Genomic DNA, 127797 nt, shown 5'->3' on the forward strand with positions numbered 1-127797 from the left:
TAAAAAGCTGAGGTTGTCCATTAGCAGCTTAACAGAAGTCCTCTCTCTGTCTCTCATCTTATTTCTTACATCACTCATGCAGACCTATTTGCAAACTTCTCAGACAACTCATAACCACTACATAGAGCATCTGCGCACCCATTTGTGGCCAAGTCCCTAATCATGGCCACAAAAACCGGTCAGCTCCAAAGTCAGGAAGACGTTTGCCTTTGCAATCAAGTGTCTGAGCTTTCAAAAGTATCTCACAAGAGTAATAGTAAATTTACAGGCTTGACCTTTCTCTCTCTCTCTCTAAAGTCATTCTTTAATCATTTTTTCATGTCTTATAATTGTAAAAACAGCCAACTACACCAAAGCTATGACAGAGCAGTAGTAGAATTAAGAATAAGAGTAGATGCAACACAGACAAACAGAAAGGCATAGAGTATATTGAGAGGTGGTTTGAATGCTTCAGCACCATCAAGGGGAGGGACCAAAAGACCCAAGGCCATTCTCAATATGGTGTATGCCAAGTTCAGACTGGCATTCTTGGAACTTTAAGCTTGATGAGTTCAGCTTGGGAGTTCAGACTCCCAACAACATAGTTGTGAAGTACTCTATATGCAGTTGGAACAGCAGTGCTCTCGCTGACATTCCTGGCTCAGATGGGAGGCACTAGACTGCACTGCACAACTTGTTCCCAAGCTTTCATTCTTTTATTTCCTTAATATTATTTACATCTGGGTTTTTATTTCAGTAAAAATTCAATTCCTCCTGGCCACGGATGATATCAACCTTGCATAAATCTGTAGATTTTTTTCCGGACATAATATTTTTCAGCTCTTATAATACATTAAAATCAGGAGACATACTTGGCCAGCTCACAGTTTTCACTTTTTTCATGTGTGTTTGAAATGATTGTGATGTTGGAAAATCTTTCCTTTTTTTCAGGATTTATAGTTCATCATCATTCATTCAGTATTCAGGTATACAAACTTGTAAACCACAGTGCCATTTATAAATGTAATTGCACATGCATCCCTTAGCAGCACACCCAAACTTCCCTGTTTCACCATCAGCATTATGCAGTCACTGTGGTAGTCTTGGCCAGACCCATGCCAAAAATCCTGCACAATTCATTTTGGTTTCATATTGCCAAAAGTGTGTTGCCAATATTCATCAGGCTTCCTTTTATGTGCCCTTTGTGCCATTTTGTAAACAATGGCTTTCTTCTTGGGCACTGTGTATAGAGGTTGACTTCACACAGTGTCGACAAAATACCAATTTCCACAGTCCGAAGCACCTGCCCATGAATTTTTTTGATTCAGGGTTGTGTAAGCAGCAAATTGTGTGTGACAGCATTTTTAGTAGACAGCCTCAGCACCTTCTGGTAGCATGGCTGTTCTGGCTTCTGGTATCTGGCTCCCTGATAAGTCACCTTAGGTGACTGTGGATCTCAGGAGCTGTCCAACCATTGGCAGAGGCAACCATGATGTGATGTTGGAAAATCTCTTTTTTTCAGGACTGATATTCCATCTTAATTTATTCAGTATTCAGGTATACAAACCCATATACCACAGTGCCATTGAAAAATGTAATTGCATGCATGTCACACATGGACAAACATCCTCACACTTTGCTGATGCATTTATTATTTTTAAAGCCATTATTATATGAGCTACTAATTCAGTGATACAGTAAATATGTGGAATCAAATTACAACATTTATGAGCCTGACACCATTTTTCCATTGTTTCAGTGTAATGGAGAGTTTACAGATTCAGCTAACTTTCTGTGTAAAGCTGTACTTACAGAATAGAAGGCTCCGTATTAGTTTGTTCTTTCATATAAACACATGTTGATGTATGAGTTATGAGTATGCTGTGACCATAGCAGACAACTTTCCTTTCAGCATCTGATTTACTGTTTATAATTCTGCTTTTTCAAAAAGCATCTAGACTGCTGTCATGCTGTCTGTACTCTTACTTAACTGCTGTGCAAAGGTAAATAAAACTCATAAAGGTAACCAGCCTGTGTGCACCTACATTCATTTCAGATTTCCACAGCAGCCATTAGTTTATAGTGGGATACCTGTCTACCCTGGGTACAGAGGTTTTAATCTAACCTGGATACAGCTGCAAAATAAGAGCACCTCATTCATACATTGATTTGGACTGTACTTACATGTGCACACTTTTAAATGGACACTGACATAAGTTCACACGAGCACAAATTCAGACAAAAACACAGATTTAGACAGATTACGACTGGTTTTCACGGTTCGCTTCGATGTTTAGAGGTAGACTGAAAGCAAATTGTGTAAAACTGCACTGGGTAAAGGGTGTTTGCTTCCCCCAAGTATTAACTAAGGAATACTTAAGCATTATTTTTGTGCAAGCAGTGAGTTTTAGAACGTAGCAAGAGAGGGAATGAGAGAAGCAGGAGGAGATATGATGTAAATAAAGTCTCTTTGAAGAGAGTCTCTGTAATGTGTGATCCTGTCTAACACTCTTTGAAGGCTTGCAACACCTAAGTGCCTTCAAAGACAAATCTCAGGCGACAAAAGCCTCTGCCCCACACAAGTACAGCAGGCGCTTTTCCGTGCGAACACACACATTCCTACAAAACTGCACAATATTACAGTTACAATTTCTAGTTAACTGTATTTTCCTGAACAAGTGATTTCATATGAATAAAAACTTTAGTTTTACTGGCTTGTGACTGTGTGCCTTTGCCACCTGCTTGTCCATACACAATAGCCAATGATGAGAGGGAGAAAGTTTAACATGGAGGTGCCTGAACAGACAAGACACAGAGATAATTGACAGGAAAGAAGTTAATGCGCAATCACTTCGCATTCCACACACGGACTGGTTGCATTAACAATGTGCTTCCAAGTTCTGATTTGTATGAATAGCCGATATCTTGATGCCTTTTCAGCCAAAGAATAATGAGTCTCTACTATACAATTTTCTATGGGGATGCATACATCATATACGTGGGTTGGTGAGAGCTAGTCGTCAATCACCAACCAAGCATCTTATGAAAAATTACTCTCGGCTGTCAGTATACTTTGTTCACTGCCACAGGGGAGACTTATGCAAAGCCATGACAACAATGACAGCAATCGTGCGCTACCCTCCTGCTCCTGCTGTGACTGTGAATATACCACTGTTAGGTCAGGTGTTTTCCCATCTAAACTGTCGAGTGGGTTATTTCAATCTACAGGAGCCATCCTTCGAGTTCACCATCGTGGGTTCAGTGTGGTTTTTGAACTGCTGAGTGGGCTGTCTCAGTTGAGAGAGATCAGCTTTAAGGCAGAAATATGCACCATGTGAGTGGCCAAAAAGAAGAAGAAAACAAAAATATATGGGAAGACTAACCCCTACCATCCAAGAATATCTTGAATAGAAATTAAGCAATTTTTAATCAAGCGTTTGATATATTGTCTTATGCTAGTGGGTGTACATGGGGAAATTGCTGGCATGTGATTAATCACAAGATGTGCCGACTGTCCTTGTACAAGCAGTTGTTGTTGTTGGAATTGTAGATGCGCATTTTATACAATTAAAGATTGACTATTAAACCATTTGGTGGGATCATGCCTCCTAGTCCCCCTTTTCCAGAAGATCCAAGCCATTTAAAAGCCTATGTGAGAGATTTCCACTGGACAAATGACAGTTAATGTTTTATTCTCACTGGGGGCACTTGACTGCATGCACTAACTGCAGATTTTCTCCCAAGTGTACACCAAAGACTGATCATGCTTTATATTCAAAAAGGTTCCATCAAAGTAATGCCTGAGTCACTGTGGGAAAACAGCAGAGATGAAGATATCCAACGTTTTCTGTGGTTACAGCGGCAGCCAACCTTCTCTTTAATAGGCTATAATCTCTGTTTTATTCTCTCAACAAGTGGGAAGCCTTCATTTTGATTATTTAAATCCTCTGAATGCTGTGTCACTGTGTGTAAAGTTTAATAAGATAGTGATTATGAGGATATCTATAGGTCATGTTTTGCTAAAAGAAGTTATGCATGCTGGCACCCGACTTGTTACTTCTTAATTTTCTGAATTCTGCTTCTTGACAGCTTCAATAAATACATAACCTTGATAAAATTTAGCACTATGAATCCAATGAACCTAACCTAAACCTCCATTTAAAAAAATTGAATCTGAAGACAGGGTTGCATTCAAATGCTCCAGTGATCACTGTGTCCATCTGAGTGAAAGAGAATACGCCCAAATGGAATAAGACACGTCTCCATGAGAAGCCAGGGCAACTTCATTACGTGCTTCAATGAAAGTTTGTAGTTGCTTTGATAAATCCTAAGGGTATTTTTCCTATTGACTAATAAGGGGAAAAAATGAGTCCTGGTTGCTTCCTACTGGCTGAAAAATAGTTGCTGATTTACAGATTATGCAAATAAATGCATATTTCCTGCCCTAATTGTTGCCTGATAAAGCACAAAATAGCCAGTCAGCACTGTGTGGCAGACTTCACTGCATAAAATATCCATCTTGGCAAGTTTTTAATATCAGTCTCGTTCTTAAGCATTTTTTAAAATTTCCATTAGAATAAAATATTAGTTTTCAGTTCACAAAAGAAGCGTCTCAAGCTTGTAATAAATAGGGGGAATTAGGGAGAAACCCAGTCGCATTAAAAGTTTGAATGAGTCACTAAAAATTTGCAGTTATTCATTTCATTTATAATTGGCTGAATTAGAGGTCCAAGAGTACTTTTGTCCTGCATGCAGAGGCGCCTACATGATAATTTATTACATTCGCAACAAAATAAGTTCATCAACACCATTATAGCAAGCTTTTCAGAGGGACTCCTCTGCTTATTAACCAGCCCTTTCATAGTAAGTGTGACTCAGAGTGCCAGTGAACTTTACTAGTAGAGCGTGTAAGTGTGGGAAAAGTGGGATGCCAGACTGTCAGAGTAGCTTTAACAGTGCAAGCTATCAATAAGAGCTCCAGTGGCAGCTTAATTCATCTTACAAGACATTTACTTGAACATACTATTCCCTAACTTGAAGCACAGGTGAAATCTGTGCCTGTATCATTTCTGTGCCCATCTGCACCTACTGTAAGCTTCCTGTCCATATGCCTGGCAGCTTTTAATCACCATCAATGTATTAACTAAGCTTTACTAAGATGTTTAATTTGAAATCAAGTTAAAAATCCAAAAGTAGGAATCAGTTTAAATTGGACAGTACCTAATGTCAGTTCAGTTTAGTCACTGATTTTTATATATATTTTTTAAGGTAAAGCATATAAAGTGCACAGTTTACTAGAGTAATTTCTTTTGTTGTTGCTCTGATGGCAGTGGCACGGTGAGGCTAAGTGCTCTCTGAGGTCAATGGGTTAAAGAAATGCGCAGAAGCAGCCCGAGATTAAGAAACGTGCGGGGTGAAACAAAAACAAGATTTTATATAACCAGTGTTCACCCCCGAGCAGATGTCACACTCAGCATTGCCTACGTAACCTACATCATTATGCAAACTCTCGCTAGACTACAGTAAGTTGCATCTTTTCCATCTGGGTAAATGGCGAAGTATTGTTAGTTCTGTGATCACTGATCATGTGGTTTGACTTTGTGCGACCTTTGCGTCCATTCAGACTATCGGAATTGGGGGAAAAGCTCCTACCCGCGTTCCTCAGCTTGCGGTTCCTGAACACCGAGATGATCACCAGCAGGTTCCCCAGCACGTCAACCACCGTGGTGAAGATCAAAACACTGGCCAGGATTGCAATGACCCAGGCGGGGCGGGCGGTCCCCTCTGTGGCCAGGGTGCGATCTAGCTGCCCCAGCCGTGGCTCTGTCCGGTTCTTTACAAGTGTTAATGTGTCCGGCATCACTGGCCCACAGCCCGAGCTGCTTTTGAATCGCCGCTGTAAATTTATGTCCCGCAGGTACCGTCGGTACCGGCGTGTCCTAAACGAAACATTAAGCGCACCCTTTCGAGTTCCACAAGAGCCCAACGAGTGTGCCACTTAAAGGCGATGGGAATGAATTGCCGGGCTATTGTGTGGGAATCACGTGTGGCATATAAAGTTACACGTACTCTCGGCTCTTTCTTATCTTCGCACAAAAGTCATCCATCCACGTGCCACGGGCAGCTCGGACACGCGGCGGTGCCACACCTCCTCTCTGGCAATGAATGCAAATTATTTGTCGTTCAGAAAATAGTCCTCCAGATAAGGTCCAGTCCATTCATATTTTAAATCTCCATCCTCGTCAAGTGTCCCCGGGTTGCTGGCTGGCATCTCTAAGTCTCCTCCTGCATGTGCCCACGCGGGAAAGAAGAAGGCTATTTCTTCAGATATATATATTTTTAAAAAAAATGTCAAATCATCGCACCGCCAGCGGAATCCTTCTCATTTAATTTGCTGTTCTGGGAACACACGCGTGAACATATTGCCTTCCCTGACCGTCTGTGTTGTCCTTGCCATGCTCTGAACTACGACGCAACCGGCGCTGTCCGTGGCGAGGCGGCACTGTGGCAAAACATCAAATCCACAGACTGAGCACGGAGAAGACACGGCTTCACAAACAACGTTTGTGCCTTCCACTGGGCTTTATGCGCCTCTCCATTTCTCACACCTCTTGCCGTCTTTGACTTTCTCTCTTCATCTCCTAACCTACTTTGCCGAGGCATGCGTGCAAACAAAGATTTTCCCTCATTTTCCCCTCTGCCTATCCCCAGCGTGACATCCCAGAATCTGTCTTTGATCTCAGCACAATGCTTGGTGGTGCTCTAAGTGTACACACAGCGGTGGGTCGGCATGGGAAGTCCAGTCAGCACACACAGACTTGTGTGAGGCATGCGTCGTAGTCAAACGACAAATTTGAAAATGTAATGATTGTTTTTTCTTTGTCTGAAGTTATTCGTGTGCAAGTACAAATATGCTGTTGGCTTTTAGGGTATTAAAATTAGCATTTTCATGCAGCTGGAGCCAGGCTATATAATTGAAGCCTTTCATTTGCAAATACAGTGCACTATTGATTGAACCAATATCCTTTAGTAGTGTCTCTGCTGAGTGCCACTTATGGACTCTAAGCTATAATTCACTTTGTACACAGTGCAGTAACAGTAAATGGAGGTTGCAGGCTAAACCCATTCATCCTTAACACGGGTAACTGGTTGCAACAGTGCAGTCAGCCTCTCCATCAGATCTGGTGGATTCATATGTCATCAATACTTGTGGTGACACATTGAGGACAGTGCCATTCCACTTGTTTAACTCTTCACTGCTGGGCGAATGGATGACCCTGATGCCCTCAAGCACAGCAGCAGGAACAGATTAGAGCAGCCCAGTGTCATCCTCAAAGCAGTATGATGAGTTCCACATGAGCCTGATGTGATGACCAGGAGACAGACAGCTCTGGCAAGTGAGGTCAGGGCACGCAATCATACGCTTTGAGTATGGAAATAAACTCGATAGAAGGGACAGTGACTGAATGAATTTATAATATTACTCACACCAGGAAAAAAAAAATCTATAGCCTTGATGGTACAGACCACAAAACATCTAAATCTGCTAATTGAAACTGCAAATCCCCGATAAGACTGTGCTGACTGTGCTTCACAGACTTCTGAATCTCAAGCTAATGTATTACAGTGCTCGCCTGCTCTGAAGGAACTTTTGATAATCTTAAGCACTTAAAAAATTAAAAAAAAAAAACAAACTTCAAGGCATTCTTAATTACAAGGAAAACTCCTTTATCAGCACAGCACGGTGATGTGTAACCTTAAACCTCTGAGTTTTGTCATATAAGCCTTTGAGTAAAAACAACACTAAGAAAGGCTTTTAAGGTAAAAAAACCCCCAAAACAACCCAGGATTATAATGATGTTTTAGCTGGGGTTTTTTTTAATAAAAACGAAGCAAGTGCCCTACAATTTATGACCCAATCTGAATCCATAAATGGTCCTATTTTGATATATACTCTTTAAAAAAAAATCTTTAGCACTTACTTATGACAGTGTAGCCTAATGTTGTGGGAATAAGCGCAGAAATGAGGATGTAGATGAATAATGTACTGAGAATCTCACCAAAGAAAGTGGGTTTTAGCATAACCCTCTAGAAGAGCCAGTAACATACAGTAGCGTCTCCATATGGCCGTGTTCTTTGTGCTGTACTCTACATGACAACATGGCTTATTAATATTGATAACGCAGTCTTTGCTAACACAAGCCACCATTCCGCAGAGAGTTTTCTGGAAATTACCAGATGGTGCCATGAAAACAAGCGTCTGAGGTACCAGGTGTAAAGAAAAGGAAAGGCATAGAGTCTATACTTTATGTTGTTTTGAGAGTTATTGAAATGAATATAACAAGTGTAACCATAATTGGATTGTATTCATGAGTATAAACAATCTAATCTTTGAGTAACACAACTGACAACAGGTTTGGAGGAAGTGCTGCTCATTTAGCGAGAGAAAACCAAAAATATATGCACCCATGTGTGTGTGTGAAGTAAGGTATGGACTACATACACTGAAGGTGAAACAAATGCAAAAGAAAAATTGAACATCACATTTTCATTTGCAGGGTTATGATGAAATGAACATAATATATATGAAAATCAAGAGAAGAGAGATTTATAATAAATGTCAATAATAAATCTTTTTAAAAAACGCAAACGCGTAGTGAATTGCTGTATGTGTGACAAAGTTCTTGCAAAGTTTCATTGGCCCAAACATTTCGGGTACATACAGACATACTGAACATACAAACATGTCATCATTATATTAGGATGGGACTGAAAGCTTTTTGTTGTTTCCGAGACGTTTAAAGATGTGGGAAAATAAGAATAGCCAAACTAGTCTTCAGTGTTTTTGAGAACAGATTTGGAGATCTAAAACTTTGGAGTCACACATGTGGTCCCAGAGGATGAATTTCATTGACTTTGCAAAAAAAATTAGATTGAAATTTTCACTCATTTTTGACAATTATTAAATGCATAAATTCAATTTTAAGCTTTACATATCACTGAATTTGGTACAGGCAGTAATGGTAATTAAAAAGACAAATATTCACAGGTGTGGCTGGTTATTATTGTACTTGTGTCTACTGCTTTGTATTTTTCAACCATAATTCATAGGAAAGATCACTCCAAAGACCTTTTAAAAAAGAGCTATGGGCTCATAAGCTTAAAAATCCTGTGGGAAATTTTGTGGAAACGGCTCCTGAGCCAAATAACGCGTAAAGAGATTTTGGTACAATCTGGATTTGGAATTTATGCTGTTAGATTATCATTTTAAACCACAGCTTGAAAACTGGAACTGAGGCAAAGGTTAAACCGGAAGAGGTTGACGCTCTTACTTCATCATTATTAATAAGGTGTTAGCTCGCCTTTTGTCTTCTAGACATGTTTCTGTGTTTATCTTAGTGTGTTTTTATTGTTCTTACATTTGAGTCATGAGATGGACTGTAAAGGTTCCTAGCAAAGGCGTTTCACGCTTGCATAGTTTAACAAGGGCCTAATAAAAGTCTTAAAGTTGCAGCAAAATCAGCAAATCTAGATGCTTATTCTGCTGGCATAAAAAAAAAACCCTGATGATCAAAGCACAACACAAGCCAGCCTTCTTCTTAGCTAAATCAGATCTCAGCAATCTTAAAGGTGACAGCGTACCAATTCCTTAGAGCCAGAGAAGATAACAAGCTGAGCTCTGAAGCCCATGATGCAGCCATATTTCTCAGCAGCATGTTGATCCATCATTCTGTCTCACCTCTCTTTAAGGCAGCAGTTTTTTACAAGATCAGAACAAACTGGGAAGTGTTGTAATGCAGTCCAACAGCTTAACACTGAAGGCCCCTGCATATCAGCATATTAGGGCTCGAGCCAAGATGAATGAAGGGTAAAATAAATATATCCCGGAAAATGGGATTCAGCTTTTTCTGTGGTCTTTGTATAGTTTGCAGTAAGTGGCCAAGAGAGGGAAATCTTCCCCGCCAAAGAAATGTCCCAAAGTTTGAGGCAATTACTGTATTTTAATGTTGTGTAAATGTGACATAATCCAATGGTATTTATGCACTTTCATCACATAAGGAAATCCAATAAAGGACATGAAGTGCATGGTTAACATCCCTGTCTCGCACATAGCAGTTTTGCAGGCATATGCCAGCGGATTGCCTTAGTAATAATCTCTTAAAACAGCAGGGGGAAGGTAGTGATGGGATAGAGCTGGTAAACAGCTTCCTACACGGCCGAGAGCAGCTTTCTGATGTGACTTCGTATCCCCGCACATGTGTATACACGTCACCTAGTCCCACTCCATTTCCCCTCTTCCCCTTGTTGCCTTGTTTTAAGCATGCAGGCATGTTCTGTCAGATCATACTCATATTATTAAAGTATATAATACATGAGATGAACTTGCTCCAGACACTGACTGCGTTTGTAATCACTGTGCTCACGGGTGGGTTTGCGTGCAGGTATGTGTCTGCATGCTGGTGTGCACACGTGTGTGTGCGTTGGTGCACGCGCCAGTGTGTTTGTGTGTCATCAGAGGCAGATGTTAGGCACATAGATTAGGTCTGGCCGGGTGTGTAATCCCGGTGTTACTGAGAAACAGCGTGGATTTATAATCACCCACACAGCTACCCCTCAATAAGCAAGAACTGGGGAATGGTAATCTCTCGTATTTTTCCCACTCTACTCATCTCTTGCCTTTCTTACATGGTCTATCTTTCAATCCCTTTCTCCTTTATGTAACATCCTTTCATCCTTCTGTCCATTTCTTCTCTTCCCTGCTGTGTCCAGAAAGATCATGAAGAAATTCATTGTTAAAAAAAAGGAGCAGAAAGGAAAGGGAAGAAAAATAGGAGATGTGGGGGTAGAAAGCGGTTTTAAGTGGCTTAGCTGACTCTGTGGTATAAATGCCAGCTGGTCCAATGAAAAGCCAGCAGAGCTAAAGGGACTGGCAGGTCCTCATCAGTGTCCCCTGATGCACGATGAATAAACACAACAGTCACTTTTTGTTTATTTTTCTATCTCTTGTTTCCCTCACACCCCCTCATGTTTGCCTTTAGTTTGACCCCGTGCCTGTCACTAGGAGAGCCAGCATGCTTGGAATACGCTAAACAAGTGGGATGGTCATCAAACAAGTTTGTCAGAGAGACGGTGTAAGTTATTGGAACATGTTGCACAATCCTTTGTCGCCATAATTTAATGAGCTCTAAATCTGGACGAATAAACTGCTTGCACTGTTTCACCTCTCTTTTACCACAGCGCAGGGACATTTGTGGTGTGTGTTTACATTCCTGTTGTTTATTCTCAGCACCTCATACTGAGCTAGAGGCAGTAGTAATGTTGCGCAAGGTTATGCACATCAGAGTAATGTCCTGTGGGTAATTACCCCTATATTTTTTCTTCTTCCAGTAAAGACCTACATTGAAGACAGGAAATAATTCAGAAAAAGCTGACATACCACTTCCCCTTTTTAGAGACACCTGGCTTTCTCACCTGAGAAATGTTTAGCATATTATGCTAATTGATAAAATCTCATTTTCTGTTTTGCCTTGTTACGACAGGCAGGGGTAATAGAGGAAACATAAATTCAGGTGTTGTGATCACATTAGGGAGCAAAACAGGCTGATTATTTTTAGGCTGTAAAGTTGGTAATAGAAGTTTTAGAATGTCTCCCACAGTGACAAGTTTCATCAAGTTTTATGAACACTTTACACTGTAGCGCATAAATTTTTCCTGGGCTGAGGAAAATAGAGATTTGTCTCCCTTGAGTTCTGCCTTGTACCTGTTTGAGTCTTTTGTGGTTCACGGTTCCTGCAGGGAGAGAAAACAGAGCTGGAACAAGCCAGGCAGCATTTAACTATGAGCTATTTCCATCTATTGCACTGACACAAACTGGCATTCACTAAAAGATATATGAATCGTTTCACTCAAAAATGATATCCTCAGTTTAAAAAAATAAAGGTAACACTGGCAAAATGACTGCCTTCATGGAAACACTGCTATAGCTGTATATAGTAAAATGCACACGTTGCAAATACTCTTTCAAAGAAAACAATTTTAAGATACTCTTTCTTATTCTTCCAAAGCTAAAGCGCGCAGACATGCAGTCTTCCCAGAGATTGTGCATAAAAGATGAATGTAGCTTTTGGGTCTGAAAAGTGAAGCCAGTGCGGAAGTGCCTTAAGCCTGCATTGTTTCTGTTAGCCAACACAGGGCTGGTTGCAAAAATGTCTGAACGTTTTTTCCTAGCTCACAATGGGCCTTCGGTAGATGAGCATGCACAGCTGTACAAATTCTGCATGATAAAACACAGTCAGCAGTTGACCATCAGTAGAAAATAGTATGTGATACATGGATTATAAGGTAAAAATTTAATTAAAAACAAATAAAACAGCTGTACAACTTGATTAAATATTAGAGTTATTTCACCAGGGACATCTGGCATCTGGTAAAACTGCCCTTAATGGGCTTATATTTATCTGGGGGGAAATACTACATACGTTTTCATTATTTAATGTCTGCATTCCTGCAAGGATGTCCTTTCACCTTTATCCCTGAGTGGTCATTTAACATGTGAATCTTGCAATAATCACACATCAGCCAAGACTTAAAGTGGTGTGAACGTTAATTTTGTCTGACAACTTAAATGTTTTAAAGTCAGAACTTTAGCAGTGATGAGAAACTGACTGATATAAAAGTAAAGACATTTGTGGATGCAGTTTGTGTCACTCTTTCATGCCTGCACAGTCTAGTGACAAGCAGAACAGGAAAGTGTGTAATTGAGCACACAATGTTAGCACACAGTATAGGAGTTAAACAAACAGATGTTAACATTAGCTAGATTAGCTGTGGTTGATACCTACGCTAAGCACATATTGGTGTCTTGGATGATGGGAGTGCTGAAATTGGACCTCTCCTGGTTCTGAGATATGGAGCTTGAAATGATAAAATGCAGTGTATCACTTGGTTAAACAAATTAAATCCAGTCTAGGAGAGTCTACATGATAACTGAGAGTTTCCTTCAGAGCAATCAGACCATGCATTTGTGGTCAGAAGGTTAAATACACTGATGATGGACATGAATATTATGAAAAATGTTTAACTTTTAATGATTAATTTGAACTGTTCTTTTTCCAGGGTGGAATATTTCTACAGCATACATCTATAGTGACTGTAAAAAGCATTTGTACTCATTTCATTGACCAATATTCAGAACAACTGGAAAATCAAAACATCTCACTGAAGTGAATCCAAGAAGAATAGCAGACTGAAAGGTTACCAGCCAAGACAGAAGCCCCATTCCAAAACTGACAACTCTGATTAAAATTTCACGTGGACAAGCTAACTAGGAACTTTGTATCAGTGGTCAAATTCTCTGAATTCTTCAGGTTCACCTCAAACATGAGTTATTAATAATCTCTGGCCCTCTTCCACAGTGTGTCTTTTGTCCTCTCCTTATCCCCAACCAGTCACGGCAAGTGGCTGCCCCCTGCCTGGTTCTGCTGAAGGCTTCTTCCTGTTAAAAGGGAGTTTTTCCTTCCTACTGTTGTCAAGTGGTTGCTTATGGGGGTGTTGGGGGGTTGGTGTTTTGATTGTTGGGGTTTTCTATGTATTATTTTAAGGCCTTTACCTTACAGTATAAAGCACTTTGATGCGACTGCTGTAATTTGGCACTATATAAATACAACTGAATTAAATTGAATCAACCACTGGACAGTTGAAACTTGGACACCACAGAGTGTCCCAACAGGACAATGATCTCAAACAAAATCTGCTCTAGGACTGGATAAAGTAGGTTAACATTAAGCTTCTGGAATGGCCTTCCTCAAGCTCCGACCTCAATCCTATTTCAGGTCCAGGGTTAAAAGCTGTGTAGGTGCCAGGAAACCGACTTATTTAAATATCCAGCCAGAATTATGCCAGAAGCCTATTGATGGTTGCCAAAAGCATCTGGTGGAGATATAACTTTCTAAGGGATATTTAAACAAGTTTTAGTTGTAATGTATGCATACATCTGAGCCTGTATGAATAGTTTTGACCCTGTAAAGATTGGAGAAAATCCCAAATTATAAAACTTGACTGATTGGTAGACATCAAAGACAACTTATTTTAAAGGCTCTTAATAAATAATTGGTATGGTATATTTAAGTTTAAGTGTTGCTGATTTAACTTTATAAATTCTGGTCTCCATGATAGTCACATAGGGTGGTAAAGCAGGGCAGGTTTTAGGCAATCCTCCCTTATGATTGACAACTGCAGTGTCCCTCAGTTTCTCAGTCATATCGACCTCCACTCATCGTGTCTAATTTGCAAATACCAACATGGTGACAGCCATAATTTTTTAGCTTGAGACTTGTAAATAGGACTTCACTAACCTGTGGGTGGCATCCATCTTTTATATACAGTCTGTGATGCTCCCTTTGTAACTTCACATTATCTCAGTGCATGCATACATAGCACCTACATATATATCTGTCACACATGAGTGGGTGAGTGGATAATCTTTTACTAAACAACTCTCTCCTGCGTGGCACTGCAACTAAAAATAAAAACATGCTATTTTTTTTGAGGTCATGTATATTGTGTTGAGCGACATGCAGGGGAAAAACATGCATTAATACTACAAAAAGATGCATTTGCATATATATACAGTACCTTCATAGACACATATATACCTCCACGACACTTAATTGGCCAAAATGTGTTGTATGTGCCAGAGAAAATAAAACACAATCGGGGGAACGCCTGGTTGCCATGGGAATGCTTTCTGGCAGGTAGTCAGCTTGGTGATGTTTATATGAGGAGGCTTGGATGGCAACAAGGAGAAAGTCTGTGTATCAACTCCGCGGGGGGTCGGGAGGATAATCAAAAACCGCAAAGATTCCTTTGTGTGTGTCCTTGTTAGTTAGGGCCACAGACTGGCTGCCTTCAACCTTTTTGTCAACAATCAAGAATTAATTGCTCACCTTTTAGTGATGTAGATAAAGCTACTACGAAATGCCACTCTACTCAACAGTAGGAGACCTTGTGACATTAAAGTCGCTCTAATTTGAATCTGGTGCAGATGTGCATGCCCAGATACCCGAGGCTCTTGATGTTTCCACGTGTCCAAACCTTGTTTACCTTGCACTGGGGCTTGGTAGAGCCCTCAGTTCATTCTCAACCTGAAACAACCTGCACTTTAACTCCTTTTCCTCCAGCTGAGTGCCCCCTAAAAACAAAAGGGTTGAAAACTCTAAATGAGTCTGAGACCTGAGATTATGGTTTACTTACACATAACCACACTTCATTATTCAAAACTTTGTTTTTCTGTGTGGCAACTCTGTAACAGTGTCAAAACTAAGGGAAAGGGTAATAGGTCTCCTTATAGGTGCTTGCCCGATTGCAAATGCCAGATGTTCATATTTGATAAAGGTTGTCATAAAAAAACATACTTCATTTGCAGATGGTAGCAGTAATATTATTAAGTGCACAGTAAGATTTTAAAATATACCCTTGCAACAATTCCCTGGCTCTTGTACAGTGCCACTTTTCATGTAATACCACCTGCATTAGTGCACAAGGAACTGCACAGAAGCCTGAAAATTGTGCCTAATATTTTCTGGGCGCATTTTTCAATGCCCGAGGAACAGGACTTAAAAAATTTCCATGCAGACAGCCAGAGGATTATCTAATCACAGATACATGCCTTTTAGAGATGCACCGTCTGCATAATTTCATCATCGCAATGGGTCAGTATGGAAATAAACTCCCAGGAACAAAGAGTACCACACAATAAGCCGGATACATTTATTCAAGTCAGCATATAATTCAGTTCCTGAGGTAAACAAAAAGGCATAATGCGAAGATTATGCTGAAATCTGCTCAACTGTTGACAGTGTATACAGGCAAGAGAATCTAAGCCAAGATCCTAACAGCCTTTTCAAATCACCTCTGATGATTTCAGAATGAAATTTACTGTTTAACTGATCAAACACTTTGTGCACTTTACATTTTCAGGAGACATTATTATGCCTTCATGTCTTCCCAGGACATTGACAACTTTAAGCTCCGCTAAATGAATCTGCCAGATTCCGGTGGGGAGGGAAAGAAAAACATAAGAGGCATGACAAGACTGACTTGATAGGATTAAATATTTTATGGGGATTATTTATCTCACATAGTCTAGGTTGAAATCTAGCTAACCTGCTATAACACACCCATTACACATTCGCCCCGAGGACAAATGCCGTTCTCGTTCTCTCATTCCCGATAAAACGTGAATCTCCTTGATTGGGGAACATTCTTCAAGTCTTGTTAATGCGCAGCCACTCAAACACCCATGCAGCGCTGCGCTTCAGCATGTGAGTGACCTGAAATAACTTTTAATCCTGTAGGAATGAATGGTAGTTTGCGAGATGATTCAACTGCAGTGGATGGCAATAAAGAATAAAAACATGACAGCAAAGATGTCTCAGTTGTTAGCAGCGTTGATTCACAGCACTGAGGTTGTGGGTTGCAAACCCCTGCCTGTGGAAGCTGTTGTATTGAGTTTGAATGCTCTCACGGTATTCCTGTGGGTTTCCTTCCCTCCACAGTCTGCAGACATGCAGGCCCGGTGAACTGGAAACTGTAAAGTGCCCACAGGTGTGAATGTGTTTATCCATGTTGTAGTCTGACCTGTCCGGTATGTTTCTTTGTGCAAGCTGTGGCACGCTTCAGCGCCCCAAATACAGAGTACATCTGAATAGGAATTGGATAGAGAGGATGAATAGATGGACGCTGTTATTATGAGACACAAAATACATTAGGGTGAAACTAAACCTGATCACAATAAGACATGTCAACTGGTATGTGTCTGTTACTGCTGGATGTTATGGTTTTTCCAAAGAGTCCATCGGCACAGTATCTTTCAACTCAATGAAAACCACTTTTGCAACAACAAATGCGCTAATTTAACACAAAAGTGTGGCCTTGAATTCTCACTACATACTTGGAGACATAGACGGCTTGCATTTACTTTGTAGCATCTACTCTGTCCTTCAATTTGATGTACATATATTGTTTTCTGAGCATTTTCTCAAAGGCATGTTTACCAGATGAGATGATGAGCGTGGTAACTGTGACATGAAGGTGGCCTTTAGTTCTGACAGGAGCCAGATGCATAAAAGTTTATGCAGATTTACGAGTGAATCTATAATCCTTTACTCATATTTGTAAAGCCGTGCCTACGCATGGTGCTCTTTTATAAATCTCAATCAAAGCGAAACTTTACGCATGTGCGTGATTTCCACTTAGAGCTTTCATAATGAATGGATGTAAATCCTCCCTTATTCCTCATTTGCATATAAATCCAGCAGTGATTAGACATGACAATGAAAAAAACACAGCAAAGAAGAAGTGCAATTTCCCCAAATCTGAGACTGAGACACTAATATGAGTAGTGGAGTAATTAAAATGTGTATTTGGTGATCTCAGTTCTGGAATCACGAACATAAGAGAAACTAGTGATGGGAGAAAAAAAGTTTTCACCTCTAGAAGTTCAGGGCAGAGGATCCTGGCAGAAGTAAAAACAAAAAGAGACAGAAAAAAAAAAACTGGAGACTGCAAACAAGAGGCAAAAAGTACATCAGATCACAGGAGGAAAGCAGGCCATCATATACAGCTAGCACCCACAATTATTACACCGAAAACAATAATAAGAGAAAGATGACGAAGAAGAGAAAGAACAAGCAGAACATGAAAAGGAGGTCTGATCAAGTCTAGCATACATAACAATGTGCAGTGAAATTTGTAAATGTACATATACATTTACTGTAGGTCCATAAGTATTTGGACAATGTTTCAGTGTTTGCTTCTGTACACCATCACAGTGACTCTTTGAAGATCTGACAGAACATCTCCAGGGAGATAAAAGATCTAGAACTGAATGAAATAAACAGGAAACAGGTCTCATCTGGCCATAAAACTGCTTGTCAGTCAACCACCCAACTACATAGGCGATTGTCTATAAAAATGGCAGTAATTCCTAAACAATATTAATGGCACATTTTTGTTAAATCCCTTGAACTAAAGCTTAAAGTCTGCACTTCAATCACAGGTTGACTGGTTGATTTAAAATCCACTGTGGCGGTGTGCAGAGGCTAAGTTATTGATGATGTGTTTATGAGCTGGAAATATATATATTGATAACAGAGAATGCAAGCTCAGCCAAATTGGCTGTTTTTCTTCACTTCTGTCTCGGTTCATTTTTCATCTTCTCTCCATTCTGTCGGGCTTGCCTCACGATGGTCTGTCACGGTCTGAAGCATGAACACGGTCCACACATTCTTCCTTTACAAATACCAGTTTGTGCATGGGAAGAGGTGTGTGCATTTTTGTGCACGTGGTGTGCCTTTTTAAAAATCCACAAATGACCCGAACAGCTACTATGAATATGTTTATCTGTAATTACTCCTAGCCAACAAGGAGTCAACTAGGAATATTCTCAGAGAACAGCGCTGTTTCGAAGCTTCGTTACATGGAGTTTATTTTCATTTGCATTCCCTTTGTTGTGTGTGAACTGGGAATGCAGCAGCATTTACACTGCGTTATCAGCGAGCCAACCATGAGCACATGTCCTGGGTGAGTGATTCTGTACTTCACGGTTGCATGTCCACACAATTCTCTAAGCCGTTCAGCACATAATGCCCCGAAATTCATTTCACATGTTAACACCAGGTGTAAAGCGGGCTTCAGTCTCCCTGAAGCACTGCTAAAGCTTCAATATATTCAAATGACATTATGTACATTTTGATTAAATTAATGTGTTTTAATAAGTAGCTCTGTGTCCTTCTACACACTTAGAACAGCCGATTGAGTAAATAAAAAAATATATCCTTAGTGTTGTATTTAATCATATCTACACAGGCCAGGTAACTATAACGCATGTGCTCATGAAGAAACTCATAAGCAAAGCTACAAATATGAATAAATAAATAAATCCACATAGGAAAATTAAATGATTGTGTAAAAGATGTCCCGGTATCAACCTCAGGTAATCTTAATACTCTCAGTCTCTGTGTGGGATGCGAGCGAAAAGCTCCCTGCAAAACAAACCTGAGCGCGTGTCAGTAAAAAATAATAAATGCATTAAGTATTGCACGGCTGAGTTAACAAAATAATTGTGTGCCAGTACATGTGCGATCCGACACAGCGATGAACGAAATACATGATTTGAAAATTTGCACATACAGGGGTACGCGATCTAAAACAAGCTCCAAATGTTCTGCTTCAGTGAGTCTAAATAATACATGTAAAAGCACTGATTCAGAGCCAATCGCAGCACAGGTGAAGCTGTGAAGAGACACGTATATTTCCTCTTATTCCTCCCGCTTATAAATGAGCCAGGGGATTGGTGGTGGATTAGTGCTTGTTTACACAAGGATAATAATGTCGGATAATAAAAGTGTGTATGTTAATATTCTTGTCCAATTATTATTTTTTTTAGGTGGTGGACCAATGTTCGAGTAGATTATAAATGTGAACTGTAACCAGAGAGGATCACCGCCACTCTGTGATTTGCAAAGGAACAGAAAATCTGTTTGTTTTAATGAGTCTTGAGCGTGAGCTCATTTCAGCCCATCCCAGCCTGCTGCAGGTTCAGATCTGGTAGAGGCTCTGTTTATTCGTGTGGCTCTCCTGGCTCTCAGTGACACCAGGTTCAGTAGTCTTTCTAACTCATCCCCAGAACCTGCCAGACTATTAGAGCCAAGCCCTCCATGGTCTTCCCGTGATCCCCTCCATTCCTCTGTCTGTAAGTCCCAAGCCCTGAGGGGGGGCATAAGTTGAGCTGGGTGCAGGTTTAGCCCTGGGGGACTGGACGGATATCCTTCATAGGCTCGCCGAGTTGGGGGTAGAGTATCATAAAGGCTCTCCGTGTCTTCATTTTGTTCCAGATCATGGCTGGACTCTTGGTATTCTTCATACACGGGCGAGGAGCTGTCGTCACAGCTGTCTTGGTCCTGCAGCTGCTGCTGCTGATCTCCATGGTCCTGGTGTCCCTCCATGTCCTTGGTCCTAATGTTCATATTCCTTCCTTCCTCCTTGTACCTTCTCTTTTCTTTTCTGTCCGGGGTGTGTTTTCTCTCCCACTCTCCAGACTGATTCCTCTCCCACTGAAAGGTCCTCCTCCCAGTTTCATGTGTCCTCTCACGGCTTTTGTCCGCGCTGTAGCCCATCACCCTGTAGTCCAGCTGCAGAGAGCGCGTGCTGCCTCCGCGTCTGATGTTCTGCTGGGTGTCATTAAGCTCATAATGGGATCCTACCTCAGGTGGACGCAGACGTGATGGCGACACCCAGCTTGAAGTCTGACAGGAAGACTCCCAGCGGTATGCTGAAAATACAGTTTGGCATAGTTTCAGGAATAAAAAGCATGGATTTGGGGACAATCTAAGAAATGAATGGAATTTAACATGGTGTAATAGCAACATATGTCTTTTTCCATGGAAAAATCTTTGCTCCTAAATCACTGGAAGCATATAGTTTTACTGTGGTAGTGCATTAGGGCGCACTACAGTGGAGGTCCCACCAGTGGGGCACCACTACAGTAAAATATGATTTATGTAGGAAAAGCACAGCGATGCTATCACACTGACCTCATTCAGCTTGTATCATTTATTGTTGCTAATAACTGATAAAAAATCTGGTGCATGAACTTTTATCAGCTGTTGCATACCAGAACAAGTTAAAGAACCACAGTGTTACAGCACAGTGTGATGAGGACTCAGATCTAATCAGTCTAATAGGATCAGCCGGCGAAAGGTGTCCATCGGTAAATAAACTCCTCGTCTAAAACAGCAGTATCGCTGCAATCTTATCTCCAGCAGGTAGAGAGTGGTGACACCAGTAACTACACTTCTGTGCATCTGTTATAGGGGGACTGGTGTGATTCTTACAGCTGCACACACATTTCATTTTTACTTACGGTTCTACCGCTGCCCTTGTAAAAACAAAAAAACAAAAGACAAATAAAATAAATAAATAAAATGAATGAAAAAAGCTTCCTCAAGGCGTAAAACCACCAGCATCTGGAAAAAATTTGCCAATTTTATTATCAATTTTGAACCCATTTACAAATAGCTTGCATATTATCTGGTTTGTCGTGTTTATTTTGTTTCTCCCCTTAAATTGTCCCCATGCTTATTATCTCTTCCTTTGATTGGGTTTATTTTTGCACAAGAAATGAAGCACGCATGAAAGTGTGTGCATGTGTGCGCTGCATGTTTGAGAGGTTCTGGTGTAGCAGGAGGCCCACAAAGTGCCTTTACATCGCCGTGGGGCTTTCTGTTTGTTCTGTGGGATTTCTCCAGCGTGTTTGCTTTGTGTAATCGCTCCAGTTCTCATTTACTTTTTTATTAAAGTGCAAATAAAATTAGTCGACATTTTATTTATTTATTTATTTTAGATTTCAGTTCATGCTGCTAAATGGACTGACACAGAACTCCCCGCTAATCCACAACTTCCTACAAACTACAGCATGCAGGTTGCATAATTCATGGTTAGGTTAATGAGCTGTGAGGGGAAAAAATATCATATTGATGAAGTGAGAGGAGGCAGAGGGGTCACCCTGTGTGTGGGACAGAGAGTACACTTAATTACTGTGCTTGTGCCAGCCACTACTATATAATGCATGACACATGTGTGGACACAGATATCTAACGGACTGCCATGCCAACGAGATCTTACTGCCATGCCATGCTTGCCTGAAATATCTGTCTCTGGTTGAAAAATGTTCTAACGAAGGGTTAAGGGAGGGGAAAAAAAAGAATGTTCTTACAATCCACAATGTACTCTTTGATGAACTCTACGCAAATCTCATCTTTGCTCTGCAGGTGACGACTCGCTGTCAGTAAAATGGGAAACAAAACAAATATCTCATGGGACAGCGAACCTTTGATGATGAAATTCTCGGTGAATGCAAAAGGAGACGGCGAATTATGACACAGAAGAAAGCACGCTTCGACAACAAGAGAGGGAGGCTGGCAGAGAGCCATTTAGCACGCCGCTTATACCCACAAACACAATTCATAACAGATAATACATGCACACAATCATGCTGCAACTGTATACAAAAACACAAAATGGAAAATGATATATCAGATTCACTTTTTTCACATTTCTTCTTGCCTTGCTTGAAAATAAACTTGTGAGATTGAAAACTTTATTAAAAAAATGTTTTGTACAAAACAGAAAATTCTGAATCCAAAGGATGTCTTCAAAAAAACCCACTGGACAAACATCATTTAATTCTTTTTGTCTGAAATGAAGCTGCTTGTGCTTCAGTAGGCTGGCAGTGACTGAGGCATAAACACACTCTTGCTCTGGGTTGGAAACGAAATGCTTTGTAGACCTAGTAAATTACATGCAACCGAGAACAAACAGACTTGGTAACTATGAGCCAATTAATATTGATTGCAAGAGTGTAGCACAAGCAACTGACAGCGGAGCAGGGATCTTAAAGGATAGGTGCAACCGGATCGTGACGGCCCCGGTGTTTGTTTAAGGAAAGCCATGCATTCGCTAAGAGCAGAAAGTCAGTGTTCAGACTGTAGATGATTCCCCCCCAAAAAAATGTTGAAAAAGAAAGTGTTTGAAGCTGCCTTCTCCTCTGCTGTTCTGGGCGGATGTGAGGCTTGGCTCAAAGTGCCCCTAATCCTCTGAGACCCTCTGCAAGGCCGGGGTGAAAGCTTTGCTTTGCTTGGAGCTAGGACTGCTGCGCCCAATTTAGCAGTCATCATAATTCAAAATTTCTTAATTAACTATGAAGCAGAATATGTTTTAAAAGTATCTCTGGACATAATATTTTTATTTCATCAAAGAGCTGCCTGAATGTTGTACCTGAAAGCCTTTTTGCTACACACAGGGCAACAGAAACTGACTCAGATTCCAGTTATTTTTCCCGACCTCCGAGGTCAGAAAACATAATCGGAAACTGGAAGCCTGCATTGACATTCAAAGAGTGGATAGAGTTGGCATAAATAGAAATTGTAATCTGTACTACTGGGCTATGATGAAAATATTCAGAGAAAATAATGCAAAGGATGCAAAAGGTCAGGTTGTGGGTTCTCACCCCTGACAAATAAAGTCAAAGAAATGGCAAATTAATAAGATGTTTTTCAGTTGCTTTGCATCTCACTCACCAGGGCTGCTACGCCGCTGTTCTTTGTCCATGTTTGACACTACAAAGGGAGAGAGAAAGGGAAAGTCAGAGACAGAGCGAGACAAACAACCCAGAAACCAAAAGGGAAAAACTGAAACACAGAGAAATCCGGTGTCAGAAACTGACAACAAATATTAGAAATCTAAGCAGGATGTTTAATTCGTAATAAGAACGGGGACCGAACGGCAGAGGCTCGGCTGCATTCAGTAAATTCTATCTTTTTGCTCCGCCGCTGAACAAATATGTTGGCGTCGGAAAGACAGACACAAAGAAGACAGGGGAGTTAACAGAGGATTTTCCTTCATACCTTCACTTTCAATGTTATCAACAGTATCATTGACGAGACGTATCACTGTCACTATGGAGGCTAGGCAGAAGACAGAAAGAGAGAAGAAGAAATGGAAATAATCTCAGTGCATTCATGAACAGGGCAAGGTTTTATACGGTGGAGGTGACTGAGATGTGTTGAGAACACGGAGTAAGCACGTTGCAAACATGTCTATATGCATGTGGTGTGCGTGCGTGCGTGCATGTGTGTGTGGGTGTCCTGTAAGAAAGCAAGAGATACGTGAGGACTCTTTGCAGCTACACCAATTAGACAGGAAATAAAGCACTGACATAGATTTCCTATGTAAAGAACACAACCACACACACACATGCACACACACACATCAGCATCATTATGGTGCTTGACTTCCACCCTCTTATAGTTAGCCAGTGGAAAATCAATGCTATTGAGTTATCTGGGAATTGTAGCTTTGAAAAAAAGATGCACAGACAACCTGTGCATATTGGTTGCATGAAAGCATTTCCACTTCTCTAATATCACCCTGCTTTTCAATAATTACTACAGGCTCAGCATTTGATTTTACACTAACCTTCATTTAACCAGGCAATTCATTAGGAACTAATTCCTATTCACAGTGACAGCCCTGCGAAAGGTGAACCCTCTCAAGGGAACTAAGAAAGAAATGTCAGATGCTTAAAAGACGGCGGCACACATTCAGAAACCATTTAAAACACTCCCTGCTTGAATACAGTCACAACAAGTAATAACACGTGGCAGCAAGCAACACATAATTGGCAGTCTATCTAACGGACAACAGCATCAGGCAACCAAGAGCAAAGCAAGAACAGCACGCACAAACAGCCCGGGCAAAGACAACAGCAGCAGCAAGACAACGAGGTTAGAAGGATATGCATGCAGAACATGAGGCAGCAGACAGACTGAAGATGGAAGACACTGGTCAGCCGAGAAACAATTACATGTTTCAGTGAGAATGTCTGACAAATCTGTCCACTTTTAGGACTTTTCTGTTTTTTTCTGCAGAAAGTTCCAGGCTTTGGTTGAAGGAGTTTAAAATGATGGTGGGCCAAAGAAGGTATTGGTTTATGGGAACATTACCTACAAACTTCTGGCAATTAAACTGTGCTTTATTTCATTTGAGCATCAGAGTCTTACCGTTGTCATCGAAGGACTCTGAAGTGTAGGAGCTGAGTGAGTGCTCCTCAGAAGTGGAGTCTGAGAGACACCCCAGCCCGTCCGCCAGTTCCGACACGTCTAATGTAAAAACACAAAACAACACTCATTCACATCAGCAACTTTCACCCATGGAAAATTAAATGTAGGGGTTCAGAATTGAAAGATGTGTTCAGATATCCGAATCGTTCAGATCTGAAAAGCTCAATAACGCTCCTGCTGTATTTACATTTAAAAGCTTGACTTCGGCTAATAAGAAGCTTCTAAAGTCCGAGCTAAAATAACCTCACATCAGCTTTGAGTTGGATTTCTATCAGGGTGAAAAGAAGAAAGGATCAGAGTGACCGAAAACTCTCTACTTTGTTCATTCAGTGCACTCATGGGGAAAAAAATGTGTCCACAGATCCATCACTCCACCTGTCCATTCATTTTCTTTCTAGCTGGCTGTGTTCAGTTAGAAGAGAGAGGCTAAATCTGCTATTCATCTACTTTTGACTCAGATAGATCGTATTTAAAAAACATATTTGACCTGCAGAATGATTTTTTTTCCCTTAAAGGCTTCCTCGCTGCTTTGATGTACAGCATTTTCCACATATCCCAGTACACCTACTGCAAATCCAGGTCTGCCCATTTAATGCTGTCAGCACTAACTGGGGGTATCATGGAGGGGGTGAACACCACCGAGTTACTGGTGCTTATGTAACTCCTGAAAAACTGCTTTAAAAAAAGCAAAATAGAGCAAATTGTATGGCAACGTCACTGAGCTACAGGCTAGGGTGGCAAGTAGGTTTGTGGTTTGGGTCAAGCTTTTCATACTCTGGTAATCAAAGGTCTTCTTTTGTGTTACAACCCTGCAATTTTGTCTGTGCACACAAATCAAATTAAATTTTGTTTGGAGAAATCTACCAGGCCTAATATCTCCAGTTTTCCTTAACCTTTACGCCTGCAGAGGCATCATTTCAAATAAACTGGTGCTTACAAGTCAGTGTGGTCTTTTTTTGTGCCTTTGCCAAGCTGTTATTTGAAGGTTTGTTTCCTTCAAATCACTCCAAGTGTCCTCTGAGTGATTGTCGAACAACTGCCCGGAGGTCTGTAGCAGGTACTTATGACTTCAGATAAGCTGTAAAGACTGTTTACAACACAGCCAGAGGCAGGTGAATTTCTCTACCAGGTGCCTCTTATGTAGAAGCAATGAAGTCTTTTTTTTTTTTCATTTTTTGCTCAAATTGGGAAAGAAATACAGAGGACCAGCAGAGTGGAAAGGCTGAGCTGTGAGATCAATTGTATTTGCAAAATAAAACTGCATTGCAAAGAGGCAGTTTTGCTGATGTGATTAAAACTAACTTTTTAGCAAACTTTTGGGAAAAATAAGAGGCTTTTATTTAGTAGATGGAACAAACAGAGAAAAAAAGAGAAATATAGAAAATAGAAAGCCATTTAAATCCATTTTACTGCCTTGCTGCTATATAGCGATGGATCTTAATGTGAGAATCATTGATTGGCAATAAATGGTCTGGGTTCTGAATATTTCCTCATGAGCATCTGTTCAGATGAATTCTTCTCCAGATGCTTGTATTGAGTCACAGTAAACAAAGATGCACTAACAAATTATATGGCATCAAGTCAAAAAAGTAAATCAAAAGTCTTTTTATTCAGCTCATTTTGGAGCAAAGATGCCAGTGTCACATTAACACAACGTGTCAAGAAAAAGACATTTTTCAAGAAGACTATACAAATATTTTATGTCATGCATTTGCTTCCAGCAGTTCCAGCTGTAGCTTAATACATCCTAGCACACAGTTGTTCCTGTTCCCTTTTTGTCAAAGGAGGAGGGGATAAATTCATAATAACAACAGAGATTTTGTGATAGCGTTTTGAATCTCACACCTCTACACAACAGCTTACCCTTGTCTGACAGATGTGACAGAATTTCAAATCTTCAAAAATCTTGTTTTTCACTTCACGTTTGGTAAGCAAGCATTCAGGGCTCGGCCCATCTTGTGACCAAATCCGTACTCTGCAACCGTGTCCGCGAGGGCCGGGATGTCTGGAAATCAACCTCAGCTTTCTGAGCTCAAGCTACGTGGTCATGGTTCAATGCATATGGAAGAAGCGAAACGCTCCTGTGGGAATGTGATCAGTAAGGCAGTACCATCAATCAAACTAAATAAGAAAGACAGTGCAGCAGCCACAGGTCTAATTCAGGATGCAGGCAAGGGGACACTTAATATAATCAGGTTTTGGAAAAAGCAAACATTTTTTACCCTTTCTTTCTTTCTTTCTTTCTTTCTTTCTTTCTTTCTTTCTTTTTCTTTCTGTTTTTTTCCTTACAAGTTCCTATAATTAAGACCCATCCAAACTATTTTCTTTGCCGAGCCAGTTCAGTAAAATATAATGTTACGCTGATTTAAGTGATACGGTCTACAATTTGTCTCCCTTCTGATTTTATGTTTTTTTCCAGAGAAGTTCTCAGCATTTCAGTTTGAACACTAACAATTACCAAGCCAAACAGATCCAATCCAACAGTTTCAACTCAAAATCATTTTCAGCAAAATCAAACACAAATGTCAGTCAAAGCGGCCGCGCTCCTAACTCCAGATGGATGAGTTTAAAAAAACCCTCACTTAGAGTTGAAACACTCCATAGAGGCCAGACCGTAAAAATGCTGTAAAGTTGGACATTTTTACATAAGAGCATATGAGGAATAGCTCTCTCTTGAAGCCAGCCTATTGTGACAGCTAGAGGAACTGCAGTTTGTGGCACATCTGCACTGGCTTCAATATTCACCTCCAGAGGTCACGCCTCGATCGGTTCACTCTGAAACACCCAACTTTAGAGCAGAAATAACCATTTTTAGAACCAGGTTTTAATCTCTGTGGCACGTTGTCCTCCTGAGAACATGCAAAAAGTCTTGAGTCTGCCTTCACCTTTTAGTATTTTGCAAGTAAACTAAGAAATAGGTGCAAAAGTTTACCGTGACAAGTGCAAAAAAAAAGAGTATTTAAGGGAAAAACTGAGTTGTTTTTTTTTTTTTTCTGAATATCAGTCTTCAGAAATGACTTCCTGTGGGTGAAACAGTTCATAGTTAGTGTTTAAAATGCTCCTCCATGAAGAAGGTTTAGTGTATAAGACATCCTGAAGAGTTACCAACAAAAAAACCCAAACTAAAGAGTACAGTATGAGACCCGATTTCTTCAAAGAGTATTTTCCAAGTATTTAATTATTCATCCCATTTTATTTATTTATGATCGAACGCGTAGTGACAGAAAATAACCAGGATGTTCCCTTGTTAGTAACTATTTCATGTTTTGACCTGTGGCCTTGTTATTGAAATATACATTATTGCACTTGCTTGTGGCTGCCGTGGTGTAAATGACTTACTAAACTAATTTGCAATTGATTAGTTAACCTGGCAGTTAACACTGCAGTCATTAACACAGTAATCTTGAGGTCAGTTTTCTATAAGCTTTATCATCATTAAATTAATAGTCTGGTGGTGTAAATGTGAGGAGGTGGTGCTGGTTCTTTTTTTTCTTTTTTCTACAGACACTCAGCGGGGGACCAAAAAACTAAAATAACCTATTTCCCATTCCTACAGGAAAAAATCAATAATTAACAGCCAGGAAGTTCCCACAGCAAGCTGTATTATTCACACAACAGGCTGGACAAAGGATCGAAATATCTGACGCCTACCTGCGCACTGAAATGCAACGTGGTTATTTCATCGACAGAGAACAGACTGGGAAGAGTGTTGGCAGCTAAAATATCAGACGGATGCTGAATTACAATGACATTCTTCTCTCCTTCGGTTTGGTGCCTGTACAGCTGACAAAGGTAGGTGTGAAGCAAATTTAAGGAAAAATAAAAAGAGGGAAACTTGGCAGAGAAGTTGGGTGACTTTGTGTGGAAGTGTTCCGACTACTTTGATTTTAACTGAACTTTATTTTTCTTTTTTCTTTCTTTTTTTTGTTGCAAAAGTAGGACAAGAACATAGGACATCAGTTCTGGCTGATTACCCTGACCATTCAAACAGAAGTGCCCACGAGATCCAAGAGAGTTATCCTGATACAAGTGGACATAATTGCCAATTTCAGCAGTGTAACAGAAAGTTCTATTACCCATTATTGCTCCTAGGAAATAAATAAGAAAACTGAAATGATAGCAAAATAAAAATATTACTTTTTAAGCACTCTTGCTTACTCTGGGCCATTTTCTTTGATGTGTGTGATCAAAAGGCATAGAGCACTGTGAAATGAGCTCTCTCAGTGAAGATGGTGGTATTGGTGTAACACAATGTGTTCATGGCCTGTGTACTCTTTGCCTTTTTGATCAGGTTAGAAGCTGTGTGCGCACGTGCATGTGTGTGTGTGTGTGTGTGTGTGTGTGTGCAGGCAGACTGTTGCAGTCTTACCCTGTGGACTGTTATCTCTCTGTGTTCTCTCCAGCTCAAAAGCTCTCTGCCCCCACTCCTCCTCTCTCTCATCTCTAGCCCTCTCCAGCTCTTTCTCCCTCATTTCTTCGCCTTCCCAGGACACTTTGTGGGCCGGGCTATGCTCTGAGCGGCAAGCAGATGCTGAAGGGAGATTGGGTGCCACACTGCACACTGCGACGCCCCGCCTGTTGGCCATACCTCGGACATTAGACATGTCTGAGAGGAAGCTGCTAATCTGCACAGACACAAGAAAATACCCAAAAAGTCAGGGTAAGGGCAAGCCAGGTAGTTACTATTCAGAAACCCGAAATACAAACAAATTTATACAGGATTTCATGCGTTATTACAAAACAAATCATTATTTCATTCTTTGTGCAATTACACGCACAATCAGAAACATCCATAAATTACCAATTGATTGCTTTTTGTAAAAACAATACAATATTCTGCACTGGTGTTCAACCTTTCTGTTTTATATTTCCAACAATTCCAATGATGCATTTGATTTTCTGATACCATTAATCATTTCTTAATTATTGCCACGAAAGAAGAACTGGGTCATCACCCTGTCTGAAGGGCCACACATGATGAAGTCGCTGCTGTGAAGCTTATTTTAGCCCATCACATGCAGAATTGAATACGAAGAAGACATGAACATGATTATTAAATGTCAGCAGACTTTCTGTATCCTGTAAGCTGATTATCTGCATAATACAGCGTATGTGCTGGGAACATTACTACTTTTTAATCTACCTATATCGTCCTTGTGTTATATTTGATATCAAAACCTAGTTCCTGCCATAAAAACACAGTTTTTATAGTATGTGTGTCGAGCCCATGTATTCTTTCTCCAGCACACTGTGGCTGTTTGTCCCAAAGGCTGTTTTTAAAAAATAGGACTAATATAAGAAATAATATTCTTTCTTTTAAATTATAATATAAACTCAGATAAATTAAGGAAGTGCAGCATTATCAAAAGGGACTGATGAGCTGGGAGATATGATGCCCCACAAATATTGATATTGTCATATAAAATGGATATTACTTGGGATGCTCAGTGTTATAGTTTGATATTAAAACTTAAATACTCTTATTTTAAAGCATATAATTCCTGACCAACTATTTTGTAGATATTAGCAGTATGAACATATTCAGATATTTAACTTTGTCACAATTTTGTCTGTTCCACTGCATTTCCCTTGATATTAACTGCCAGTCTGGTGAGGGGACTATAAAGCAGACACACAAATACCATAATTAAAACAAGCTTTGCACACTTATGCACACCTGACTGCCTTCACTGGAAGTGGTCCTGTCACCACTGAGTCCTCCTGGTAGAGGGGAGTGGGCAGTCGGGCGCACCATGACCTGGGGAGGGCCCACACTGCTGCCTCCCACCTCACCATAGGTGCTTGTGGTCGCTGGTGAGTCTGATACACGAACAGCTTTAAACTCAATCCCTTCTGCTCCCATGCCAGTCTTGTGGAGCATGTAGCTAGTTTCTGTGGAGATAGCCGAGATGCCCATCCCAGTCTGAATACCGGGGCCTGGATCTGAGTCTTTCCTGAATTTGATTTTTTTCCTAAAGACGATGAAGAGTATGAGGAGGAAAATGATGACAAACGCAAGGACCCCAATGCCAATTATCTCTCCTGGTCCGACGTAAGACAGAGGCTCAGCCTGCACAACAAGAAAAGTAAAATTATTAAAATATTCTAATAATTTTTTCTAGTTGAATAACGAACAGTTAACTGTCAGAAAAACTCTAAGGTCATCAGTAAATACACAGATAAAAAGTTGAAAGATGAACAAGCTTAGAAATAAGTCAATAACACTTCATAAAAAAGGTCTTTGTTGTCAGATGATTAACATGAACATGAAGTGCTTTTTCCAGCACCAAAAGAATTGCCAAAACATACAGTGCTGTGCAAAAGTCATAAGCTACCAGTCAGTTCTTTAGATTGTTAAAAAGTTGTCTTCTCTTGAGCGTTCTGTAGGTCTTTGAAACTTTTCCTTTAGATACGAGCTTTCACTCCTTTCAAGTCGAGTCCTTGTCCCTGACCATTTTCAGAGGAATGTTTTTTTTTCTTAAGCCACTTAACACTCACCTGTGAATCATTCAAGCATTAAAAAAACACCTTAATCAAAGGATGAACAAGCGCTGTGCCCACATATAACAGAAAACCTAGCAAAGAATCAATTTGAAATTAAATTTTAGGCATTTTTTACTAGCATCCTATTATAAAAACACATTGTTTATTCCCATTCGTTCAGTCCAACTACAGGAAGGAGGAAGGAAGCTGGACAAGTGAATGACAAAAGAATAAATATCTACAACAGTATCTGAAAGTCATGTCCTTAAGAAATAGGAAAAAATTCAACAAAGACCTGACACAGGACCTGAGAGGAACACAGTAAAGTTAGTTTACCCCCAAAATGTTTAATACTATCAAAGGGGGCTCATATGAAACCCCCAAACTATTTCTAAATGTTTGTTATTACTCTAAACATAAAAATAATAAGAATCTCATCGCTACATCTGAGACGCTAATTAGTTATTTAAAACGGATGATGAAGTCTTAGCAAAGTTTTGAAACACAAAGCATCTTTTGAGTATTGAAGTAAATAAAATTTTGGTATCGGGAAAATGCATCATCTAAAGCTGGGTATATTTACAACCCTTATGCACTCACAGCTCCAAAAGATTATGAGCACATTTTATGGTCTTCCAATTTGGAGGGAGTGATTGAGCTCACAGCTTTTTTGTTTTAATGCAATGCGTGATGAATAAGTTTCGGCAATAAAAATACACATTATCTCTAATGCATGCACTCAATTAAAAAGAAAAACAAACAAACAAAAAACAAAGAACAAAGTTAACATACATTAGTTGTAAAAGACGTTTAGTAGATTTTGTCAACTCTGCTGCAGTCCTCCGGGGATTAATGAAGGCACCTTCCTTCTTATAATGTGCCACATTAATTGGGTTTGCAGTCTCAGTATAAGGTGTATGGCACAATAAATTCAAGAGCATAACAACTTCAAATAGAAACAGCAATTTAGGCATTACTACACTCTCATTTATCTACTGTGGGGACAAAGATACCAAGCTGGTGAATAAGCCTTCCAGGGGGCTGCTGTAAACTCAAAATTCTCAACAATTTCACTGTGTATGCCAAGTCTAATTAGGGGTGAGCTGAATGCACGAAAAAGCAATTCGAGGAGGTTTTTCGATTATTTTTTCATTTATTCTGTAACATCTACAAAAATCCAATTCCAAGCGTCGCTCATACGCTACCTGTGTGTCATCCCCAGGATCACCAGGCGTCAGATCATCGCACAGCTGACCCTCGTACCCTTCTGAACAGTTACAGTAGAATGACCCGAATGTGTTCACGCACTCTCCTCCATTTCCGCACGCTTCCTGGTCACACTCGTTGACGTCGCCGTCACATCTGTGGCAGCAAAAACGAGTAAGTAAAGCTGGTACAGGGGGCCGCAGTGAATATGATGTTATCCAAGTTAAGAAAAAGGAAAAATGCAAGTGTGAGGGTGAGCTAAAACATTTAAAACTTTTTAGAGAATGTTTCTTTTCCCAAATGCTGGGAAGATTCCCTATTATTTACATTTAGACGGTTCTGATTTAAAGAATTATGCATGAATGCCAAAAAAACATGAACACACAGACTCCCACTGAAGAAGCAAATTCCAGCTGAACATCATAAAAGTAATTTTACTGCAGACACATACATGCTCATCTCAGCTTGTCATTTCAAGCATAGTGTCCTGCTGTGCAGTGGGTAGAAGATACATGCAATTCTCTTTTCAATTATTTTCTCTTTGATGGGATTTTCAAAACATTTTGCAAGTCTGATGGAAGAAGAATTTTGCAGAAAGCTTCATGGCAGAACTTTCCAAAGTTTTGCTTTTAAATGATAAAAGTGCAGGTCACAGCTTAGTCATTAATTATACACACTATGCTCATTAAGGCCTGGATGTTCTGGCCAGTGATATCCTCTCATTATTATTTAAAATGATGAATACTTTATCCCATAATTAAAAAACTTAATGAAGTTGTCTCACATTAGTTTTATTAACCTATAAAATAGATCAGTAATAATGAGAAAATTTCAAGTTTTGTGGCTTTTTCAATAACGAAATTCTAAATTGTATTTTTTATTGTAATGCAAATATTTTAGTGCTGGAGGAAAAAAAACAACAACTCCACAGTCAACTGAATTCAACAGCCATTTGGTTGTTACGGTTTCAATCTGTGTTTAACATTAATTAATAATTATATAAACAATCTGGTGCCTGAAAAAACAATAACATTTTTTTCATAGCTTTATTAGTGTAAGGATAATTGAATTTAAATTAATCAAATATATTTTTAAAATCCAAGTCAAAAGCATAAAAAAGCCAAAAACAAAACAAAAAATTCCTCTGTGGGGGAAAACTGCCCTCTGCTGGTGGTTCCGTGGAACAGCCGCATGAGCAGAGAGGTTATTTCAAAGGCAATTACTAAGCTGTAATTAAGAAGACAGCTAGAGAATGATTATGGGCTTTTCAACTAAAATTATGCAGAATTAAATTAGAACCACTAACCCCCCCCCAATAACAACTAATGTGGGCTAATGAATGGGATTTTGAGTCCAGCACATGCTCTTTCATGTTTTCACTGAGAGGGAGGGAGATACAGACGTTGAGTATCTTAATAATCAGCACTGTACGGCTCTCATTGTTTACATACTTTCTAAACAGGACACAGCATTTGTCAACACTGCTGTTATAGCCGGTTATTAAGGCTAGAAAGTGTGAGCGATTCCAGGCTATTATATCTTACGTAAGTCCCCCGAGTCCAGTAGGACAGCCACAGAGGAATGCGCTGCCTACAGGCTTGCAGTCTCCACCATTCTGGCAGGGGTTTGGCATGCAGGATGTCAGTTCAATTTCACAGCGCCCCCCAGTGAATCCAACACTGCAAGTGCACATAAAACCTGTGGAAGAGACATTTTACGTGTCGAATAACAATATCTGAAAATTATAACTAATATCAACTATTGTGCATAATACTCATAAATGATAATGATCAATGATACAACAACAAGTTATCAAAATAAAATGATTAAAAACAGTAAAAACTAAAAATAAAGTAATGAATGTGTCCCACAGCAAGGCACATACACATGATCATGTTTTTTGTATATGTACACACACCTCCAGAGGGAAGGCTACTGCAGATTGCTCCGTTGAGGCAGGGCTGACTGACGCATGGATCTGGATAAAGCACGCAGCCCAGTTTGACCTCGCTGAGCCCTGCTATCTCAGCATAACGGCTCCTTTTATTCTGGAGCGGCAGCTCATTTCCGTTCAGCATCAGTGAGCCCAGGCACCCCTGGAAGCCGTCCTGAGCTCTTGGAGGGCCCCTTACGCCACGCTCTCCAAGCCCTGGCCCTCCCTGGCTTCTTGCTGACCCAGGGCCTGGCTTCTCACCTTGCCCATTTAGTGGCCTGACTTGGGCCCCAAAGAAAAATGATGAATCTGGTGCCAAAGGCCAAAGACGAACCGGGGCTCTGGCCGCCCGGCGACGTTCCACATAGCTGTCATCCAATGACAGGAGAGTGTAGTTCATGGTCAGCTCCAAAGTAACTGCATGCCACAGGCCATCATTTATCGGTCTGCCAGAGATACCCATAATGCCAAGGGTGTTGTCACAGTCCAACTGAAACCAGAGTCGACCCCCTTCAATCTGTGGAAGGAAAGAAAAGTTATATCTTCTGAATAATACCTGATGATGTTTTTTAAAAAAACATTTACTGAGAAACATGTTTCCTTCTAACAGGAAATGAGCAGCTAGTGTTTTGCATGACCCCCAAAAAAGCATAGCCCTGTAACCTTTACCTTAAGCATGGTGCAGGGGTTAACCCGTGTGAACATAATGACTCCTCTTCTCTGAAGTGTTCTGATCCTGAGGCCGAGCTTCATCTCTCCACTCTGGCCACTTGCTGTCACTCTGTACTTGATGTAGCTGTTTCCAGAGAAACTCAGCGAGGTCTGGCCTGCACATTTGTAACACACAGAGAAGGGGGAAACGTTTCAGCTTACACTAAACCACAAAAAAAAACTAATAATGAAATACACTGCAAATATACTCATCAACCTAAATCAGAAAGACAGAAGTTATACAAACTGCAGGCATGCCAAAACACACCTGCACAGTCATCTAGTCTCTCAGGCTGACACTGGCAGACAGATGGCGCAGTAGGACCAGAACGCACACACTGCATATCAGCTGGACAGGACTGACCTTCACAGAGCTCCACAGGGGTGGGGCATGTCCCTCCTGTTTGAAAAGGGGCAGAAATATAAATATTATTTGTCATCATGTGAAAAGCCTTCAGATTTACATTAATCTTTCATGAATTTATTTATATTTGCATGCATAATATATGCCTCTGTAGTTTTTGTATTTCCTTTTTTATAGAATGCAAAGTGTATACTACATAAGCAAAATTCTGTATGTTTTCATTCAGATATTTCAGGATTTTACTGATTTTTATATGAAAACTATCAACCAATGCCGTTCATGAACTGATGATATGTGTTTGTGACACTGACTCTGTGAAGGTTCAAAAATGAGTGTAGTACAAACCGGGACAGGTGCAGGTCTCTTTGCGGCTGAACGTAGGCGACACCAAGCTGACCCTCTCTGTGCTGTAGGTGACAGGCGAGCTCCCGTCCATCACAAGTGTGTTTTCACACACTCTATCCCCACACTCCAGCTCGCCAGAACAAGCGCTGCTCACCACCACAGCCCCAGCTAGCACGCCACGAATCTGACCCTGTGCTGCCCCCTCCTCCAGCTTTGCAGACAGCTCTTGCTGGGAGTAGAACACACCCATGCGTCCACTGCCCGGTGTCTCTGGCCTCTCCATGGCTAGAAGCAGATCCACATCCGATGTCCCCATCACTGGCTGTACACCGAGTATGTGAAGAGGATCCTGCTGCCCTGGTGACCATTTCCATCCGCCTAGTCCCCGTAACGTTAGCTTAATTTGGCTAAGGTAGCGACTAAGTAAGTCCTCTGGGGACAGCAAGTTGAAACGTAAGGTCAGAGCGCTACGCAGCATGACATCTGTCACCTGTTCGACCTGGATGGAAACATCAGCTATGACAGCAAAACGTCCATCGCTCACTGTAGCGTTCATCTGGTACCTGAGAAAAGGCAAGAAAACATAGTGAATTGCTACACCAAAAAGTTTTCTTTTTTCCATATCGGTGTTTTGTTTTCCTGTGTGTTTGTGTGGTCTAGCGTTCACCTGCCAGGTTCCAGGCCTGGCAGCGCAACAATGCTGCCATCCTGTCTGTTGACCTTAAACATGCTCTTGGGCTGAGGCTTCTGGGTGAATGACAAAACGTCACTCAGGTCACGGTCAGTTGCAGAGATCCGACCGATCGGGCCACCTGGAAAGGTATCCGTGACCATGACGATGAAGATCTCCAGAGGGGAGACAGTCGGCTTGTACTGACTGTTCCCAATGACCCTCAGAAATACCCAGGAAGAGGAGGAGAGACTAGGCTTGCCAGAATCAGTTGCCTGAGAGAGACAAAGTTATAAAAAAAAGTTATAATGACACTTAACAGCAAGGAAAGTTCTACAGTAATAATAAGGTCTTGCTTTAGTGGGTTGAATTTACACTGGTGTTAAAGTTCTCCATAAAAGAAAAGTCTTCATATTAAATAGGCTACTTTTTAAAACCCAAAATTTCCTAACCTGGATTTCAAGAGTGAATTCTCTGGGGGCTTCAGGGCCAAACACACGGTTAGACCTCAGAGTCCCAGTCTGGTCCAAGGAGAAGAAGTTTCCCTCATTTCCTGACTTGATCCGAAACTCAAAGGGAGGACCATTTTTAGGGGAGTCTTTGTCGCTGACTGATAACTGGAGCAGGGTGGTGCCAGCAGCTTGGTTTAGCTGGAAGTAAGAAAGTGAAGTTGAGACAACATTGAACTAATAATATAAATATAGACAGCAAGCACGCTCAAACGTACCTGTATGACCACCGTGGAGTTGGGAGGATTGAAAACTGGGGGGTTATCGTTAACGTCAGAGATATCGATGTTGATTGTGACTGTGGAGGACATCGCAGGAGAGCCACTGTCAAACGCCTGTACCGACAAAGAGTACCTGGACACCTAGGCGGTGAAGAAGAGAATGTGATTGCCATATCTGTATGTACATCAGGCAGTGTGGCAAGCACTCTTATGCTCGCATAATGTGATATTTCATTGAGTGTTGACCTTGATGGGACCTGGTATTTTCTGTCCTGACTGTGCTCATGAACCAGAAAATTACAATTGATTGTTTATGAGATTTTGTACTTAAACATGCATCCTTACAAGTTCTCTGTCAAGCTTCTTGTTGACTTTGAGAAGTCCTGCTACAGGGTCAATCCAGAAGTGGTTGTTTCGGTCACCTTTCAGGATAGAGTAGGTGATACGCCCATTCACTTGGCTATCCAGATCTTCAGCCACTACCTAAAAAACAGACACCCGGAGGGAAAGAAAATGGCCTGATTTCCTTGGGGTCAAATACAAACTGGCTAAAGACCAGAGAGAACGAAGGGATGACAACATTGACTTTGAACCTGAAAATAATCAGGAGTAGATGGACATCAACATGATCAATGTATTAACATTAATAAAAAACAAAATAAAGTCAAATAAAGTTTTCCATCTATCCATTCTCTTCCACTTATCCAATTCAGGGTTTTATTACACTCCAATTAGTTTCAGGACCACGGACAGCACATGAGGTTGCCACTGGGTCAGGGCATATGAGCTTAAGTGCCATAACACTTAACTGTTTTTAGTGGCGGATATACAGAAACTCAGCAGTGTGCACTTTGACAATACGTGAGATATAGATCACAGATAGATACCCAAGATTCATCCACAAAATCTAAAATATGGTGGTACTGTTGACAGCACCAGTTGAAGAGCATAGAAATTTGATTTTCAGATTTCCCCTTGAAGTTATTTAAGTTGTCTTAATACAAGAATGCTATAGAAGGCGATGTCAAAATGTTGTCACACAATTTACAGTCCTACATCAGAGCCTATCATTTACTGCAGCCTGTTTCCAATATAACGCGTCTCTATTGGAGTGATAGGCTATTTTGCCCCATTTAGTAAATCTGGCCTTAAATCTTACCCTTGTAACTGTCTGCCCAACAGATGCATCCTCGCTGACCAGTAAATTGTAGATGTCCTGACTGAAGGCTGGAGCGTTGTCATTGACATCCATAAGTTCAATGGTTACCATTGTAGCTGTGCTAAGAGGAGGGTTGCCATTGTCCCAGGCCTCGATGGTGAGGTAATAGTCCTTACACACCTCAAAGTCCAAATCATCAGCCACTGAAATAGAACCTTAACACACATATCAGTAGATATTCATTTTATTTTTTTTTAAATATCAAAAAAATCCCTGCCTTTAAATTTCACAATAACATGGCACAAGCCACACACAGAGATATCTACTCACCCCATTTCCTGTCTATGGTGAACTTTCCTAACTCATTACCCGAACGGATGTTGTACGTGATCTCAGCATTAGGTCCGATGTCAGCGCTTGTTGCCAGGACTCGCACCACCTCGGTTCCCACGGCTACATCCTCGGGGACAGTTACGGCATAGTCTCTTCTCTGGAAGACTGGAGCATTGTCATTCACATCCAGCACTAAAATGGTCAAATCAACCTGAGGAAGACACACAAGACTGTAAAACAGCACCTAACCACTTCACTGCACTGCTTCCAGCACCAATAGTTCAGTTTCACCACAAGGCAGAAAGGACCGCAAGCACATACAGAAGTTGTACAGAAAAATATGCTTTAGTAATAAAATAGGAAGCTGAGGCAAAAACCAACTAAAATCCATGCCTGCTATAGGGTGAGAGAGTTTGGTAGCTACTTGATGATTGCTGTTTTCACTCTATACAGTACAGAGTCACAAGTTCTATATTGTATAGAGAAATTGCTTGCTTTTATATCATTGTGGCTATGACAAACATCTACTACAAGTAACAGAACAACAACTACTCCTCTGTATATTCCTTTCCTGTATATTCCATTCCTTGTCAGCATTTATGGTCAGTGAATGAGTAAAATTAAAGTTTTCTTCTAAAATAAAACAAAGTTTACTTTTAAATAGCAGCTGTGAGACACAACACAGTTTCAGATTTGCCACGTATCTGTTTTCCACCTTTTCTGCACCGTTTCTCTCTGTAACTGCGTCGTTTTTTTCTGTTCCACACGGTTCATATGACTACGAGCTATCTTAATTAAAATCTAAATGGGGATTTATCTAATCTATTCAAGAATCATGTGTTGTTCACTTGATTTTTTTTTTCAGATTTCAGATTTACCTGAAAAACAAGATTATGTTACCCAAAAAATATAAATGCTGCAAACACTTATAAATGTCAGTTTTGTTCAAAAGTGCATTTTTATTATTCTTTCAATTATTCATTTAATTCAGAACAAGTGGCTTTTTTTGTATCAGGAGCATCAGGGTGTAAATATTTCCTACAGTAACGTTTTTTAGACTTAATATTGATTGTAGACACAATCAATACTGAATCTGGGTCACTTGGACTACGCACCAACCTGTGAGGACAGTGCCCCCTGTTGTCCAGCTCGATCAGTGGCCTGCACACGAACACGATAGGAGTCCCGGCTCTCTCTGTCCAGAGACTTCTCCAGAACTACTACTCCAGTTACCGGGTCGATGGAGAAGAACCCATTCACTGAGTCCACCAGAGAATACAGCACTGTACGGTTCAGACCTGGAAAAAACAGGCAATTTTTCATACTAACTGTTCACAATATATTACATCTTGGCTCATAATCTTGCTCGGACACTAAAACAGTACATTATTTTTAAATAATTTAGAGCTTAAAACTTTTTGAGCTCATCATCACTGCCTGACGTTACTCATCTAACTGCATACCCATACACCAGCTTACCTTCATCTGGGTCGCTGGCTTGTAGACGGGTGAGCAAAGCCTTAGGCGAAGCATTCTCGTACACGCTCGCCAGGTAATGAGTGGATGAGAAGAGGGGGGCATTGTCATTCACATCTAACACTTTGAGAAAAATATCAGAGCGACAGAACAGGCCTCCCCCGTCAGTTGCCTGGGCGATGAGTTTGTAACTGGGGGCCAATTCTCGGTCCATCACAATGGCTGTACGCAACTCACCTAAGGGCATAAATGGGGAGGTATAAAAAGAGATTTGGAAAGTTTTGTTTGTTTGTTTTTGTTACAGACCCTTGAAATTAAATATTTAAATGTACCAGTGTTTGCATCCATGTAGAAATCTTCAACCCCAATGCCAAACAGTGAATACTGGATCTCAGCACTGGAGCCTGAGTCAGCATCTGTTGCACCCACTCTCAGAATGCCCTTGTTAATGGGAACGTCCTCAGGAAAAGAGGTGCTGTACACGGCCTGTGATAACACAAAAGCATATGCAGAAATTAAAGTGCACAGTAATAGTAACACTAACCATTCTAGTTAAAAAAGGCATCTGTCTAATACATTAAAAAGACATGCAACTACTGGCCACTTGATCCATTATTCCAGCTAATAGAACAGGGTCAGCTAAGTTCCCTTTTATCACCCAGTGTCCATTTCTGCCAGTGACTGACTGGAGAAATGGAGCTTAGTGGCCTCACAATTTCATCAAACATGGACCAGCAGCGGCAACGCCAATGTAGCACACCCCACCCTGCTCTGTTGGCTCTGCTGAATCTTCTAACGTTCAGATTTAAAATATTTAAAGGTGAAACACCAAGTAACCAGTCAAAGGTTTGAAAAATGCCAAGAATTTGTTTTATATCATCTTTGTATTTTTGTTTGTTGAACAAAATTAAAATTCAAAGCATTAAATTGGGGATTTTCTAATATTTATAGCCTGATTAATCACTTAACAAAAAAAGCAAAAAAGGAGCAAGCACCAGCTAAGAGCTTGAAATCGTTACTACTAGAAAAACGCCATTACCATTACTACTACTACTAATCTTCCTATGAAAAAAAACATTAGAAAAGATGCCCAAACAGCAGTTAGAGTTCATTCTTGTGGCAATGTGAGTGTCATTTTGATCCAGTTGTTGCTGTCGCCATGTAACGTCAGACTAATCACTTTGTAGTTATAGAGTCTTGGCTCGTGCGAGAAGGGAAAAAAAAGACTATCAGAGGAGAACAGGGAGCATTTCAAGGAGTTTAGAGTTTGGAGGGAAAAAGAAAGTTTCTCAACTAATTATGTGAAACTGAAGAACTGCAGAATTTTACTAAATGAAAGGAGAGCCCCCAGAAGACTTCACAGTCCAATTATTCTCTCATTTCACAAAGATTTTCCTCTCCTAGATTGTCTTTTTGAGGCTAACTCTAAATGTAGGGTGAATGTTGGAGTTGGAAGGTAAGAAATAGCACAAGGGACTCAACTTAATTGGTTTTATCATGATTACTGTCTTTTATTTGTGTAAATTCTCAAACTTGTGTAATTCAAAGAGAACCATTCATCGGTTTAGTACGCTATTAGATTAAGACTGCATTATGCACTCCATAAAAGCACTATGTAAAAGTCAGTTTATACATAAATTACAACACTTGGCCTGAAATATAATACAAAGACAATTTGGCTGAATTCATTTGCAGCAAGTTAGTACTTCGATGCACTTTAGAACAAAGTATCAATATTTGAAGTGAGCAAATCCAGTTTTACTCGTGAAACCACAGACTTTGCTTTTCTTTACTAAGTCATGAATATGCAGATTTGAACATTATTCAACACAGCTGAATTTTCAGAGCTAAGCCAGCGTTAAGATTACCCAGAAGAAAGTTCATCATTGGGGGAACTGGGAATCTCCACTAATCTTGATGCTCTCATTGGGATTGAAAAAGAAAACAATTTAAATGAGACTTAAAATGATTAAAAATTCCTTCTTTGATAAACAGCTTTTGTTTTCCCCATTCAGTCCACAAACACAATGCCCTAACTTACCTTTTCACTAATAAGCATACATGACTGCATGCATGGTCACAAGCAATGCATTCTCTCTGTTTATAGACAGAAAATTAACTGGAATATGGAGACAAACAGCAGATAGAGCCAATTACTCTGCAATGCTCTATACATTCCACAAGCTCCTCTCGGTTTGTTTACTTTGCATATTTTCATTTTGCACACTTTCCATTTGTCTTTATCCCTGACCTGGTTGCAGATGGGTCTGTTGTCATTTGCATCCATGACTGTAACCTCCACTGCGGTGTGAGCGACATAAAGGCCATCGCTGGCAGTGATGTTGAGCAGGTACCAGTCCTGCTGCTCGCGATCCAGCAGACCACTCACATAAACCTTCCACTCCCCCTGCACAAGGGCCAGGCCGAACACTCCCCGTGGATTTCCCCCTGGAGATCATACAGATGAGAATTAAAGCGCTGACACTAAAAAGTGAAGAAAGGAGTGAAGATGTATTGTATTAAATGTAAACAAACTGCGAGTCATTACTCATTCGCAAGATGAATGAGAACAAGGTTCTCTCCAACCGCACATAAAAAATGATCCAGGCATCCTTTGGTGCAATCAATAACCATCTTCATAATGTAAACCAGATGGGTAGGGCAGCAGCCGTGGCCCTTCAAAGTTTAAAAGTTTGACCTTTTATGACACTTTCACTCGGCCGATCTGTATTTTTTAAATGCCAGAAAACAAGGACAAAATACATCATCCACAATCATTACCACACAGTGTGTTGTGAATGGACGTGCTCTAACTCATTATCAAGGTCAGAGTTTTGCTGGAGAGGTCAAGCAATGCTCTTTATTATTTTCCTTCAAAAAAAAAAAAGAGCGAACGCATAAAGTAATGGGTAAGGCTGTGAAAGAGAATGATCAATTCATCAAGTGCATTTCATTAGAAGCACCTGCCTGATAATTCTATCCATCAGCCACGAGCCCGTCCCAGCTGTCATGGTGCAAAAACTTCTTTTTTCTTCACATGAGTGTAGATTAAGATTTTCTACAAAGCATTTTTGTTTCATAGTATAATGGGCACTTTGTAATATTAAAATGAAAAAAAAAATACAAATTAAAGGAAAGCTGTTTTTGGCATATCAGTTCAAATTAATTTATAACTTGACCTTTGGAACAGAAACCATGTTAGACCAATAAATGATTTTGATGCAGCACAGCCTCATCTCGTTGCAAGACGAAGAGTTACTGCAGCACAGAGTGCGCGGGACAGCATTCTGCTAGTTGTCTCAGTGTCCTCACCAGTGATGCAAAAGCTGACGAGGCGGTTTTGATCCGTGCCATCTCGATCTTTGGTTTTCAGAACGGCCACCACTTCACCGAGGGGATCGCTCTCCTTTATGGCACCTCGGTACAACTCCCTCTCAAACAGTGGCGGGTTGTCATTGACGTCTGACACAGTGATGGTCACCACTGTGGTGGAGGAGAGAGGCAGTAACTCGGCCAGATCAGACGCTACTACTTCAAAGCTGTAGCTGGAGCAGGCCTCGTGGTCCATCTGACTCACTGTGGTGATCCAACCTGTTTTACTGTCAATGGCAAAGACAGAAGTGGTAGACACAGGCCCGGAGAAGGAGCTGGCATCCCTTGTCAAGTCTAGATTGTAGGTGAGCAGAGGACCAAGGCTGTAGGTTACCTGCAATTCAAATAAAGGATACATAGCAGCGCCTGTAGCTCTCTGAATTTAGAAAAATGCTTGTTTTAAAGTATCACAAACATATGTTACACAGTTTAACCTGACTGTCACACACCTGCCCATTAGAGCCCCAGTCTGGATCAAGAGCACGCACTTGGACCACTCTGGTCCCCACAGGCATCCCCTCCATCACCGTGGCTACATAGGTGCTGGTCTCAAACAGCGGCTTGTTGTCATTGACATCTAGGATCTATAAAACAATAAATCTGCTTCAGCTGAACAAAGTCTAAATGAAAAGACAGCACAATTACCCCCTTCTTACTATTTTAATTAATTTATCACATAAATCTGCAATTATTTCATAAAATCCATAATTGCATGTGCACATTTCCCTATTCAATTGAAAAACAGAAAGCAAATGCTATCCTTCTATAGTGTATTGTGGTACCAACCTTAACCTCCAGATCTACAGTGGAGACTGACTCAATCAGGTCTCGTCTTGTTGTTGCTGCAACTTTAAAGCGGAAGATGCTGACCTCTTCATAGTCTAGCGGTTTCACCAGACGGATGAGACCAGTCTCCTTCTCCACCAGGAAGGTCCCCTCCTGGTTGCTGTCAAGCGTCTCCCCTGCGATTGCACTAAAGAACCCGGTCTGTCCAGCGCCCATGTACACAGACCCCAGGGCGGTTCCTACCGCTGTGTCCTCAGGGATGGTGAAGGAGTACTGAGGCTGGCTGAACGAGGGAACGAATGCATCTGGAGGGACTACGTGGATGAAGGCGGACACCAGGGAGTGCTTAGCCGGAGAACCACCATCTGTGGCTTTGACAAAGAAGGACAGCACAGTACCCTGGAGGTGGTCCACTGTGCTTTTAGTCATCATCCAGCCACTGTCTGGCTCCACCTGAGCACCAGCAAAATCACAAGGCTATTTAAATCAGCTTTTGGGAGTTTTTTTTTTTAACTGTTGACATTTGTAGTTATGTGTTTAATTCCAAACCACGAGAGTTTTTGCTGTTTTTATATCATTTTGATTAACATTAATAAAATACAAGTAGAACGTCACAGGTTTTATGTGCACAAACTGAACCACAATGCCCTTTGAGCTTCACCTCGACATACAGTGTTTATAAGTTGCAGCTATATTCCTTCAATCCCACGGTGTTTCGTTTTATTTATAGCCCACATTTATTTAAATTTAATTGTATTTTCAAAATTGACTAAAGCATCAACCCTAATGCAACATCATTTTGATTAGATGAGTAAAAATACATAATCTACAGCAAACAGATGGCTTTTAATCCCCTGAAGTGGGGAGGGAGGGTCATGTGAAAACATTCCTTAATTGAAAATCAAGTTTACCGCTAACAGAGTTTGTGCTTTAATGAGTTTTAAATCAATTTGTTGCGGTTTGCATGTGGTTGCATTTTTATGTGGTTTTATGTGTTGCATAGATATTAATTCACGGGATACCTTTTTTACAAAGGGCAGTCAAAAAGAAGTTGAAAAGCAACATGCACTGACCTCCAGAACATCGACCAGAGATAGGCGTGCCTCACTGTAAAGTGAGTATGTGATCCTTCCATTAGACCCAGCATCTGGGTCAGTGGCCTGGATCTGAGTGACAAGCGAACCTTTGGCAACATTTGCTTTAATGCTCATACGATACTCCACTGCTCTGAACCGGGGGGCGTTGTCATTCTCATCTGCGAGAACCACCCGTACTGTGCAAAATGATGCACGGCCTGGAAAATAAAAACACACATACATTTTTTAAATATGCACAAATGATACAGATTAGCCCTGGGTATTGTCACTGATTTCTATAGCTGATTTAATTCTGATTCACAAGGTCCCAATTCGATTTGATTTGATTCAATTTTGAATATTAAAATATTCTGCAGTAGTTTAAACACCGAAGAAAATCAACATTCGAACATTACCTGATGCTGCTGGAGTGAAGCAGAGCAAAGTTACAGAGGTTTTATTAGAGACAGCTAAGTGTTTTGTAATTTGGCAGAATTTGTTTAAATTTCTTCAATACTGAACAGCAGAAATGAGGCTTTCTTGTCAGAGGTCATTTTTGAAAAACAAAACAAAACAACAACAACAAAAAAACACAGAAACTGTTCTTGAAGTACACTGAGAGAGTAAAAGAGCTCTGCAGGAAGTGTGATTTCATCGTAGTGGAAGCAAAACTGCCAAAGCAAGAGGGAATTCATGACGATGTTTATCAATGTGAAGCATAGTTTTGATCTTCTTTTGCTGCTGGTTCAATGTATTTTGCTCGGAGAGTGACGAAACCTGCAGCTTCAGAATCTGTGAGATGTCGGCTTTCAGTACCCGACGGGGTGTCTGCCTACGAGCCAAGGTTTGTGTTTACATCTTTTTGCGGAATCCGTTTACTTGCTCTCATTTGTTGTTTTAACTGTTTGGCGGTTGTTGGAATAGTTTCGTGAGATTCTCAGGTTAAAGCAAAATACATTTATAATTAAAAATCGATTTAGGATTAATGAATCGATGCACAACAGGAAAAAAGTCTATGCACCTTCAACGCAACATGCTAACGCATGGTTAGCATGGATGTTCCTGGCTGTGAATGATGGCACAAAGTTTACTAAAGTAAACTGCAGGGGCACTCCCGCAAAGAAGAAGCTAATGAAGGAAATTTGCCCAAGGCTAAAGCTATCCAGATGTCAGAGGCCAGCAGCCTCAATATGAGCAATGGAAGCATCAACGCAGTTACCAGGAAAGTTGTGAAGACAAGTGAAAAAGAGGAAAGGGTTGTTTTCCTGTTATTTGTAATTCCTGTAATATAAAAATGCTGGTAAATGATGATCTAAGTAACCAACATTTGTTTTGTTATATAAATCTACTGCACCTGCTTTTTTTTTTTGGTGAAGGTCAAGTAAAGGTGGGTGTACAGCAGCTCAATTTCAGTCAATTATTTATAACTCTTTCCAGTAGCAGAGCTCTTTATTTTCAGTTATTTCAGTGAGAGCAGTTTGGGGTGAAATAACTTAAATAAACTTTTTAAACTTAAAAGTATTTTGTGTTGAAGAAAAGTTGATTTGTATTTTTATATGCTCTCAGTTATTGTTATTAGAAAGAAAATCTGGTCATGCGGAGAAATAAAACAGGAAAATGAAATTTGCCAAGAAAATTGCAATCGGAGAATCTCTACTTATATTAGCTGATTTGAAGATGGCTTTTTAGGGAAACAGTTACCTCCACCATCCAGGGCCATCACAGTTAGCACCATGTCCTTGTTGAAAGGATTTTCTCGGTCTAATTTCTGAACAGTGGAAATCACCCCATCTGCATCAATGGTGAACTGAGTTTTCCCCAGGTCGTTGATGAACGAGTAGGTGATCTGTCCGTACAGTCCCGAGTCCTCATCTGTTGCGCGGACCTGTATGTCCACACATAAATTCATCAATATTCCTCATTATGTTAGTTCGTATTCATTAATTGTGCTTCAGTGCACTGAAAAAGTGAAATTACCTGAATGACCTTTGACCCTTCCGGTGCATTTTCCTGGACCTCAGCCAAGTAGAACCTCTGGCTAAATACTGGGCTGTACAGGTTAGCTCCCAGGACACGTACAATCACCTGTGAATCACCATCGCAACATCACTCCATCATCATCAACCTCACTGTCTGCTGACATGTTGCTGTTGCCATCCCAATAAACATCACCGGCTGATTTGTCAAACACGATCAAATCAAAAAGGCACAGCAGTAGTAAGAACACCAGGGTTGTGAATAATTAGTTACTGATTTGAATTACACACGAGCCACAGATACTGACACCTCCGTGAAGAACTGCTGCACACATATTTCATGCATGTCAGAAGAAGAACTTTAAGAATGTGGTGATGTGTTATTGCAACAGAAATGTGTGATATATGACCCAACCCCCCCCTCAAATCTCCCATTTGTAATTACCACTAAGAGACAGATGTGAGTATTTTTTCCAGCTGGCAGCTTATCCTCAAAGTAAATCTGATACGGCGAGACATTAACCTCCCACTGCGGAGCTGGCAGTTGTGAGAAACAGCAGTTACACTGAGCAGCGGCGAAGGTTGGTAATAATTTTGACAGGCCGGTGAAGAAGGTCAGCCCACTTTTTGTGTATAAGGACTACTGAGACTTAAAAAAAGACCAAATCAGCTGACAGAACTAATACGTAACTGCCAAAAGTTGTCTCACCTGAGCAGTGCTGGTGAAGACTCCATCCGACACAGACACATTGAGTTGATAGGAGAGTTTCATGCCTTGTCTCCTCTTGTTAGACAGACGAAGCACCCCCGTATCTGGCTCCATCATAAAAGTCATTTTCTCATTTCCTGAGAGAATACTGTACCTGAAGGCGGAGGAAGAAGAGAGAGCTTGTGTTGCTTACGGTCTACAAAGTTATTTTGCTCAAGAGGTGCTGCAAATTACAAGTGTCTACTTGTCTTGAGGGGGTGCTGAGCCAAAACTGCTTGAGAAAAATCTAAATAAAGCCTCATGTGAAACTGAACCAGGATTACTGGGATTTTAGTAAACCAAAACACAGCACTGTGCTTTTCAAGAGGTGACAATCTGAAAAATTCTTAAAGAGGATTTTCATCTAGGTTCAACGGTAAAACAATTCTACAGAGAAAACACAGAATCTGTAACTTCTCAAAGCGTCTTTTTCCTTACCTCAGCCTACTGGCATCACAGATGTCAGCATCTGATGCCTGAACACAAGTCACAAAGTGTCCTTTGGGAGCCAGCTCGCTGACAAAGGCCTCGTACAGCATTTGGCTGAAATTAGGTGGGTTGTCATTGGTGTCAGTTACAGTCACGGAGACAGTAACATCACTGCTAAGGGCAGGGTCTCCGCTGTCCGTCGCCCTGACAATGAAGTTGTGGCGCTGGATGAGCTCATAGTCGAGCAGACGTGCCGTGTATATCAGCCCGCTGTTACTGTCGATGCTGAAGTAGTCGGTGCTGTTGTAGATGTCAGATAGGATCTGGTAACTCACCACGGCGTTCTTTTCTGTGTCCTGGTCTTGGGCAAACACCTACACGGAGAGTTACATTCAATTGTGTCCTGCCTCATGCATTATTCAAGATAAGGGCTGATTTGCTTACCCCACACATACTCTGTGGGCACAGCACCACCACTGCAGCCAATTGAAAAAGTAAATAACGTTCCAGATTTAACTGAGAATAGGATAGAAAGACATCTAAAACCTTGTCAAAGCATTTGTCTAACATTCAGCATGAACATTTTGAGGGATACAACTATATTTACAAAAATAAAGTAATATAATATAAAAATCTTAAAAGTTGTGATATAATGTTAAAGGAAATAAAAGGTTTTGAAATTTGGTCCCCTGTTTTTTATGTCTGTGACTTGAGCAATGTAACGCCACAATTGGGTCAAAGTTGGAAGTGAGTTTGTGCAGTTAACTTTTAAAACATGCATGATTTTCAAATATATGAAGGCCAGCTGTACCTATAATAAATAGGTTCTGAGAAACTGATATTTTGATATTGAGAAGCTACAAAAAACACAGCACACAACCACTAGAGGTCACTGAAATAAGCAAAAATGTATTTTGGCATTTTGGTTTCTTAGACTTAAATAATTATTTTGCCTTGTAAAACAATGGGAAGCCACACTGTTTCACCAGGCTGCGCCAGTCAGATCACCTACTTGTTCATCAATGACCTGGGATGTTCATGTTATGTTAACACAGGCCACTTGTGTTAATTTAACTGATGTGGTTACCATACTTGATTTTATTTACAGATTTGTACATTTATAGACCAAACATTTCTCCCCAATTTTCACTAAAGTTGAAAAAGCTGACCTTCATACCAAGGACGACCACCAAAATTTTTAGGTTATCAAAGTTACCTTTATATTTTGCCCATTATAGCCATTCAGAGCTAATAAACAGAAACTTAGGTCATCACTTAGCGACTGTTTCGTGTACTAATACCAAACCATTTGGCATCCCTTTTTGGTTGTCCAGAAATTCATTATTTGACTGCTGAGGCAGAGATGTGCTTTTGATCAGATCAAATATGACCCACATGGTGAACAACACTGCACTACCACAGAGCAAGAGCAAAGCTCATTTTAAGGCTCAGTGAGTATGCTCAGTGATTACAAGATCCTGTTCTTAAAGCTGTTTCTTTTACATTTTAATGGTAGTAAAAAGGGGCACAAGCCTACAGTATTTTGCTGACTGACTTAAAAAGATGTGAGAAAAATCCAAATTCAATCATATGATGTTCTCATCTTGTAAACAGAAATATGTTCCTGAATGAAAAAAGAGCACTATTGTATTAAAGGTCAAGGACTTCCACTGGGAAATTTCTAGGCAAATATCACACCATCTTCCCATGAATAAATGAGCTATCCACAATGCTGCTGAAGTGACTCTTAAGTGTAAACACTCATTCAGTTAAAGCACACACTGGACTGACTGAGTAAACACAGGCGTGCGCACACACACACACACACACACACCTGTAAGACGGGCGTTCCAATCATGGAGTTCTCAGAGAGCACAGCTGAGTATGAGGTGTTCAGGAACAGCGGTGGGTTATCGTTCACGTCCAGCATGACAATGTCCACATCGACCTCCGACTTAGCTCCGGTCAGTGTATCGGTAGCCTTCACCGTTAAACGGTAATACTGTGTGGTCTCATAGTCTAACGGGTAAATCACACGGATGATTCCTGTGTCAAAGCCAATGTCAAACTGGAGGGAAGGGTCTCCATCTGTGATGGTGAAGATGACGCTCTGGCCCTCGGGACTACTGGCATTGATACACAAGACAGAGGTGGAGACATCCACATCCTCTTTGACAGTGACACCATAAAAAGGCTTGTCAAATACTGGCATAGCTTTATTTACTACACTAACAGGGAGCTCCACCTCACTGGACAGAGGAGGGAAGCCACCGTCAGTCGCCACGAGGATCAGTTTGTACTCTGCGTTAGATAAATCTGCCTCGAAGGCTCTCTTTAAGGTCAGCTCTCCTGTCACAGGGTGCACCTGCATGGGATTTATAGACATTAATTAGTCCAACTCATGAATTTGCACAATTATAACATTTTACAGCCTCCCATATAAAATAAGGGAAGATGTTTCACTTACTTGAAAGTTTCTGTGCTGCTCCTTAAGGCTGTACGTCACTTGTCCATTCCGACTGTAGTCTTTGTCAGTAGCTGAGACCCTGAAAACACTTGATCCTGGCTGTGCTTCTACCTGCACTACAGCGTAGTATGGAAGGTTCACAAACTGTGGAGAGTTGTCGTTTACATCCTCCACCTAGAAGATTTGATTTTAAGAAAACATAATGGGGTCATTTTAAAGCTACTGTTCAACAACACAAACAATCTCTTGACCACTGCACCACTGTCCTACCAAATTAGTCTATAACAAAAACACATTCAAGCCACAATGTAAAATGTATTTAAAGCATTCTAAACCAAAGGAATTGAAAACACAGGACTGCCCCAATACACCCAAGTCTGCATTACTGTAAATGTGGAGGATGGACAGAAAAAACAACAACTAGAAGCATTCTTGCAGATAGATGATTTCCATACCTACCTGTACTTGCACGATCACCCTAGCCACCCTCAATATTTCATCTTCCCTGCTGACCTCCACCACCAATTCATAACTGTCCTTCTCCTCTCTGTCAAAAGGCACACCGGTAGTGAACACTGCTCCACAAGTGGGCCGAATGCTGAAGCGCCCAACGGGGTTCAGCAGAGTGTACTTGAGTGGCTCGTTGAGGCGGTGACCAACTGTGCTCACCACAGTCACTAAGGTGATATTGGGTATGTTCTCGGGGATGGAGGCAGAGTAGACTGGGAAGGTGAAGAGAATTCCGCTGTCTATAGCTTCTCGGACAAGCACCGTGACCAATGTCATGCTGGAAAAACGTCCATCCCAAACCTTAAAGAAAGGAGAATGTAATGCTGGAGTGTTTTTTTTCTTAGCTGAATTTGACTGCCCTTATTTTCTTAATAAAAACAGTAAAATAATTCTGCATGTAATCCTGGGTCAGAAAATCCTGAGTCATGCAGATGAGGTATCCCACATCAAGTCACCAAATAATTTTGGGCTCTATGTGCACAACTCTGCATTGACCCAGGAATCTGACTTTCTGGAGGAAATCATTATTATCTTTACCCAGCTTAGTCCAGATAGCAGCATGCTGAAAAGACTTTCAAATGGTATGTCATGTCCACTGATGACCTACCTTCACATTGAAGCGATAACGGTCTTTATTGAGGTTCTGATTGATGACGGTCACAACTCCAGTGTATGGCTCAACAGAAAAGAACTCCACATTGCTGTCCACCAAAGAGTAAAGTAGCTGTGGTGTGATAGACTTGTCAGGGTTAAGTGTGGGGTCAGAGGTCACATCGGGGTCAAGAGCCTTAACCCTAAGGACCTCTACACCCATGTAGGTAGGCAACAAGAGGATTGTCTCGTAAGTGTCCTGGGAAAACTTTGGGGGCGAGTCATTGATGTTGATCACCTAAGACGTGGTACACAGGGAGTGAAAATAATGTTGAGAAATGACTACGATAACGCAGAACTCAAAGTGAGTGTTTATGAGACAATGAAAGCTGATTCATATGTTATTTGCTTACCTTTATAAGTACCTCTGCTGGGCTGTCAGCATCCCGTGGAGGCTGGCCACTATCTCTAACGTGAACCCGAAAGACGAACTCAGAGAAGGTTTCATAGTCCAGACTGGCAATCGTTCTAAAAATCATTTAAACAAACCCAGTGTATATCAACTTATAAGGAAATTAATCAGATCAATAGTGATGCAACTTCTGCACAGCACTATCACCTACCGGATCGATCCAGTCCCAGAGTCCACGCTGAAGAACATCCGAGCAGTCTCGCCTATGATCTCGAACACTAACAGGGCATTGTGGTTGCGATCCTTATCAGTTGCCTGGATGACCAAAGGGTTACCGTCCTCTGCCAGGACCACACTGTTGATTGGAGCAGCCTCGCTGACTACGCCGACATACCTGTTAGGAGAAAAAGGTAACGCTGATGTCAGTCAAATATTCCTTAGGTCGGTCGAGAAAATCACTTTTTAACACTCAACAAGCCTACACACAAAAAGACAGAGCAGCATGTCAATGTCAAAGCTTTAGTTATATCTGCAAATCAACTATGACCACCACTAATACCTGATTTGTTGGAATACAGGTGGGCTGTCGTTCACATCCACTACTTGTATGATGACGGAGGTGCTGGCTTCCACTCCAGCCATGCTCAGGGCACGCACCACCAGAAAGTAAGATGTTGTTTGCTGGCAAAACAAAGAAATCCAGTTAAATTGTTTAAAAAAAACAAATTCAATTTAGATCCGATGTAAAGCCAGCTTTTTTTGCATAAAGAAGAACGTGACAGTGGCTTTAAAAATAATGCTATAAATCTTTGTAAATAGAAACAAAAATCACGTAAATATTTCATGTTACCATCCTTTCCCTTTCCAACAATACCTTGTTCTCAGGGTATATTTAAACAAGTGACTGAAATGACAGCTTGTTAGAAGCATCTTGGAGAACCTCTGCATATTTATGCACTCTCAGTTACCTTTTTCTCATCTAATCACAGTGAGTGATTAGATGTAATGTTGATTACGGCTCTGAGGGCCACACCATCTGTTCCAGGACTGCTTGTTTGCTGTTGCTTTTTTTGGCTCAATGTAATTCTTTATGACTGACTATATATTTGGGTCAAAGGCACACATACAAAATGCACTAGGGACAGAACAGAAGCCCCTCGTACCCACTGTTTGACTGCTAAGCATCTATACAGCCAATATATAACCAAAAAAGAAAAACATTAACAAACCTCAAAGTCCAGCGGTTTGCGTGTAGTGATTACACCGGTATGGTGGTTAATAAAGAAGCAGCGCTCCTCGTTGCCTCTGGTGATGTCATAAATGATTGCTGAGCGGCTGAGGGCGCTAACAGTGATCACGTAAGTTCCAGTTTTGCTGTTCTCCATAATCTATAAAGCCAAAGAGTGAAAATATACAGGTAGATTTTCAGAACTTGAGTGAGTTGTATAGACTGTTTTTTGAAAAATATTATTCTTACCTCCTGTATATCTGTCTAGACATTTAACCTCTATACACACATACCGCCTTCAAGCCTGTTTTTATTCCTCCTATCTCTCCCACCCTCTCCAGCCTTCTCCCTTCAGACAGTAATTTATCTCTAACTTTATTTATTTATTTATTTTTTTACCTCAGCCTGATACTCCTTCTGAGAGAATTTCGGTTTGGAGAAGTCTGAGAGGATCAAGGAAATGCGAACTGAAGCGGTGGCCATTAATGGGGGAAATCCACTGTCTGTGACGCGCACACTGAGGGTGTAAAAGCCTAAAGAAGTGAGGTCCAGTTCCTTGGCAATGAAGATAAGGCCCGTGGTATTATCAATGCCAAACACACCACCGGTGTTACCTGAAAGTAGCAGAAAGGTTACAGACACTATTAAAGGAGGATATTCCAGTCACAGGTCACTACACTGTTTAAAGCACAAGCACAGATACAAATCAAAATGAGAATAATTTTCTTGCAGATTGCACCGTACCTGCTTCTATAGTATAGGTGAGCTGCCCATTAATCCCATTGTCTTTGTCTAGGGCCGTCACCTGCACTACAGACGTGCCTACAGAAAAAGTCTCGTAGGCCGTAGCATCGTATACGGTGCTGGTGAAGTAGGGAATGTTATCATTGGAATCTTCCACTGCCACCAGGATACGAGCCAGGTCACGGTTAAATGGAAACTCCTGATCCTTGACCTACAGCAGCAAACGAGAGATGAATATGGATAGAGCTGTACGAGGTGATAAAAGAACAAAATCAGCAAAAATTAAGTGAGGCAGACACGGTTGCCAAAACGGACATAATTTATTGGATAGCACAGTGGCGCATAGAGACTCACAGTAAAACATCCAAGCTCACACACACACATAGAGACACACGAGAACAGATTGTCATCCATGTTTCCTTTCTCACCATAATAGTGAGGATGTGCTGTGTCCGGGCTTCATAGTCGAGCCTGTCTGCGGTGTAGACGACTCCTGTGCCAGGATTGACCCTAAACAGCCTCATACTGGCCGGGTCTACGCTGCCATAGATGGAGAAGCTCAAACGGGCACGCTCATCAATGTCTGATGCTCTGACCCGCAGCAGCTCCATGTCAACTGGTATGTCCTCAGATACGCTGACATCATAAGCTGGCAGAGAAAAAACTGGAGGGTTGTCGTTGCTGTCCTGTATTCGAATGAACACCTGAGTGATGAAGAGATAGAAGAGGAAATCTGCATAGTCAGCGTAGTGGCAAACAGCGATAGGAGACTTGGAGTCGAATTAGCTTCGGTAACTGACAATCCTCAATCCAATTGTAGAGTAAATGCAAGGCTCAGACACGACTGAACACTATTTGCATTAAGACAAGGCCCTATTTATGACAGACTTGTAAGCCAGAGTGAGCATTGTCCAAGAGGCATGAGGTTCTTTTTGTATCTTGACCTTTATTTGCCCAGAGTAATCCCATTAATTCTCTGATATCAAGGATTTCCCTTACAAGATATACCCAGTAGGGGAGCCCCGACAGCAGGAGCCCAGGGAATGTCAAAGGCAGGGCAACAAAAGCACATTTCATAGTCAGTATGAGATAATTTCAGAAAAACCGAGCACAAGCGGAGGAAGCGAAGCTGAGCGTAAACAGTTCCCCGTGAAAAGAGGGAACAATAATTTAATTTGATGTGGGTCTGGGGCGTATGAGAGGCAGCGCCAGCGCATAACAAATCAAAACTCTGTGTACCTGTGCTGTGGCAAAGTTGGTCCCATCTGTCACCTGTACCGTCATGTTGTACACAGACTGCACCTCCGCATCAAGGGGCTTGGCCACGACTAGAGTCCCCACCCCCAGTTGGAGGTCAAACTGCATGTCAAAGCTCCCTGGAATAAATGAACACACACACACCCACCCCCGCACACACACATAGTGTCAGCCTTTTAGTATTCGCACTGCATATTAGACTCAGGTGCTCTAAGTTATTACTGTGTAATTGTTTTGGCCAGGTGCCTTCGTCTGGAGCTGGAGGGACTGTGAAATAAAATGAACTGAAATGCAATGTGATGTAGCACCAAACCCACTTGGCAGCCTGAGAGCTGTTAACAGCCACGCAAACATCTGTCTTATCACTCCAAAACACAACCCATCTCAGAGATCAAAAACCCGCAGCAGGGTCTTTTCCACGGGCGGTGAGTGTACAGTTTAAAGGCTTAATGTTTGATTAAAGTGAGGGAGGGGATTGATATGTGTTAGGTATTCGGTACCATCCTTCCTCTCATTCCAGCTTCTCTCCCGAGATATCTGGGAGCCTGAGCACCCCTCAGCATATGAATACTGATTGGGCATTTTTCACACAACCACTGATGCGTGTTGAGTGGGAGCAAAATACAGGATCTCACATTGTTTATTTATTTATTTTTTGTTCTACTTTTCATGGCAGAGCAGTGGGTCAATTCAACGCTACGAGGGATCAATCTCACAGCATTTAGAAAAAAGAAAATTACAGTATGTAATCACTAGTTTCTTTTCCTGTCAGGGTGGAATGATGCCTCAGAGTTCTGTTATTAATCCAGGAAGAGCACGCCAGATAAGAAAGCCGTATAAGAATCAAACTCTTCTGTCTATCTATATCACAAAATCACATTCAGTGCCATAAAAATGATTAAGAACACAAATATTTCTCTAGTGTGATTAAAAAGAAATGCAGTACAAACAAGCAATCATATGCAAAACTCTCAAACTATACATGGCCCCTAACAAATGTAAGCAAAGTATCACATATTTTCAGCTCTGGCTTTGGTCTCCACCAGAGGAATACAATCTGCCTCTTTAGTTGCTAAACGCTCCAGTGCAGCTTCAGCTCCACAGTTGTTTGCAGTGGCTGACCAATGATGCACAAAGCAGGGAGAGTGATCCGAAATACTAATGCTGCCGGGCTTGACAGTAAAGCACTGGGCTAGAGCTCTGTGAAGTTCTGTAAATCTGAGGAGCACCTGAAAATGTGGGTGGTAAATCTCTGAGGGGTCATTTATACTGTAAGAGCGATTCCTCTCACATTTCTTAGTACTTGTTTTAGTCACTGTAAGGTTTATCCATAACTGCTAAAAAACAGTGAGGTGCATTTGAATTCAGCCCTAAGTGGAAACATTAAAATAGCCTGTTGTTTTATAAAAATACTGTATGGAGGCCTTATGGAAGGGGGAGCAGAATCATTACAGGCTGCTTCTATCAGAAATGCAGTAACTTTCCAAAGTAGCTACAATGTAGCTGAACTAATGGCACAAACCTGTCCTGTGTGGGCAGAGATAATGATAGCGCATAGTATTAGTGGAGCTGTGTGAGATTACTATTCCAAACTCAGATCGATCACTTCTGCCTTTGGCTAAACAAGGTCATGGAACTGCGTGCTACATTTCCTGGATTTCCTTAATTTCTTCAAACCTGCAGCATTTGGGGGAAAAGGTGTGGCAAAATTAGCTTTGACCCGACCTGTGTCAAGCGAGCAGTTTCTTCCACATGCATTCTGAGGAATGTAGAACATTTCTCTGGCAGGGCGCCCGCCTTAAAGGTGAGAGAGAGGAAAGAAAAAAGAGAATATAAATATTCATGAAGTCTGGATATCCTTGTGATCAAAGGTTTGGATGATTTATATACAGTACTGCAAAGTTGACCTCTTGACGTTTTTACATATATATGTGTCACTAAGTGATACAAATTGACTTTTCATTAGAATACTTAAGCTAAGGGTGGGTGATAAGAGCCTACTTCTTGAAGTTTGAAATAAAATATCCCCATGCTTTTATTTTATGAAAACTATCTGAAATATGAATAACCTTTTCTGTACGATTACTCCACTAACATTAACACTAAGAATGAACTGGGAAAAACCATGGCATTTGCATTTTCTCTGTCTATTAAAAAAAGAACAATTAAATATTAAACGTATTTTCCTGTTTTAACAGCTCTATATTTTTATTTAATGTTAACTATCAAATACAAATTAATATTCCTTAGTTGTTCTTTCAAAAACCAGGGAGGAGATCTGTTTTCACCAGAGTCAGGGCAATAATGATGAAAACTAGAACAGTTTATTATTAACTTTATCAAGAAACACTTTGTAACTTTTCATTAATTTAACCAGAACACTTTTATTGTGGCTAACTTCATGAGAAAATTCAGAGTATGTACTGTTCTTTGGCTCTCTGTTAGTTCAGTATCTTATATTAATTTTCTTACCGATGATAGTGAACCAGACAGGTGTGCTGGACTGGCTGATAGCCACGACTCCCACTGGCTGGGCAACAGTAGCTGTCTCTGAAATGGAGAAATTGTAGTACCGCTGGGTGAACAGTAGGGGCACTGGTGAGGGGGCAGGTTTACGAATCCACTCTACATGAAGTTTAACAGTAGACCATAATGGCGGATCGCCACTGTCCTCCGCTTTTATCTAAGAGAAGGAACAATATAGATAAATTAGTACAGTAGCCCTGAGAGATCAAATGGACTGCAACTTATGAAAACACCAGCAAATAGAAAAATCACAATTGCAGTTGCCTCAGGGTGCTGAATGAAAAACAACAGAAATATAAAAAACAAACAAACAAAAAAACAAATCATGAAACAAAACAGACAAGCTGTGAGAGTGACACAAACCAAAACATGCAAAGGATTGCACTGAAACACACTCAAAAGAAGCAGAGGGTTCATCGGTAAAGAAGAAAAAGCATGCATATCAATATTTGTTTTAATCACATGATTCATATAATACTGTAGATACACGTTTGCTATTAGCCGTTTACTCTTTGCAGTAGTTCCGTCACATTATTGTGTCCCCCTAGAAACACTTTTATTTTGTTTCATGATTTTTGCTTCATTTTCTTTCCATTTCTGTTGTGTTTTTTCTGCTTTTACAGTGTTTTTCTATTTTCTAGTGTTTGTTTTTTGAGTTGCAATGCATTTGACCTTTCAGGGCCACCATACCAACGCAAGCAAATGGAGGACTTACCACTACTTGCTAAGGTATTAGTATGCATGTATTCAGGCCAACCAAAAACTTTGAGTACATTAGAATTCTTTCCTCTCCACTTCACAGACTGTGAAACCTACACTCATAATCTATACTGATCACCACTGCACTGACTGACTGACTGCCCCTAGAGTGGATTAACTGCATCTATAGCTTAGCAATTACATCCCATCCATGCAAAAACTTTGATCTCAACAAATACAGATTAATGAGATGAGCCTCACTACCTGGCTTTCAATAGCTTGGTCTGCCTTTTTTCACACCCAACACAAATACAATACTAGTTTGTGCAGTGCATAAATATGGATGCAAAAAATGCAATTTGTGTTTGTTTGTAATATTAGTCTGACCACAAGTACCCTTTCATGCTAGATCAACTAAGATCTATCATGCCACCTAGTATCCATCGACACCACTCCACCCCACAACCCCTCCACTCTGCTGCTGAATTTATTGGCAATAGAATAATGTGTGTGCTCCAATACCTGGGCTTTTGCCTGATGAAACATGGCAAAGTTACTGCGTTTGCTTCTGCCAACTTTCCCTGAAAGCAGAGCCTTAGGATCTAACAAGCGCACACTGGCTGTGATTAGTTTGTAAGAAACGGAATTGAAAAAGCAGCACTCAAGACATGGAAAGAAAGCAGCACTGTGCCTTAAAGTCTTATCTCAAGGAAGGCCGTTTCAGCAATTTAGACTGTTGTTACTGAGTGCTGGCTTTTGTCTGCCATATCTCCCCACACATTTAAAATACAGACTTCCCTTTTAAGAACGAGGATAGCTTTTATATTTGATATGAGAGACTCACAGTGAGGATGTCATAGCTGCCTGCTGTCACCATCTTCTTTGACGACACCATAGCAGTCCTGGGGTCGATACTGAACTTTTCGTCCTCATTACCGCTAATGATGCTGTAGGTGATGTTGCCATTGGCGCCATAATCACGGTCGTAAGCGAAGACACGGTACACGGGTTCCCCGCGTTTGTTTCTGTCTCGCTCGGGCAAGCTGATGCGGTAGGTGACCTCTGGGAAGGTGGGCGGGTTGTCGTTCTCATCCTGGACGTGAACTATGACCCACACAGTAGATTGGCGGGTGGTCACCGGGCCATCTATTACTGTAATCTGGGAAAAACGTGAACACAAGCACACAAATGCATGGGATTTTACTAGGGAGCGCATACATTTTATTGATATCGTAAATCTTGCTCATGCTGTGTGAGGGCAGGGCCACGTGGAGCTGAGCTCACGGGAAATCTCTTTGTGTTATTGATCCCCTGGAGGCGGTGGCAGAGGGCTGATCACTGATCAATTGGATCAGATAGGGGTGAACACCATTGCTGCCAGCCTGACTCTTCACTAGGCTATTAATTACAGACAGCATAAGCAGTCAGGCTGAGCAGTGGGTGGCATGCATGGGTGGTATTCAGAACAATGTTTTAACAAAGACTTCTTTACTTGTTTCTTTCCAAGTTGGCCACACTAGTATATTTTCTTTCTGTTGATGGCAGTTTTCTCTCTACTGTTTCTTTCACTTTGTACTGTGCTGCCATATATTTATTAAGTATGGGAGCTAAACAAGGCAGCGTGAGTCTGGACAACTCAATTGGCAATTCAGGCATGCGATACAACACATAACAAAAGCGCAAAGGTGCAATCGTGTGGGTCAACTGCAGGTTATTTCATTCCATTTTGTAGAAAGGCAAAGTGCTCGTAAATTCAACGGCATTTAATAAGTTGTAAGCGAAGTGTGGGGGAATAGAAGTTTGTTCATGTCCACAAAGTCAAGAATCTGTGATTATCAGGTTCATCTGTATGCAGAGCTGCAGGAGCAACAGAAATGGTAATCACCCAGCTATCTGTATGCCTAGTGTCTGCACTTATCAAATGCTGGGCAGACCAACTCCTCTCCTCCCTGTTCCCGTCCTGAGTGGAGAAGATAACCAATGATGAATGATTACATTTAGAAAATCCCAAACCTGGGGCCCAAAACTACAGCCATTCATCACAGTTTATGGAGCCTTGAGGGTCTGCCAGGGTTGTCCTCCACCCTGTCTTTGTTAATAGTAGGTTGTGGCAAGTGGCAGGCCTGGATAAGTAATATCAATATGAACCTATGAATACGGTTCAGGTTTTACTGTACCTCTAAAAAGTGTTCAGCTTGTTGCTCTCTGTCCAGTTTCCTCGCTGTTGTTGTGATAAGACCTAAAAATCATTTTTAAAAAAAAGAAAAGCAAAGTTGTATATAACAAATAAAAACTGCTTTTATTGCTTGCACTGTGCATTTGCTTTACATGACAATATGCAGTGGCTTTATAGAAAAAAATACATATCTGTCATTAGAGTCACTTTATGCATGCGTAAGCCCGCATGCATGTAAGCATGACCAAAAAAACTACATACTACAACCCCGACTGAGCCATTCACATTCAGCACAAATAGTACTGGATAACTGAGGGTCATTTAGTTGGCTTTCAAGCCACCAGGACATAATAGCTTTGATCGATCAGCTTCATTCAGATGATGGTTGGATGGTGTGACAAACTGTAACAGGCTTCACTGGAAATCAGACACAACGACAACTTCATATTCTCTTGATGATCTTTTTTCCTATCATTTGATTTAACTATTAACGTTCTTTCATTATACAACTAAAAAGCCCCCCCACACACACATATATGCACATACAGCCATGTTTTCACTTAGTTCATAGTAGCTGAGGATTTTTCATAGTATGCTATATTGATTAACTTTCAATTCCTGGAAACCTTTCCCACTGATAATCCAAAACGCTGCCTGCCTAAATGATTTACAATGAGGCCACATGCTTTTTGTCCCTAATAGGAAGGTAAGCCCCAGCAAAGTAACTGAATTTGTTTAATAACTGCCAGATTCAGTCAGTAAAAACTTTGGAAATAAAACAAAAAGCTCTGCAGACATTACTCTTACAAACAAGGAAACTAAGGAAGAAACATAAGCATTGATCTATAAGCAGATTCAGCCCATTAAGATACCGTAAGTCAACATTTGTCTTAGCCTGGAGCTATTTTACCCTAAGATGCACAAACAAATGCAAAAGGGAAAAAGTCACTGATGATTCTTGTTTCAGCAAAAAAAAATATTTCTCTTTGTTGTACTGCAGTATCCTTTTTTTTCACTCACAGCAGGTGCTTATAATTAAAGAATAACAGCATGCCTGTGCAACTAATGACATCCATATACACAGCGCACACACACAAAAACTAAAAAGTATATATTACAGAAATCCCTCTGCGTGCACTTTTATGTGAAGTTATTAGAGCAAGTGTGCTTGACTGGTGACTGGTGGTGCTTGAGTGTTTTTGTTTCAGTGTAATGAAGCGTTGCAGAGGGGTAGGATTAGTCTGGGTGCCTAAAATGCTGTGCAGTAAACGCTCAATGGGTAGACTAAAATCCTGGTGTACGCGCACACACACACACACACACCACACACACACACACACACACACACACACACACACACACACACACGTTCACACATTCCCAAGCTTGCACATATCACAGTGTCACCTTGAGCTTGTTATGCAGGCTAACTTCAATTAAGCAAATTAGGAGTAAATCTAGAGCAGCGGTCATGAGCTCTGGGAGACAGACTGGAAGGAGGAGGAGGGGCTTGTTCAGCCGAACATGGCGCGAATAACAACTCCGATAAAAATCAATGATCTACAGCTTGCAGCACATCTGCAGTCATACTACACTCAGTTTTAATTGGACAAAGAAGCAATAATTTGAAAAGTCCCCACCCATACTTTCACATGCACACACAAAAAGTGATGGCCCAGTGGTCTATCTTAAATCATTATACAAACTTCAGTTCACTGCTTTCTTCTTAGCCGCATAACACCTCATTTATTTTCTAATTCAAGCTACACTAAAAAAACAAATCCTTAATTTCAAGTTTGAAGTATTCATACTGGAACATCTTCCTTTTTTCAACCCCTTTAAGACTTGGAAATCAAAATCAAATGATTCATTAGAAAGATTGTAATTTTCCCAAAGAGAGTTTGATCCAATGACAAATGATGACTTTTTGTTTTTACATATTACCAAAATGTGACAGGTTTTGCTTTATGTTATAAAATAAAAGCAGATTTGGCAATATCACTATCACAGAAAATCAACAAGGTTAACAGGATGGATACAACAGCAAGACATTATTTAAGTGGCATTGGTTCCCTCTATTGTTTGATATTGGAACATAATGTGGAAAACGTGCTTTTTGCACGTCCCTTTTTATTTAAAATTTTGTATCATGTGTTTACATTTTGTTACCAACATTCTTGTCACATGTCCGCTAATCAGGAAGAATTCAATTGGGGGGAATTCCTAAGTAGCATATTTACATATATACTGGGTTGCTCAGGAGGGATTTTGGCTCATTCCTCTTTACAGACACTTTCTACAGACAATCCTATAGCTGCCAACTCCAAGCTTTCAGTTCCCTCCACAGATTTTCTATAGAATTGAGGTCTGGAGAGTTGCTAGGCAAGACCTTAATGTACTTCCCCTTTAGCTACTCCTTTGTTACTTTGGTGGCCTGTTTTGAGTCAATGTCATGTTGGAAGACCCATCCACAACCCATGGTCATCAGTGTTTTGGCTGAGGGAAGGTTCTCATCCGTGATTTTATGCTACGTGGCCCTGTCAACTGCCCCTCAATGCAGTGAATTTGTACCATACCATTAGCAGAAAAACAGTCCCAATGCATAATGTTTCCACCTCCACAACTGACTGAGGGGACTGTGTTTTTGGGTCAGACTCAGCATTTCTCTTCCTCCAAACACAGCATTTCACATTGATGCCAAAAAGGTTGATTTTGGTTTCTTCTGACCACAGCACTTTCTACAAAGCCTTCTCTGAATCATTTAAACGTCCACTGACAAAACTGAGTTGGGCCTGTATCTGCCTTCATGAGCAGTGGCACCTTGTGGGCAATCCAAAATTACATAATGTGTTACGAGGCTTGTTTTTCCCACTTAAAGATCATTAATAAGATTTAGGCTAGTTTTAGGCTGATCCACAAACTTCCTCATTATCGTCCTCACACCATAGGGCAAGACATTTCAGACTATATACATACATACATATATATATATATATATATATATATATATATATATATATATATATATATATATATATATATATATATATATATATATATATATATATATATATATATATATATACATATATAGCAAATCAAAAAGAAATATGTATTTGGCCCAAATGTACCCAAGTGTCTGGCATAACAAAACCAATTCAATCAAACAGAAGGTTGTTTAAAAAAAAAAAGGTCACACAGCCACCATGGCACTCTGCAAACATGCGTGTTTTTACAAGAAGCACTCCATCTAACACCCTGTGTCAACACTTATCTATTCTGTTTTCCTCCCCAAAGGAGGTAGGCTTCAGTCACTCAGCCAGAGACAAACTGACAGCACTGTAAGCTGTCACAGCACATTTACACACTTTGCACTCATTCAAAGTTTGGCTTCAATACATTTTGGGAATTGTTGTGCTACCTCAAACCCATCAAAATGACACTTTCAGAGTAAACCTGAAAAATATATTACTTTGAAGCACCCCAAACCTAGTTTTGAAAAACAATCTAAAACTTCAAGAAGTTTTTCAGCAGTTCAGGTTCATAGTTTTTGCTGCCACTTGCTTCCTGAAAGCAAATCAATCAGCTAGATTTTGTTTATCCAATGAAATCACTCTGGTACATGGAAAGTTTCTGACTGTGCAAACAGTGAGGATTGATTTAAACTGAATGCATCTCCCCATTCATGCATGTCTTATTACCAAACTAACACGGTGGCACTGTCACTCACAAAACAATAGAAATTATGGTAATGATGCATTCAAATTCAAACCTTGTGACTGTGTTTTCCTAAAGCTGCAGAGTCAAGTTTATCCACAAAAGAAAACATAATTTTCATGTTATTTAATGGGCTTTGGCAAGCTGGTGGAACCCAGTGTGTCTTTTATAGTTCATTTATCACACTGGAAACAATACTGTCATCAATGAGTTTCTTTGTATAAAATTAATGAGTAACAGATAACAGAATACTGTGGGTCTTTTGACAGAGACAGAAAACTGGGCTCAGATGGCTAGAAACTCTCCCCTGTGACATGCACACAGGCACTAAAGAAATACAGCTTACACACACACACAGAAATGCACAATCATACACACAAAGCCAAATTATTTTTATACAGCTGTATGTTGCGGTTGTGGCGTCATCTCTATTGACTCACTGCAACAGACCCAACAAAGCTGTAACCAATTAATCCATTGATTAAATTACCACACAAAGTCTCTTTTCTCTCTAACACATACACACATTATTTGTAGATACAGCTCTTGCATGTGTTTTGTAGTCTGCTGAAAAGTAAATTAACTGAGTATAATTTTGAACCTGCACTGACAGCATTAACATCAGTGGTACTTTAAAACAGTCACACTGACTCACTCTGACTCACTGTTACAGGTACACAACATTTTGCAGTCAAACAGTTAAGCTTCCTGAGTGAGGGAACTGACTCAGAAGTATCTGCGTGGCAGTCATAATAAGAGCCGGTTGAATTCTTGAAATATTAAGGGACGGTGCCTCGGTGCTTCTTTTATTACCTCCTTCAGTGTAGTATACACGTGGCTATCCTTTATGAAAGGAAAGAAGATAATTACATCACATACCCATCCGACTGTTCGTGAAAATGATCAATGAAACTGACAAAGTGATGCAGATCATTTAAATGTTATTTATAGATGCATTTTCCATTTCTATTAACTGCTGATATGTTTTGAATTTTCATCAGCAGCTGAACTATGAACATTGCACTGCTGTAATAGTGTGTAGCATGTAATACTGCTTCTTATGCTTCTTGCATGAAAACACAGATTTCTATGAGCTTTTATGACCTATAATAATTGATCAAGGTGTGTTTAAGGTTTTCTGTTGTTACGCTAAATGATGGAATTCTACTTTGGTTATACAAATCCTAAACAAAGAGTAATGCAGAATTACACACACACAATTAAAAAAAACTAAAATTATATATATAAAACATTGCACTGCTTGTTCTCTTTTGTATGCAAATGAGGTTAGCAAAGAGGTTAAGTAATATGCATATTTTGTAGTCGATCTTCTGGACATTGCATACAATATGGCAGACGTCTTACGTGTCTAGTATACGTGACATTTTCCACCAACATCAAAGGAAAATTGATTATGAAAAGGAGGCAAATTCTTTTGACTATTCAACCCTATGTTTGAGAATGCTTGTGTTGGATACAGTTTACATATTAATGAGTTTTTGAGGATCAGCGTCTCGCTAATAGGATCAATATTAGTCCCCTCACCCTGTTTCAGCCCTCTCCATTTCCCTACATAATGTCAATATTATAGCCATAATGCATAGAGGAATATTCAGAGGATTAGAGGACGCCACATGGAAATTCCCCTAACATTTACAAACAAGGTGAACATGCAGCAGCATATCATTAGTGAAATCTTTCTATTATAATCTTGATCACTGAGATCCTGCTGCATTACTTATAGGCCCCTGGTTTTAGAACACTTTACTGACATTACTTTGAATCTGAAAAGTTGTCCTTGTAACAGCTGAAATTTTCCTTTTGTTGTTTATTAGAACACTCACTACTTAATCTAGGGCAGAGATAGCAAAGACTTCACATTTTTTTCCTACTAGATTTAAATAAAACATTTTACCTCTTCAATAATTCTTTAATATAAGCGTCAAGCAATGCTTGTACTGAGAATGCATGGGGACATTGCAAACTTGACAGCCAAAACTGAAATACATCAAACTTAACATTTATGTATTTATTTTGCTTTGATTATATTTGTATTCTTCAGAGACATTTGAGTGATTCTTCTAATTTTCAAATGTGTCCATTTTGTTAGTATAAATTGATCATTCATTTAAAAATAGATTGTTTAAATATTTACTATAGAGCATTTTTATACAGAAGGTCTGTGAAAAGTAAAGGTAGAGTTTGACAAGGATCTGTGAGCTGATATTCAGTTCACAGACTGTCATTACAAATCATCTTTTATGAAACTCTTAAAAATGCATATGAAATTCAAATGTGTAAATGTTTAAATACGATTTTTTGCATAAACAGACATACAGACATACAAGTGTGTAAAAAAGTGCACAAAAATGTTAAAAGGTTGCAATACAAATCTGAAAAAATGCAGAAAACTAAAGTTCCAACATATTGCAACTTATTCTATTTACAGATCTTCTACCAGATCTGTGAAAAAATATATAAAGCCTTCTGTGGCCTCAAGGGAGCTGTGATAAATTTGATAAATTGCCTGATAAATTTAAGGCAACGACAGTTGGGGCTCCAGACTAAGCCTGAAAATGACCAAATCTTTGATTACTAGACCATTGTGGCCCACTTCTCATTTTACTTGAGTCTCCAGGGGTTGAAAAAGAAAGTCAGATGTAGAAATCCCAAAAGCTGTTTGCCAGTTGCTGGTTCCAAAAGTCATGCATCCATTTTTCATATAAACCTCAAGTTTTGCTACGAATAACAGGTTTTGTCTGTATTCGTATTACTACTTTAAGGATAACGAAATGTTTAATCACCGGAATGGTCACTTTTAGTCACAACTGTAGCACTGTCTTGTTTAAACTCTAAAATATTTTGTCCTTTTCTTTGAAAGGACAAAATTAAACATTGACCTAACAAATATTTCATGTGCATTTTAGGAGCTATATGAAAATGTTTATTACATTCTTTGTTAATCAAATCATGCACTAAATGAACTTTGCATTGTGTATACCATTGTGCACAATCACAAAGTCAGATTAGTTTATAGAGTTTGTCTAATAGCATTGATGCAGAAGCTGCAGAAGCCTTGCTTTTTTTTTCAATGCTAGCACCCAAATCCAGACGCAGAATATGGTACATCTAGCTTTTGTAATGTAATTATACTCCAGTTTATACTGACAAAGCCTAACATACAGCAACTTTTCTTTCTTGTTGCATTAAAGTATTGCCGAACAGCACATTTAAAACAACTGTCAACTTTCTTTCACAAAGTGAGTTAGAGAGATGGAGGCTCAACCACCAGCCCTGCTGACTGCCATTGTAGGCTAATGAATTAAAAATAGTACACTTAATTAACTAGTATTTGTGGCACTGACTGGCAAGGATAGCAACATTTAAACCTTGAGTCAACCAGTTGCACGCACCCCTAGTCAAAATATTTTGTTCTATGCTTATTTTTCCTGCTAGCCAAAATTAATAGCCCATTTCACATCACAAAGAACTGTAGATTAATCTTGCTAACTAAGCTTGCTATTCATGGGTATCATCAGTGTTGGTCAAGTTACTTGAAAAAAGTAATCAGTAACTAATTACTGATTACTTCCCCAAAAAAGTAATCCCGTTACTTTACTGATTACTTATTTTCAAAAGTAATTAATTACTTAGTTACTTAGTTACTTTTTAAAAACACGATTTACAACCTGAATAGGTGATAAAGCGATAGATCTTTCAGCCCAATTCTACTTTTTCTGCATAATTCATCATACAAAATGTAATCAAATGGAAAAGTCTCTTTTTAAAACTTGTTTTATTAGTTTTAATCTTTTAACTTTATGCATCAAGCAAAAACTTAATTGTATGCAACATTCTCTGACTGGAAGAAATTTGTTTAACATTTAAACCTATTTTCTGCACATTCCAGCACATAAAATAAAATATGTTTTTGTGTTTACACTCACTCTTTCAAATAGATGCAAGTAAAACACAGCAGAAAATAAATAAAATCAAAGACTAGCGGTCCTGTTGCTCTATTTTCACCTATAAAGCAGGAGTGGGTTAGGCGGAGGTTTACCCTGGTGCAGGTGTGCCGCAGCGGTCAGTGGAAGAATCATGAGTTTCTCTGTGAATTTCACATTACGTTGTAGCGCACTTCGGTGCTTGCTTGGAAGTTTAGGGGTTTAAAAAGAAGTTTTCTTCCCATGCAGTGAACAGTGGACACTAATGTTTTGTCACTTTTATGGAATCAAACTCAAAGTAAGGTCAGTACTTCCACGCTTTAAACGCTGCATGCTCATACTCTCCCTTTTCGATATATTATCCATTGTTGATCTGCAGACAGCTGTTGTCACACTGTCATGAGACATTCTCGCAAAAATCACGGTTTTAGTAACGCAGTAACGCAGCGTTCCCTACGTGAAAGTAACGGTAATCTAATTACCGTTTTGCAATAGTAATCCTTACATTACTCGTTACTTGAAAAAAGTAATCAGATTACAGTAACGCGTTACAAGTAACGTTACTGCCCATCTCTGGGTATCGTTAGATGATTCTCAACCTTTCCTTCACAAAAAAAACAACCCAAAAAACGATGGCCACAATACTTCTTGGGTCCAAGACAGCAGCCAACAATCTAATGTTTGACAGCATGGTGGGGCTATGTCTATCTTCTATAAACAGTCTATGGCTCAAGGCTACCCATATGGAAAAGATATATATAAATCTTATAAAGTTTGTATCTGTCTTGTGTGAAACTTGTATGAAAAGCATACAAGAGTGAAAACAGATATAAGATCCCTAGAAAAATTATATAAATGAAACTTGTATGTTTTGGATACTTACTAAAACAATATATGAAAGTAATGAGAAAGTGGCCACTTTCATGAGTAAATCATATAAGCCTTATATGATTCACTATATGAAGTAGGCCACATCTTATGCAAGTTTTTACTATTTCTTTTCCATATGGGTATATAACCTACATTACCAAAACAAGAATTTTTTTTTTCTTGTTTCTATTTTGATCCTCTCTCAAAGCATCCATCACAAATCTGACATTATTTATAGGCGTTCAATGCCAAATTAGTGGCGCACCTTAAAAAATGCACTCATCCCAATCCAATTAAACTACATGAAAATGAAATATCTACTGACTGATACATAAATCAGCATGTTTTAACACGCAATTAGAATTTATCCCCGCACACAAACAAGTATATTGGCATAGAAGTAAATTATTCAATTAATCCCAGACAATACGCTTTCACAAAATATTTTATACACATTCACTGACTTTAATTTCTCATGCATTATTACCTCCAGAGACTCTAAGCAAAGTTAATAAACAACTACAGGCTATCTGAGCATCATTTCATAAGCCCAGAATGTTTAAAACCCTCCACTGATCCAATATCTAATAGAGAGCTTATGGTGAACCTCTGTCGGGGTTGGTATTATCTCAATAAATCCTATTTCTGAATTGAAAGTAATACTCCTCAAACATTTAGCCAGCATCAGTTTTTTTTTACTTTACACCTTTTCAACTTAACATTTAAATACATATCATCAAAAGCAATCAAATATAACTGCTGTGAATAGAACATGTGAATAGCTCAGAGGAGTATCAGGTAGAAGCTGCATGCTGTTATGTGAGATACAGTTCATTTCTTTGTTCTCTGTCATACAGCTCGTATCTATGTAATATCTGTTGTTCTGTTTAATCCCAGCTTGTTAATGAAATGCCTGAAGCGCATTTATGAGAGGCCGTTCTTTCTTTCATCATTCCTTTCCACTCCACTAGTACCACATCACACACTACCTCACCTGTTTTTGGATTAATAGAGAAGAAATTCTGCGGGTTGCCGGCAGTAATGCGATAACTCAGACGACTGGGTATAGCAGTAAGATCGGGGTCTTGCGCCTGAATACGAATGACTGACACATCCTTTGGAGAGTTTTCCATGATAGTCGGGTGGTAGATAGGATCTGAGGTGAGGGGAGCATTATCATTGACATCTTCTACCTGAGCAGAGACAAAAAAGAAAAGAAGACATGAAACAACAAAGGAAAAAGAGGAGAAAAAGGTGATGAATATTCATCATTTGAGTTGGATCTTGAAATGGCAACAAATATATGGATAGTAGCCCTCTGAATTTGCACGCACCATAATATTGCTTTTGTTGTGATTTTAGTATCTTTGTTAATCAGTCTGGGTCTGGGTTGATATGTTATCAATCACAAAATGGAAATATATTTGCCAGAAAATGTCAAAGATGTCACACTCCAAATTAATTTCCCTTCTAACAGCATAGATCTAGAATATTTATGGCAAGCAGTGGGTTGATTGAGCATTTGCTGGAAGGCACAGAGAGCCAAGACAGTTCAGCCGGTGAACAGAAGCACCTGTGCCTGATTAATCTCCCCATTTTTCCATGTGATGAAGAGGCCGGGAGTAAAGCACCCACTCACATAACCACACGTGGATATCCTGAAGCCAGAAAAGGCTGCTTGTCTTTTTTTTTTCTTTTATACACAGCTGAACTCTTCCCCAAAGGGAGAGCAGTGATGTAGCAACCATGTGTGTATTTGAGTGTTTAGACGGTGGAAAAACTTAAGGGCAAATAAATTAGAAAAATCTGAAGCAGAGAATTCTCGTAGAGTGTATCTCTTGCTTACGGACTGAATGCTGAGTACAGAAACCAAGAGAGTAACACACTCGTTTGGCATCATGCTGTTTGGATGTAATGCTTTACAAGAATTTTATAGTATAAACATCAAAATTACCCTGGAGGGTAACGTTGACAGGCTGTAAACTTTTATTAGTGACTGCCATTGAAAAATAAGCTACTTTTTCAGTTAAAAAAGCTGAAAAATGTATAACCTGTCATAATTTTAATGTAGTTAACAAGAAGTTATGCATAAAAAGTGCATGACTGTACTCTGTATAACTAAATGTGATTTTTCCATGTACAATAAATACACAGATAAAGTTGAAATGACCTAAAACTGATATACTTTCAATTAAAATGTGATTGGATATGCTGGAAGTGAAATTAAGGGAGTAACACTCTGGCAAACCATATTTTGAATATAAAACAATCTTACCCTGTAGACTTCTTGTCTACAGAAGCTCAGTGATGGCTAAGAAGCCGCTGTACCAGTCATCTAATGGCACTTGGCATACAACGATCACTTAGTAAGTGAACTTTGTTTTTTTGTTTTGTATCTACACTCACTGGCCCTTTGTACATCTATTCAGCTGCTCATTAATGAAAATATCTAATCAGCAATGGCATAAACATGGCAGCAATTCAATGCATTAAGGTATGTAGACAAGGTCAAAATGATATGCTGACAGGAAGGCAACAGTAACTCAAATAACCACTCCATACAGCAAAGAAGGATACAAGAACATCTCTGAATGCACAACAGGTTGAACGCTAAGGCAGATGCACTACAGCAGCAGAAGTCCACACTGGGGCCATTCTAGCCATGTAAGAACCAGAAACTGAGGCTACAGTCCATATGACCTCACCAGGGTCAGAATTTGGTGTCATAAAGACATGACTGGTGGTGGTCAAGCCCGGTGGCGCCAGTGTCTCGCCTTCAGTGCGCCCAGGGTGTATCAACAGCCATCAGACTGTGTGAATGTGTGTGAATGGGTGAATGACTGGATATGTAAAGCGCTTTGGGGATATTTCCTTTGTACTCTTGGCGCTACTTAGTCAACCATTTAGGGCATAGCCCTGCTTTACAACAGCTCACTGCACTATTTCCTTTGCAAACAGGGCATAGTTTACCCACCACTGCCTTTCTGAGTATTGATGCTGAACATGTCCATCCCTTTATGATCACAGTGGACCCATCTTCTGCCATGTCACAAAGCTCAAATCATCTCATACTGGTTTCTTGGACATGACATGAGTTCACTGTACTCAAATGGCCTGCAGAGTCACCAGCTCTCAGTCCAATAGAGCATTGTTGATTCTATGTCTCCAAGAAATAAGGCAGTTCTGAGGGCAAAAGGACATCCAAACTGCTACCACCAGCATGTACCAGGTGTATTTAGTAATAGCACACTTTGGGGACATCCATTTAAGGCTTAAAATTACAAGAGAAAATTCTCTGCTTGTTATGCTCAATGCTATAAAAGTCTGTGGGTAAATGTATTTAACATAATGATTCAATAGGCAGTGGATTCTATACCTGGATGAAGACTTCAACAGAAGCTGACAGAGGTGGAACCCCCCTGTCCACGGCACAGACAGTCAGCCAGTAGGAGTCTTTGGTCTCACAGTCCAGGATACCAGAAGTGTAAATCACCCCTGTTGAAGCACAGAGAAAGATTAATGCAGTTTTTACCTGGCTTTGAATACTTATCTATTAAGGGTGTGTGTGAATGTGTGTGTGTGTGTGTGTGTGTGTGTGTGTGTGAGAGAGAGAGGGGGGGTGCCAGAAAAAGAGAGAGAGAGAGAAACTGGCTGTTATCTGTAAAATACATTACAATCCTTAAAAGATCTCTTGGGAATGTCTTTGAATACTAAGTTTCCAGGGGCAAACACACAAATTTAGACTAAAACTTTGTGTCCTGGCTTCAGTGACATTCACAGGCATTAGCGGTGCCACTGTAGTCACCTTCAATGTTTCAGCTTCTCCACGGCTAATCACAACTGACCAAACTGCTCCCACTGCTATTTGCTTAGTGCTAAATGTACCCTGAACTGCCCTACACCAATAAAGACACACACATATATATGCACACACAAAGACACCCAGACATTCACATATATTGACTGGCGTGTGCTTAGTGGCCTTAAGGAAAATGAGTAGCTGACAGTTTTGGTGACCTCTTCGGGGACAAAGAGAATATTTACAATGGATGACACATGGACACAACTTTAAAAAAAAAAACATCATTCAGGACTTTTTACAAACCCACTTGAAAAAAAAAGACACATGCACACACAGGCTAGGTTTTAGGGTTCATTTGTTTCATTTTCTATCCACTTCCAAGAGTATGACATTGTAGAAACACAATGGCATGTGTTACATTAGTGTTACATTGCATACATTGCAGAAATCCAGAAAAGAACACAAACACTCGTAGTATCATTTCTATCAGCAAAAAATAAAGACAAGTCAGACAGAAACACGCAGGCTGAAAAAACATTTCAGCTCAGGAACACAAACTCTCACCAGATCTGCAAGCTCCTGTTAAATAAAGGCTCCTTTGAGACACAGACAGCCTGCACAGCATTTGTGCTTAGGTTTACATACATTTAAACCCAACAAGCTGTCACACAAGCTGAGCTTGGGCAGGTGAGCAAGCTCAAATTTAATTTGTTTTTTAAATCTTTTTCATTATATAAGAATGGCTGCACAGGAGTATTGGCTGGCTGGTCTAGCCTATTGTGATGCTAAATTCCTAATCATTAAAAAATTCTATAACCACTACGATGTACAGTACATTGCAAAATCCAGATTTTTTTCCTATTTCTTAAGGACATGATATTCAGATACTGTTTATCCCTTGCAGATGTTTCTTTTGTCCTCCACTTGTCCATTTTTTTAAGGAAACACTGAACACCGTACTGAAATATGCCAAGTTTTCAGCTAAAAGCTATTTAGTAATTACATTGTTGGTGCAGAAAACACTATTTCATGGCCGTCAAAATGTGGAATCGTTTTTTGTAGATTAAACTAAAGAAATTGGAACAAATGATGTGTTTTTGTATCATTATTTAAAAAGTTCCTAAAGATACAATTTAAAGTTGGTTCTTTAGTAAATTGTCTAATGTGTAAACCCAACACTAGTTCATTGCTTGAGCTGGGTGCCTTTTTAATGCTTATTAAGTCGTAGCCCAGTGTTAAGTAGTTTAACAGACAAGAATAAACATTGCTCTGAAAATGGTCAGGTACAGGGACTGGGCTGAAAATGAGCCAATGTCCAAAGAAAAAATTTGAAAGACCTTCAGAAAGTCTGCATAACTGTTGCTTAAGACAACTTTAAAAACTATAAGTCTGGCTCCTTGGAAGCAAAATATAAAGACATGAGGGGGCGAAAGACTTTTGCACAGTACTGTAGGTACCATAAAAGAAAAGCTGCTACATTATAGATAACTGAAGAAGTGCTAGAAAAAGGTGATCTACTATCCTCATTTCCAGCTCCATGTTTTAATCTTAGACTTTACTAAAGTAGCAGTACATTAACTCACAGTTCCTTATTTATCTTGTGCTGTGCCTTGATGCAGCCCTTCAATTTATCTGCTTTCTGAGACAAAGTGTTTTGGCTTCCCAGCTTCCTGCTGATTGGCTGCCCCTTAGAAAATATGGTCTGAAACACAAGTAGTGGTTCTCTCAGATGGCTATACTTACGATAATTTCTTTCTTTTCTTGCACAGACCTAAGAGCAGAAAAACCTCTTTAAACCCTTTTAAGTGTATGAGATCATCCGTACATAATCTGAATATAAGCTCATTATTTATATATATATATATTAAAACAGAAATTTTGGCTTTTGGGGCAAAAATGAGGCTAAACTGGGTATCATTTCACTTAACCAAATGAACAAATGAATGCCTGTAGTCAAAACTCTAAGAGGAACTCTAGGAACTCCAACCCCTGGAGTATCATGCTCAATGCTACAACAAAGTACTCAAAGAAACCCGAGAACAAGTTCGACATCAGTTCTTCTTTCTCAATATGTTGAAAAAGACACCGATTTATCTTTTCAGACATATTTAATAATTTGTTTGTGGTGTTGGAGGAAAGAAAACTTGTCATACAGCAGATCTGTTGCATAACTTTGCCTTCAATTCAGCCACAAGGTCTGCATCCCCAGGTACACACAAATAAATCAGAGACTACGGGTGCGTTGATTTCACCAGAAAGTGGCAGTATGTCTGATTATGACTAAGCCGCTGCCCAGGACACGCACAATGCATAGTAAAAGTGTTTGCTAAGATACATCCTTACCCTGTCGTCCTTGACCATGTCCTTTTCAAACCTCATCTCTGTCAGACAGCTTGACAGAGAGACAAGGAAAACAGAGCTGGCTGTTTCTAAAGCTCTTTGAACTTTAAGACCGACAGGCACTATTCAGTGAATTCAATATAAATCTGACTCGACAGCATCCATTCTCACCATAAATAACACACTTCAAATAGTGAACAAAAAAAATTGAAGGGTCACAGCACATTTTCTAATCTGGAACTTCAGCGTTTGGTTGGGTTTACATCCATCTGCCGCGTCTATTCACCATCCCCATTCTTGAGAAACAGGTTTTGTGATCCCATTTTTTAATTAATGTCACCATATCAAATAATTGATCCTAAGATTGATGACAAAATATTGTGTGCATTTCTCTCTTGAGACACAACTGAATAGCTCTGAATGTGCTATAAAAGAGGACATCAGAGAAATATATGGCCTATTCATTTTAATAAATGAAGACTGAAGGCTTTTTAAAAGTGTTTGCCTGTAACTTAAAGAATGCTTTATCCTGACTGTGACAAATCCTGGAGCTTGCAAACCCACTAATAGAGGAGCAGTGGCGTTTGACAGCTGTCCAATGAGAAATTGCAGGGCTTGCTTTCCACCCATACCAATGACAGGAATACAAATTTTTGTTCAAAGTGCAGGAGAGCTAAGGTTTAAAGCCAGAGAAGATCCGTCTTCTTTTCTGTTAGCCCATGTGTTTTCCACCCACGTATGATTGAGTCATTTTAAACATCTAAATATCAAACGCGGGAAAAGAGGGCACTCATTAACAGCAGCTATGACTGACAATAGGGGTGTCATGGGCTATGCATGATGCATCAAAGAGCTAATTTACAAACTACAAGTGAGGGTGGGAGTAAGGGGTGCATTAGCTGAGACGGGTTAAACAAAAGAGAGTTCTCATTCTTTCTATTTTTCTCTCTGTCCCTTTCACTCTCACTCACTGTCCGTCTCACTCTCTCATCACATATTTAGTTCTGGCACTAAGAGCCACAGATTGACAAGCAGCCAGAGCAAAGCCACTCAACATGGCAGCTAAATGCATGGTGGGAGTACAGAGCAGTGCTACTCTGTCCGTGCCTGACAACGCTGACTTCTACACGATAAAATGAAGCACTTGATGATAAGGGAAAACTTGGCATGTTCTTACTGTATCGTGTCCTTCGATAGTAAAAGGCATTAGCATTTCACATGCTTAGGGAAAAAAACTCTAAGTTAAAAAAAGAAAAACTTTCCAGAAGACATTAAAATATATATATATAGGTCTGGGAGGAAGAAAGCTGTATTTTCTTTTGACACTTTTTATGTACTCCTGACTCCCCTGCATGCTTTTCCTTCCTCTCTTCGCTTCACTTCCACTTCCCTCTCCCTTCACTTTCTGCTCTAACAAGCAGTCTGATTTCCCCTGGAAAATCTACACTCAGTAAACGTTCTCACTGGCTCTGATGCGTCTTACTGAGGTATTAATACTCGAGGGAATAAAAACCCCAAATACTATTACAGGCATTTGTATGGATCAGTATATGCACTGTAAAACTGTTTTGCTGATGAGTACACAGCATACATAGAGTATGCAAATGTATAAATGTAGCTGTTTAAAGCTTGCAATTACAAAAATTAACTATTTTATTTAATGCACAGTTTTCTAATAGCATGATGATCACAGCATGATCATCGCCTGTCCTTGTTGTATTGTTTACTTTTGCCACATCTGCTTAGACAGTGATTGGTGGCTTTTATTTAAAACTATTCATGTATGCAGTGAATGGTTTGACAGGCAATACTAACTCTGGGAAACTAGGTTTCTTATTCAAAATTAAAATGTGGATGTGTCAAATAAAATATAAACAACAGTGATTACTGCAAAAGCTCTATATTTATTTTAAGATGGGATTAGAAAAAAACTACCATGTGAAGAAGAAAGAGAAAGCGAAGGCTTACTACCTGCCAGTATATTAAGTCTCATTCACTATATGTAGGGAAGAGCAAATGAGGGTCTGGTTTCAGCATGAAGGTTCAGCATTTCAGCACCATGGACAGACACTGAACTGTTAGGTTTAAAAGCTTCAGCATGATGGACAAAAGCAGAGACTGCAATGATGCAATGATGACTGGTGGAAAAGAAAGAGTTCTTAGTCACACTTTTTTAGGTTTTCATGGAAAAGTATTGATGACAATAGCTATACATGGTCTTGTATTTAAGCATACATCTATGTGCCCACAACACAGCTGTTCATCTGATTTTAAAAAAAATAGCAAATTGTAAGATCTTATCGATATGCTCATGTTATTAATTTTCAGGTTTTACGTTTAATGACATGCACCTTATTGGGGAAGGGGGAGGCACTCTGGATGTTTTGTGCATTTGTATCTGTGCTATCTTCAGTAGTTAGCCCCTAATATTCAGACAATACTCACAGTTAAGACTAAAATTTAAGTTGTACAGCTATAGTACATGACCCAATATGCACTAAAATGAGGCGTCCTATTTTCACATTTGGTATTTGATTCATTTTATCCCTGGGTGAGTGAGTCATGGCTTCTTGTTTGGATCAACATGTCTTCAGCTGCAGTTTCACACTGCAGAAAAGTTGGAGCGTGCATGCTTATTTTGGGTCAGGCCTCCTTAAATAAGTCATAGTGATTTCTCCGTACTTGGGAAGGACGGGGCTGTTGTGCAGGAGAGCCTTGATCAATGTTAGCCGCTCAGCACTGGATGAGTTGTACAGAGCGGCCTGAGGCCCAGCCAATGTGGCTGCCATGCTGCCCTCATTACAGTAATGATCTCCCAGTACACAGCTCCCACGTGAGGCCCCATTAACACAGTGACTGTCGCTATACCTCGCACGCTCTTCGAATTTCTTTCTGTAACAAACATATACACATTCACTCAAGAACTGACAAGTGGCCATACTTTCTCTACAAATTACAATTAAACAAATCAAATAAAAACCTAGGCAAGCCATCTTGAAAGGCATGTGAAAATATTTCCTATGCAAAAACTTAGATGTTGATATTCTAAGCATGGCACTATGGGTTATTGGATTTTCACTTTACATAAATAGGCTTAAAAATTGATCTTGTGTCACACCTGTGTCTTCGTCAATGGTGAAAGTGCCCAGGCCGCTGCCTCCTTGGATAGAGTACTTCAGCACGCCATCCCGTCCCTTGTCGTCATCTTTAGCGTTGACAGTCAGGACACTTGTTCCTGCACGAGAGTTCTCCTTCACTGAGCCCCTCACAGCAAAGTCGGAGAAGTAAGGCGCATACAAATTCTCACTGACATCCACCACCTGAAGAAATGTAATGGTGCACATTAATTATGACAGAAAAACTGTGTGATATTATCTGTAGCATGCAACTGTGTGGCATCGGTAGACCATCTGTATATTTCACTGTTGTACGTGTTATTGCCTGTCTTTGAAGTTAAATGTACCGTGAGCTAAATGCTGTCACACATTTAATCATCTATCTAACCAGTGCCATAAAAATGAGTGAAGAATTAAAAAAGAAAGATCTAAAAAAAAAAATACAATTGGACATCTTATCAACAACTGGAACCTTGAAACTAACCAACCAAATCATCAATGATAATGTAAATTGACAATATTGATCATTGGATTTTTTTTTTCTGGACAGCACACAAGAGGGGTAAAGAAAAGAGTCCAGTGGGTGGAGAAAAGCCTCATGGCTGATTTGCCATAGAAGAATTAAAGGGAAGGTTCACAAAATGGTAGTGAGACCTGTTATGATGTATGGTTTGGAGACGGTGGCACTAACAAAAAGACTGGAACCTTGAAACTAACGCCCCAAATTATTAATAATAATGTAAGCTGACAAAATTGGTGGCAGAGCTGAAGATCACTGGGAGTATCCAGAATGGACAAGATTAGAAAAAAGTATGTCAAAGGAACAGGTCAGGTTAAGCGGTTTGGAGGCGAAGTCAGAGAGGCAAGACTGAGATTGTTTAGATGTGTGGAGAGGAGGGATGATGAAATTATTTTACAAAGGATGTTAGATATGGAGTTGCCGGTTAGGATCACACACAAGATTTATAGATGAAGTAAAGGAGGGCATGTAGCAGATTGATGTGACAGGTGCTAGGGATAGGGTGAGATAGAGGCAGATGATCTGCTATGGTGATCGCTAAGATGTAGAATATTTGAGCATGTGTGCTACGCACCTCTAACTCCACAAAAGTCTGGCTCCTAAGGCTGGGGATTCCTCTGTCTTCAGCAAGCAACGTCAGGTTGAAAAACTGTTGTTTCTCAAAGTCCAACTCTTTTCTAATTCTCAATACCCCACTTATAGGACCGATCTATAAAAAGAATTACATCATAAACAATCTATACTTCAATAAATGTAAAAAAAAAAAATCTTAACGTTTGCAAGATTCTGTTCACACTGTCTCATCACCTACCTCAAAAGTGCCATTAAAGTCATTGATTAAGGAATATCGAACTTGTCCTCCAGGTCCGATGTCTGGGTCCTGAGCCTGCACCCAGGTAATCACAGTCCCTGGCGGGAGATCCTCTAGTACTCGAGCACTATAGCTGGTAGGGATGAAAGCTGGAGAGCAATCATTGACATCCTCCAAGATTATACTTAGAGTAGTCACTGAGGACCTTCGAGTGCCTCTTTCAGCCATGTCTCTGACTTCAATCTTCAATATGAATATTGGAAATGTTTCTCTATCCAGCTGGCTAGCAACAAATACACTTCCAGTTTCACTGTCAATACCAAACTGAGGAACACTGGTGAGCATTATATAGGAGAGCTGTCCATTTTGACCCATGTCTCTGTCAAATGCAGTGATGGTTATAACTTCCATGCCAATGGCTGAGTTTTCTGAAACAAGGGCAGAGTAGCTGTCCTGATAAAACTGAGGGTCATTGTCATTTGTATCCTCAATGATCACTGTCAGTAATCTCCAACTGGACATCTGAGGAATGCCCTGATCATAGATGGTGATATTAAGGAAGTAACGATCCACTCGTTCACGGTCAAGTGGCCGCAGTATAGTTATCAGCCCACTCTCCATGTTAATATTGAAGCAGTTTTCTTTGTTACCATCAGAAATGGAAAAGAGAACGCGGCCATTAAAGCCTGTGTCACCATCTCGTGCTCGCACCTGAAATACACTGGCACCGGGAATGAGGTCTTCTCTCACAAGAATGCTTGTAGGCAAGGCTTCAAACTGTGGAGGCTGTTTGTTTGTAGAGAAAATATCTGTGTAGCTCTCATCTGGTCTCGGTCTAGCCATAGCAGATGCCTTTGAGAGCATTTTTTCTGCCAAAAGCTGGGCTACCCTTGTGTCCTTGCAGTTGAACCCTCTGGGGGGAATCCTACCCCTCACCACTGATATATTCACAAATGTAGGATCAGAGAACATCTCCCCATCTGTTGCAACAACTTTGAGGTTGAATACCCCACTTTTTAAACTATCTACTGCTAACGATCTTTTCAGTGACAAAGCCCCAGAGTCTGGATTTAAGTTAAAATAATCTAACTCATTCCCAGAGAGTATCTTGTACTCAACTAGTCCTAGCTCATCCATGTCAATTGCTGACAAGGTGACAACAGTCTGGTTGACGGGGAAATCACGGCTTATCATCCCTCTGCAAGAAACCTTCTCAAAAAGAGGCTGATTGTCGTTGATATTAATTACACGTATGGTGATATTAACCTCACTCTCCCTTCTGTAGGGTGAACCCCAGTCAGAGGCACGCACTGCAAAAGTGTAGATATCATCTGATGATTCAAAGTCCAGATCTCTACTAATTCTCACCTCCCCTGTTTTCTGGTCTATGCTAAATGGAAGAGACTGTTCACCACTAATTGTGTGACTTACATACCCATTCTCCCCTTTATCATCATCCACAGCAGAAACCACAAGGACAACAGTACCTACAGGTATGCTCTCATTGACGGCAATATTGTAGAATGGCTTGTTGAACACTGGAGAGTTGTCATTAGCATCCTCGATTTGAATTTGGACACTTGTTCGCTGCTCACTTATCATATCAACTACCTCCATCACCATGAAATCCTGTGATATCCTTGTAAGCTGCCTGGTGGTCATAATAACTCCAGTCAAAGGGTTTATATCAAAGTACATTGGATCTGAAGGGTTGCTGAAGCTGTAATTGACTCTCAGAGGAGCTGGGGATATTTTCACCACCTCTATAACAGAGCCTGGGGGAGCGATTTCACTCAGCGTGACTACATAAACATCTTTTTCGAAACTCGCCATCACTGCGTCTGGTTTTGTAACCAACAACTGAACAATTTGGGTATTAGAAAACTTGGGAGGCATACCTCTGTCCTTGGCCTGAAATGTTAAGTTGCAGCCATAGGGGAATGTATCCCAGCTGACAGCTTCCGACGTTTTAACTCTGTACTCGTTCCCAACAGGCGAACGATCAACCACAAACTGCTCGAAGGGATCCCCCTCAATGATGGACACCCACTCTATATCCCCGGATACCCCTTCATCTTTGTCCTCCACATTAATTACTGCATACACTGGGTTCTTTTCTTCCCACGATGGAACAACAGCGACTGCACTAAGAACGGGAGCAAATTCATTTACTCGCTGCACAGTTAGTACAAGCCTTGCTGTGCTGCTGATACCACTGTTCCCATAGAGTTTCATCCCTCTGTCAACCACCTGTACCTCCAGCTCAAATCGGTCCTGTTTGTCCATCCTTGGTCGACCAGTCAGGGTGATGACCCCACTCGTCGGATGAACAGCAAAAAGATCTATTTTATTCTTGAAAAAGTAGTAAAACTCTCCATTCGAGCCTACGTCAGCATCTGTGGCTGTCACACGTCCTATGCTGGCACCCAGAGGGGCACTCTCAGAAACAACAAATGCATAGGAAGTTGGGGAAAAGAGAGGTCGAAGGTCATTTGTATCCAAGACCCTGATATAAACAGTGGTTAAAGCCTCTAGGCCTCCTGGGGCCGAGGCCTTAACTGTCAGAGTGTAATTGTCCTGTACTTCCCGATTCAGTATAGCACCACTACCCCATTAGTGCATATGCGGAGAAAACAAAAATCTCCCATTACAAAATCTTCAGCCTGAAAGATGCCTTCGCTGTCTCCCGACACAATGGAGTATTTTATCTCAAAAGACCAAGGTGGCCCGAGAATGATGCCCATTTTGGCCTCACTTCTGGTGTAGGTTCTTGCAGCAGAGTTCTCAAAAATGGACACATTATATGCAGGCTGAGTGAAGAGCAGCAAGCGTTGCCCTGCTCTCGAATCTGTCAGAAGCTGGGCACGGGTTGAGTGGAAACATATGAAGAGGAAGAAGAAAAAGAAAATAAAAAGGAAAGGAAAAGAGAAGCTGGGCAGGGGGTGCATATTTCCCCACCGATTGGGCTTCATCACTATCCCATCATCCAGTCACCCTGTATTTGGAAAGAATCACAATTAAAATAAAGGACTTGGTTTTAGTTGGTCATTCGGTAGGAATGTGTGTTCTGCTGATAAAAAAAAAAAAACTTTGGATGATCAGACACAAAAACATTTTAGAGGGAGTTATTATCACTACATTGATATGATGATGCTCACACTTTGCATTCAAACAATGAGAAAGGCTGTGAAGCAGCGAATCAACTTCAAACCACAGCTCACTTGCACAGTCTCACAGAAACACATCATGTCATCTAAATAAAATAACAGGGGTCATAATAATAAAGACTCCTTTAACAGAGACAAGCAAGGCTGTGATATTTTCAGAAAATAGAACATAATTACAACAAAAACATCATTGTGAAAGCACAGACAACCAATTCAAAACCAATTTAACAAGTGTCAGACAACAAAAAGGGCAAAATAATAAAAACAAAGAAGTTAAAAAATATATTTTCTTCTTCTGTTGCCGACAAATTTTTATTACTGTTTTTTAACTTATTGCTTTAGATACCGTGTCATTCACCTAAACCATAGGTCTCTACATGATCATGACTCAACTTCGAGAAACGCTGAAATATACCGGATCTATAGATAGGACTGTACCAGCAAAAAATAAATAAATAAATAAATAGATCTTCAATCACAATCCAGCGATTTAACATCAACGTCCCTGCTGAGAGACTATGCCGGGAGATCTGCACAATCGTGTCCTGCAGTAATCCAGTGAAACGCGTCTCTGTGCAAAATCCACGAGTTTATTAACTTACACTTTGTTGCTACAGTGTGTCGCTTAAGTAACGGTGCTGCATACATTTGTACAGACTTCACTTACACATTGCAAAGTGACCTACCTTTAGATGAAACCGATGCAATCAGTGAAATTAAATCCTGTCCCATTCTCACTCAATAATTACAAAAAAGAAAAGAAAGAAAGGCAAAATGGCCGCTTATGGATGCGCGAAAAAAAAGCCTTTAGATATATCCCGATAGGCAGTTATCTAGTACACTGCAGCTATCCTCGTAAAACTATATAGCTATTGCCCCCGTTCCATGCACCTGATAACTGTAAGCCTGAGTGCAGAGGGCTATCCCGGCTTGCATTTGCAATAGTTACAACCAAACTAAGATTAGAGAAGTTCTATATTCGTTTTCTATAAGGTTAAAGTCCGAGAGAGATGTGAACCAGAGAAGATGTCGCTTATTGCAAGTTTGGAAGCGGCCAGCATCAGCTGTCGCCTGTGTGGGACCGGAGTGCGCTCACAGGCTGGAGGTGGTGGCGGGCAAGCGCCGATCTTTGCCGAGTGCAGCCGACAACATCCGGAAGTGTAATGTTCAACACCTTAAAGCAAACGGCGGCGAGCTCTCTGACACACGAGCTCTGTAGTGGTTAGTTAGAAATCTGATCATTCGTTGCACTTCTCCCATCAGTCACTATGTCTGTTTTGTGTTATAATAAGGGATGTGGACAGCGATTTGATCCAGAAAATAACCCAGCCGGTGAGTGGTCTTACTTTACTATCGATGTCCATTGTATGTTCCCTGAGTGTTAGCAAGCTAACCTCTCATCATCTGGAAATTTCTACCGTGAGCAGGCCCGATGGGCCCGTGTTGCTAACCTTATGTCAGTTAGCTGTTCAACTTAATTCATTCGTTTTCTTCGTTTTACATCTGGTAAATAACACGTGGGCCCTCTGTGAGTTAGTTTTATCATCTGTAGTTAGCATGTTAAGCTCCTGCGATTAAAAGGTAACGTTAGACTTTGCGGGACCGTTGTGTGGACGCTGTAAGCGGTTTAAAGTTTCAGAAAGCCGGTTTCTTCCACTTAAAGTATCTAAAGATCGTTATTCACGTATACAACGTTACATGTGTAGCCATACTAGTAGTGTGAATGCGGCAGTCACATTTTCAATTCAACGTTGGAAGTTTTAATCACTTGCATCCCTTATAGTGATCTTAGTTCATCCGGCTGGTAATTATGTGATTGAATTATTAATTATTGTGAATTATTGAACTTTTCCAGTTGTCTTTAGAAGAAAGTAGATGCTAGCTCGCTTTTAAACTGCTTTCAATAATAAATGCAAACAATTTAAAGAGAAAACTGAAGAGACGAGTGGGGCCAGTAGGCAGTTAACTACTTATTAAAAGAGTCACCAAAGTGTGCAGAAAATATATACAAGAAAAGCCTTAAAAAATACCAGCACAACAACGGGGGGGGGGGGAGCAAACCTTAAAACACAAGTAAATACATGCACATTTAGGTAACAAGTGCTGCTGTATTATGAAACGTATTTGTGATTAAATCAGTTACAAACATAGATAACACTCTGAGATGCACCAACTAAAAGCGATGAGCTCCTTTGTGACTTTTGAGGTTACTGAGGTTGGCTGTCTGACCCTGATGTTGGAAGTTGAACTAACAATCATTCACATAACTCGGATAATACCCCATCTGCTGGTTAGCCTACATGGTTTCTATATTTGATACTGTTTTCTGTACTTGGAGCATGTTTCAATAAGCAGTTGTATATCCCGCATGTCTTCCCTTGACAGTCAAAGATTTAAAATTAGTAGGGGGAAACTACTTCCTCCGCGATACACACAGTGAATGAAAAGAAGTGCAATGTATTTATCATTATCTTTTTTTCTGACTGCCAGGCTTACCCCTTGAGGGAAGCCAAACTGTGTTTTGAGCCCAGAGTGTTCACTGCCAGCAGCTAAACATCGATACGTGAAAGTGAGAGCAGGTGGAGCAACCAGTTAGAAATCAGGACATTTTACACAGGCAAACATGATGTGTTTACATGTACCCAGAAGAGGGGCCATGTCTGTAGTTTAACTAAGATGCCACAGGGGACAAAGGTGTTTCAGGCAAACCCAAAAAACAACACTTTTCATTTCAAATTTATTTTTACATTTTTTTTAAATTTTAGCAAAATATAGATCTATGGAATAGATCTTACAAATGTAAGGGAGGCCCAAAGTTAAGTTGGTGTGTCCAGCCTGTTATACAGTTTATAGTCCAGTTTTTATTTGACATATGGCAAATTTGTGATTATTAAGATTTCATGCATGTAAAGGATAAGTAATTAAATTCTACACTTTTTTGTTTTCTTTAAAATATGCACATTTTCAGTCACCTTACAAAACCACAAATACTGTGGAGTAGGAAGACGATCACTGTCATTATAAGCCGTATCATTCTCCTTATAACGGATGTGTTGTTCGTGTTTATAGGAAGCCACATTGAAAAATAAATAAATAATATTCAAGATTGCATTTTTGTCTTCAGCTCCCACGACAGAAACCTCAAAGTGACTTCTTTCCTTTCTTTAGAATGGTCCTCCTCTATCCTCAAGTAATCTAACATTGTGTACACCCCCTGTGTAGGAGTCAAGTCTGATTTCCATTTTAATGGGATGCTTCTTTTCTCATAACAGTAGAGTATATTATCTTTACCTTCAGAGGTATGCAAGAGGTGTGTCAAAGTCAGGAAGCACAGAGTGGGCACAGCTCCGGCTGTACTACAGGGAAAATGCTTGATTTATGGCACCCACCGGCCAATTTCCTTTATTCGTTCTGCCGTGATTTATTTTTAAACAGTAGATGATGAAAATAGAATACGAGGTACAGTAAAACCTCAAATAATGATGATGGTAGTGTGACTAAAGTATATCACAAATCTGTTATTTTCAAATATAATATATTGGTTAAATGTGTTTTTTGAACACTAAGGATGTTCATGCCATTCTGTCTTTTCGGTAAACTATTAAACACTTTGTGTAGTTATTGGTATATATGTTGTTGTTTTAATCCTACAGTTTACATACGCACATGTTAGAATGTCAGTTCAAATTTTTAGCATTATGTCTTTAAATCATTCTGAGTACCTTTTAATAAATACTCTGAGTGGCCAGACTTGACCGCAAACAACCCGTCATTACATAAAGCTCCCTAAAGCATTCAGGCTGCTTTTCTACAACTACAGTCAGCATTTTTCAAAACAAACGTACACTTTTCCACAGCGGCTATTTAGAGCAGACTTGTAAACAGTCATTGTTCCCACAACTACATGATTTCTCCCCAAAGTTAATCAAAGATGCATTTTGTTTTCACAGATGGCTGCACCTATCATCCAGGAGTCCCAGTATTCCACGATGCCTTGAAGGTAAAGCACCCGAAAATCCACAGCTAGCTGGTGTCCTCTTCCTGTTATTTGATCAAAGCTAATGTTTCTGTTATTTCCTTCAGGGTTGGTCCTGCTGCAAGAGAAGAACTACTGACTTCTCAGACTTCCTCAGCATTGTTGTAAGACCTCTGTTTAACCTTAGTCATTTTCTCTACTCTATTCTCCATGGTGTTGTCTCTATTGTCTATTGTTTCATAGCTATTGACTGGCACCTTTGCCATGGCTAAAACAGCCTGAGCTTTTATTTTTGCGAGTCCAACACTGTGACCTTCTCCTCACAGGGCTGTACAAAAGGTCCCCACAACAAAGAGAAGCCCCCTGAGCCGGTGAAACCAGACGTGACATCTTCAGGAGAAAAGAAGGAGTTAGAGGACCAAAAGCCAAAGTTTAATGAGTACATCATCTCTGCACCGAAACCTCAGGAGGCGATATGCAGACCAAGGTTGGCATCAGCCATATTTTTATGTTTTTTAATGCTTTCATGTGAGCGATAGCCATTTCTGGAGGCATCATGTTTCTGTGTTGTCATTTTTTTTTTGTGTGTTCTGTGTTGCACTTGGACTTAAGGCTGAACGGATTACTGTTTGGTTAAATCTAAAGTCAAGGCAACTAAATTGTCACGAAAAATAAGCTCTGTTTACGGGGTATTTTTAGGACTTAAATCCTCAAACGTATGCTAAGCATCAACGGGATACTCTGAAGTGTTCTTACCAAGGTTTGGGGTTTTGTTTTTTAACCTGGGTGGTTTCCCCCACTGTTAAAAGAAAGTGGACAGGCTCAAGCACTTAGTACTGAAATATTAAAGCCCTTCTCAAGCAGAGTATAGATCCTAGATTGGGTTTGCACCAAAAATGATTACTGCTCACAGAAGCACATTTTTTTTTTTTTTTTTTCCTTATACTATTTTAATTCCTGATATATATTTGTTGTCATAGTCCTGATGAGCCAATGGTGAGATTGCAGCATAAAGTCTCTGCATCTCTGAAGCAAGCTCTGGAGAAACTTAAACTAACTGAAAATGCTGAAGAAAAAAAAGGTAAGAGCTGAAATTTTTTTTGTTTTTTTTTTTTTCTCTCATTACCTCTTACATTTTAAAAAAGAAAGGTGATGGTGTCACTAGAACTTCTGCTGGGAAGCTGCCATCGTCTGTGTCATTCAGATAATAGAATTTGAGTTAAAGCTATCGGGGAGAGGACAAAACTTCATAAGAGTCAATGTACTGTTTTATAATTTTCTTCATGGGGTCAATTATTTTGTCTTTATAGAGGAAGAAAGTGACGAGATCAAAATTGGAACGTCCTGTAAAAACGGAGGCTGTACTAAAGTAAGTACTAACAGCAGCTTTAATGTATGAAGTCACATTTGTTTCATATTGTTTCTTTGTAAGTATATGTCTAATTCCAAGTTGTTCGTGATAAATAATATTGCAAAACTGCTCTCTGAAAAAGGGGAAGTGGATCTTTTTCCTCTGTCTCTGCATTTTCTCTGAGTTGGATATAAAGCTAAGTTTTTGGGGGCTCAAGCTAATCGGGTCTGTCAGAGCAGAAACTCTAAGATTAGAACAGAAATTGTGAGTAAAATTGTCATTGACATGCGTAGTAGAAGCTTAGAGTGGGATTGTAGTGATTTACATAATTGTACTTTAACTTGTTTGCTTGAAAGCCACAACACATTTTCTCAAGGGTTTCTTGCTTTTAGTTTATCCATAAGATTGGGTCTTTGTAGAAGCCTGGATTAGTACTTTTTTGGGCTTTTAGCAGGAACTATTTTTCTAAAACATTGGTACACAGACTATTACAATAGTATTTACAGTATACAGTCAGGGGAAATGATCATTTGCTCCCTGCTAAGTTTGCTGAGTTGCAAAGAAATTAAGAGTCTGTCATTTCCAGAAAAAAAAAATGCATAAAAGTTCTAAATTTATTTGAATGTCATTGAGTGAAAAAGTATTTAATCTCCCAAAAAAACATGAATTAGTACTTTGTGGAAAAACCCTGTTGGCAAGCACAGCAGTAAGATGTTTCCTGTATTTGGTCACCAAGTTTGCACATATCTCAGAAGTGATTTTTTTCTCACTCCTCATTACAGAAACTCGGTCCTTTTGTTTTCTATGCTCCTAATAAGCAACTCCAAGCTTCAGCTCTCTCCATAGATTTTCTATAGGACTGGGGTATAAAGACCAGCTAGCCACTCCTTTGTTGTGTTAGCAGTATATTTTGGGTCATTGTAATTCTGGAATATTCATCTTCAGTGTTCTGGCTGATTGAAGGAGGTTCTCGTCCAACATTTGACAGTACATGCCTCTTCCATTGACCCTTCAATTCAGTGAAGTTGTCCTGTACCTCTAGCAGGGATAAAAGCGTAACGTTTCCCCCTCTGTGTTCGACTGTGGGCATGGCATTCTTTGAGTAATACTCAGCATTTCTCTTCCTCCAAACACGACCAAGTGAGTTGATGCTAAAGAGTTGGTCTTTGGTTATCTGACCACAGGACTTTCTCCCAGGCCTTGTCTGAATCATTTAAATATTCACTGTCAAATTTAAGACAAGCCTGTATTTGGTGGGGATCAAATACTTATTTCACTCAATTACATTGTAATCACTTCTAACTTTTATGTAACGTGGGGTTTTTTGTTTGTTTTTTTGTTTCCATGGATTTATGGTTGATATTCTGTCTCTCTCCATTAAATATGAAACTACTATAAAAATTGGAGGCTGTTTATTTCTTTTCAGTGAGCAAACTTCCAAATTCAGCAGGGCATCAAATAATTATTTCCCCCGCTGAGCTTTAGATTTTTATAAGCAGGACAGTTGAGGAAGTTGTTGTTGGGCGCCTTCAGGCTCAACAAGAGTTGAAGTAACAAAGTTGGAATTCTAAAACTTTAACTCAAGACATTTAATGGTTAAAGAAGAGCTAATTGCCTTCATTTGCATTTTTTTTGCCTGACAAAAAAGCAAAAGAAGTGTTTGTGTTTGTCGAGGGCTCAACTGTTCTTGTTATCCTCAGAGTTTTGAAGGACCTGCAAGTGATTCGGATGTGTGCTTATACCATGCTGGATTTCCCATCTTTCACGAAGGGTTAGTATTACGGATCGCGTTTTCAAATTATTATGTAGAGAGTGTTAAATTCACCCGACTCCTTTCTACCTGTGTGTTTCATTACATTAATGCGGAATATTAGATCTGCTCTCTGAAAAGTGTAAAAGAAACATGAAGGCACCATTAGGATTCTCCTGTTAGTCTTGTTTACCGTTTCTCTTGAGTGACAAGTTATTGACTGCTAAAAATCCAGCGGGTGTTATATCTTTCCTGCATCTCCAGGATGAAATACTGGAGCTGCTGTAAAAGGAAAACCTCAGACTTTAATACCTTCCTCTCTCAAGAGGGCTGTACAAAGGGAACACATCTATGGAGGAAAAAAGATGCGGTAGGTGTGCCAGCTTGGCAGCAAGTAATCATTTATGTGTGCAGGCCTGCATGAAGGAAACTCACCTGTGACTCCATCTAGTGGTGTCTGCTGGCGGAGGCTGAAGAGCTGAATTTGAACATTTATCTTGTATGAAAATTCTTTACAGGGTAAGAAGGTGGTCCCGTGTCGGTTTGACTGGCACCAGACTGGGACGCAGGTCATCATTTCTATCTATGCCAAGAATGCCGTCCCAGAGCTAAGCTACGTGGATGCCAACAGCACTACGGTGAGTCTGTCCGATCGTTCCTCTTCATATCAAAACATCTTGGGTTTGGATTTTTTTCCTTCTTATTATCTAATGCTGATTTTTTTGCTTTTCTCCTTCAGCTCAACATCCACATTATATTTGATGGAGAGAAGGAATTTGAGCAGAAAATCAGCCTTTGGGGAGTAAGTCTTATTTATTATTATGTTATTACTCTGCACTACATTTCATTCAGTTTGAACTCATTTATTTCCTTTAATTGTAATGTAATTGAAACCAACAGGAAAAATAGAAATTAAAAAAATATGAAATTTAAATTTTCTAACAGAATCAACCTCGACCACCTCAACAAGAAAAACGTTTCCATTTGTTTCGCGTGTTAGCACACAATCGTGGAAGATTGGCTGGTGGTTTTTTCCACACCCTGTGTGTTAACAGTCTTTTGTCTTGCAGGTGATAGACGTGAGTAAAAGTTTGGTGAACATGATGGCAGCCAAGATCGAGGTAGCCATGAAGAAGTCTGAGGCAATGTCCTGGGCTCGTCTGGACCTTCCTCCTCCTGCTCCACCCAAGGAGAGCGAGAAGAAAAAATCTGACAGTGAGGACGAGGATGAAGATGAAGATGAATGATAGGATTGAAAATAAAGACATGGTGCGTACGTTTAACTGAACCCAAGGTCACATGCCTCACAGTTAATTCGTTACCTCTTTAAAGAGCTGCCTCTTTGGCCGTAACTTTAGCCTTTCTTCCTCAACATCAGTGTTTTTGTTTTTCAAATTAAAGAACTTGATTTTTCTCCCTCCCTCCCTTGTGGGTTTTTTTTTGGGGGGGGGGGATCAACTTGTAGTAACAGAATCTTTAGTTATGTTTTTTTTTTTTTTTTTTTTTTTTTAATACACTGATTTAAAAATTTATTTCAAAAGAGTTTCAGCAAAGTCCCAGCTAAATTGCACTGAAGTCCCCTGGAAAATTACATCATGCCTTAACATAAGTTGTCAGTTTTAATTATGCTCACTTTCACACCCATGCAGACCCATGTCACACTAATGGACCGCGGCTGTGACCAGATCTCATAATTTCAGGAATGTTTGGTAAAGACGATTCCATCTGCACCCCCCCTCCCTTTTTTTTTCTCCCCCCTATTCCATCATTTTTGTTTTTCATAAATTTAATACATCAGACCAAAAAGCTGCCCGGATTGTCTTGATTTGTCCGCTTACATCAATATGTTATCCAAACTTGTGTTTTATGAAATGTATTCTGAATCAATTGTGAGACGAGACCTATCACACCTGAATTATCTTGAGATATACTTTGGAGATGCACTCTAACTATCCATACTTTTCTCAGTAAAAATTGTAAATTTGCTCCAAATTATGTTTTTTACTTCACTACACTCAATGTAAATTTTGTACAAGTTTTGCTTTCAGATACTGTATTTATCTTATTTCTTGTCAAAACAAAGTAGTGTGGTTTTAATGAAGATGTACTGTAATGCCAATTAAATACAAAGTATTTTAAGCAAAATATTGTATCATAAAATGCTATGCTAGAAAGCATGTGTCTAGGCTTAGATTGTATGAAGCGTTATTTGGCAAAAGGAGAAGCAATGGAAAAGTAAAGTTCTAGGAAAGGGAACCAGTTTGTCTGACCAAAAAATAAATAAACTTCTGAGATTAAATTTTAAAACTGGACTGGTTGTCTATGGTATGTGTTGCAATTTGAATTCAAACATATACACCTTGCTAAATAAACCTTTTGTCTTCAGAACTGCCTTTATTCTTCATGGCATAAATTCACCAAGGACCTGGAAGCCCTCCTGATATTTTGGTTCATATTGACATGATAGCATCAGTACAAGCATAATGTGAATTTTCCATTCCACCACATCCCAGTGCTGCTCTGTTAAATTGAGGCCCCCATTGCCATTTTAAAGAAACCAGTGTGAGATAATTTGAGGTTTGTGATGAGATGTGTTATCCTGCTGGAAGTGTCCATCAGAGGGTGGATACGCTCAGGTAGGCTGAGGTATTTGAATAATTATCACTTGGTACTAATAGAGTCAAAGTTTGCCAACATAAAACTGTAGCCTCAGTTTCCCATTCTTGGCTCACAGCAGTGGCCCTGTCTGCTCTACAAAGGCCTGATATCCCCTTACGAGGACATTATACTGCCACTGCTCCTCATATGTGGATATCATTTTCTCAGAAACAAAAATTAGGTAAAAAAAAATCTGGTAATTCTTTGTTTTTACATGAATCAGGTCCCAAATATCAAAGAGAAATTAAAAATGCATGCCATGAAAGAGTTCGGGTCTTAGGAGGTTAAGGTTTAGCGTGTGTATTCAGCAGTGCCCTTCTGCATACCCTGTTTTGTAATATAGTTATTTAAATTGGTGTTACCTTCCTAACAGCTTGAACTAGTCTTTCCATTTTCCTTTGACCTCTGGTGTCAACAAGGCATTTTTTAACAAAGCTCACTGGAACTCATTTTCTTTTTCCCAACCATTCTCTGAAAGCATCGGAAAGCCTAGAGATGGTTGTGCAGGGAAAATCCCAGTAGATCAGCAGTTTCTGAAACACTCACATCAGCATGTCTGGCATCATCAACCATGACACATTCAAAGTCATTCAATCCTTATTTCACCTTTCTTCACCATTCAGATGCTCAGTTTGAACTTCAGCAGGTCACCTTTGCTATGTCTAAATGCTTAAATGCATTGAGTTGCTGCCATGCAATTGGCTGATTTGCATTAGCAAGCAGTTAAATAGATGTACCTTATTTAAGTGGTCAGCAAGTGTACATTCAGTCTCATAGCTACAGAACAAAAGCATATTTCTGTTTCACACAGATGATTTAAACTCATGTTTCCTTCTACCCATTTCTGATACACGGTGTCAACTTCAAACAGGACATCTTGACCAATTTCTACATCCGCAAATGCATTGATATGCTGCCATGTGATTGGCTGATTAGATATTAGCGTTACCAAGAAATTGAATAGGTGTGCCTAATAAATTGGTGTATGGGTGTATAACATATGCAGAACAGGGTTTTGTTTTAATCTCATGCTCTTTCATGAGTGAAAGAGTATGGGAAGCTGAATGCTTTTTTTAGATGAAAGTAGGTGTGACCTTTCAAAAGAAGTTTCTGAACTGCATCGACTTTTGGAATTGCAAGGACTTTTACAAATGTCACTGTGTTTTTTTTTAATCTATTGCATTTGTCATAGGTTAGAAAACTGAACCTAATCCCGTTGCTGTTGAAGTCTCGGTTCTTCACTTTTAAGCAGATAAAACTTTTTCTCTCTCTCTTCCAAAAAACATTTTTCACATTACAAACATGATCAATTCAAACATTAATCAAAATGTGGTTCACTCAACTCCCACATAAAGATAACAAGGAAAAAAAGGCTCTGACGAAACACTTTTCTCTTTACTCTGAATTGCAGTTGTGTATATATGCGCATGACATGCTTTTAATAAACCATAATAAATGTTTGTGTATATATGGCTGACGCAACACACTCCAGACCTGACTTTCAAGGTAATCAGCTAAACTGTATGAAATCTAGAGAATAAATGTGACGAGTCACTGTGGAACATTCCCATGAAAAAACCATAAAAGTTGTAAAGACCATGTCAGAAATGATCTTCTTGGTAGAGTTTGACAAGTTACCAGTTGTAGGAGGAACATGTTTAAAGCTTAACATGGCCATTAATCCATTTTTGAAAGTTACTGCATGCACAGGTTTTTATTCCCACTTGTAATACAGTTAAATATATTGGAAATATCAGATATCATAAAAGTTGTTTTTAGTTAGTTCAAAGTAAAAATTCACAGTGCTTTTGTATTAAAATTCATAGATCGATAAGGCTAAGCTAGACAGGCTTTGCCTTCACATAGTTGTTTGGTAGTTATGTTGGTTGGTTTCCTCTATTTCATTGCTCCGGATAAGTGGTTGTCTTTCAGGGAGAGCAAATGCATGTTTCCAGCTTCTAGCATGCAACCAGGATGATCCTTTGTACCATCGTTTTGTAGTTAGGACCGCAGCAGCTATGGCTATTGTCAAAATTCCTCCACAAAGCCCTGCAAGAAGCAGCCACGGCCACACGTCCTGCAACTCCTCGAGGGAAGGGTGCAATGATTCTGCTAGCTTTTGACCTGCAAAGAGGACATAGCTGGTTATGTCAAAGTAGGCAAAACAGTAGACTTTACTTTTTAGGTTTCAATAAACCAAGATAAGTAAATGACCTAAGCCCCTAAGGGCAAAATTCAATGAGTGGAGACGAGAAGAATAATAAGATAATAAGAAAAAGGACTTGCATAGGCATTCATAGGTTAACTCACTAGCATCTAGCAGGTGAGTGTATTCATATCCCAGGTCTTTGCTGGAAATGAAGAAGTCTCTGTTCCTGTGCAGAGGTAGGAATGGTGCCATGTGGTATTCGCTGTTGTGCCCTATAGGAGCATTTGACTCCGGATACTGGGATGGAGATGGTCTGTGCCTCCTGAGCCACTGCTCATAAAGGCTAACAGGGACAAAAACAAATACAGTACCAGTGTTAAGTTCAAGCATTGAGTGCAAATGTATGGTTTTCTGTGTTTTTAAGGTGTTTCTGTCTCTCACCAGTCAACAAAAGCATGATGAAGCAGAAATATGGGATCGTTTGCAGAGCCCTGCACTGAAGACATGGATCCGTTCATGTACACGTGTAGAGCAGCATGCATGCCCAAACGAGAACTGTTTCCCAACCCCGTCTGAGGGTCTCCAAATCCTATAAAATGAAAAGTGTCTCATCAGCTTGACAAACATAGTAGCATGTAGTTGGGTTTTTGATGTTACACAAAATTAAATTCAGTTTTTATTTACATAAGTTGTGTCACTTCAATGCAGAAGTCTCAAAATATAGCTATAGCTATAGGTTAAATATCAACCATGTTGATATTTAACCTCCAGTCAAAGGAAATTTACGGATAAATTTGAAACCTTAAGCCCTTTAGTAAGGGGATAGAGTGGCTCTGTTTGTCTATCCACTTGTCTCCTTAATAGGAAGGATCACTGCAAAACAGTGATAAATTGTTCTGAGCGATCACTTTTTATGAAACATTTTAAAAGAGAGGATGACTATGCACTCTCCATGATCTATGTGGGCTCACTGACTAGTTTGGCAAGTATGAAAATGATGTAAATCATATGGTGTGGCCTTTGCAGGGAACAGATCTCAACACAACTGCACAGCTATTGAGGATTTTGGACCAACCTGCTAGACAGAGCTCTATGTTATCACCATAAACGCTCATTAAGTGAATATCTTTCCATCCCTTCTAGTAGGGTTCAAGATGCTTTTAAAGTCAAAGTTACTGATGCAGTTTGGGTGGAACACCATGTCCGAACAACTTAATAAACTTGTCCTTTATTTTGTCACATTTCTGTAAATGTTTATCGATTAGTCCCCTTTCTTTCTATGACAGCGGAATTTGTGCAAAACACTGCTGTAATCCTGAAGGTACTTTAATCCTACACAGGTATTATGTGTTAGTAAACCCAAGAAGGACTAGTTTTTTGTTTTTTTGTGATGCATTTTACTGAGTGAATTTTAACACTGGAGACTCCAATTTGAGGTTAATTTTAACCAAATTTCATTTTCACTGTATGTGCAAAAATCAGTTCAAAGGCCTCAAAATGAACTGCAAATAACCAGAGAAATCGAGGGCAGCCTACACATTTCAGGTGCCTAGAGACAGGCAGAGAACCAAAAATAATGCAGTAAAAGTAAAGACTGTATGAGTGATAGTGAAAAATAGGAGTGCAGAGAGGTAAATTGCAGTCTGGGTTTGTATATGTGGTCAGGCTTATCTGACCTTCCAGAGTGTTTCTGAAGCTCATGTTGGCACTGCGGTCCATTGGTCCGGTGTCATAGTTGGTCAGACTCAGAGTGAACTCCACATCATCTGAAGTTGGTAGTCGTTCCACTAAATTGCGATTGTGGTTTCCAGGGTTACGACGCAGGGGCCCTTCCTCCGTAGCATCGCACAGCACACCTCTGGCACTGTAGTCCTGAGCTTGGGAGCACAGGACCTGTGGATGCAGACAGACAGTAAACAGTACAGAGCATGCAAAGAAAATGTGTTTGAAATTAGAACACTTTGAAAATAGTCCTGCTCTGAGTTGACTGTATGAGACCAAAAGCTCACTGCAAAAGCAGTATTGAATTATTGCAGTTGTTGTATAGTTGGTTATTGTATATTTTATGTTTTAAAAAAAATTGCCGTATGCGTAAAGAAAGGTTGTCTGGTCCTTAATAAAGTGAGAGCAAGTGAACGCGTTTACCCTCCAGGATGAGAAGACCGAGCCGGGGCTGATAAGACTGGGATCCTGTGTGCTCCGGTCCCCCATCAGCTCGTCTGTGCACACGTCACAGCCCTGGGCATCCCTCCAGTCCCAGTACGGGGTGGTGAAACTCATGTCTCCAGTCAGCTTCCTGATCTCGTGCTCCCAGTGCAACAAGTATGCTCGGTGCCACGGAAGAAATGCGGGCGCCCAGTGGCCAAAATCCACATCGGTCCACACATTCCCCGGCCCGCCTAAGAGCGCATTCCGGGACACGTAGTAATGCATCCACACAAACACGTCATACACAGACACTTCGGCAAACATCGGGTTGGTGCCGTTTTGCATCTCCCTGTAGGTTCCCGTCACCACAACATAGTCCCTGCTAATTGTCTGCTTGGCCAAGTTCAAGTAGGACACGAGTTTGATTCTTTCCGCCCTGGACAGGTGAAATATATTCCTCCTCAGAGACTCTCTCCTCTCATTACAGTTCTCACCAAAGTAGCCAAACATGCAGTCCCCGCAGTTAAAACCCATAAAGTTCTCAGTACACTGGCATGTGCGGTTGTAGAAAACCAAGGGCCACTTCTCTCTGTCGTCCAATCCCGAGAAGGGGTACTGCGGCCCGTCGGGCTGCGCAGAGACCACCACATCCTCGCAGGTGCCCCGACCCGAGCTGGCACCGCAGGCCGAGCCGTCTCCTTCCCAAGTCGGGCAGCACTCCTTGGTGCGCAGGGCTTCCTGAGTTGCGCACATGCGGGGGAACTGTTGATAACTGGGTACAAAACACAGAAGAAAACAAATGATTTCCAGAGACCACATTACAGCAATCTTTCAACTTTAGACCAAGACCAAGAAATTAACCAGAAATGTTATGAATTCTTGGCTTAAATCCTCGCCCATTACCCCCACCTCTTTTTGTAGAGGCAGTCACATGCTGCTCAACCTCACTTCAGGGGATGGGGGTGGGGGAGGTTAAGCACTCTACCATGAAAAATAAGACTTTGAATAGGAATAACAGTATCTAGCTTACAGCCTGCAGACTTTAGTGATGTAAAACTGAAATAATTATGGCCTGTGGGGCTTTTTTTGTTTTGGTTATCTGATGAGTCTACTGCAAGGTAAACCTGTATGTCCACTTTTACATCAGAATAGTTTTCTTTCTTCTTTATTTTCACAGGTTGTGTTTCAGATTCTATCTGCGTGCACAGCCCTAATAACGAGAACAAAACAAACTCATGATCTACACACTCACATACTAAAATGAACAGTTTTTCCTGCCATTACGGGATGAAACTCACCATGACAGTATCCAAACCACAGGAGAAAAATGAACAAAGACAAGCAAACATAAAAACACATTTTCATATGTTTATCTGTTTTCATGTTGTCTTTTCTCTCCTTTTTGTGACATGAATGAAAATCAGTGAGTAATCACTGCAAAATAACCAAATAACTTCAAATTATGCACTAAAGATGAACATTTTCATTGCATATATGATTTTAAAAAACAAACCTCCTACTTTGGTATGTGGTAGGCTGTTTATATATAGGCTGCAGTGTAACCAAGCATTCTCCAAAAAGTCCTTTATGGATTTTTTACCCTTTAATATCTGTGGTCGTATGATCCTGAACCCAGTGTCACCATCCATTGTGCACTACGCAGGAGACTTCATAGGACGAGCTGATAAGATAACTGCCATAAGCAATAGCTTTATTGTGGTAATATTATTGAAAGCTTTATTGTGCTCTTTCAGAAGAAACGGTAAATGTCTGTGTAATCTCCACTGCTATCTCAACTTCACTGGAAAGTTCAACTTTTTCACTTTGCGGAAAAATTTTCATGTGATGTTCACGGGATTGGGACATTACCCTTGTCGACAAGAGAGTCCCCACCAGAGGGCGTTACGTAGCCATAAATATCGTCTTGCTCCTTCACTGGGCCTACCTTTTCTTTTTGCCCGTCTCCCAAGGCAACAAATAAGCCTCAGCTCAGGAGCAGATATTCTTTTCGAGTTCACTGACACATTGTAGAAAATGCACGCATATTTTGGTGAAATTACTAAGATGTAAATAGGTGATCGTGACTTGTAAGTTACTTAGATACATGTGTGCATAGGTTTCATTTGTGCATTGGATGCGACATTAAATGGGGGTGGACAAATTCACACGGCTTTCAGAATTATCCGGGGAAATCCTCCCCCGGATAATTTTGAGCATCAAAGACTTGATTTCGTGCAATCTGGTTATTTTTAATGCGCCAATTTGCACGTTTAGGTTACCAGTTTATGATGGAATTGTCTTTATGTACAGGAAAACACCAAAATCGGACACCAGCGAACAGGTTAGCTTCTATATTTGCCTGTGTACACATATGAGAGCGTTCATTTCTGGATTTTAATAGCTCAGATGGATTTTTGCAAAATATCTTCTCATCAAAATCTATTCCCTTGGCCTCTGACGTCGTGGCTTGTGTTTCTTTAAAGCGAATTGCTAAAGTGTGGTCTCTTAAAGCTTGGTGTTGCATTCAAGTAACTAAATCAAACAAATGTGTGACTATTTTTTCACATTTATATTCCCTAAGCAAGTTAGGGAATCCCACCGTTCTTATACTTCCCCAGATTTTCAGATGAAGATGATCAAAATCATCAGTTTACAAACGGCGCCCCATATAAATACCCTTTTTGTTGAGGTGAAAATGATCAACACACAAGTTGTGGGATGTCTTGGATTCTACTTCCAACATTGAGATTACAGGCTGGTTTGCATGGTAACGCCACAGGTTTATTTTTTTCTTTCTTTCTTCCTTTTTTTTATTATTCAAAACAGACTGTCATTAAAAGAAATGCACTGAAGAAGAGAGAGGTGTCAGTTTTGTAGAAATAAGACCTGTAATTTAAAATTCTGCCCTAAAGCAAGAGAGGGAAAGAGCTGCAGTTGAATTCCAAGAAACAATCAGTTCATCTCCTCTTCTCTTGTGGATACTGTTATTTTCCATGCAGTCCAAACTCCAGTCAGGTCTCATTTTGGAATGACGAATTTAAATATCAAGATAAGTAAAGTATTTTTGAGATGGTGAATTGTGAATGGGCTCAAAACACAATTATTCATAAAAAACAATAGCATGAGACTGAATCATTGTTCATTCATTATTAAAACTTCTTTTTATATAATCAGAGGAAATGAACTGTTAAACATTCAAATGAGCGGGGGCCGTCTAGTTATAGAGATATCATTAAAAGGTGGTAACAATTAAAACACGAAGGCACGCGGATGATCTCACACCTCTGTTTTCCCTTTATTCATTCCCCCCTTCCACACGTTTGTTTTTGTCTTTTAATAGTGCGTCTAAGTCGCTCCCCTGTAGGAGAATTCCATCCTTCTGTTGATGCTCCATGCTTTCCACTGTTTTGGTGGTGGTGGAGGAGGAGGAGGTAAAGGAGTAGGAGGGGGGGCTGTCGTGTGCGTCAGTAAGTCAAGCATGTTCCAATAACGGGCATTATCTGCTGCTATTTGCAGTGTGCTGTAACCAGGCAGTGCGCAGCGCTTTTTATTTGTTAAAAAATTGCTCCTTGGTGATGGAAACGATCTCGGAAGGAATATCATCTGCACGGGCAGAAATAAGGTAGGCTGAAGCTATCTTTTAGTTTGCTTATGCGAAGCGCTCTGTGGCTGTTGATGAATTATTAAAGCAGAGGAGATTTCCGAGTTTTAAGTAGGTTGTAGTACTCCACTGAAACACCTGGCTCTATGTCAGTTTTACCCAAGTTGCAAGATGCACTGGCGTTTCAGCACCACAGACAGCAACTGGATGTCATAGAAAAAGTGAAAACATTTTTCATTTTCATTGTACCTAAAAATGCTGTCTGAACTTTTGTGTTTTAAAATAATTCTATAATGCTCTTGCTCAGGAATCCAACCCTTGCCCTTGGCTCTACAAGCACAATGCCAAACGCAGAATCCTCAGCTGAACCTCAGCTATAAGTGGACAGAGGATGGCGGGAGGTGTAACGAGGACCACGGGGATGGGACACATCCTGAAGTTGTATGTGCGGTTGTTAGCGGTGGCTGTGCTGCTGGGAACTGATGTGAGCTGGCTGGGCTTGAAAGACCAGGTTGGGGTCAATGCCCAGAACAACGAGAGAAGGGTATTGGCACATATCCCTGGTGATATCATCATAGGAGCTCTGTTCTCTGTCCACCACCAACCACCTGCAGATAAGGTACATTTTGGTGTGTCTGTGTTTATGTGCATGTGTTTGCACACATCTCAGTGTAACCCTTTAAAGCCTGAGTCATAAAATAAACGCCAGAAAATTCAAATTTTGCAAAACAGGAGTGGTTATTGAACCTTCTGACAATTAAAACAAATAAAATATTTATATTTGCATATATGAGTTTTAATTTGTATCATATTTGCTCCATCCTGCATTTGTTATTTTTTTGTTTGCAATTTATTGATTAAAAAAAAGTGAAAATTTGCAGTTTTCACATTTTTAGTTTTAGGAGGGGAAAAATCCCATATGACACACTAGGCGTTAAGGGGGTTAGTGTCACAAATGTAAATGATCCATCTGTGCTGATCAGGTCCATGAGCGAAAGTGTGGTGCGGTCCGTGAGCAGTACGGGATCCAAAGAGTGGAAGCCATGATGCACACGCTGGACCGAATCAATGCAGACCCCACCATCCTTCCTAACATCACCCTGGGCTGCGAGATCAGGTCAGCATTCACAGAGCTCACTGTGCTGTCTTTTTTTTTTAGCAGGACATTGTTGTCAGCCTTACACAATATCTACACAATGAAGAATTTTTATTCAACTGATGGTTTGGCTTACAGGCTGGTTCGTTATGAGATAAAATGTAATATTATATTAAACACAGAATGATATTTTAAGAAGGCTTCTAAACTTTGGTTGCTTTAAATGAATAGACGGTATTAAAGTACATGGGGGAGATGTTTATAGGCATCAGAGGAGAACCAAGCAAACTTTCAAATAGACTCTGAAGATGGCTGAGTGCAAGCAAGTGAACTGTAGCTGGAGGAATTAAGTCACAAAAGCAGCATGACAGGTAAGGGTAGAGTGTAGTTTCTTTTGAAGTAAATGCAGTATTTAAAAGCAACATTTTGAAGTCATCAACAAGCCTGCTTGTGATGACCTGCTTGTGTTTCCTGACACAGCTCATGGAAAACAAAGTGGGAATTTTGTACTATAAAGACCTTAAAAGACACTGATCTGCTCTGATTAACGCAGACTTCCAAAACATTGAATTCCAGACTTCTGAGGAATTTTGAAATTGTCTTTGTGTAGTGGTTTCCTCAAAATCACTGAAGCACAGACTGTGCAATCCTCACCTCATGTTCCCATAATTCCTGCCAAAACAGTGTGATTGCTAACTCAGTCTTCCTACACCAGGGATTCGTGCTGGCACTCCGCCGTGGCACTGGAACAGAGTATTGAGTTTATTCGGGACACACTAGTGTCCAGCGACGAGGAGGAGAGCCAGGGCAGATGCACGGCAGAAGGAGGGAACATGCTTCTTCAGGGAAAGAAGCCTATTGTGGGACTTATTGGACCAGGTTCCAGCTCTGTGGCCATCCAGGTGCAAAATCTCCTCCAGCTCTTCAACATCCCACAGATAGCATACTCAGCCACCAGCATGGATCTCAGTGACAAGGTAAGGCTAGTCAACAAACTCGCTAACAACAGAGCTGCAAACTTTAAATCCACACTGAATAACAAAGCAGCAAGCATGTCCTCATCAAAGTGTGAGGACATGCGTGGCAAGTGTGGCAGGGAAAAACAAAACAAAACAAAAAACAGTTAGTGCTTTGAGTTTTTTTGTTTTTGTTTTGATAAAAATGAATTTCATGTAAAACACAAAAACACAAACCAATCTAAAAACTTCAGCTTGGTTTACATCATGTTGACATTTTGATAAAACGTGATCTCATTTGTGAGAATCTGCTTAAAGCTAGAGCACAGCGATGGGTATGGTGTAAAGATTATAAGGAATGAATATGCAAACTAGTAGACGGGCTGTTGCATGCAGATAAGCCAGCTAAACTGCCAGACTGGTGATCATGTAAATTCCTTCCAACAGAGCCTGTATAAATATTTCATGAGAGTAGTACCATCAGATATGCAACAGGCCAGAGCAATGGTGGACATTGTCAAGAGATACAACTGGAGCTACGTGTCTGCAATACACACTGAAGGTAAGATTGTGTATGTCAGATTGTTAGGGGTTTTTTTTCTGTTATTCTGCTTTAATCTGTTCCTGCCAAAGACCACATATATACATATAGGTACTGCTCTTTTCCAGTTGCATCTGAAGAATCTATTTTAAAGCTTTTTAGTCATCAGGAACCACGTGACTCCTCATTCATTCATCTGATTCAGGTATTTTTAAGTTTACCTGTGAGGGGGTGGAAAAAAAGCACAACACACAACAAAAGGAGCTTAGCTGAATATATCGAAAAATTCAAAAAGCCTTGTGAAGCAATAATTCTAAAATGTGCTTTTGTCTTTACATCCACGCCCACAAACATATCAATGTGCATTTTTTTAGGCAAATTCATTGTCTGTTAATGTACAACTGATCATTTAAAAAATTATAAATTGATCATTGTCACAAGCTTTGAACTGTTTGTGTATCAGGCTGCTTTGTCCCCTGATTTCATTAATGCTTAAGTTTCTGCCTAACATTCTTACAGCAGGTATATAACTTTACTTAATGTTCCAGCAATAAAATAAACTTTCATATTTATTGTTGTCCTTTGTCGACAATGACACACCAGGCTGCGATACAAAAATACTCCCCAAAAAGCAAACGTCAGTGTAACAAACCGTAACTAATCAGGGTTTCCATATATTTACTGCCTCTTTTTTAACATCTCAGTGGCTCCAGGACATATAATTATGAAATAAATCCCTCTTAAGTGCCAGATTTTGGCAGGATTGTTCCTTTCTTTTCTTTTCTTTTCTTTTTTTTTTCTTTAGTAAAATCACCAATCTATTGTAGGGGAGGATTTAAAGTAAGTGTGTTTTGCATGCTGAATTTTCTTCTCCAGGGTACTGTAAAACAGTCTGATGTTTACACTACACTCTATTCTTCTAGCATTAATTTAACATGTGGTGCACAATGGGGGTTATCCAGCTGACCTTCTATTTCTTATTTCATGAATGTAATTGCATGTGTACACTTTGATTTTTTCCTATGTATGTATATATGTATTACCTGAACAGTTTTCCACAAGTTTGTGAACCAGTTACATCAGCTAACGAAGGCATTCGCCACTCTGGAAAGTTATATACATATATATAAATAATATTCATCCTTGGTTGTCTTTACTTTTAAATATCTGTGAAATAGACTGAGCTTTGATTATTAGTCTTTTAAAAGTTAGACTCTCAGACCCATAGAAGGTTAACCAGTTTCTTGGAAAGTCAGAACAAATACAGAGAAACATTAAAGAGTATAAAGCAGTTTTAGTGTATATAAAATACAGCATCACTAGTACGAATGGCAGAGAATTTAATCATCTCTAAAACACAGAAAATCAATTTAAAACTGTTGCTGGTGCCACTCAAGAACGCAAGCCACGTTACTCACGTGTAGTGATAGAAAAAATTTTTTTCAAATAGTGTCAGAGGGAGAGCATCCTCGCGAAGCATGAGAAAGTAGGTGACCTGATTTCTAGCAAAAACAGGGAAGTTTAACCCCTGACAATTCCTGTAATTGGGGGGAAAATGTACCAGATTCCCAAGTGCTGTGCTGGCATTACGCAAGTGTTCATACATTCATCTGTATCTGTGTCAGCACACTAAAAGCAATTGGGCTAAGCAGTAAATGTGTTAGAAACATCACAATGAAGATGCCGAAGCAATTGTTGTATAATAATGTGAACAAAATTGTTGGAAAAGTCAGAGATAAATTTGAAATTAAGATGAGAATGATACACAAGCTGGAAAGGATGTGCAGCAGGTTTCGGAGGATTAAGGACAGAGATGGAAATGTACTAACATGTGAAGAGAGTCTACTGAGAAGATGGTGGGAGTACTTTTAAAGCTGATGAATAAAATGTCAGCAGGAAGCACAGAAGATTAGTAAGAAAGAAGTGAGGGCAGTTATGAAGAGGATGAAGAATGGAAAAAATGCTGGGCCTGATGGCATCATTTTGGAGGTAGAGATGTCTAAGAGAGATGGCAGTGGACTTTTTGGCCAGATTTTTAAACACAATCCTGTAGGATGCCTCAGGAATGGAGAAGAGGTGTACTGGTACCAATTTTCAAGAACTGGGGTAATGTGACGAGGAAGACTTGCGGATGTAGTGAAGGAGGATGTTCAAAGAGTTGTTGTGACAGAGGAGGATGCTTGGGATAGGTAGATGATTCACTGTGGCGACCCCTAAAGGAAGCAGTCAAAAGAATGAGAAGTTAGCATTCATTATTTAACAGACCCCCAGCTTTTATGTTTTTATGAACACCATTGCATTCATGTGGTTACCTCCACAGGTAATTATGGTGAGAGCGGTATGGAGGCATTTAAAGACATGGCAGCAAAAGAAGGGATCTGCATTGCCCACTCTGACAAGATATACAGCAACGCAGGGGAGCAAAGCTTTGACAAGCTTTTGCAGAAACTCAGAGGCCATCTGCCCAAAGCCAGGGTTGTGGCTTGCTTCTGTGAGGGCATGACAGTCCGAGGAATACTGATGGCCATGAGACGACAACGCCTGGTGGGAGAGTTCGTCCTCGTCGGAAGGTGAGTGGCGACTTCTGGTATGTAGGAATCTTTAGACTGCATTTCTTAATTGTGGGAGTTTTTGCTTTTATCAGAAGCTGTTAAATCCTCTTAGTATCATGTGCTACTTTCCAATACAGATTTTCTTCTGATATCCACCATCAAGAGAAGATTGTTGATTTGTCTTCCTGTCATCATCATCAACATCATCATTATCCTTGTTATCATCAACGTTTTCATTGCATCCATCAAAATCATGGATAACTTAGGGAACCAAAGGTATTTTTTCTTTACATGTTTTTTCACACATTTTTAAGTCAGCTGTGAAATATTATTATTTTTTTAAATTTTAATTACTACTACTACTGCAGCCAAATGATCCATATAGAAAAAAATTGTAACAGAGCCTATTATTATTATTATTATTATTATTATTATTATTATTATTATTATTATTATTATTATTATTATTATATAGCTGTCACAACTGTAAATAGAGCCAGACCAACACATTTCAGTTACTCTGTTTCATTTTTCAAAGAAAATCTGAGTAGACTAATGATTAGATATAACATTGTTTTTCTGATGTCCATTATGTTAAAACATAGTCATCATTATGAGAGATCTCACACCAAACCGCATAAAATTTGCTCTAGATTTGGCCTATGTTTAGTGCATGGATCTTTCTAACGATACGTTAAATGAAGAAATTGTCAAACATTGTGATAACCGAGCAGGGAGGAAAGCATTCAATTAGATACACAAGGGGAGAAAACAAGCAGAAAAGAGGCAGTTGATTTAGCAGGAGGTTTCACTCTCTCCGAGAATAACATGTTTTATTTTAAGGTTTAGCTCTCTGGCTCGCTCTCGTCCCTGGTGGTCTATAAATGCCTTTCCTCATTAGGAGCCACATATGTAGGCTGTCGCTCAAATTTGACAGCAGGAAACATAAAATAACCTTGAACTACATATTGCAAAACACTGTGTTCTACCATCTATGTTATCCATATAGAGCTTTCAGGTAGCTGTGCTATTGAAATGTGCTCATTATTAAAACTTGTGGTTAATTTGTTAAGATGTCCCTCATTATGAGGGTGATTAGATTCGAAATGTACTGCGGAGGTGTCAGATTTGTCTCCAGTTGCTTTTGATGCATTCATGCAAGCATTAATGAGCACGCGTTTTATGAGTTCTGTCCTTCAGTGATGTGTATTTAACATCACTCAATTTGGGTTCAAGCATAAAATACTTGCATTTCTTGTTAAAATGCCTCCTAAACCATCATTTTCAACTAACTTGAATAGATCTGTCACCTTAGGTACATGCCTAGACTGGATGCTTTTTAAACATATAATCATGTTTTATACAGTTGTATCTGATCAGCAGCCAAAACTGAACTTATGTAGATGGATATCTATGGATAAATGAAAATGTATCACACAAAAACCTTGTGTATATGGCAAAAGGTTACATACAGTGGCTTAAAAAAGATTGAATTGAACTTTTCACATTTTATCACATTACAGCTACAAACATGAATCAATGTTAGGGTGGAATTCCAGGTGAAAGACCACACAAAGTGGTGTACACGCGAGATCTGGAACGCAAATCATACATGATTCCAAACATTTTTACAAATAAATAACTAAAAAGTGGGATCCGTGATAGCTGGGCGTAATTATTCAGCCCCTGAGTCAATACTTTGTAGAACCACCTTTGCTGCAATTGCAGCTGCCAGTCTTTAGGTATGTCTCTACCAGCTTTGCACATCTAGAGACTGAAATCTTTGCCAGTTCTTCTTTGCAAAACAGCTCCAGCTCAGTCAGATTAGATGGACAGCGTTTGTGAACAGCAGCAGTTTCAGATCTTGCCACAGATTCTCGATTGGTATTTAGATCTGGACAATACTCTAACCAGTCTAACACATGGATATGTTTTGTTTTAAACCATTCCATTGTTGCCCTGGCTTTATGTTTAGAGATTGTCCAGCTGGATTGAACCTCCGCCCCAACTCAAGTCTTTTGCAGACACAAGAGGTTTTCTTCCAACTTGAAGGAACTCCATCCATCTTCCCATCAACTCTGACCAGCTTCCTGTCCCTGCTGAAGAAAGCACCCCAGAGCATGATGCCCTGCCACCACCATATTTGATTCAGTGGGGATGGTGTGTTTCAGAGTGATGTGCAGTGTTAGTTTTCCAGTCTTCTTTTCATTTAAAAGTTCATTTAGTCTCATCTGACCAGTAACACCTTTTCCACATGTTTGCATACAATCATGGCTTGTTGCAAACTGACGACGGGACTTCTTATGCTTTTTGTTAAGAATAGCTTTGAATGCCATCCTTCCATAAAGGCCAACTTTGTGCAGTGAAATTGTAGTTGTCCTATGGACAGATTCCCCCACCTGGCTGTAGAAATCTGCAGCTCGTCCAGAGTCAGCATGGGACTCTTGGCTGCATTTCCCCAGCGGGACACCAGAGGTAACAGGGCCTGTGGTTTAGGTGGTACCCTTGTCTTGACAGAACAGACCTTTCCATACTCCTTCCATTTCTGAATGATGGGGCACTGCAGTGCTCCGTGGGATGTTCAAGGCTTGGGAAATCTTTTGTAGCCTAAGCCTGCTTTAAATTTCTCAGTAACTTTATCCCTGACCTGTCTGGTGTGGCTCTTTGGACTTCATGGTGTTGTTGTTCCCAATATTCTTTAACATCATCTGAGGCCATCACAGGGTTCATCATGTTTTGCAAAGAAGAATGGGCAAAGATTTCAGTCTGTAGATGTGCCTGGTAGAGACATACCATCAAAGACTTTCAGCTGTAATTGCAGCAAAGGTGGTTCTACAAAGTTGCTCAGGGGCTGAATATTCCTAGACTGGATGCTTTTATTTATTTGTAAAAATGTTTGTAATCATGTATGTTTTATACACTTCTCTGATCCACTTTGTATTGCCAAAACTGAATTCCATGTGAGATGGATTCATGTTTGTGGCTGTGAAAATGTATCAAATGTGGAAAAGTTCATAGGGGGCAAACTTTTGCAAGCCACTGTAAGTACACTCCCTATTTTTAGCCACATTAGTGCTCTAGAAGTGGGAATGTCAACTATGTTGGACTGGGTGTACGGATCTCTGCAACCTTTGGATGAATTTCAAAATAATTTAATAAGTTAATGGCCACTGTTTGAGGTTGGCCTGTGTCTTGCTCTTTATTTAGATGGATTGCTTTTACATTTTACAGATTTGATCTGACTCTGGCCTGTGGTTTTAGCCATTTCAAATGTTACTTCATATACCCTCTGGTTTAGCTTCTGTTTAAGGTTTTGTGGTTTGATTAGTAATCATGTTCTGACTTTTTATGCTTTGAGGATTTAGATTTTGTGTTATTAATATTTCATTCTTTGTGTTTGGTTTACTCTCGTCTCCCCTCCTAGTTTCTGGGATCTTTTTGTCAAGTCTTTTTCTCTGTTTGTGATTCTGTGTTTGGTCCCTCGTGTGTGACATGCTTATGCCTGAGTTTGGATTTTCCAGTTTTGGCCATTTTTAGTCTTTGAGCCAAATAAAAGGTTATTTTTCATTTATTTTGTTTTGTCTGCATATTCTGCATGTGGGTCCTCCTTGCCCACTCATGACACACACGCTCCATCAGTTCCTTTACAAAGCGGCTCCAACTAATCACTTAGAGTTTTTAGTGTTAGCGGAGCAACACGATCCCCGACTGGCTTCTCACCTGCAAATTGGTATGATGCATTGGACTGGTTGTTCGTGGGAAGAGTGGGTTTTTTTTCTTTTGCTCATACAGCTGGTTTGGATTTTTTTTTTTGTATGTGTGTTTTGTTAAATTTTCAGATTTCAGATATGGGCACGTTTATGGCCTCAAGTTTGTTTTATAGAAGTGAGGAGTTCTAAAGTATTTCCTCATAAAATCTGCTCATACAAGCTGAAATAAGAGAACAATGTGTGTGCACGAGCATCTGTGTGTGTGTGTGTGTGTGTCTGTGGATGCACATCCTTGCACGTTTATGTGAATCTTCAGGCTGTAGGTGGTGTAGCAACATGCTGCGTACAGCATATTGCCCTCCAAGGTCGATGTGTGGGTTTTAGAGCTCTCGTTCAAGTGTGATTCAAACTATCCAGAGTCAAAGCCCTCCATGCTTTTCATATCCATTTCTGCCTTTTTCATGCCAGTGTACCATTTCTGTACTTGCTTCTCTAAGGATGAGTTATGAAATGATCTCCTACCTCACTCTCATAAAAAAAAAAAAAAAATCCACCCACACTACTGTTGTGTAACTCCAGCTCGGTTAGCGAAGTTTTCAAAAATGACTTCTTTTTTTCAGTTAGAAGAGTGCAATTGTTTGTGTCAGTGAAGTGTGCATTTTTACATGTATGCACATGCGTGGATGTGTAATCACCCTTCTTTTTTTTTTTCTTTTTTCTGATTGTAGACAAGTATCCAGAGGGAGAGATAATAATAGATGGAGCAGAAATCTTTTCAAGCAGTTCACTGATAGATATAGCTTATTGACTCCAAGACCTCTGTGTTTTTGAATAAACGCCACATCAGATGTGTAGACACTGCAGTCTGCTGATGTTTGTTTGGAGTTTATTCGGCGCTGGATATTTTTTAAGAAGGTCCTTCACCAAACAAAAATAAATATTTTATGCAATAATGTGGAGTTGCAATATAATATGAACCTTGACAGTTAGATTTAAATGAATAGTAACAGATTGGTGCAGAGGTGCAAGTTGTTAAAATCAGAGAAATTAATTTAATTTAAATATAAAAAAAAGTAAAAATGTAAAAAAAAAACAACCCAAAAGTAAATGCTTAAGCAAATGCTTCAAAAATGTTTTAAAAACAAACAATATTTTTTTTATAACTTTGTAAGTCTTGTGTTGGCTTCTCTGAGTCATCATTGTAAATGTTATTCTCATTTCAGTCATTCATTTATGAAGACACCTCTGGTCTCTTCCAGTCTGAGCAATTGTGTGCCAATAAATTATTATCAACACAACAGCTTTTAACAAAAAAAAAAAATCCATGGCATCGTGAATTCAGTGTGATTTTACTTTCTAAATCCACTACAAGATATCTGCAAGCAGTGAGGAGGGGGAAGCAGTTCAACACTGCATAGTTGCCATGGCAACACGATCTGATCATATTAAAAGCATAGATGCAAGCGCTCATAGGAGAACATATGAATGCTTATTGCAACGCTGACCCAGATTTATTTTGAGGCAAACTCCAGAAGGAGTGTGAACCTATAGAACAAGTTTAGGAAAATATATTAAAAACAGAACTAAAATATGATCACGCTTCTTGTTTGTGGGCTTTGCAGATAATTTCCTTCAGCTGTGACAGTCTCAGAAATCTAAAAATCAATCTCATAACTTGCTGAAAATTGGAAAATATTTGTTGCCTGTGAAATAAGATGCCACTTGCCCTTGGGCAGCTTTTGAAAAATCCATATAAAAATCCATATATATTTATAGGTAGGTAGGGGTTGAAAAGCATTACTTGGCAGAAAAGCACCAGGGTTCTATATCGCTGACATTCACACTAGATTTCCAGGTTCGCTGTACTAGTGTGTTTAAGGAATAATTCTTATCTGATAGTCCTGAATGGTGCTTTAAAGAGATGTCTCCTTTACAGTTTGCAGTGTAGCCCTTTTCAATTTGTTTCTCTGGTGTAAAGTGTCAAGTTTTCCAGCTGTGCTTAACAGATAACAGGCAATAACAAATTTTCAGGAAGTCTTGCTGTGTGCACTACACTATACTCACATTTATAAGCCAAAAAGGCAAAAAAATAAAATAAAAGGAATAAATAACAAAAAAATAATGAAGCAAAAAAAGAAGAAGAAGAAGAATAACATCCTAATATTAACAGTACTTACCTGAACTAGCTGTTGTACTTTTTTCTAATTTTCCCTTCCTCCTGTCCAGTGATGGCTGGGCTGACAGGTATGATGTGACTAATGGCTACCAGAAGGAAGCAGCCGGTGGAATCACTATAAAGTTAAAGTCGGCGTATGTGACCTGGTTTGATGATTACTACCTGAACCTGAAGCCTGACGCTAACCTGAGGAACCCCTGGTTCCCCGAGTTCTGGCAGCACCGCTTCCAGTGCAGGTTGAAGGGACATCCACAGGAGAGCACTGCTTACAACCGCACTTGCACTTGTTAGTAAAACACCTACTTAGACACTTTTAACGAATGAGTATAATACTGTCATTACAAGGGTTTTCTATTGTCTATCTCCTTCCTGTCCACAGGGAGAGAGTCTCTGCGGCATCAATATGCCCAAGACACCAAGATGGGCTTTGTCATAAATGCCATTTATTCTATGGCTTATGGCCTACATGCAATGCAACAAACGCTTTGTCCAGGATATAAGGTATGAGGACTGACAGTGAATATTTAAGTGCTTTCACATCAGTTGTGACAGCAATGACATCGCTTTCTCTTCCACAGGGTTTGTGTGAGAACATGCGTCCCATTGATGGTCGCAAGCTGCTAGATTTCCTGATGAAAACCAACTTTACTGGTGTATCTGGGGAGGCCATCCTCTTTGACCAGAATGGAGACTCACCCGGCAGGTGAGGCCTGTGATGGCAAAGGCAGAAAAAAGGGGACAGGAAAAGTATAAATTGCTGTTATATGTGTGTTTATACTGCATGCTTGCCTCAGGTATGAAATCATGAACTTCAAGCAGACAGGTGAAGATAAATACGCTTACATCCATGTGGGAAGCTGGGATCAGGGTGGCCTAAAGATGAATGATGAAGAAATCTGGAGCAACAACAGTGAAATCATCCAGTCAGTCTGCTCTGAGCCCTGCCAGAAGGCACAGATTAAGGTATGAACCCATTCAGTGCACTCAAGGGCCAGAGTTACACCTCTAAGTTTTAATACTCAAAATTTTAATCTATAATGTATTTGCCTTTTTTTTAACAGTTTGTAGCAATAGTTGTACACACAATCATAATGAGAGCATATATCAAACCAAAAGAAAATGTAAATGACTGGATTTTAATGTGTGCATCAAACTAAAGGGTGGATTATGAAAATATTCTCTTTCTGATGCCACTCATAATTCATGATGCCATACGACCACATATAACCATATACCAGAGAACTCGGGGAAGTTATAATGAAGAAACCTTTCAAAAAACACGACCCACACAGCAGCCTTAAATTGATCCCACAGGTTCACAATTTCTAAAACTGGTCCAGTCAGATCCTCGAGTACTCTGCCAGGGATTCAGCAAAGCTCTTTGTTCAAGCTTTTATCATCTCCCATCTGGACCTTTTTAAGCTTCCTCCAGCTAATTCAAATCACGAAGAACACTAAAGTGTCCCTCTCCAGTATTTTTCCCAAAGTTCTAATATGAATCCCTCTTTACTTCTGACAACCTGTTGTTTATGTGCAGCAGTGCACCGCTACAGAAGCAGAGTGAAATGTAAGGCGAAGTGCATTGCAAAACAATCAAACCCATCTTTAGCTGAAAATTGTACTGAGACAACATATCCAAATGCTGAAACTGACATAATCTTTTTTTTTTTCTAAATTTGTACTATTTACATTTTAAACCATTTCTCAACTGTTGTGGGGAAATAGTTGTAGAACTACGACAACATATGGCATTTTATAGGTTTGTAAGTTTTCTTGTAGTGGCTGAAGAACACATGTAGTGAAAGAAATAGAACTAGAATATGATCACCTCACACAAGCATGTCAGATTTGCTCTTAAGTTTATGCTTGTGTTAATGACTGTTAATAACCTCCATATTGGAAAAAATAAACAGTCACCTAGAGAGGACAAGACTCAGCTGTACAGGTAAAGGTCACTAATTTGAGGATGCCAGTGTTCATATTTTGGACCGGGAGTAAAAGGAGTAAATGAGGCCATGTATGTGTAACGGGGCAATGTGATTGTGATTTAACACAGGTGTTATTCTAGAAGGGAAACCCTCCTCAAAAACGGACGGAGCAGTGAGCAACCAAGGGAATAGACTGAATTAAAAACTGTATAACTAAAATATAATTTATTATACAAAACAGTTAAAAATATAAACGGGAATTAAAACAGCCCTGGCCAGGGAAAAACACAATAAAATCAATAAAACACAAACATTAAAAGTCCAGTGGCGTCCGCCACGGTATAAAAGTCACTAAAAGTTAAAAATCTAGCCAATCAGAGCAGAAGGGAAAACCCGGTGGCGTCCTCGCCGTCCTATCAGTGTTTCTGCTCCGGCGTGCTGGAAGAGAGGGGCAGCGACAGTCACTATTCTTATAGTGGCTACAGTTTGTTAGAGTGGGATAAGTCGCGAGACTTACCCCGGATGGGCAGAGCTCTTAACTCTGCCCGCCGCTTTCCTGTAGCACGCCAATCGGCACCAGCCCGTCTCGCCGTGGGAGGTAGGGCGCTGTCCCGCTGCCACTGATTCCCCACCGTAGCGTGATCTGGCCTCGTTGTTATTCCAGCAGCAGAACAGCTCCCTCCGCTTCTCTGCTCGCTGGCGTCGTATGCTCTCCCACGTCCTGCACGCCAACCTTCACCAGACCCTCCTGTGTCTCTGAGCACTCTCCCTAAATCACCGCCCGCTGTCACCTCTCAGGTGTGTCAAATTAGTAAAACGGGAAAGGGCGGAGTCTCTCCAGGACAAATTGACATGCAATGTAAATAAAACACTCCACAAGATATAACCAAAACATGCAATACAAAAAATAAATAAAAACACTCCACATTAAAACACAGCAAACTAACTTCAAAACAAAATCTGTCCTTCCCTGGATGACATATGTCCACTGTGAACAACCATTAACTGTCACCACCTACAGTGCAGTCTTGAGATTCCTACCCAGAGGCCTCAACCCCTGCTCAGATCTTGTGGTAGTGCCTTTTTTCACACCTTGGCTCAAGTGATGGGGCACATGATTAAAAGTGGTGCCACAAGGGTTTAAATACCTGGGCCTTTACACCATTTGGTTTCAGAACTGAAGAATCTTGTTTGGATGAGAGGTGAAACATCTTCAAGAAATTTGAGAAAGTCCAGTCGTGTTCTTTCCTTAGACTGCCATGACCTGGATGACTAGGAACCTACACAGACTGATTCCTAATCATGTTCACCCACAAAGTCAACCTATCCTTCGTACTATTAGAGGATGCGGCAGAACCAAAAGAAATGGGAAACTCCGCACAAAAATTTTAGTAATTCTGATTAAAACTCCAGACCTCAGCCTAACCCCTAACCCTCCACACTTCCACTTTCCCTTTTCCAGTTACACTTCTTCATATACGTGTTGCTATGGTGAGGAAAGTTTTTTGTTAATAATGAGACTCAATTACCTTCTGGACGTTTTTTTTTTCTTCATTTGCTCCCCTGGTGAACAAATTCTCATTTTCTTAGCATGTGGAGCAGTCAGAGGGTAAGATTACCTACAGGAAATTGTCATTGGAGCATTGAGACCTTTCCAGTCTTTCATACTGGTGTGTCTGTGTCTCCAGGTGATCCGTAAAGGAGAGGTGAGCTGCTGTTGGACCTGCACTCCCTGCAAAGAGAACGAGTTCGTGTTTGATGAGTACACTTGCCGAGCCTGTGAGCTTGGCTCCTGGCCCACAGATGACCTCACTGGTATGCACTACTTCGTCTGTGGCACTTTCACTTACACATACACGGTTTCCGCAGCGGTCAGAGGAGCCATGAAATCTGGGTCCACCGCAGTGACGGTGGACCACATCTGTTAACGGCCCTAGCATTCTGTAGAAAAACACACTACTGCACAGAAATCAACAAAAATAGTAGTCACATATAAAGAGACCTGGATTCAGATTTCTTTGTAAACTGTCCTATCATATTTTATTTCCTCTCTAGTTTGAAAAAAATATTTTTTCCTAAATTTTACACACAACAGTTACATTGTTGATGTCCACAGTGTTGCAACATGAGTGAAAATCTGTTGCTGGAGTAAGCTACAGTCTGTTGTCTGTTTCATGAAAATACACAAATGCACTAGTTTTAATATTTCTCTTACTAATGCATCAAATTTTTATATGAAACTTTTCATGTCTTTTTCTCTCACTAATCATGATCTCTCTGCACCCCTCAGGTTGTGAGCCAATTCCAGTGCAGTATGTCCGCTGGGGGGATCCAGAGCCCATTGCTGCTGTAGTCTTTGCCTGCCTGGGCCTCATGGCTACACTTTTTGTTACATCTGTTTTCATCAAGTAATTGGAGCCAGTATCTATACATTTAACTATGAATGCACAGGATGTTACATACATATTCAGGACTAACAGGAGCTAGCATATGTTTATTTTGACCTACTGTTGGTGTTTTACTGCGACTCTGTAGATGTTTTTAATGTCTGATGTCCCTGTTTGCAACTGGTTGTTAGTGATATATGCAATACATCCTTTGCAGTATTGAATGTCTCATGCTTTTGTATGACTAACATTTAATTAGACAAAGTAAAACAGTCACTGTGGTGCTCTGGGTATCTTTTATCAGCTATGTGAATCGAGATGTTTCATTTATCTGTAGGTTTTGGGACACTCCTGTGGTCAAGTCATCCAGTCGGGAGCTCTGCTACATCATTCTGGCAGGAATATGTCTGGGCTACCTGTGTACTTTCAGTCTTATCGCAAAGCCGCACATTGTCTATTGCTACCTCCAGCGGCTGGGAATCGGACTGTCCCCTGCCATGAGCTACTCTGCTCTCGTCACCAAGGTACTTTTTCTGTTTAGTTATCAGAAGGTAGAGGAACAAGCACATAAAGTATATGCACGTTAGCATCTTCTTTCACTTCCTATGAAACTAAGTGGGTTAAAACAGATGCTCATTGTGTTTCAGCTGCATTTGAAATCAGCTTGTTCTTTCAAGCACTAAAATAAATATTTTACTGGGTAGTTACTGTCACATTTTTTCCTCATTGGCACTTTCAGTGTTAAACAACATGTTGGAATTGAGCTGCACGGTTAAGAAGTTATCAAAACAAGCAAAACGTACCACAACACTATATTGCCAAACGTATACACTTCCCTGTACAAATCATTGAATTCAGGTGTTCCAGTCACTTACATCATCACGAGTGCATAAAATCAAGCAGCTAGGCATGCAGACTGCTTCTACAAACATTTGTGAAAGAATGGGTTGCTCTCAGTGAATTCCAGCGTTGTACCGTGACAGGATGCCACCTGTGCAACAAGACTAGTTGTGAAATTTCCTCACTACTAAATATTCCACAGTCAACTGTAAGCTCAGTATTATATGAAAGTGGTAGAAATTGAGAATAATGGCAACACAGCTATGAAGTGGAAGGCCATGTAAAATTGGGGTTAGTGGACGCTGAGGGGCACAGTAAGCAAAGTTTACCAACTTTCTGCAGAGTCAGCTTCATGTGGTCTTCAGATTAGCTCAAGAGCAGTGCGTAGAGAGCTTCATGGGATGGAAGACTAAATTACTCAAAGAAGATGTTTTTTCTATGAGTCCCGAAAGACTGACTTTAAAGGACTTTATAATTTTGACAGAGCAAGGGCTTTCTAATTTCATTCAAAGTTTCAAAATTTTTCTGTATTTCTCTTTATAAACCACTTTTAATCAAACTGCTTATCTGCTGTTGTAGTCTTATGTTTTCAAGCATAAATAGACTGGCAACTCTAGATTAATGCTGGGAGAGCCACCTCCAGAGACTGAATGATAGCCAATTGTCAGAAAAGCATGGTAGAAGTTGAGGGTCTGAGTGTGGGCTGAGGTTGCTGCTGAAGAACTGGGAAGGGGATTATTGTCATGAATCAGTGCAAGATGTTTTCTTCACAGTCGATGTAATTGAAGCCTGCATAACCATTTGATCTATTTTTGATCCAGACCAACCGCATAGCACGGATCCTGGCAGGCAGCAAAAAGAAGATCTGTACCAAGAAACCGCGTTTTATGTCCGCCTGCGCACAATTGGTCATCGCCTTCCTACTCATACTCCTGCAGCTGGGGATTATTGTGGCACTTCTCATCATAGAGCCACCACAGGTATGTGCGTGTTTCCTTTGTAATGTGGGGAATGGTCATATACATTTATTTATACAACTAGAGAAGCTTCTTCTTTTCTTTAGGTGATCTATGATTACCCCAGTATCCGTGAGGTGCACTTGATCTGCAATCTGACCACTCTGGGGGTGGTAGCACCGCTGGGCTACAATGGCCTGCTTATCCTCAGCTGCACCTTCTACGCCTTCAAGGTACTTCAGCATAGCATTAGTCAATAATGCAAGGCTTACTAAGATTTTCGGTTACTTTTATATATTTTTGTTACTCACTTTTCTTTCCTATGTACTGTTCATTTGACTTTACCACGCCCTGCTTTAAAACATACATACTCCCTTTTCCCACACAGACTCGTAATGTACCAGCTAATTTTAATGAGGCCAAGTACATTGCCTTCACCATGTACACCACCTGTATCATCTGGCTGGCCTTTGTTCCAATTTACTTTGGCTCCAACTACAAGATCATAACCATGTGCTTTAGTGTCAGCCTCAGTGCCACAGTGGCTCTCTGCTGCATGTTTGTCCCCAAGGTAAGAAAGAAAAAAAACCCTTAAAAATCTAAAGATTTTCTGTTGTCTTGTTTGGCATTATCCCTTTTCACACGTTTTTTTACACTTCCTTCTTGCTCATTTCCATTATCAGGTGTACATCATGCTCGCCAAGCCTGAGAAAAATGTCCGCAGCGCTTTCACCACATCCACAGTTGTGCGCATGCATGTGGGCGATGCTAAGAAAGCTGCCAAATCTGGCAAATCTTCTAGCAGCATGGCCAACTTGTTTCGACGTCGTGGCTCTACGCAGGACAACATAAGGTACAAGCTGGCGTTAACGTATATATAGAGATAAAAACAAACAAACAAAGATTTTATTAACATAGCTGTGAGCCTATGAATCAATAGGTTTAACATACAGTGCTTTTGTCTATGTTTAAGTGCTGTGTCTAACATTCACACACACACACACACACACACACACACACACACACACACACACACACACACACACACACACACACACACACACACACACACACACACTCTGATGACTGTAATAGGATAAACTTGGCTTAACCTTCTAACTGGTAGACAACCCACTCTACCACCTGAGCCACATGCCCCAAGTCTACAGCATTTGGTATTTTCAGGTGATATCCCATCCAAGTACTGACTGAGCATGCTCAGGGTGGTATGGCTATAACATGAAATGAGGTCATGTACTGTAGGACTACCTCTGTTTTGAATTTTTAAAGTGTTTCCTACTCTCCATAGCATTTAAACTAGAGTGAACTCTAGTTCACTTGAACTCTAGTGAACTTAAGTAGTAGTTTATTTTTTCCATTAGTAACTGTATATTGATGCATTGTGAGATAAAATCTTTGAATCAATTTACGTTTTTAAAATGAAAGTTCTATTTAGTGCTTGCTAATTTACAATAACAAGCAATAGGAGTCAATTTTGGCACAGTTTCCGATGATATTTTCCATAAATAACGCGTGATAGGAGTTCCACACTACATTAGCAATGCCATAGTGTACAACAAGATAAAAATATTGAAACTTAAATGGGACAGCTACAGACTGGGCTGATATGGTGGATGTGAGGTTTAACTAACTGCTGATTGGAAAAGAAAATGCAGTCACCTTCTTTAGTTGTTTCTGTTCATGAGTCCATCAAAAGATATGGAAGATCTGCTTAGATATAGTACAGCTAAGAGCACAGCCATCCACATCTCTTCTTTAAGCTTTATACATGTAGAGCAGAAGCTGTTGCAACAGGCTGAATATGAAGCCAAGAAAAACTGCTCCCAGAGCTGGGAGTATGTAACCTCATTTGGGTTACGCACTCCCAAAGGATCCCCACTGCCTTTAAGGATTTCTCTTTCTAGGAAGGATAAAAGAACATGTAAAGAGACTTAATATTACACAGCAGGCAAAAGATAGAACATAGGAGTGTAGAAATACTCGTGAGAGGAATTGGAACATGACCCTCATCATGGATTATAATAGTTTAAAAAAAAAACCTGGTGTGATGTTGAAATAAATTACAAATGTTTACACCAAATGCTTACATTTTCTCCATGTGTATTTACTGACAACTTGCAGTATTACACTATAGGTATGAGATTACTTACTGCCATTCATGTGATTTTCAGTTCCAATGGGAAATCAGTTACATGGACACAGAATGAGCGTGGATACAGACCAAACCTGTGGAAGAGGATGTCATTCCACGTGAAGAAAAAGGATCCAGTCGAGGCGAATCAGACAGCCATCATCAAGCCATTCTCTAAAGATGGGGATACACCAGCAGACAACGGTGTCAGGGAGCAGTACGAAGAGCCACAGCTTTCTCAGTCTTTCACCTGCACACCCTCTCAGTCACCTTTGCCCACCATCAGTCAGCATGCAGCGAAGGCGGTGTGTCATCAGGGAGGAGAGGATGGCGAGGATGCACAAGTTTTACCCACCTATTTACCCGAGCACCCCGCTGGAGTGAGAAGAAGGGGCGGGGACAACAGCCAAGGTGTTGGTGCATTGAATGATGGGGATATTAGCATCATAGGAGTGGGTGATATTGGCATAGGGATGATTGGCGGCCAAACTCAGGGTACCACAATCATGGACCAGATCAGTAGTGTGGTTAACCGTTTCACTGCCAACATCAGTGAGCTGAACACCATGATGCTGCCGGGGGGAGCCACCGTCAGCCCACCCTCCACTACTGCTCTGCCTGCTGCTACTGCAGACACCACGGCGTGTCCACCTCAGTACCTCACGCCCAGGAACAGACAGACACCCTCCACCGTCACCACATATGCAGAGGTAACAGCTGTCTCCAATTTCTGCGAGAATCGACCAGCGGGTAAGATTTATGAGCACCTGGCCGGGACTTGCGTGAGTAGCAGACGGGCCAAGGATATGGAGGAGCTCATGGCTCTGACGCCTCCCTCTCCATTTAGAGACTCATCTCTGAGCTCCAATGGCAGCTCTCCCCCTTCCCTGTCCCCTGCCTCTGAGGCTGAATATGACCAGCTGCTGCTGAGACATTACAGCCAGAGCTCCTCCTCTCTTTAAACCTGCACCCCCCTCCCACAACAACTTATTTTTTTCTTTTTAATCTTCTATCCAGGGAGTATTTTAAACTCCAAGAGACAAAACTTCCCACTGGACCAATCTCTTTGATGCCTTTCTTCATGTGGATATTATGAATGTTTAAGGGTTTGTTTTTTTTTAATGAACAGATGCTTATTTTCAGATTGTGACTGGGCACACCCACACATGACCTCATTGAGTACTGAAGGACTTAGAGAGGAATACCAATAGAAGGATTTAAAAAATTGGACTGAAATAAACATAAGGGCATTTTAAAGACTTTTACTGCTTTTCTGACATGTTTCAAACTCAGTTTTAAACTCCAAAGACAACTTTGATAAGCTGAAGGAATGAAAATCAAACAACATTTTTTTTAAATGGCTATTGGTCTAGGGAGTCCAGGTGTTTAGAAAAATTAAAAATTACTACAAAACCCCCCCATCAAATATGATTGTGTTTTAGTTGGATATTTTCATTATCTTTTATCATTAACTTAGAGAGTAAATGTGTTTTTTTATCGCTTGTTGTTGACCTTATGCACTTTTTCTACTGACAAACTGCCCTAACATGTAATATTGTGAGACCCTGCTGGATCCAGATTGTAGGAAGAAGCAAGAAGGTATTTATGCGAAAATCAAACAATTTACTGCCAATCACGAAAGACATGAGAGCGCATTTTGTATCCTGATGCTAAAGGGGAAAAGTGCTCAAATGCTGCAAATCAGCCATCAGGTTTTTCTCTTTCTCAGTGACCTTTTTCATGTACTGAGGATCAAACACCTCCTATCCCAAGAGGACAGAAGCTTTTTATGTCTCAAGGGAGTCAGACACTTTCCCAGTGGACGCGTTCATCAGGTGTCTAACCCACAAACAGCGTTTGGACTACTTGGATGTCTTCTTTAATTATTTGATCTAGTTGTGACTCAGTTGAATGTATAAGTTTTAAGATCTGTAGTGGACCAAACTGATCTTCCACCTCAGGATGTGTTCAGCTGTAACGTGCTGAATGACTGTCGTCATGTGGCGGATCAAAATGTCTCCAGTTTGCATGATGTCAGGATTTGTTTGCACTCTCTGAGGTATGTTTGTAATTATTTACTTTTTAATATCGTAATGTCAAAATACTATTATGAATATATACAGTAGCACAGTAACAATACTAATAGTGATATTGATGTGCTTTTAAGGTTAGTTTAAGGAGGAGAGAAGCAAATTTAAATTGCGCCAGATTTTTTTTTTCACTGAAAAAGGTTTTTTTAAGCCTTGCTTTTTACTTATATGTGTGCCAGTGCTTTGAATTACATTGTGGTTATGTAAAATATGTTACTGAAAATCTTACTGTAAGCCTATTCAAATTTCTTATGCCTGAATATTTTAATTCATTTGGTATGCTTTTTTTTGTTCTTCTTTTTTGTCTGCATTTTTGCCTCTCTGAGGTTTAAGGTCAAGAATAGTATGGATTCATAGGTTTGCAGCTTTTCAGCTTCTAAGATGTAACTGATGATACTGACATGGTAGCTAACATATGTCTGGTTATCAGACTTTTTTCTTTTTACTATTTCCAGTCTGGTTTCAGTCCCTAGCTTCTTTTTTTTGTCTGATATTTCCATACAGACAGGAATGCGTTTATGTTTTTTTGAAATGTGCAGTATGTTTTTTCAATATAAAAAAAATTTATCATGGATAGTCGCCACATATGCATGCATGCAGGCTTGTACCAATCGTGCAGGTTCATTATAATATATGCCACTATTTTCTGACATGATTTAGAGAATGGTTGTCTTATGTTTTTTATCTGATTTGCAGATTTAATTCACAGCTTGGTCTTCTACTGCATTAAAGGTTTCTATTCAAAACTAGCGCTTTGTAAATTGTTGTTAATAGTCCTTATTTACAATCAAGGAATGGAGAAATGCTTCATCATGAATATGACAATAGTGATTAAATTTTAATATTTAGAAAGTTGAAGTAAAATGTAATATCTCTGTATAACTCACAAGTAGTACTTACAAATGGCAATCATTTTATAGGAATTTATGTTTTTATTGGTAAATTGGTAAATTTGGTTTGGCAACTTTTTAACTGAGTTTTTTTCCACAATGTATTTTTCCTCTGGCTGACCAAATCCCTATGGTGGGTTTCTGTTCCCTAATGGATTGGGTGGCTGCTCCACAGTTTGGAGAACCAATGTTTTAATGAGTCGCATCTCTTTTTAACACTGAAAACTGGATCGTGTGCACCCTTTCTCACCTTATAATTCTGTCAAATCACGCTGCAATAATTTACAAACCTAAGGGAAAAGGCATTTCTAGGACGTTCTTTATTAAATAATGTGATATAAATTCGTATGCCATACACTGTAGTCCAAAAATGTATAGTGAGATTATGGGCAAGGTTTATTCATAGTTGGAGCATAATAAGCTTTGATGAACAAGGAAGGTTTCAACATAGCAACTTGTTGTTTAAACTTTAAATATACAGTAAATAAAAGGCATTCTTAGGGCTCTAACTGGCTTGCAGCCAGTTTCCACTACATTCCTAAATTTTAGTTAAACCTTTAAAACTGATATCTTTTCACAGAGATCACACACACACGTACACACAGAATCTATAGTTAGTGTTTTGTTCATTGCAAAAAGTGCCATTTGCTACAGATCATGCAGGAATGCAGGTTACTGTGCGTTAATTTCTTTCTGGAAGATCAAAAAATCCTAGAAAAAATCAGTGATTATTCTTTATTTTCATTTACCTGTAAATTATGAGAGAATTGGGAATAATAGTGACAGTAATTCATATTCACTAATCACAGTGATTATGTGAGTGCCAGACATTTTTCAGAGACTCACTTCTTCTGTTCTTTACAAGGTTTGCATGCATTTGTTTATGGACAGCTTTCTTAAGGTTTAACAGCATTTTAATTGGATTGAGGTCCAGACTTGAAATTTGCAACATCTTGATTCTTTTTTTTCCAGTTATTTTGTTGTGGATTTGCTGCTGTGCTTTGAACCATTGTCTTGGCATGAGCCAATTTCAGCAAATCTGTCGGAGAGGTGGCCTCACATTTGACTGTAGAATATACAGAGGAGTTTACCAGGTCCTGTGGCTCCAAAACGAGCATAAATCATCACTCCTTAACCACCGTGCTTAACAGTTGTTATCAGGTGTTTGTGTAGATATACACGTTTTGCTTCTCTTTCATATGTGGTGCTTACCATTATGGCCAAACATCTCCACATCGATCTAACCTGTCCACAGGTTATTGTTCCTAGAGATGATTGTTCAGATGCAATTTTGCAAACCTGAGCTGTGCTGCCATGTTCTTTTTAGAGGGGAGAGACTTTCTGCTAACAACTCTTCCAAAGAAGCCATATTTGTTCAGTCTTTTTATAACTGTGCTGTCATGAACTTTCATAAGCCAGCTGAGGCCTGTAGAGTCTGAGATGTAGTGTTTTACTGATTTTATTTAGTTTTTTGTAATTTCTTTGAGCATTGCACTGTCTGACCTTGTCATGAGTTGAATGTTTTCCTTCCGTCCATCCATCCATCCATCCATCCATCCATCCATCCATCCATCCATCCATCCATCCATCCATCCATCCATCCATCCATCCATCCATCCATCCATCCATCCATCCACTTTCTGCTGCTTATCCAAGGCTGCATCAAGGAGTAGCAGTCCAATCATAGAAGTCTAGCTGAGGCATTCCCAAGCCAGGCAGAGTCATAAACTCTCCAGCGTGTGCCCCAGGATACACAGAAGAACATATCAGAACATGCCACTTAGAAGGTGCCCAGGAAACATCTTTACAGATACCCGAATCACCTCATCTGGATCTTTTTTTAAGGTTGTGTAGTAGTGGCTCTGCTTTAGGTCCCTCACAAATGATCAAGCTCCTCATTCTGTCATAATGGAGAAGCCTGGCCACCCTTCCACTAAGGTCATATCTGCCACTAGTATCCATAGTCTCATTCTTTTGGTAACTACCCAGAGCTTGACTTTTAGAGCTCTGCATGAAAGAGCACCAACATACCGCTGTGAACATTTTCATCAATACATCCCCAGCATGTCCCTGAGCTGATATGGTCAGGGCCTCCTGGCTGTGCGTCATACAATACTGAGAGCTAAAGGTGACAGAGCTATTGTTGGGGGAAATCTCCCAAATAGAAGGCTGCCAAGTAAAACAGAGACACAGTGAGACAATATAATCAATTACATGTACATGGGTGAACATGTCGAGAGACAGTCACACCAGTACACTTCTTTATTGCAGGTTATATAGGCACAACAGGGCGGAGGCAGTCTCCGCCAGTTCTCAGAATATAGATTGCTTAACTGACAAATGCATATCTTAGTAAACATTCTGTCCCTAAACGTGTGGCACTTTCCGTGCTTCTTTACACAGGAACTTGTCTTCACAGGCATTTGATAAAGCATAGACAAGGCTTCATGTTTATCAGGGTGAATTGTCATTCAGAGTTTACACAATCACAAGCAAAGCATATTTGAATAATAAACAAAATCTTTTCACAGCTATTAAAATAGTAGTCCCCAGATGAGAGTGCAAAAGCGAAGCTCTCAATTTACCGGCCAATCTATGTCCCTACCCTCACCTATGGTCACGATATGGTCACATATGGTCTCGGATAAGCGGAAGAAGATGGATGGATGGATGGATGGATGGATGGATGGATGGATGGATGGATGGATGGATGGATGGATGGATGGATGGATGGATGGATGGATGGATGGATGGATAACTGTATTTTAACATTCAAGTGACAAACCCCTCAAGTGGCCATAATAACTGGACAGTGGAAGGATAAAGTCAGTAATATTACTAGAGGATAAAAAAGAGAGGAAACCTGAATGTGCATTAAGAAGGTTGTTCCAATTGAAATTAAACATCAACAGTTCTCTGAATTTGATAGTTGTGACAAAAAGACGTTAGGGAAGTACCTTGTTTCAAAAATGTCTGCTTCACACCAGCTGTTTTTTTTTTTTTAACCACAAAGCTTCAGAAATACACACATGACTCACTGTGTGGCTTTCTGTAAAGATAAGCCATCCTGCCCATTTCTTTAACCTCAGTTAACAGACAGTGTATCATTTCTGTCTTTCCTGTGTTCCTCAGTTAGGCTCAATAGATTAAGCCTGATTGGCCGTAATGAGTTTAGGGACCTCAAAAATGACTGGAAATATGCTGGAAGTATTGAGAATGGTTCTCACTCTTCTACTTCTTGCTTCTATCCGTCAAGGTAATTCTTTGCATTTTTGGGGTTGTTTTTTTTTTTTTGCTTGTGTGTGTTATGATTTATCAGCAAAGATGGGTATTCAATATTATATTCAATAAAAATATTGACTTTAACACTATCTGATGTGTCTGACAGGGATCCAGGGTGCTGAGTTGTTCCATTATGAAAAGATGGAAGCTGTAGTGGGCCAGAATGTTTCCTTACCCTGCACTGTAAAAGGTCCTACTGATAACAAGATTGTCAGTATTGAATGGAGTAAGGAAAACACAAAGCTGTGTGTGTACAGCCAACTTTATGGAATCCATCTATTCTGGAAAAATATTACCATCCAGATTGAGAACAACAGTGCTGATGCATTGGGTTCCCATTTAAAACTTTCTGATGTGAAGAAATCGGATGAAGGCATCTATGTTTGTGACATGGCCACCTTTCCTGATGGATCCAAAAAGGTTGAAACACAGCTAATAATCAAAGGTAAGAGAACCTAGTACGCACAAAGCCATATCTAAGTACCTAAACCAGACTTTGTAGACCACCCAGGATTTAATATTTAAATAGAAATACACAACATCTTTCTATCTAATGCTGTATTGCATATATTTCACATTACTTGTGGTTGCATCAGAGCACTCAGTCTCTGCCAATCTCAGCAGTTATTTACCGCTCAGCAAATCCAAGTAAGAATGAAAAGAACAAATCTAGGAGCTTTGCTAAAAGACACAGTTTTCTTTTTCATATTACTTGTCTCATAACACACGACACAATACACTCTTCTGTTCAGCTGAAGGGATGTTGTGATCACAACAGTGGCAGAAGACATATTACAAAATGTGCTTTTCACATCAGTTAGTTGGTTGGTTTTTTTTATTTGTTTGTTTTTGTTTTTTGTGTGATTAAATCTAATTAATCTCATGCTTTCCTCAATAGATGACATTAAAATAACGTGTGATGTGAATGGCACTGTTGAAGTCCAAAATGGAGAAAATGTGACAATTCGCTGCAGATTATTTCCAAATGCAGAGTACAACTGGACCAAGGTAAAGGAAATGTGGAATTTGAAACTGAATTTAACTCTGACATCTTTTCAAAATAAAAGGTTTTTATGTGCTACATAATCATGCTTTGCCCCAGAATGATGAACTGTTGTCAGAGACTGAATCTCTGGAGCTCGTGAGGGTGACTGATGCTGATGCAGGGGTTTATACACTGACTGTCAACATAGGAAGCAAACGTGTGCATGAAGAGTTTGTGGTCACAGTGCTAACGACAACCACAAGTTTGAAG

At 40.0% G+C, this 127797-nt stretch overlaps 5 protein-coding genes across 6 annotated transcripts in view; 2 read left to right on the top strand and 3 right to left on the bottom strand.

Annotated features, from left to right (window-relative positions):
* The window catches only part of mtnr1bb (melatonin receptor 1Bb), a 40008-nt gene extending 33747 nt beyond the window's left edge, over positions 1-6261 (bottom strand). Inside the window, exon 1 of the mRNA XM_031754131.2 lies at positions 5632-6261. Coding sequence (XP_031609991.1) covers positions 5632-5839 — 208 coding nt within the window. The 5' untranslated portion in view covers positions 5840-6261. The remainder of the gene's footprint in view (positions 1-5631) is intronic.
* Positions 6262-17059: 10798 nt separating this feature from the next.
* Positions 17060-83134, bottom strand: LOC116331462 (protocadherin Fat 3). The gene is given in 52 exon segments (XM_039618758.1): positions 17060-20311; positions 23118-23156; positions 23445-23504; positions 24600-24698; positions 29029-29284; positions 30337-30729; positions 32348-32504; positions 33893-34046; positions 34267-34798; positions 34951-35108; positions 35261-35392; positions 35702-36264; positions 36369-36646; positions 36824-37021; positions 37099-37242; positions 37447-37584; positions 38261-38475; positions 38591-38804; positions 39713-39891; positions 40073-40306; positions 40402-40555; positions 42321-42517; positions 43382-43775; positions 43891-44025; positions 44228-44680; positions 45301-45521; positions 47005-47188; positions 47281-47388; positions 47989-48142; positions 48466-48830; positions 50291-50821; positions 50924-51097; positions 51383-51733; positions 52041-52322; positions 52438-52552; positions 52648-52830; positions 52996-53117; positions 53666-53824; positions 54064-54278; positions 54409-54619; positions 54837-55112; positions 55648-55784; positions 58138-58348; positions 59735-60049; positions 61068-61129; positions 70592-70790; positions 72974-73092; positions 78858-79059; positions 79950-80084; positions 80187-80897; positions 81498-82798; positions 82801-83134. Coding segments are annotated over 52 exon segments (13617 nt in total). The 3' UTR covers positions 17060-19547.
* A 1357-nt stretch (positions 83135-84491) lies between these two features.
* On the top strand, positions 84492-92742 carry chordc1b (cysteine and histidine-rich domain (CHORD) containing 1b). 2 transcript variants are annotated; one of them, XM_031754141.2, is made up of 12 exons: positions 84492-84685; positions 87304-87353; positions 87437-87493; positions 87656-87816; positions 88310-88410; positions 88640-88698; positions 90381-90451; positions 90695-90800; positions 90949-91068; positions 91170-91232; positions 91501-91699; positions 92080-92742. In XM_031754141.2, exons 1-11 carry the CDS (start codon positions 84622-84624, stop codon positions 91675-91677), a joined length of 1029 nt encoding a protein of 342 aa, XP_031610001.1. In that variant the 5' UTR covers positions 84492-84621; the 3' UTR covers positions 91678-91699; positions 92080-92742. The 2 variants fall into 2 exon arrangements, with proteins under 2 accessions (XP_031610001.1, XP_039474893.1); XM_039618959.1 differs by lacking the exon at positions 92080-92742 and having other exon boundaries at positions 91501-91843.
* A 1382-nt stretch (positions 92743-94124) lies between these two features.
* LOC116331461 (tyrosinase-like) lies at positions 94125-98221 on the bottom strand. Its single transcript, XM_031754150.2, has 5 exons — positions 97383-98221; positions 96914-97130; positions 95679-95826; positions 95399-95580; positions 94125-95212 (listed from the first exon to the last, which is right to left on the bottom strand). The coding sequence occupies exons 1-5, from the start codon at positions 98202-98204 to the stop codon at positions 94947-94949; spliced, it is 1635 nt and encodes a 544-aa protein (XP_031610010.2). The 5' UTR covers positions 98205-98221; the 3' UTR covers positions 94125-94946.
* A 3156-nt stretch (positions 98222-101377) lies between these two features.
* On the top strand, positions 101378-121524 carry grm5a (glutamate receptor, metabotropic 5a). Its single transcript, XM_039618759.1, has 17 exons — positions 101378-101605; positions 101970-102103; positions 102798-103059; positions 103486-103600; positions 105900-106149; positions 112068-112303; positions 112397-112518; positions 112596-112720; positions 112812-112980; positions 115634-115760; positions 116236-116353; positions 116670-116856; positions 117994-118152; positions 118236-118361; positions 118517-118699; positions 118812-118981; positions 120321-121524. Exons 1-17 carry the CDS (start codon positions 101378-101380, stop codon positions 121240-121242), a joined length of 3633 nt encoding a protein of 1210 aa, XP_039474693.1. The 3' UTR covers positions 121243-121524.
* Positions 121525-127797: the final 6273 nt, after the last annotated feature.

This window comes from Oreochromis aureus, linkage group 10 (genome assembly GCF_013358895.1).
Source record: "Oreochromis aureus strain Israel breed Guangdong linkage group 10, ZZ_aureus, whole genome shotgun sequence".
In the NCBI taxonomy this organism is placed as follows: Eukaryota; Metazoa; Chordata; class Actinopteri; order Cichliformes; family Cichlidae; genus Oreochromis; species Oreochromis aureus.

Bases quoted from the DNA above. Each gene is read 5' to 3' on its own strand.
- chordc1b (XM_031754141.2), top strand. From the start codon at position 84,622: ATGTCTGTTTTGTGTTATAATAAGGGATGTGGACAGCGATTTGATCCA. The intron at 84,686-87,303 runs GTGAGTGGTCTT...TTGTTTTCACAG, and splicing joins TCCAGAAAATAACCCAGCCG to ATGGCTGCACCTATCATCCA. The intron at 87,817-88,309 runs GTTGGCATCAGC...TTGTTGTCATAG, and splicing joins GAGGCGATATGCAGACCAAG to TCCTGATGAGCCAATGGTGA.
- LOC116331461 (XM_031754150.2), bottom strand. From the start codon at position 98,204: ATGTGGTCTCTGGAAATCATTTGTTTTCTTCTGTGTTTTGTACCCAGT. The intron at 95,581-95,678 runs GTGAGAGACAGA...TGTCCCTGTTAG, and splicing joins CATCATGCTTTTGTTGACTG to CCTTTATGAGCAGTGGCTCA. The intron at 95,213-95,398 runs GTGAGTTAACCT...TCCTCTTTGCAG, and splicing joins CACTCACCTGCTAGATGCTA to GTCAAAAGCTAGCAGAATCA.
- grm5a (XM_039618759.1), top strand. From the start codon at position 101,378: ATGGCGGGAGGTGTAACGAGGACCACGGGGATGGGACACATCCTGAAG. The intron at 116,857-117,993 runs GTACTTTTTCTG...TTTTTGATCCAG, and splicing joins ACTCTGCTCTCGTCACCAAG to ACCAACCGCATAGCACGGAT. The intron at 118,982-120,320 runs GTACAAGCTGGC...TGTGATTTTCAG, and splicing joins TCTACGCAGGACAACATAAG to TTCCAATGGGAAATCAGTTA.